The 101690-nt window shown below is 37.7% G+C and overlaps 1 protein-coding gene, 1 long non-coding RNA gene and 1 pseudogene across 4 annotated transcripts; 2 read left to right on the plus strand and 1 right to left on the minus strand.

The window, feature by feature from the left end:
- The first annotated feature begins 709 nt into the window (after positions 1 to 709).
- Positions 710 to 52428, plus strand: LOC101977326 (beta-galactosidase-1-like protein 2). 3 transcript variants are annotated; one of them, XM_078047351.1, is made up of 20 exons: positions 710 to 801; positions 945 to 1142; positions 12540 to 12608; positions 16128 to 16223; positions 17441 to 17549; positions 17771 to 17863; positions 31596 to 31677; positions 33359 to 33423; positions 38160 to 38244; positions 39268 to 39405; positions 40102 to 40182; positions 41651 to 41757; positions 45675 to 45821; positions 48460 to 48528; positions 49028 to 49115; positions 49876 to 49963; positions 50254 to 50365; positions 50970 to 51086; positions 51220 to 51283; positions 52142 to 52428. In XM_078047351.1, exons 1-20 carry the CDS (start codon positions 710 to 712, stop codon positions 52147 to 52149), a joined length of 1908 nt encoding a protein of 635 aa, XP_077903477.1. In that variant the 3' UTR covers positions 52150 to 52428. The 3 variants fall into 3 exon arrangements, with proteins under 3 accessions (XP_077903477.1, XP_077903480.1, XP_077903478.1); XM_078047354.1 differs by lacking the exon at positions 710 to 801 and adding an exon at positions 4281 to 4338 and having other exon boundaries at positions 1004 to 1142; XM_078047352.1 differs by lacking the exons at positions 710 to 801; positions 945 to 1142 and adding an exon at positions 9776 to 9922.
- Positions 9692 to 9834, minus strand: LOC120890168 (small nucleolar RNA SNORA42/SNORA80 family; annotated as a pseudogene).
- Positions 52429 to 84685: 32257 nt separating the features above from the next.
- Positions 84686 to 87470, plus strand: LOC144377234 (uncharacterized). Its single transcript, XR_013438004.1, has 2 exons — positions 84686 to 86742; positions 86802 to 87470. It is a non-coding gene; the product is annotated as an uncharacterized LOC144377234 (long non-coding RNA).
- Positions 87471 to 101690: the final 14220 nt, after the last annotated feature.

The raw sequence follows: 101690 nt of genomic DNA on the forward strand, positions 1-101690 counted from the left end.
AAAGTGGATTGAATCAGTGCACACTATGTGCATGTACTGAAATCTTGTGTATTGAATTGCTACATACAATAGATACATGTTTATAAAAAATTTTAAAAAATAACCGGGGGTTGGGGTGTGTACCTCAGTGGTAGAGCATTTGCTGTAACATTCTCAAGGCCTCCTTGTGTTCCATCCCTGGCAATGCAAAAACAATATGGACATCAACCATTTAAAAAAAATTCTTGAGTGTCTACTGTGATTCAGGCAATGCTTTGGGTGCTGGAATAACAACTATGCCCTGTGCATACTGCTTTTCTCCTCCCAGATGGGCACAGCCCTCTTATCCTTGCTATACAATATTGATTCAGTCCACTCTGGACTGGTAAAAAATTGATACAGAGAGGAAAGAGTATTTGCTCTATGAGTAGCATAAAGAAAAACACAGGCCACATAAATGATAAAATATGTTCTGGCAATTCAATAATTATATACACAATATATAATTGTGTATAATTATATATTGTGTATATAAATATACACAATATACTGTGTATAATATCATTATACACAGTTGCAGAGTGAAAAACTTAGGTTAGAGAAAAGAACTGGGACCCTCTTTCTAGAGGAATTTCTTCTACACCCTGTTCAATGTTCTTTACAAAGCAACTTCCTTCCTTCCTCCAACCCACCATATCTCTTTGACCACATTCTATCTTATCTGTTTAGCATGTGGCCCTTCCTGGTGAGATTTGAATGTATCCTGTTCCTCGCTTCAGCCTTTTCAGTGATAACTCATCTCAGCCAAGGCCTGTCACCCAGGTATGTTTGAGAAAGGAGGACTGGGGAGGTTTTGCTTACCATTGGAGGAATGCTTAGGGCCTCTGAAAATAAGGTCTTGATTTGCCCAGCCTATGTAAATGGTAACATCTCTAGGATTTCATGTACCATCTCTGTCCTCATAGGATTAATCAAAGTCACCTGATCCCCTCCTACCTGAAAAACCGCAAGTCAGGTCTAAAAGTTGAGGGCTCAAACTTCACACTAGGAGGCTTTCCGTTCCTGATCATAGCAGGCACTATTCACTATTTCCGGGTGCCCAAGGAGTATTGGAGAGACCGTTTGCTGAAGATGAAGGCAGGTGGCTTCAACACCCTCATCACGTGAGTACTTTTTTTGAGTATTTATTTTAATTTAAGAACTTGTCATCTGAATTCGTAAAGATTGACCTTTTTAGTACTTTCTTTGTTGTTAGAATATCCAAGTCTCCTCTTGATATCCTGAAAATTTCTTGGACCTAGAATTCCAACTTAGAGGCAGTGGCAAGTACAAATGGCAGTAGCCCATGTTGTCCCTAACTATTAAAAAATATCATGTCTGGGTCTCAGGCATGGGTCTCATGCCTCCTCAGATAACTTCACTTGTCATTGGACTCATGGCCTGTAGTTTTAAATCCCAGGGTATGATACTGTTCCACAAAGTCTTGTCTTTGAAGATGGGATTCATTGAAAATCAGGTTTAGCAAGTAATCAATTAAAGAAAATATTTTTTGTTGTTTGTATGCATAATAGCTACCATTATGATTGGAGTGAAATGAAATCTTAGAGTGGTTTTGATTTGCATTTTTCTAATTGCTAATGATGATGAACATTTTTTTCATGTGTTTGTTGATTGATTGTACATCATCTTCTGAGAAGTTTCTATTCAGGTCCTTGGCCCATTTATTGATTGGGTTATTTATTTGTTTGTTTGTTTGTTTTTTTGATGTCTAGCTTTTTGAGTTCTTTATATACCCTAGTGATTAGTGCTCTATCTGATGTGTGAGGGGTAATGATTTGCTCCCAATATGTAGGTTCTCTATTCACCTCACAGATTGTTTCTTATGTTAAGAAGAAACTTTTAGTTTGAGTCCATTCCATTTATTGATTCTTGATTTTATTCTTGTGCCATAGGAGTCATATTAAGGAAGTTGGGGCCTAATACCACATGATGGAGATTAGGGCCTACTTTTTTCTTCTATAGATGCAGGGTCTCTGGTTGTATTCCTAAGTCCCTGATTTATTTTGAGCTGAGTTTTGTGCATGGTGAGAGATAGGGGTTTAATTTCAATTTGTTGCATATGGATTTCCAGTTTTCTCAGCACCATTTGTTGAAGAGGCTATCTCTTGAACATCCAATGCATGTTCTTGGCACCTTTGTCTAATATAAGAAAATTGTAATTTTGTGGGTTAGTCTCTGTGTCCTCTATTCTGTACCATTGGTTTACTAGCCTGTTTTGGTGCCAGTACCAAGTGTTGGCCAGGATGTGGGGAAAAAGGTTCACTCATACACTGCTGGTGGGATTGCAAATTGGTGCAGCCAAGATGGAAAGCAATATGGAGATTTATTGGAAAATTGAGAATGGAACCATTTGACCCAGCTATCCTTCTCCTCTGTCTATACCCAAAGAACTTAAAAATAGCATAATACAGTGACACAGCCACATCAATGTTTACAGCAGCACAATTTACAATAGCTAAATTGTGGAACCAACCTATATGCCCTTCAATAGATGAATGGATAAAAAAGTGGCATATATACATAATGGAATATTACTCAGAAATAAAAGAGAATAAAATCATGGCATTTGCAGGTAAATGGATGGAGTTAGAGAAGATAACGCTAAGTAAAGTTAGCTAATCCCAAAAAGACAAATGCTGAATGTTTTCTTTGATATAAGGAGGCTGATTCATAGTGGGATAGGGAGAAGGAGCATTGGAGGAATAGAACTCTAGATAGGGCAGAGGGGTGAGAGGGGAAGGGAGGGGGCATGGAGTAATTAATAATAGTTTAATGTGATGATCACTATTATCCAAAGTACATGTATGAAGACATGAATTGGTGTGAATATACTTTGTATACCACCAGAGATATGAAAAGTTGTGCTCTATATCTGTAATAAGAATTGTAACACATTCTGCTGATATATATAAATAAAATTTTAAAAAAGAAAATAATTCTTTTATTTCTGTCAAAGCTTTGAAATTGCATGTGCAAACTATTTTGACAATCAGTTTTATTTGTGTATGCTTTTTCAGTGGTTTAGCTATTTTTAAAATACATGCTTAGAAGGAAAATATCTGGAGTTTAATTTGGAAAGTGTTAACAGATGATGTTTTAAAACACTTCCCTTCCAGATTGACATAATTCCTTTTACACATCATTTCTCCCTCATTATTTGTTTGCTTTTGTATAGTACATTTGTTACAATCTATGAACCTACATTGATACATCTTTACCACCTATATTTATATTAGGATTCTTTCTTTTTTAAAATATTTTTTAAGTTGTCAAATAACCTTTATTTTATTTATTTATATGTGGTTCCGAGAATTGAACCCAGTGCTTCATACATGCTAGGCAAGCGCTCTGCCACCAAGCCACAATCCCAGCCCCTTAGGATTCTTTCTTGACATTGTACCTTCTATGGGTTTTGACAAATGCATAAAGATGTATACCCAGCATTATAATATCACACGGAACAGTTTGCTGTCCTAAAAATCCTCTGTGTCCTACCCATTGATCCTTCCCTCCCTGTGAACCCTTGGCAACCACTGGTCTTTTTTTTTTTTTTTTTTTTTTTAATGTCCCTATAGCTTTGCTGTTTCTGATGTCATGTGGTTGTAATCATATATTATGTAGTCTTTTCAGAATGGCTTTTTTAAAATTAGAAATATGCATTTGAAGTTCCTCCATGTCCTTTTATGGTTTGATACCCTATTTCTTTTTAGTCTTAATTAATTTCAATTGTTTGAGTTTACTAGTTTATTTATCTATTCTCTCCTTGAAGGACATCTTGGTTGCTTCTAAGTTTTATGGATAATATTGCACGCCAGTTTTTGTGTAGTTGTAAATCTTTAACTCATTTAGGTAAATACCAAAGATTATATTGGTATTGACTTTTTATACTAAAGAGTCATTGCCAGATCCAAGGTCATCTTGATTTTCTCCCGTTGTTTTGTAGAATTTTGTATTTTACTTTAGATTATGTTCTATTTTAAGTTAATTTTTGTGAAGAGTGTATAGTCTCAGTTTGTATTCTTTTGTCTTGTATATTAGATGCTCAGTTGTTGAAAAGACTATCCTTTTTTTTTTTTTTTTTTGGATACTGGTACTGGGGATTGAACCCAGAGTGCTTTACTACTATACTGCATACTCAGTTCTTTTGTTTTTAATGAAGCAACAAATTTCTTTAATTTACAGTAAGCTCATATAAACTGATAAGAAAACCCAGTTCTTTTTATTTTTTTATTTTGAGACAGGTTCTCGCTGAGTTGCCAACACTGATTTCCAACTTGCGATCCTTCTGCCTCAACCTCCGTAGGTACTGAGATTTCAGGCTTGCACCACCATGCCAGTGTGGAAAAGATTATCTTTGCTGCATTAATCTATTTGTCTGTTCTTTTACTATAGCTTTGCAGTGAGTCTTGAAGTCATGTAGTGTCCATTTGATCATTTCTAATATGTGGGAAAGCAATTGACTTTCTAAGGCATATTAATTAGCCTTATATTCTGCAACTTTTCATATTATAGTTTCCAGAACTTTCAGTTCAATGACAAGAGGCGGTGGTGGGAGGGAAAATCCTTGCCTTGATCCTGATCTTAGTAGGAAAGCTCCATTTTTTTGCTATTTTCAGAAGAACTTTTAGCATTTGTTTCTTATAGTTTATTATTGATTCTTTTTGTTATACATGGTATTTGCACTTATAAGAAAGTTTCTAAGTGTAAATCATTGATTTCAGTTCATATTCTTTTCCAATATGTGTATTCAGTGCATTTCCCTCGTATGCACTGCTTTTTTATATAATACTACTTTAGATAGATTATATTTTTATTTCATTTACTTCAAAATAGTTTTTAATTTCTCTTGACACTACTTATTTGACCATGTGTTATTTAGAAATATGCTGTTTAATCTCCAAATATTTGGGGACACTCTAGTTTTTCTGTAACTGATTTCTTGTTTAATCTTACTACACCTTTAAGAGTATATTTTGTCCATCTATTCTTTTATATTTGTCAAGGTATTTTTTGTGACCAAGAATGTGATGTGTCTTATGAATGTTCCAGGTAAGCTTGAGAAGAATGTATTTTGTGCTGTTGATGGATAAAATATTCTACATATGTAATTCAGTCCATTTAATTGATATCATTTAATTAAACAATATCTTCATTGATTTTCTGTCAGCTGGATATGTCTAATACTGATGGAGGATATTTAAATATCCAAATATAATATTGGATATACCAATTTCTGTTTGCAATTCTAAATGCCTTATGTATTTTTATGCTCTGTAGGTATATATACATTAAGGAGTAAGGCTTTTTGGAGACTTGATTGCATTGTCATTTTCAGAAGAACTTTTAGCATTTGTTTCTTATAGTTTTTTATTGATTATTTTTGTTATACATGATAGTAGAATCCATTTTGATATAATTATAGAAGCATGAAACATATCATATTCTTTTTAGGACTCCATTTTTGTGGATATAAATGATGGTGAGATTCACTGTGATGTAATTCATATATGTACATAGGAAAATTATTTCGAATTCATTCCACTGTCTTCCCTTTTCCTGTCCCCCTCTCTTCCTTTTATTCCCTTTTGTCTAATATACTGAACTTCTACTCACCTACCACTTATTATGGGTTAGCTTCCACATATCAGAGAAAACATTTGACCTTTTTTTTTTTTTTGGAATTGGCTTATTTCACTTAGCATGATGGTCTCCAGATCCATCCATTTACTGGCAAATGATATAAAGTCATTCTTCTTAATTCCTGAGTAATACTCCATTCTGTATATAGACCACATTTTCTTTATTTATTCATCTGCTGAAGAATAGCTGAGTTGGTTCCATCACTTAGCTATTATGAATCGTGCTGCTGTAAACATTGATGTGACTGCATCACTGTAGTATGCTGATTTTAAATTCTTTGGATATATACTGAGAAGTGAGATAGCTGGGTCAAATGAGGGTTCTATTTTTTGAGGAATCTCCATACTGCTTCCATAGTGATTGTAGTAATTTGCCATCCCACCAACTATATATACCTTTCCCCCCACATTCTCACTAACAGTTATTGTTACTTATATTCTTTTTTTGTTTTATTTGTTCTTTTTAGTTATCCATGATAGAATTCATTTTGATACAATCATACAAGCATGGAATATATCTTATTCTAATTAGGATCCTATTATTATGAATCTATATGATGGTGAGGTTCACTATGGTGTATTCATATATGTACATAGGAAAATTATGTCTATTCATACCACTGTCTTTTCTTTTTTGTCCTCCTCTCCCTTCCCTGCATTCTGCTTTGTTTAATCTACTGAATAACTATTATTCCCCCAACATTTATTGTTACTTATATTTGTGATATTTGCCATTGTGACTGGAGTTAGATGAGATATCAGTGTAGCTTTAATTTGCAATTGCTAGAGATGTTGAACATTTTTTTTCATATATTTTTGACTATTTCTGTTTTTGAAAAGGGTCTGTTCAGTACCTTTGTCTGTTTATTGATTGGGTTATTGGGTGTGTGTGTGTGTGTGTGTGTGTGTGTGTGTGTGTGTGTGTGTGTTAAGTTTTTTGAGTTCTTTATATATTCTGGAAATTAATACCCTATTTGAGGTGTAGATGGAAAAGATTTTTCTCCAATTTTGTAGAGTCTGTATTCACACTCTTGTGAAGAAGCTTTTTATTTCGATGCCATCCCACTTATTGGTTTTTTGGTTGTACTCTAGAACTTTAGGAGTCATTTCCTGAGCTGATATGTTAGAATGTTAGGCATACATTTTCTTCTTGCAGATCCAAGGTTTTCAGTCTAATTCCTAAGCCTTTGATCCACTTTGAGTTGAATTTTGTTCAGGAAGAGAGAGAGGGGTTAAATTTCATTTTACTACATATGGATTTCCAGTTTTCCCAGCACCATTTGTTGAAGAGGCTATCTTTTCTCCAATGTATGTTTTTGGCATTTTGTCTAGTGTGAGATAATATTTATGTGGGTTTGTCTCTCTGTCTTCTGTTCTGTTCCATTGGTCTTCATGTCTGTTTTCATGCCAATACTATGCTGTTTTTGTTACTATAGCTCTGTAGTATAATTTAATGTCTGGTATTGTGATGCCTCCTGCTTTGCTTTTCTCACTAAGGAGTGCTTTGACTATTCTGGGCTTATTTTTCCAAATGAATTTAATGACTGCTTTTTCTATTTCTATGAAGAACATCCTTGGAATTTTGATGGGAATTGCATTGAATCTGTATAGTGCTTTTGGTAGTATGGCAATTTTGACAATATTAATTCTGCCTATCCAAGAATATGGGATATCTTCTAAGGCTGATAAACTTTTTATTTTTTTAAATTTATATATGACAGCAGAATGTGTTAACAATTCTTATTGCACATATAGAGCACAACATTTCATATCTCTGGTTGTATACAAAGTATATTCACACCAATTTGTATCTTCATACGTGTACTTTGGATAATAGTGATCATCACATTCCACCATCATTTATAATCCCATGCCCCGTTCCTTCCCCTCCAACCTCTCTGCCCTCTCTAAAGTTAGTCTGTTCCTCCCATGCTCCCTCTCCCTATCCCACTATGAATCAGCCACCTTATATCAAAGAAAATATTTGGCATTTGGTTTTTTGGGATTGGCTAACTTCACTTAGCTTTATCCTCTCTAACTCCATCCATTTACCTGCAAATGCCATGACTTTATTTATTTTATTGCTGAGTAATATTCAATTGTGTATATATGCCACATTTTTTTAATCCATTGAAGGGCATCTAGGTTGGCTCCACAGTTTAGCTATTGTGAATTGTGCTGCTGTAAACATTGATGTGGCTGTGTCCCTGTAGTATGCTATATTTAAGTCCTAATGGTATATACTGAGGAGAGGGATAGCTGGGTCAAATGGTGGTTTCATTCCCAATTTTCCAAGAAATTTCCATACTGCTTTCCATATTGGCTGCACCAATTTGCAGTCCCACCAGCAGTGTATGAGTGTATAAGGCTGATGAGCTTTTTTAAAGAACATTTTTTGCAAAGCAGGTTTACTATCTACCAATTTTCTCCATTTTTTTTGTTTCATTTATTTTCTTGTTTTGATTTTGACCCTAGAAAGTCTTTATTTCTTCTTAACTTTTTTTAAAAAAATATTTATTCTTAAGTTTTAGGTGGACACAATATCTTTATTTTACATTTACATGGTGCTAAAGATTGAACCCAGTGCCTCGTGCATGCTAGGTGAGCACTCTACCACTGAGCCACAACCCCAGCCCCCTCTTCTTAACTTTTAAAGGATATTTTATTGGATATAGACTTTTCATTTGATAGGATTATTTTTCTTTCAAATCTTTAAATATTATTCAGTCTGTTTTTTCTTGCTTGCTTGTTTATGAAGAAAAGTCTGATGTAATTATGATGTCTCTTAAGTAAGATACATTTTCCTCTGACTTCTCTCCTTTGTTTGATTTTCTAAAGTTTATATTTGTTATGCCTAGATACAGATTTTTTGAGAGGAGGACTGGTGATTAAACTCAGGGTCTTATTTCAGCTAGAAATGTTCTCTACCACGAGGCTATACCCCCAGTACTGATTAGATTTTTCATATTGTTTTTTGATGTTCTCTATGCTTGATGTCTACATTAATTTTGAAAAATTCTTGACCACTATTATTTCAAACATTTTTCTTTTTTAAAATAAGCTTCACACATCATATTTGATAATAGATTATTATAAAAGATTATTCCTTTTAATCTCAACCAATGCCCCTCTTTATTTTCCTCCCCTGCTGGCATTGACTTGTTCATAAACTAGGACTTTTTTCCCTGTGGGGTATTTCATACTATATCTATTTCATTTTGGTATTGTTTATTTAGTGTGTTCTTCTGATCCCTGGATCTTCTTAAATAGAAGTTAGCTACTTTGGCTTAATTATATTTACAGTCAACATGTTTTGCCAAAAAAATACGTATATATGCATATGTACGTTTATATAACCTAAAGGTTTACAAATTATGTCTATTCCTAGTGATGTTTAAATTTATCAATGGGTTCAGATGACAGTAGTCTAATCTTTTCTTTGTAAATCTTTCCATCCACCTTTAATCCATTCTTGTTTACCTCTTTTCAAATCAGTTGTTTCCTTAGGGAGGGTTTCAAAGAGATTTGTCATTCTGTCATTCTTTTTCTATTAATGATCTGGATTCTTCTCTAATAATTGTTTCCTTAAGCTATCAGAATTATTGTCTACTCTGAAATACAGGTCTCTGCACAGAATGCTTAACTCTCTATTTTTTTAAATGAATCTTTTTTTTTTTTTTTTTTTTGTAGACGGACACAACACAATGCCTTTATTTTTATGTGGTGCTGAGAGTCGAATCCGGGTCCTACCCATCCTAGGCGAGCACTCTACCACTGAGCCACAATTCCAGCCCCTTAACTCTATATTTTTAATTGCTAATTTCTTTAAAATAATTTTGAGAATTTACATATTTTTTCAATATTTGACCACATTATTCATACTTAGGTATTCTTTAAAGTTTTTCTATTAGTTACATTCCTTTTTTAAATTCTTTCTATGGCTTTGTTCCCTTTTGATTAATTTCTCTGTAATTTTGTGTGTCATAATTGTTTGTTTGTTTGTTTCTTTTTCCCACTGTGTAACCCGCTTCAGTGCCAGCAGCCTACAGGCAGAGGCCAGGCAGTGGTTCAGAGCCACAGTTTTCTCTGGCATGAGGCACTATGAGAAACCATAATTGTTTTTGAAAAGCATATACTTTAAAAATAAATTCTATGCTGGATGTGGTTGCACATGTCTATTGTCCCACTTACTTGGGATTTGGGAGTTTGAGATGGAAGGATCACCTAAATCCAGGAGTTTTGAGGTAAGCCTGAGCAACATAGCAAGATGCCATCTAAAAAATAAACAAACAAACTCAACTCTTCTAAAATGTTTTTGCTTTAATTTTAAAAATTCCAGGGCTAGGGATATACCTCAATGGTAGTGTGTGCTTGCCTAGCACATGAGAGGTCCCTGTTTAAGTCCCCATTACCACCAAAAACACACAAAAAAATTCTTATTGCATTCTCACTTTATCTTTTTTCTAACATGTTGAGATGACTGCTCACAGCATTTTATTTTCTTTCATTTATTAATATTCTTTTGAGGCTATGAATTCCTCTTGGCTATATATTCTTTAAATATTTTTATATTTAACATTTAAATATAAATATTATTTAATATTTTAAGCATTCATACTTTAATATTTTAAGGGTTATATTTTAATAGTGACAAAGAGAATGAGATTAAATATTTTTAACTTACCTGATAGGTTAAAACTTTTAAAATAATGAATATTTTTTTCTGCTATAAAAATAATACATACTTATTTTATGCTTGACAAAAATAAGCTTCTATTCTATATAGTATCTTATACTTTTCACATAACAATGCATTCACATCTTTACACATTTGCATATATAAATACACACCATCATTTTAATTCTTGCTAAATATATTTCATGCATTAGTCATCATTTTTGTTGATATTTTATCATTGTTCATTATCCCAATCATCTTAGCTATAAATAATTATATGTTGGGCAGTATAATAAGACTTACATGCATTTCATTCCCATTTATAAGTGAGAAAAACTGATGTTCAGAGAGATTAGATAAGCTTTGAAGTGGCAGAACAGAGATTCATTCAAGTTTATTGGATTACATGCTCATAATCTTAGCTCCTCAAGTTCCTATATCTAAACCAAAATATACTCAATAAATTTTATATTGTCCCCAAATGTCATTTCCAGTTTTTGTTATTATAAGCAACGCTAGTATATAATTTTGTGTATACATGATTAGGTAACAAAGTTACATGCCATTTTTTCCCTCTAGTTGCTTTTAAGATTTTCTTATTTGTTGATTTACAGTTATTTGATTATGTTGTGCTGTAATATAATTCATTTTTAAAAATTCTACTTGTGGTATATTAAAAACATTAAATCTGTAATATCAAATTAAAAATTTTTGTTCCTATTTCTTTAACTATTTTTTGCTTTGCTCTCTTCCCCACAAATCCAGTTAGTTACATGTATGTTAGACTTCTTGATAAGATCCCACATGTCAGTTATGCCCTAGTTATTTTTTCAGCCTTCTTTTTTCTCTACTTTCAGTTTGTTGTATTTTAAAGTTAACTTACTTTTTATTCTGCCATATCTACTCTACTGTTTATCCCAAAAGTTATATTTTTACTTCCTTAATTATATGCTGAGTATGTCCATTTCATACACACAGACACACACACATGCACAGCATATCTATCTATAAATACACTTTCTATACTATCTATATAGTTTTCCTCCTGATTTATGGGTCATATTTCCTATTCCTAGTAATTTTTAAAATTGATGCTGGGCATTATGAATTGTATGTTTTTTTTTTTGAGAGAGAGAGAGAGAGAGAGAGAGAGAGCGCAAATTTTAATATTTATTTTTCAGTTTTCGGAGGACACAACATCTTTGTTTATATGTGGTGCTGAGGATCGAACTGGGCCTCACGCATGCCAGGCGAGCGTGCTACCGCTTGAGCCACATCCCCAGCCCAATTGTATGCTTTTGGTTGCTGAATTTTATTATTTAAATAATTTCAATTTTATTTAAGTAATATTATATAATGAAGAGACTAGGAATCTAGCTCATTCTTGCTTAAAGTGCTTTCCTGGCATATGTGAGACCTTGAATTCAGTCCTCAGCACTGAAGAAAGAAAGAAAGAAAGAAAGAAAGAAAGAAAGAAAGAAAGAAAGGAAGGAAGGAAGGAAGGAAGGAAGGAAGGAAGGAAGGAAGTGCAGTCTTACAAATTTTTCATAATTTTCTAGCTTCTGTGAGACCTTGAATTCAGTCCTCAGCACTAAAAAAAAAAAAAAAGAAGAAGAAAGAAAGAGTAAAAGAATAAAGGATAATGCAGTCTTACAAATTTTTCATGATTTTCTAGCTTCTGTTTTATGATTGTTTTCCTTTATTTTTAAATGGTATCTCATTTTGTTTTTGTTTTTAATCTTTATTTATTTTTATGTGGGGTTGAGGATTGAACCCAAGGCCTTACATCTGTGAGGCAGGTGCTCTACCACTGAGCCACCACCCCAGCCCCTGATTGTTTTCTTTTATCCCATTGTAGATGCAGATTTAAATATTTTCGGTATTTTTGTGAGCATTTAAAAAAAGAAATTTGTGGATGTATCCAGAAAACATTACATACACTCTTTTATTATCTGAAATCCAGAATCATGGCAACATATTGGCTGCTTGGATCATTGCTGGGAATTAGAGGAAGAAAGTCTTACAGATAATACATAGTACACACATAGAAATTTGTTTACTGAAACCTTCAACTTCTTTTATGGTAGAGATAACTTAAGCGCTGGAGGAATTAAAACTGGAGGAATTAGTATGGAATCAGGTCAAATAAACGTTTCTCTTTTTTTTTTTCCCCCCTATTTCAGGCATGTTCCCTGGAACCTTCATGAGCCCAAAATAGGCGAATTTCATTTCACTGGAAACCTGGACGTGATGTATGTGTTCATGTTTTAATTGCCCAATTCTGTGGCTTAGAGACAGGGGTTTGGTTTGGGGAATCAGATGTAACAAAAGGGGACAACTGATTTTCTACTTTTAAAACTATCAGAAAGCTCTGATAATTTTTGTTTCCTGGATGTAAAACCTCTTAAGCAGGGAGTCTGTCCCAGTGAACCATAGATCTCAGTGTCACAATGTGGTTTAGAAATTGTTCATCCGGTATTCTACAGTGTTAATCTATCATATAGACCTGCTCTGGCACTTAATAATAGAAGATTTCTAGGCTATAGTTTATAGGACTTCTAAGATATGACAGAAGAAGAGTAACTGTTTATTCAAAAATATGTGTATCGCAACAATTTGACATTATCTTTGGTGCTGGAAATGGATAGACAGCACTGTGCTTTCAAGAATAAAGATTCTCCTTTTTTTTTTTTTTGGTGCTGGGGATTGAACCCAGGGCCTTGTGCATGCAAGGCAAGCACTCTACCAACTGAGCTATATCCCCAGCCCGTGGTAGAAAGGTGTATTAAGAATTGTAATGCAAAAAAAAAAAAAAAATCAATAAGAGAGCTCATGTATAATGGCATAATTTGGCATGAACATACTTTATATACAGAGTTATGAAAAATTGTGCTGTGAATGGATAATTATGAATGTAATACATTCCACAATTGTCATGTATGAAAGAAATAAATTTAAAAAATAAAGTGCAAGAATACTAAAAACAAACAAACAAAAAAGAATAAAGATTCTCTGCCAAAAACAGGCAAATACAACATACCAAGGATATACAGACCAAACTATGGAAACAAATCAGGAAAGATAATGTGAACATACAGCTGAGGAAAGTTTCAAATTTGAACAAGAGTTAACTAGAAGGGGCTGGATGGTATTTCAGGTGGAGTGTATATCACCTAAGGTGATGTCAGATGCTAAAAAAGGTAAGCCTTATATTCCATTGACAATAAATAATTATTTTTATTCAAGTAGAATTTGAAGTAGATATTTCTGATGTACAGATATATCTCAGTTTGAGTTAATAATTTGAGGGTTTCAGGGTCTTTTCTATCTTATGCTGTCATAATCTTTCATACATAACTTCCAAACCACTGAACTTTTCTGCCTCCAGCTAGCAAGTTGAATAAACAACACAAAGAATCTCCTTCAGAAGTTGCAAGAGATTGCTTCTGTTCATACCTTATGGGCTGGAAATCAATCACATGGCCCCATCTAGTGCTTGATGGCTTAGAAGTGTAGTTGAACTGTATGTCAAGGAAGAAAAAGGAATAGATTTTCTGGTTAACTTTCTGCCACACATCCTATTTATTTTTTATTTGTTCTAATTAGTTATATATAACAGTAGAATGCATTTTGACACACCATACATAAATGGAGTATAAATTCGTATTTGTCTGGTTGTAAATGATATAAACATGTCCAATTCATTTCTACCTCCATTCTCCCTCCCCTCCCATCACTCCCCTCTGTCTATTCCAAAATGCCACTATTCTACCCCTACCCATATTGTGTATTAGCATCTGCATATCAAAGAAAACATTTGGCCTTTGGTTCTTTGGGATTGGCATATTTCACTTAGCATGATATTTGCTAGTTCCATCCATTTACTGGCAAATGCCATAATTTCATTTTTTTCTTTAAAGCTAAGTATTATTTCATTGTGTATGTATACCACAATTTCTTTATCCATTCATCTGTTGAAGGGCACCTAGGTTTGTCCCATAGTTCAGCTATTGTGAATTGTGCTGCTGTAAACAGTGATGTGGCTGAGTCACTGTAGAATGCTGATTTTAAGTCCTTTGGGTATAATCTTAGGAGAGTGATGACTGGGTTAAAAGGTGGTTTCATTCCAAGTTTTCTTAGGAATCTCCATAGTGGTTGCACCAATTTGAAGACCCACCAGGAATGTTTGAGTGTACCTTTTCCCCCACATCCTGCTAACATTTATTGTTGCTTGTATTCTTGATGACTGCTTTTCTGACTGGAGTGAGATGGAATCTCAGTGTAGTTTTGATTTGCATTTCTCTAATTGCTAGAGATGTTGGAACATTTTTTTCATATATTTGTTGATCAATTGAATTTCTTCTTCTGTGAAGTGTCTGTTCAGTTTCTTTGCCCATTTTATTAATGGGGTTTTTTTTGCCATTAAGTTTTTTGAGTTCTTTATATATCATGGAGATTAATATACTATTTGAGGTGTACCACATCTTATTTCCTGGAATCTGCAAGTAATGCTCTTCTACTACTTTTAAGTGGAGATACTGTCAAAAAGTAAAGCTGGAGATTTAGCAATATTCAGATCTTGGCCTTATATATCATGCTACAGATTTTGGGACCCATTCTAAGAGCACTGGGGAGTCACTTGAGGAATTTTGATTTGGGAAACTTACGTTTACATTTAGAAAGATCATTCTAGAAGTTGTGTGTATGTGTGAGTGTATGTGTTTTGCTGGGGATGGAACTAGGGTTTCATGCATGCTGTGCAAATGTAGTACTATTTAACTATGTCCCCAAACCCTGGCAATATTTTTAAGTGGCAACAGAGTAATTAAAATTTCATTTCTGGAGATTCTCTGCCTGAATTTTAATTTTAGTTTTCCCATTTACCAAAATTGTATCTTGAGAAAGCTCTAACCATTAAAGTCTGTATTTTCTTTTCTTTTTTTTTTTTTTTTTGAGAGAGAGAGAGAGAGAGAGAGAGAGAGAGAGAGAGAGAAGAGAATTTTAATACTTATTTTTTAGTTTTCGGCGGACACAACATCTTTCTTTGTATGTGGTGCTGAGGATCGAACCCGGGCCGCACGCATGCCAGGCAAGCGCGCTACCACTTGAGCCACGTCTCCAGCCCTAAAGTCTGTATTTCCTTAACTGTAAAAATAGAGAACACACTGATACCTATCTTATACCATTATCCAAAATAGTATAAATTGAGCAGTAGTGCCTGATGCCAATACAACATAAATATTAGTCCTATTGTTCATGGTGACACTGTATTGATAGTAATTGGAGAATGTCTGAACGATAATAAGAACCAAGAAAGTAAATCAGTCAATCATTCTAATAACCCAGGTGCAAAATGAGCCAATCTGATAGCAGTAGGATATAGAGGAAGGATAAACATGATTTTTGTTCCTGACACAGTAGGAGGTGAGGAAGAATGAGGTGAAAACATGATTTGTAAGTTTCTGCCCTAAGTCGTTTCCTGGATGGTGGTGCCATTCAAAGTGCAAGGCAGTTAGTGGATTTGCTTGGGAATACTGTAGTTGTTTAGGATTTCTGGGCTTTCACTTTAATACTCTTCTCTCCAGTGCCTTGACAGAGCCTATTTCTAACTGAGTGTTGATCTCCTCCAGAATGTCTTCTGTAAGGACTTTTGTGGGCCAGGCTGGAAGTTTCATTCATTCCAACCTCAGAAGAATGCAAAGAGAAAGAAACAACAGGTTTACTGATCTCAGCATTCAATGTGAAGTTATTGTTATTGATTTGTTTCCTAGGGCTTTTATAACCACAGCTTCAGAGGTGGGACTCTGGGTCATTCTGTGTCCAGGACCCTACATTGGTAGTGACTTAGATCTTGGAGGCTTGCCCAGGTAAGTTGTGATCTAAGGGTGACTGCACATGCCCCATAAGCATATTCAAATGGAACTTAGAGCAAAGTGTTTTGCTTTGTTTTCTATGTACTTTTTTTTTTATCTTCACTATTTTGTCCATAGTGAATGAACCATAAAGTATTTGGGACTATATAGTATTTTAAAATAAACATCTATCTCTACAATGCAGATGGGGTAGAGTTCATATTTATTCTTAAAATAAACTAATGGCTACCCTTAAGCAATATCTTCATGAGTTCTAGGGTTTGTGGTAGCAATACAAATATCAAGGCCAATATCCCTTTTTAAAGAGGAGTTTTATTGTTATTGTTTTGTTTCAGGTCTTTTTTATTGTAGTAAAATATACATAATAAGAAATCTTCCATTTTAACCACTTAAAAGGATTCATTTCCATGATATCAACTACATTCAAAATGTTGAACATCACTACCATTATCTAGTTCCAGAACGTTTTATCCCTCCAAAAGAAAACCCTGTACCTCAATCCCTCCCCATTTTTTCCCTCTTCAGTTACAATGGCAACCAATATTCTACCCTTTGACTCTACAGATTTGCCCATTCTGGATATTTCATGTAATTGGAATTAGACAATATGTGGCCTTTGTGTCTTTTTTTCACTTCACATAATGTTTTCAAGGTTTATTCACCTTGTAGCATGTGTCAGTACTTCATGCCTTTTTATAGTCTGGTAATTTCCAGTAAAGAGGTTCCCCTGCTACCAGTTTCAAAATAGCTTTATAAAAAATCTCATTCTAGACTAGAATTTGGAAACTCTTCCAGATTGTAAATATTTTAGACTTTATGGGCCATATGCAGTCTCTGTTGCAACCATTCAATTCTGCTGACGTAGCACAAAAGTTCCTGTGGCAATATATAAATTATTGTCTGTGACGTTCTGCCAATAAAACTTTATTTACAGAAACAACATGTCTGATTTGGCCTTTGTAGTTGGGTGAGCTCTGCTCTAGATCATTGTTACATACCTCACCCTTGCATTTTGAGGAAAGACTCTGGATAACCTTTATCAGCTGTTTGTAGCTGGTACCCATTGCTCTTTCTTGAAGCTGGATTTAGCCTTCACAAGTACAATTGTGTATTTGCAAATGTAGACTGTCTGTATTTTCAACCTTCTACACTTGAACATTTCTTATTTTTGTCTCCCATTCCAAGTCTGAGTCTCCCTTTTTTGATCTTAGCTGGTTACTCAAGGATCCAAAAATGAAGCTGCGGACAACTTACAAGGGCTTCATTAAAGCAGTGAATTTATATTTTGATCATCTGATTTCCAGGCTGTTGCCATTGCAGGTAAAACCCAATCACCCATTTATGCAACTATGGAAAGTAATCACCTGTGTTGATTTCTCGAGGGCTTACCACTTTCTATGCACTCTGAAGCAGGAAGAATATTATTTGCTAATAGGATAGTTACATAGTTATTTCTATGCATGTGCTCTGTAAACTCAAAAAATATAGTCTTTTATCAACCATTAGAATCACTCTCAAATTCTCATTTTCTTGACCTTTAGTATAACTGGGGAGGCCCCATCATTGCTATGCAAGTTGAGAATGAATATGGTTCATATTATCTGGATAAAAAGTACATGCCATATGTCAAAAAGGTAAGTGCTTCTTTAAGTTTTCTCTGTATTTACATACTTCTTTTCTCACTAACAAAATGAGAACACTAAATAACAAGTTTGTAGAGCCAACATATCCTGAGTACTTGTAGGCTTGCAGGAACCATGGGATATGAAAGTGAAGATTCAGTTTCATTTTTCCATGCATTTACATTCTAGAGTAAGGACTGAACACACAATGCTAATGTAAAGGGAGATGTGATGTTAAGATATATTTTCTGTGGGTATTTCAGCTCTCTTTTAGTTGATGTTATAATGCATACTTTCAACTTTTCTGTATCCATTTGTTTAAGGTACATGTCTTATAAGTAATATATAATTGGAATTTGTTTTGTTAATTTATTATGAAAATTCTTGCCTTGTAGATGAGGTCATTTGATTTGTTTACATTCAATATAATTGCTGATGTATTTTATTTAAATCTACCATCTTATTATTTTTCTGTTTGTCTTATCTTTTTTGAGGTCCCTTTCTTTTTCTTCTTTTGTTCTTTTGGATTGATTATTTTTTTATTATTCTGTTTTCTCCTCTGCTAGCTTTCTCTGCATTTTTTCACTGTTCTTTAATATTTTCCATACAGTGTTAAGTTTCTACTCTTGAATTATTACCATCTAAGTTAATATGTTTGCCAATTCCAGGGAAAAAATCAACTTAGAACAGTTTGATTATATTTTACTCCATTTTACCTTAGGTATTATTGTTATCATTTGTTTTAATGCTATGTATACTTTTTACCCACAGATATTGTTATTACTTTTATTATATAGAGTTAATGATCACTTAGATTTACTCAGATATTTTTTGTTTCTTCCCCTCTATCTCTGTAAGTATGAGTTTTCATCTCATAATTTTCTCTGCTTTTAGTATTTTCTTTGTTGCAGGTGTGCTCATAACAAACTCCTTACCTTTGTTTGAAATATATCTAGTTTGCCATTATTATTTTGTTTTTTTTTTTTTTGGTGCTGAGATAGAACCCACTGGCATATTACCACTGGACTATTCCCAGCCCCAACCCCTTTTTAAAAATCTTGAGAAAGGGTCTAAGTTGCTTAGGGCCTCACTAAGTTGCTGAGGTTGGTTTCGAACTTGCAATCCTCCTGCCTCAGCCTCATGAATCACTGGGATTAGAGGCATGAGCTATCATGCCTGCATTAACATTATTTTTGAAGATTTTTTTTTTGCTGTATATAAAGTCATAGGTTGGTAGTTATTTTCCGTGTAGGTTTTTCTAGCATCCAATATGGTTATCATTTTTTCCTTTGAGGGTAAAGTGGTTTTTTTTGGTTGTTGTTTTGTTTGTTTGTTTGTTTGTTTTTTTATTCTGGCTGTTCCTAATCCTTTTCTCCCCACAACAAAGTACTAAGATTGCCTAGGTGTAATTTTCTTACTAGTTTATCCAGTTTGCATATTTTCTACTCTTCAATTTGTGGATTGAAGTCTTTATCAGTTTTGGAAAATTCTTAAATGTATATGCTGCTTTTCTTCTCAGGTTGTGTATTATGTATTTCAAATACATAAATGTTAGATGTTTTCATCATGTATCACATATTTATCATTCTTTGTAGATTTTTCTCTAAGCCATCTTCTAATTCATTAATTTTCTCTTTGGCTTTGTCTAAGTTAATGTCAAATTCATTCTATTAAGTTTTGACTTCAGATAGTTTAACTTTTGTTCCTAAAATTTTTATTTAATTCTTTTTAATCAATGTTCATAGTAAATCAGAAAATCTTTAATAATATTATTTCTGTGTAATTTTTTTAAACTACAGGCATGGGATGAAGGGAAAAAGTTCTACAAATATTTAGTGTATCTTGATGGTCATGGTATAACACTGAGTAAAGTTAGGTGGGTTCTTTGTCTTATGGATTTGAAGAATGAAATCCATGGACACAGGGTGAGAGCAAAGTAATAAGATTTATGAAAGTAAAAGAAAGAAGGCAGAACTCCCAAAGGAGGAGGGGTCCCAAAAGCAGAGTTACCAATGGGTGTCTGTTGTCTTGGGGTTTGTATAAATCTACAGCTAGCCCTAAGTATGGCACTCAGAGACCAAGAGCTTTTCAACCTTTCATCCAATCAGGTTACCATGCCTTTTGGGGGGAGGGTATCTGGGCACTAGGCAAGAGATGTCTCACTATCAGTTAGTTTTTCTGGTTACATAGGAATTGGCCTGACCTTGATGAGGCTTAACTTTTTATGTCAGTAGCCTCTTAGCCCTGCTACACAGAACCTTGATCTTGGAGGGACCCAAGTTTCCTATCTGTCTGTTTTAACACTATCCCACCTCATTCCCCATTCTGATGAGGTGATCCTAACTGCTTTTGAGGAAGAAGAGCAATGACAACTTTAGGGGTATTGATGGGAATAGCAATTAGGATCCTCTATAGAGGTCTAATGGGCCCCTACAGAAGTCAGGTAGTACCTCAATGGCAGTTTTTGTTTCCATGACCGTCTGGAGTTTAATGGACTCTGTGGGTACCTTACACATCAGGGCAGTCCAGAGGTCCTTGATGGTTGTTTTTGGGTGATTGGAATAAGTATACATAGGTCAGGGTTCATGCAAGAAGAACAATAAATAAGACAGTAAAGTATTATTATCTATAAACAATTAACATAGAAACAATCAGTGTTATAAGCCAGCCTCTGAAGACTATGAAGACAGTACTTATTAGAGTTTAAGATGTGGTCTTATATACCTTTGATTTGTGACCGTTAGACCATTCAAGGCTTCAGAAACATTAGCAGTGTTGCTGGAAACATGCACACAACATTTAGTTTTTATAGTGGCACAGATGTCCCCTTGAGCTGTGGAATGCCATTTCTGTAAAATAGATTTCTGTAAAATAGCTTTCTCATTGTTGTTACCTCTGTGTTTGTAGAAGAGTCCCTGTATCAATTACAACTCTCTTGGTAAAGTTAGGGCTTTCATGTGCCACATTATATCATTTAGACCAATCTGAGGGATAAATATCAAGGTTAGATAATCATTCCAGTGAAAAACAGAGTTTACCTGTGTAGGAGTTCAGGAAAATTCTTAGGTCTCAAATTGACTCATTACAAGCCTGTGACTCTACTAGCATCTTTTGTGATAGTTGTCAGGTGCTCTTGTACAAGAATCCTTTCTTTATAACCTACTAGTTTTACTTGTTTTGGAGAGGACTGACACAAGTGTATATCTCAAGTTACATTAAAAAATCCTTTATCTTTTTTTTTTAATGTCCATGTATGACTATACTTTGGTTAGTTTCCTGCCAGGTGTTTAAGACAAAGTTGGTCAAAAAATTGACCTTTTTCCTATCTGCTGTTAAAAATCATCTGAGATTTTGTCATGGATCACTGTTAGGAACTTGTGAGAAGCCTCTTGGCTCCTTCAGCTTTCTTCTACCAGTCATGCTATCTGCCAGGATGGCAGTCTTGCTAACTACATGTGGCTTCCCTTGAAACTTCAGGGACATTTACCTTTCCAGTGACTTTCCTCTTTGCAGAATGTGCATTGGTTGGCTTTCTGTTCTCTAGGGTCTTCACAATCCCCTGATCAAGAGGTCAGGTGACTCACTGGAGTTCCAGGGACCTTAAAGAAGTCCTGTTGTTCCCTGAGTTCTGGATGATCTTAGAGGGCAAAGGTCAAAATATTGGCTACTTTTTCCTTGGCCCTTTTACTTAGAGACTTTTGTCTCTAAGTTTGGATTTCAAACATCTAGTAGTCCACTTTTGCCATTCTTGAAATTGGAGTAATAGGTTGTGACTTTAATGTTTATAATTTTACAGTTATTCCTTTTGTTTAACTAGGGTATCAGTTTTATAGTTACTCCTTTTGTTTAACTATCGTTAATATCAGTACTGGAAGTCAGCATTATATTCTCTCGTCCTAGAGGTAATGCTTTATATTATCTCAACTCAGGATATTCTTATAGAAGTAGTACTTCTGTAAAACACTAAGAGGTAATAGTTATAAAGTAAAATTAGCAAGAACTTGACTTGTAAACCCAATAGACACAAGAAGTTATCTTCATAATAGGTAATGTTATAAAAAAAAATTGGCCTTTGCTTTCTCCCTGATGTCTATCCAGTAATGAAGACAAGGTTTTGAGAAAAAGGAAAAAGAAGTTTTTTTTCTTTGTTAGCAAAGGAGAAATATAGATGACTAATTACCTGGGGAACAATGGTTCTTTATAAAAAGGTGATTTAATGGCTACATTTCAGTTGTCCGCCTCTTTAGGGTCATAATTTATTTGCAGCTTTGAGAGCTATTTTTTTTTTAAGATTTTTTTGGCAACACTGAATTATTTCTTTCTTCTGGTATGTGAGCCCAGGGATAGACAACTCAGCCCAGAATGAAAAGAAATGTAATCTCCCTTACCCCAATGATAGGGAGGGGAAGATGGAAAAAAGAAAAAATTGTGTCAGTTTTAAAATAAGATGCAAAGCAGCAAGGACTACACTCAGAGCATGAAGTAGACTCTGTTATAATGAGAGCAGATCAATGATTTAAGGAATGTTGTTGTTTTTAAACGTGAAGAACTAGATTTTATTCTCTATCAAAATATTAGAAGTTGACCATAGGGAAAAAATGCTTAAATAACTTTGACTGTGATTATAGCCAAATTAATTGCCCACAAATTTTTTGAGATTTACTTTTCACAAACCATTTGTAACTTAATTAGATACTCTATAATTTCTTTTATCCTTAGTTTTGTCTTTTATTTCAAAAGAACTTTAAGACAAAAGTATTATAACTAGGACAAAATATTATTCTACTCTACAAGATACTTTCTCTTTCAGAAACATTTATTTTTACCTATTATTTTTTCTTAAGATATATTTTCATATTTATAATGTTCTTATAACTTTCCTAGTTGCTGACCTTTTAAAGTATACATTCTGAAACAATCTATGAAATTTCTGAATTTAGACAATAATAAGATGAAATACTTTATGCTTTTCTTATAGTTTTTTCATCAAAACACAACTTGGTTTCTTTTTGTTCCTTGCATGTAGAACAACACATGTAAGTATAATTCTCTTAGTCACCTTGTTTTTTAGTGAAGACCCAACAATTTATAAAAATGTATTTAATAGACCCATATATATGTTGTCTTACAGATTTTAAGAAGCCAAGAATACTTGGATTTATATTTAGCAGTTGATGTTTAGTATTTTAACCTTGCAAATTAATCAGATGTCTCTTCTAACAAACACATTTATAAAGATTAAACCCATTGTGTTAAGTCTGATTTACCCATTTTAGTTGTTAACTTTGGGTTATCATTGAAAACCAAAATATCAGACAAGTCTACTTAATGTTTTAATCATCTTTTTCCTGTTGAAGAAAAACCCTGGAAGCAATGAACATTGCACCTTAAACAGTTTATAAAAACCAACACTCTATGTGTCAGGAATTTAAAACAGTTTTTAGTATTATCTATTTAACCAGTTTAAGTCATGTAAAATAAAAGGAATTTAGTTCTATTTATTTATGAGTGTTCATTTATCTACATGCCAATTTTTGTACCATGCACATGATATATAGACACCAGCACATATGTCAACACAACACAGGTGTGCACATTCATAAAATAGACAGGAAACAAAGATTGTATGCTTTGAACCAGGTATTAGATCCCCCACAGATAGAAGATAAAATACCTACAGATGTTTCTTACACAGACTGTAAGATTTAACTCTTAAGAAATTAAAATAGAGCTTGTCAGAAATTTTTAAAGTATGACTTGGACATGGGAATAGCCTTACATTTGGGAGATGTTAGAAATAGAATCTGTTATCCATGGGGATGCTGAAATCAAAGGTTCAGGTGGCCACTTGTCCTCCACAGGAACAGATCCACTTCCAACATAACCACTGTTTATTCTCCCTCCTTTGAGCTCTTCACAGGAGACATTCTCTTTCCTTTTCTATTGTATTTGAAAGTTAACCCTTGGATAACTGGCCTCTGAATAAAAACAACAGGAAAAAAATAAGAGCTAGAAACTCAGGTTGGACCAAACAAAACTAATTGGTGCAGGACTGAAGGTGAATTCATAAGAAAAGCCTCGAGCTCAGCAATAGATAGAGTCTTTGAGAAAATGGCATAGCCATAATTACTCTAGTAAAGAGCAAATAGAACACCTTTATCTAATCAGAGTGCACTTTTGGATCAGATTAGAGTCAGCTCAGATACTTAGAGTGGGAGCCCATGAAGTCCTAAAGAAGAGATTTTCAAGGAAAAAAAAAAAATCTTTCTAGAGAGAAGAGAAAACCATGTGGCAATTAGGGCTTTTTTTTTTTTTTTTTTTTTTTTTTTTTGACATTCCCGGGCCTGTTTTGTCAGCATCATGAAGCTGAATTCCTATGATTTTGGGCAGTGCCTGCCAAGTTGTTCCTGAAGCAGAATGTGGACTTCTTAGGCATCCTCAAGAGGTCTGGGGCCTGGTGCAGCTGGACTTTTCAGATTCCCTTCCTATTTCTTTCTTTCTCTAGCATTTAAAGAAGGACTTGGAAAAGGGCAGAATCCCAGAGCATAACAAAAGAGAAAACAGTCTTTTCTGTCCCATAACAGCTTGGATTTGAAATTGACACTTTTGTTTTGTTTTGTTTTGTTTTGTTTTTGGTCTCACATCAGTTTGGGCACTTGCTCATGCAGCTTACATTCCAGAGAGATGTTAGGCAGGCAGCTAAGGAACAGGGAAAGCAGTCATTTTGAGCATGAAAGGCAAAAAAAACCCTTATACATAGGGCACTTTTGACATTTCCCCCTTTTTGTAAAACAAATTCACCTGTAATATGGTATTACAGTTTATGTTTCTCTCCAGCGGCTATTTTTCCCATCCCCTAGTTGGTAACTAGGCCAGGCTTGGGTGCTGAAAAATGTCAGGCATTTTCTTTTTCTTTTTTTTTTTAATTTTCATTTTTTTATTGATTGTTCAAAACATTACAGAGCTCATGATATATCATCTTTCATACATTTGACTCAATTGGGTTTTGAACTCCCCAAATACAAATTGCAGACTCACTTCTGTTACATACTCACATTTTTACATAATGGCATATTAGTGACTGTTGTATTCTGCTACTTTTCCTATCCCCTACTATCCCCCCTCCCCTCCCCTCCCCTCCCATCTTTCCTCTCTACCTCCTCTGCTGTTGTTCAATTCTCTCCCTTTTTTTCCCCCTCCCCCTTGCCCCTCATAACCTCTTATAATTTTGTGTATCACTGAAGGTCTCCTACCATTTCCATATGCTTTCCCTTCTCTCTCCCTTTCTCTCCCCCCATTCGTCTAGTTTACTGTTAGTCTTTTCCTCATGCTCTTCCTTCCTGTGGCATTTTATTTTTCAATGTCTGAAAATCAAATTGACCTAAATTTTTCAAAACAAGTATCACCTGGTTTTTTTTTTTTACTTCTCTTCTGTGAGTGGCTGTGGAAAAGGTTGAAGCCTACTGAGCTAGATGTTCTGACCCATGTGGCTTAAAATATTTTGAGGGAGTATTTCACATCTATAAGGACAAAAAAGGAGAACAAGGCATCCCCTGTGATCTTTGTTTCAGCTGTGCCCAGGGCATCCTCTGGTATCTTCCTTGTCTTTGGACAGCCATAAAAAATTTTATCTGCCCTTACAGGTGTGACTTGTAACTGTAAAATCATGACACCCTTAGATGTGCTACTTGTCTTCTGTGATAAATTCTGGATTGTGTGTGCTGGCTTACCATCAGTTGAAAAACTTTTTTAGTGAAAACTGGGCCTCACTCAGAATGGAGGATACTAACTTCTTGCTAATTACTGGAGTTAGAAGAGGGCATTTGCCAGCTGTTTGTTCCCTTAAAATTTGTCTTAAATGTTTCCTTTGTCTTTTGGACCCTCATACTCACAGGACCATGGTCTCATATTTTTTTGCTCAATTTGCATGTGAGACAAGCCTGATAGTGCTCCAGTTGATGTCTTCGATTGAGAAAGGCAAATAATCTAGCTCCCTGAACTAGGTGAGATGAAGGATAGTTTGCTATAGTTTCATGAGAGTAAACTTTTGGTCTTTTTTCCTGCAGGATTTCGATGGGGCAGCTGCTTAGAAAACATACTAAGTCTGAATTTGAGACAAATCAAAGAATTTTATTTTACTTATCTTTTTCTGGCCAAGGATGCTTCTTTCAGAGTCCAAGTGGCCTTCTGATAGAAGTGCGCCAGATTGTCTGTGGTTCCAACATTTAAGGAAGAAAACCACATCCTATGGAATCTGAGAGTTGCAAGCAAGCAGGATTCAAGGGCTAAAAAAGCATTTAGTAGAGTAAAACCAGACAACCACATCCTGGGTTCGAGCACAGTTGTGGTGGTGCATCCTGGGTTTGAGTATATTTGCAGGTGTATGAAGCACAGAAAAACAATTCTTTAATAATTAAAAAAAACCCAGCTTATATAAGAGTTTCACACAGGGACCTAAAGATGGAGTCACTATGGCTGTACTTACTTATACTTGTCTATAACTATTTCTTATATTTAACTATTGTTCTACTGGCCTATACCTATCTGTAACCTATATTTGTCTGAAACTGTCTGTAACCATATTTAACCTAAGGGCATACACTTATCACCTTATATTGTCTATATCTTATTGCTAACATCCTTAAATCCTATGTCTTACAATTATGTGATTATATTATAGTACTATTATTTCTTCTATCTTACTGTTAATTCTTTTTTCTTATAACTTGGGCAGACCTAGGTAACTTAACATTACTAATTCTATAACACTTATCTTATAATCCTATTGCCTTTCCTATTTCATTAATCTATATTTTATAATTCTAATCTATAATGTATTGCTTGTATTGATTAATTTAGATCCTAACAGGATGAGGGGGAACAAAGGAAAAGATGTTTTGTGGAATCCCAGAGAAGACAGTCTAATTTTGAATCCAGGGGAGCTCTATCTTGATAATCTCCCTAACAGGTTCCTTTTTAAGAGGTGGACACCAGGAACAGGCTTATGATTTGGGTTTCAGAAAGTGGTCAAAAGCCTGGAGGTTCCTAGAGATTTTATTCAGGTACTTGATAGAAGGTGAAAGAATTGAGGGTAAGCAGGACATATAGAGTAGTTGGAAATAACCTACACTCCAAGGCACACATAGGGAAGAGACATTTTTCTCACATAGGAGAGAGACTGTTTGGCTCATGCTCTTGTCACCTCTTTCCCAAAGACCTTGGATCAGACCAAGACTTTGTTTCAGGATCCAAGAGACATCAGGTGAGGGTTCCCTCTGCCATCAGGCCAAGTAAGTCAGAAGCTAGAAGCAAGGGACAGAAAGACAGATAGTGGTTGACATTTGGTACTCCTGAGAGCTGCCAGGGTCAGGCTCAGGATATCAAACCTTTGTGAAGCACCGGGGGAGTCGCCCCAGTCTTTTGCCTTCAGTTATCTCAAGCTTTCTCTGTCCCACTCACAAATTCTCTCCCACAGAAAGGAAACCAAAGCAAATCAGGACTAACATCTACAATGCCTAGGAAAGGGGGATTGGCCCTGATGGCCCAAGAAGCCTGTTATCTGAATCTTATAGAATGGCTATTCACTTTATTTTTTTTAACATTGTTTTTAAAATTTGTTCTTACTAGTTATATATTCAGTAGAATGTATTTTGATATATTATACATGTAAGGAGTATAACTTCCCATTCTTCTGGTTGTACATGATGTGGAATTACATTGGTCGTGAATTGATTAATACACACAGGAAAGTAATGTCTGACTCATTCTACCATCTTTCCTATTCCCATTCCCCCTCCCCTCCCTTCATTCCCCTTTGTCTAATCCAAAGTACTTCTAATCTTCCCTATCCCTGCCTCCACTTATTGTGATTTAGCATCTTCATATCAGGGAAAACATTGATTGTTTGGGATTGGTCTCCAGTTCTGTTCATTTATTGGCAAATACCATAGTTTCATTTCTCTTTATGGCAGAGTGTAAATGTACCACATTTTCTTTATCTATTCATCTGTTGAAGGGCTGATAAGCTGATTCCATAGTTTAATTCTTGTGAACTGAGCTGCTGTAAACATTGATGTGATAGCATCACTAGTATGCTGATTGTATAAACTGAGGAGTAGGATAACTGGGTCAAATGGTGGTTCCTTTCCAAGTTTTCTTAGGAATCTCCATACTGCTTTTCATAGTGTTTGCACCAATATGCAGTCCCACAGCGATGTATGAGTGTACCTTTCCCCTCCATATCCTGCCAACATTTATTGTTGCTTGTATTTTTTCTTTAAAATTTGGTAGTTGTAGATGGACAGCATGCCTTTATTTTATTTGTTTATTTTTATGTGGTGCTAAGAATAGAACCCAGTGCCTCACATGTGCTAGGCAAGCACTCTGCCACTGAGCCACAACCCCAGCCCCATGTTGCTTGTATTCTTGATGATTGCCATTCTGACTGAAGTGAGATGAAATCTCGTGATAGTTTTAATTTGCATTTATCTAACTGCTAGAGATGTTGAACATTTTTCTGAATATTTGTTGACCTGTCATAATTCTTCTGTGAAGTGCCTGTTCAGTTCCTTTGCCCATTTATTGATTGGGTTATTTGGTTTTGGGTGTTGAGTTTTTTGAGTTCTTTATATATCCTGGAGATTAATGATGTATCTGAGGTGCAGATGGCAAAGATTTTCTCCCATTCTGTAGGCTTTCTCTCTTTACATTCTTGATTGTTTCCTTTGCTATGAAGAAGCTTAAGTGACTGACAGATGCCATAATTTCAGAGCAAGAGGACTAAACATTTGAATGGAGCTTAGGGCTACCAGAAAAGGCAGTGAATCATTGGTCCATTTTACTCACTCTTCCATAGATCCTGGAGGAGTCCCCAGAAGATGCAGCACCGAGCAGGACTGGGTGGGTTTTTTGTCTCATGAATTTGAAGAATGAGATCCATGAACACAAGGGTGAGAGCAAAATAACAGGAATCATAAAAGCAATAGAAAGGTAGCAGAGCCATGTGCAGTGGCGCACGCCTATAATCCCAGTGCTTCAAGAGGCTGAGGTAGGAGGATTGCGAGTTCAAAGCTAGCCTCAGCAACTTAGCGAGGCCCTAAGAAACTTAGTGAGATTCTGTTTCTAAATAAAATATTAAAAAGGGCTGGATACTGGTTCAGTGGTTAAGCAACCCTGGGTTCAATCCCCAGGAACAACAACAACAATAACAAAAAAGCAGAATTCCCAAAGGAGGATTGGTCCCAAGAAAGAGTTGCTGATGGGTGTCTATTTTCTAGGGATTTATGTGAATCTACAGGGTGAAAGAAGCTAGTCATGACCCAATCTTGGGTAAGGAACTCCGTGTCCAAAAGCTCTTCACACATCCTTTCATCCAATCACATTACCATGCCTTTTTTTTTTTTTTTTGGATGGGATCCATGCACTAAGCAAGCTATAATCTCACTAACAGTTTTCCTGCTTATACAGGAATTTGCCTGATCTTGATTAGACCTGAATTTTTATGTCTGTAGTTTCTCAGCACTGCTACACAGACACTTGATCTTGGAGGGACCCAAGTTTCCTATCCGCCTGTTTTAACTCTTTGTCTTGCCTCAATAGTAAAAATTACACTGTATCTAACCAATATAAATTATAGAATAGTACTATAAAACATAAATATATTTATATTTTCTAGATAATAAGAAGAGGAAAAAGAGACGTTTTAAATTTCTTTTTCTTCTTTCTCAAACTGAAGCATCTTCCTTGGGATAACCTGACTGTAGTTGAAGAATGCTTGATGACTTTAAAATATGCACATAAGCCTGAGGCCTACATTATCTTTGGATTCCCAGTAGAGGGGATATTGTCTCTATTTACAAAGAGAAAATCAGTGTTTATTAAATCAAATCTCTCTTGTACCAGGCAGGATCATGTTAATCACCTAGTTCCCTGAATGTATATGTCTTAGATCACTATGTATATTAGATAAAATTTTCTTGAAAGACCTTATCTAGTACAAACTTGTTTATCTGCCCAAGCAGTATAAGGAACCCAGTAAAAGGACCAATCATGTTTGGTCCTTTAGTATCACAAAGCACCAACCAATAAAGGTATGATTTTCTGATTTTGTTTGATTATTTATTATTTCTGTTTCTTTGCCAAGACTTCTCATTTTTTCTTTTAATTCCGTGAACACATTAATGACATCTATTTCAAAACTTATGTCTAATAATTAATCTAAGATCAAATCTCATAAGTACCTGTTTCCTTTGTAATTTTTCTTATGGTTTCAACCTAGTCACTTTTTTATTCAATATCAGACATTAGCTTATGAGATCATTTGAGGCCTTTTGTCATCCCCGAGATTGATTCATTTTTGCTTCTGGCAGGTATTTGCAATGATTTCAAACTAAGATACCCTTGTGAAATGAAATTCTTGTTCACCCTTTTTTTAGGGGGTTGCTCTTCTGGTCTTGGCAGGAAGCCTAGGATTTTTTGTGGTTCCTCTACTGTGGGGTAGTCTCCAAACTGCAGTTTCTTTCTCCAAGTCTTATAATACTATACTGCTGGCAACCCTTCTAAATTTCTCAGACTCTCAACTGAAACTTTAGGAATGAGCCACTATCTCATGGGAAAAGCAATACCAAACACTAGCTTCCTTTCTCTCCAGGATCTGGGCTTCTCATATTCTACCTTACATATCTATGTAGTATCTCCAAATAAGTCTTTAGAAAATATCTTGTCCAGCTTGTCCAGTTGTTATTAGAAGGAAGGTTCATTGGATATAGATGTAGAATCTGTTTCTATCCCTATGAGTTATGAATCATGTCTCTTGGTTTTGTCCAGGACATCCACAGGATGCTAGAATAATTGCTATCACCTTTCAGTATCACATTTTCTAGTTTCAATATGTTATATGGTCATCTGCCAGTAAGCCATGTTGCTCACTAGGGCTAGAGATGAAGTACTGCATTCTCATAGTATCTACAGAAGATGGAGTAGGATAACAGTAACTGATAGATGACATACTGTCTCTTCTCACATGAGTCACTTCTTTGCCTCACCTATTTTTCAAAGGAGTCCAGTAGATACACACAAATTCACAGTACCCAGTAAAAGGTTTAAGGGTAAATTTCAAGAATATTTTCTCTTTCAGGATGTTTTGGTCCAAAAGACAAAACACACCTTTGGCTTTTCTTAGTATCCATGGCCACAGTCTTAGTTTTTTACCCCTGAATTAGATAAATCCCTTGTTTCTTGCTGTCTTTGATTTAGAATCTCCCTAGCACTGTTTCTAGTTAATGTAGGAACATTAAGGGCTGAAGCAGCAAAGTGACTATGGATGGATTTAGCAACAACTTATTGTCTTTGCCCATTGACGGAAGGAAAATAGCAGAGGCACGTGTGAATTTGGCCCATGACACATGGTTAATTTGGATGACAGTGAGGACAAGAATGTTTATCTTAAGCTCTGACATACTGAGAAAATCCAGAATTTAAGTCCTTAGAGAAAGCACTGTATTACGTGAATGTAAATAATTCCACTGCCTCTTCTATGAACTTATAGTTGTCACTTTGACTTTGCTGAGTGTGACTGAGGCAGAGACTATATTTCTGTTTTAAATTTCTAACTTATAAGAAGTTGGTTGAAGAATTAGACTTTCTTTTCCATGTTTCAGCCTCATTCTAGTATTTTTTTTTCTATAAAAGAAACAATCCCATGGACCCAGGAAAAGTCTGTTTGTCTTTCTGAATTTATTCCTAGGCCCTGGAGAAAAGAAAGGTCGAGGTGCTTCTCATGACTGCTGATAGTGGACGAGTGCTGGGAAAAGGCCGTATAAAAAATGGTACAGTTTTGGTTTCACCTTGTGTTTTCCAGTAGACAGTTCTGAAAGAGCAAGAGTCCTTCTGGTGCTTCATCATTTCCATCTCCTATGAGGAAGTCTCATGATCTTTAGGTGAAAATGGTGGGAAATTGAGGTCAAAGCTGAGTTAGCATGTTAATCAGCTTTTTGCTGCTGTGACCAAAAAAAACTGACAACCTTAGAGAAGGAAAAGCTTCTTTGGGGCTCACAGTTTCAGACATTCAGTCCATGGTTGGCTGATTTCATTGCTCTGGGCCCAAGATAAGGCAGGACATGATGGATATCATGGTAGAAGAAGCAATACTCTACTCATGGCAGCTGGGAGGCAAAGACAGAAAGAGGAAATACCCTCAAAGAAGATGAACCCTTCCAGGAGAGCCCTTAGTGATCCACCTCCTCCAACCATGCCCCACCTGCCTACAGCTGCCACCCAGTCAGTCCATTCAAACTAAGATGGACTGATTAGGTTACATCTCATAATCCAATCATTTTACCTATATTTCTGCATTAACACAAGAGCTTCGGGGGGAATACCTCTTATCTAAACTATAATAGGAAGCCAGGCCCTATCTTCCTGTTCCACCAGTTGTTATCCCCAGAGCAGCATAACACAGAACACTTACTTCATCTTCCTCAATCCCTTGGTAGTCCAGAAGGGGTTCTGCCTGGGATCAGAGTAAAGGTTATTTTCAATGCTGTCAAATCACTCTTAATTGAGAAACAAGGAGCAGATGAATATCAAAAATAGCAATGCTATGAACCTGGCCTTGGGAGCTGGTAGAGTAAATAAATTTATAAAATAAAGCAGTGGGGGTGCTGTAGATGTAGCTGAGCAATAGAGTGCTTGCCTAGCATGTGCAGTGTCCTGGGCTTAATCCCTAACACAGCCAGAAAAAAAAAGTGTTGGGAGGGATATAAATTACAAGGAGCAAACACAGGTTGATATGCAGGACAATGCATAAAAGTAACACACAAATGGAGATGAAAAAAAAGTATAAGGGCTGGGGATGTGGCTCAAGTGGTAGCGCGCTTGCCTGGCATGTGTGCGGCCCGGGTTCGATCCTCAGCACCACATACCAACAAAGATGTTGTGTCCGCTGAGAACTAAAACATAAATATTAAAAAAAAATTCTCTCTCTCTCTCTCTCTCCTCTCTCACTCTCTCTTAAAAAAAAAAAAAGTATAAGCGTGTGCCCCTATGTGATAGAGTACATACTTAATATTAGCAAGGCCTTTGGCTCAATCCCAAGCACCTCCTCCAGTCCCCAAAAGAGGTTAAATGTCCTAGAGTCAAGTTTTGGGTGTTAGGTGATTCATCTCTCTGAGATAAATTTTTTCATTCAGCCTGTCTATTCATCAGCATCACATGGTGGTTTATTTAAATTGCACTTGTTACTTTAAATTCTCTATACATGCTAAGTGAAGAGATTTCTTTAAAAGCCCTTTGTATATTGCATGTGTGGGTTATATCTTTATTGCTAGTCACCAAATGAAATGTCTGAAACTTGTATACATAGGAGGTGCTGAACCCAGTTCTCTAGTCTATTTCTGTTAGTATGTCTTCTGCAGTTTGGGGACCTTGGTGGAGAGATTGTGACAAACTCTAGGTTCTCAATCAAGTCATAGCAAGACTTTATGCACTGTTTCTCCTTTCCCACCACAGTGCTGGTCACTCTTCACATGAAGAATATACATAAAGGAACTTACAAAGAACTTTCTTCAATTCAGGTAAGGACATTTCAGAGATGCAAACTGATAGGGAAATTCTCAGCAGAAAACTGAGTTGGTTCAGTTAAAAGTTTAATTATTTGTGCCCTAGAATGCCTATTCTAGGTGGTTTTAGGTTCAACTGAATCAAAATCACATGCCCACATTACCAGGTCCATACCCCACAGCTATAGAAAGTCCACTGTTACTTTTTTTCAGTGCATTTCTTATACTTGACTAAAAAAGTGAACATACAAAACACAGTTTTAGGGGCAGATGTACTATTAAATCAATATAAGGAAAAAGCAAAGCTTTTGAGCCCCCTACTTTTTTAATTATTTTTTTTATTTTTTTAACTACCCGACAGCAGTGGAAAGGATTACAATTCTTATTTCACATATAGGGCAAAATTTTTCATATCTCTGTATATAAAGTATGTTCATGCTAATTTATGTTTTTATACATGCACTTTGTTTTTTTTGCATTACAATTCTTAATACACATATATACCATAATTTTTGTATCTCTGTATATAAAGTTTGTTGACACCCAATTCAAATCTTCATACATGTACTTTGTATAATGATGTCCATCACATTCCACTATCCTTGCTAATCCCCTGCACCCTCCCTTTCCCTCCCACCCTTCTTCTCTATCTAGAATTCATCTATTCCTCCCATGCTCTCCCTCCCTACCCCACTATGAGTCAACCTCCTTATATCAGAGAAAACATTCCTCATTTGTTTTTTTGGGATCGGCTAACTTCACTTAGCATTATCTTCTATCTACTATCAACGCCATCCATTTACCTGCAAATGCCATGATTTTGTTCTTTTTTAATGCTGAGTAAAATTCCATTGTATATATATGCCACATTTTTTAATCCATTCATCCACTGAAGGACATCTAGGTTGGCTCCACAGTTTAGCTATTGTGAATTGTTCTGCTATAAACATTGATGTGGCTGTGTCCCTGTAGTATATTGTTTTTAAGTCCTTTGGGTATAGACCAAGGAGAGGGATAGCTGGATCAAATGGTGGTTCCATTCCCAGTTTTCCAAGGAATCTCATACTGCTTTCCATATTGGCTGCACCAATTTGCAGTCCAACCAGCAATGTTTGAGTATACCTTTTCCCTCATATCCTTGCCAATACTTATTGTTGTTTGTCTTCATAATAGCTGCCATTCTGACTGGAATGAGATGAAAAATTAGAGTAGTTTTGATTTGCATTTCTCTGACTGCTAGAGATGATGAGCATTTTTTCCTATATTTGTTGATTGATTGTATCTCCTTTTCTGAGAAGTGTCTGTTCAGGTCCTTAGTCCATTTGTTGATTGGGTTATTTGTTTTTTCAGTGTTTAGCTTTTTGAGTTCTTTATATACCCTACAGATTAGTGCTCTATCTAATGTGTGAGGGGTAAAAATTTGCTCTCAGGATGCAGGCTCTCTGTTCACCTCACAGATTGTTTCTTTTGCTGAGAAAACAACTTTTTAGTTTGATTCCATCCCATTTATTGATTCTTGGTTTTAATTATTGTGCTATAGGAGTCTTATTAAGGAAGTTGGGGCCTAATCCCACATTATGAAAATTAGGGCCTACTTTTTCTTCTATTAGATGCAGAGTCTCTGGTTTAATTCCTAGGTCCTTGGTCCATTTTGAGTTAAGTTTTGTGCATGATGAGAGATAGGGGTTTAATTTCATTTTGTTGCATATAGATCTCCAGTTTTCCCAGCACCATTTGTTGAAGAGGCTATCTTTTCTCCAGTGCATGTTTTTGGCACTTTTGTCCAATATAAGATAATTCTAATTTTGTGGTGGAAGGATCTACCTTGCTCTTGGATAGGCAGAATTGATGTTATCAAAATGACCATACTACCAAAAGCACTATACAGATTCAAAGCAATTCCAATCAAAATCCCAATGGCATTCCTCATAGAAATAGAAAAAGCAATCATGAAATTCATCTGGAAAAATAAGAGACCCAGAATAGCTAAATCAATTCTAAGCAGGAAGAGTGAAGCAGGTGGCATCACTATACCAGAACTGAAACTATACTACAGTCAATAGTAACAAAAACAGCATGGTATTGGTACCAAAACAGGCCAGTAGACCAATGATACAGAATAGAGGACACAGAGACTAACCCCTACTTTTTTGTGTCTGTTTCCCATTAAAGAGACTCTTCCCTAAATTAGACAAGATAGAACCCACATAGTTAAAGGATAGCAAAAACTTGAACTCGATACTGTTAGTGGTTTTAAATTTAAAAATTTAGATTAAATACTTTTTTTTGACTGTTCGTTTTTGAGTCAGTTTTTTATTAGGCTCTAGGTATATATTGGTCAAACAGACATATTCCTTGCTGTGTAGAAGCTATATCTAGGTTTGTTCACTGTGTGTGGATGTTCTCTTGCTGCCTTTGTTCAAATTGATATTCTCTTAAAAAAAAAAAAAGATGGACAAAACATATCAAGCGCGGTAGCACACATCTATAAACCCAGCTATGCAAAAGGCTTAGTCAGGAGGATAACAAGGTCAAGTCCAGCTTGGGAAACTTAGATCTTGTCTCAGTATATACCTCAGTAGTAGAGCATTGGTCCAGCATGTGTGAGGCACTGGGTTCAATGTTGAATTCCCAGTACTGAAAAGAAAAGAAAAAAGATGAGCTAGTCTAGATGAGAGAGTGCTGGAAAACAGTGGGATCTCCTGGATCTCAGTAGGCTGAAACCAAAAGGCAATAGTTAGTTATACAATATTTACATTAAAATCAAAACAAAATAAAAGCAGAAAATCTTCATGGGCAAATGCAGAAAGGAAGATATCAGTTTAACAATCTGTTATTGACACTATGTTGCATGAAAGATATTTTGGAAGTTATGTTTCACCTAAATAAAGTCTGTGACACCTACTGCCAGTAGGTCTTAAAACTTAGGTTTTATTGATAGAAATGATATCATCACATTTCTTCATACTTTAAGAACACATTTGAAGCATTTGTTTTTTTGTATTTTTTTCTGCTTAGGTCATCATGTCTTAGGTTGCATTTTAATAAAGTGGAATACTTCCAGGTGACATGGTTTAGAGGTTATGTAAAGATAAACTAAAAGAACAAGGAATGAGTCTCACTTTAAAGATAAGATTCATTTAATGGGCATCTTAAAAGTTTATTTTCATATGTGAAAGGGAAATTCTTTTTAGTTCCATAGAGCGAAATTAGTTTCAATGACACCAAAAATTAATGAAAAACCCATATTAGCTCATTAAGGATTATAATTTCTAACAATCTGATTGCTCCAAAAATAAAATGAACTGCCTTAAGTAGCAAAGAATTCTTTATCATTACAATAACAAAGCTTGGTCCAATATTTAGAGAAGACCATGCCTAAGTGAAGTGAGAAATAATATACTAAAAACTGGAATTTTAAAAAGTCTTTCTAATGTAAAAACTATGAGTCTCATTCTGCTTGGAGAACTATAACAAAATATCACAAATAGAGAAGCTTACAAACAACAAAAACTTATTTCTCATAGTTCTGGAGGCTGAAAAATCCAAGCTCAGAATGGTGGAAGATTTGATATCTTGTGAAAGCTATTTCCTGGTTCTTATATGGCATCTTTTTCTGTGAATAGGCAAGGCAGCTCTCTAAGGCCTCTTTTCATAAGGGCACTAATCCTTTCCATGAAATCACTTACTAAAGGCCCAGCCTCTTAATACCATCACCTTTAGGGCAAAGATTTTAAGTATTTGTGGGGTTCACGAAGTGCTAAGATTATATGATTTGGGATCTTGTGAAATTAAGAGGAGGTTGCAAGAGCTTGAACCATTTGGCCTCAGTTTAATTAGCCTTAAAATATTGAGACTATTTTGAAATTTAATAAAAAATTTTTTAAAAATCTAAATATAAAGACCACCAGGCAGAAATAAAGATAAGGTCAAACCATATGAATTTGTGGTAAATCAAATTGGCAGCTCAGATGTGAGGGTTCCAATTGAAGGGTCCCAAAGTTGGAGATTGTGATAGTAATGACAGCAGAAATTCAAAAAACAGATTAACTTCATAGTGCTAGAAGGAACAGAATTCAAAGGGTCAACTACAGAGTGCAGCCAGAATAGAGAGGCTAGCAAATCCCCAGGAACTGGAAAGATAAAGGAACTAGAGGGCACACCATGATGGAAAGGGAAGAGTGAGCACTTACATGTTTGAGAATACTAGGTTTGGGGAATTCTTATTATCATTCATTCATTCATTCATTCATGGTGCTGGGGATTGAACCCAGGGCCTCAATAGCCAGGCAAGCACTCTACCACTAAGCTATATCCATAAAACCCCAAATGGGGAATTCTCTTTTAAGGGAATTCACCATTTTCAGTATTCATTTGTTGAACATTCAGTGCTTCCTTTGTATCAGTTATTTCCTTACTAGACCTCTACTGTGATCATTGAAGAGAATGAGAAAACTCTATTTATAGAAGTTTACAGATTCTATTTCTAGAATGTTCCAGAAAGAGCTATGTTGGAATGGCAATTAATTTTACTAAACCTTAAGTAAGATGACCAGTGAAATCACAAGAAGAATAACAGAACAGGACAGTGATATGAGAATGGGAGAATAGAACTCAGAGTTTGTGAGTAGTGATAGATTGTTCTGAGTTGCAAAGAGGTGTGAGAACTGGACTTTACAATTTCCTTCTTAGCAATTCAGAGCTTCTAAATTGTATAAACATTTTCTAAATTGTTTCTTGACTTTTCTCAGGGTCATAGTCCTATAATGATGATGGTATACACAGTGAACTCTTTTGACTCATGGGGTGTTGCCCGCCACATTCCAGACGGACATAGTGAGTATTCCTTAGTTCCTTTCTCTGGAGAACATGTGATACAGGTGGCACCGACCTATTTGTTTGCTTATTTCTTCTAATTAGTGTATTTGAGATTTAGAAGATAAGACTCCTACATGTCATAACTTTATAAACATCAACATAATTAAGTAGATATCTGAAGGTAAATGACCTCAGAGCATGGACATGAAAGATATCATTGTAATTAAAATGTAAGTTTTAACAGTTTTCACTCTAATTATATTTACTGAGGCTATAAAAGTAATTAGAATAAGTTGTTCTAACAAGTAGGGGAATTGCATGAAGGGGAATTGGATGGAAGAAGGAAGTTATCTGGCCTCTGATTATCTGATCTTGATTTACCTGTCCTCTCTGGAGAATTGTTGATAATCATTAAAATGGATTTCAGCTAGCCAGGTATGGTGGCTCACATCTGTAATCCCAGTGGCTTGGGAGGCTGAGGCAGGAGGATTGCGAATTCAAAGCTAGCCTCAGCAAAAGCGAGTCACTAAGCAACTCAGTGAGACCTTGTCTCTAAATAAACTACAAAATAGGGCTGGGGATGTGGCTCAGTGATCAAGTACCCCTGAGTTCAAACCCTGTTACCAAAATAAAATAAAATGGATTTCAAAGGTGCTATAATTTCAGACCAATCACAGTTAGAAATAAGACCTTCAGAAACAATAAATTGGACATTTATGTACCTGAGGCAAAAAAGCACAACACTAAATATTTTATATGTGCAGTTTGTGCTAGAAAAAAAAATATCCTCTCAAACATGAACTCAGGAAAAAAATAATAAATGACTTTGGGTTATGAAAACAAATCTGGGAACAATTCCATGAATCCTTTATTGAATGGATTGGAATGCATCTTAATCATTTCATACATTTTCTGGGTCTGAGATTATGGTGGACCTTGAACATTTTAGGATTAGGTGATTTGAATATCCATGAGGATCTATAAATTCTCTCAAACTCAATTTATTCCCCCTTTTTACCTTCTCTTCCTGTCTCTCTGCAGTGCTACTTAAGGATGTACGTGAAATGCTCAAACTTAGGTTCTCCCTCAACTTCTACATGTTCCATGGTGGCACCAACTTTGGTTTCATGGGTGGAGCTCAACATTTGAATGGTTATTACCCTGTTGTCACCAGCTATGGCAAGTACCTGTATCTCAGAATTGTCCTCAATATTGACTACCCCCACATTGGAGACTGAAGCTTCTTAGGTTAGGCCCCCAAAGACAATCTCTGGAACTGTTTGCCTGTTTTGCCTAAACATGTTGGGGATGGAGGATTAGGGATTTGTTCTTCTTGGCAGTACTAAAATTTACCTACCATGAGGATTTGGGCTCTCAGGGACTTTGCAAGCAGAGAAGTTAGTAGCCTAATCTTCTTCATTTGTTGTACAGACCCTTGTCTTAAAAGTGCCCTCCAGAGCAAGTTGCTTTGGGTATCCACTAATGTGTCTTCCCTAGTACACAAGTCTACTAAGATACCTTCCCTAGAAAGGGTGAATGAAACAAAGGAGTTCACTTAGAAATTGGATAAAAAGGAGAAACCAATAGGCTCTATTGGTGTGAGCCTTGGGCTCTCAACCAGGGCTTAGTGGGGGACCCATGGACTGGGGCTTTTTTGCCTCTTATTGAAAGCCCTGCAAAGCTTTTCAGATGCCTCTTAGTTTGAACAACAGGGATGTGGAGTTTTCTTATCTAGTGCCCCCTATTTTTTTTTTTCTCCCAAAGCTGCTGAATTAAGGATCTTTTGCTCAGTACCAACCTCTCCTCTTTTTCTGGAGAAAGAAAATGACAATGAGGCTTTCTTGGAGAAAACAATAAAATTTTCTTATTTTTCAGAGTATGGGGCACTGCTGAGAGAGAATGGAGATTACACGCCTGAGTATACCACATTTCAAGAGGTTTTTCGGTCTGTTATAGGTACTCGGCAACAACCTCAATATGAATGGTGACTTAGTCTTCTCAAGCAGGAAGGGAGTGAGGGACTGGGTGAACATATTTTGGAGAGAAATTTGATTTGCTACAATTTATTTTATCAGGAGGCACTGGGATTATGCACAAGATATAGAGCCTGCTGCTATTTTTATTAAGTCTTTTTAGTTATATATGACGTTAGGATTCATTTTTTTTTTAAAGAGAGAGTGAGAGAGGAGAGAGGGAGAGAGAGAGAGAGAGAATTTTTTTAATATTTATTTTTTAGTTCTCGGCGGACACAACATCCTTGTTGGTATGTGGTCCTGAGGATTGAACCCGGGACGCACGCATGCCAGGCGAGTGCGCTACCGCTTGAGCCACATCCCCAGCCCGTTAGGATTCATTTTGACATAATTGTAAAAGCATGGAATATAATTTGTTCTACTTCAGGCCCCAGTATTTCCTCTTTCCCTCTCCTTCTCTCTCCCTCTGTTCTCCTCCTTCTACTTTACTGATCTTTCTGCCATTTAAAATTTTTTAATTTTAAATTTTTAAAATTAGTGTCTTGTGGATATACATGATGGTGAGATTTACTATGGTATATTCATATATACATAGAAAAGTTAGGTCAGATTCATTTCCACTATCCTTCTCTATCTATCCCTCCACCCTGCCCTTCATTCACCTTTATCTACTCCACTGATCTTTCTTCTATGTTTTTAATCCTCTCCTTCTTTTGGATTAGCTTCTGCATATCAGAGAAAACATTCAACCTTTGACTTTTGGGTCTGGCTTATTTTTTTTTAACATGAGAGTCTCCAGTTCCATCCCTTTATTAGCAGATGCCACAACATCATTATTCTTCATGGCTGTGTAATACTCCGTTGTGTATACATGCTACACTTTCTTTATCCATTCATATGTTGAAAGCCACCTAGGTTGGGCTCCATATCTTGGCTATTGTGAATTGTGCTGCTATAAACATTGATGTGACTCTGTCACTGTAGTATACTGATTTTAAATCTTTTGAATAAAGGTGTTCAGCACAGGACCATGTTGCTTTGGTCTTAGTTGTACATGGAATCCTCTGTTGAACTTCTAAATTTCAGATGTTCCAGGTCCTTCTCAGAGCTATTATATAGGTATGTTATATGGCCTAGTTGAAATGGGAAAGGAGGTGGGGGAATCTGCGAGCATGTGCATTTTCCATTGGACTTTGGGAGCCTGGGTTCAGCAGGTGGTATTGATGTGCCCCTTCTTCTTCCAGGATAGCAAGGCACTTGTCTCAGAGCTTAAAGGTATGAGAGGACCCTTACTTAATCATTTCCTGCTTTGATTCTTCTGAAATTAGGAAGTTATGCCGTGACTGGACCCTTTATTCTTGATGGCTTTGGGATAGCAGGGTATCTAGTGTCTTTGATTTGGGTTGGGAGGGGGTCCTGGAATGATCCAACTTTGTGTTTTCTCATTGCAGCAGCTCCTATGCCCCTCCCACTAAATTACATACCAAAGAATGCCTATAAGTCAGTGACACTATTATACTTCATGACACTGTGGAACCTGCTTCCCTACCTGGACTTGGTGAGCATTTCCTGGGTATAGACACATGGAAAAATTTTTGGAAAAAAGAGAGAGAATTGAAATAACATGGAGTAAATGAATAAGGGAAAAAAAGGAATCCTTAAAGATGTTGGTTCCTTCTACCAATTTTACAATTCAGATAGGAAACCTTTCTTTGATTAGAAATCAAAGAAAAATGAGTTAGGGAAAAACTGAATACTAATTCCTATAACACTCATTGAATGTTCATGTTTTGGGAACTATATTGTTAAGATGATGTTTTAGGCAACTCCCAGTCTAATGAGTAAGAAAAGTGAATGAAGAAGCGATTGTAGGGTCATAGGTCACATGGAAGAGGAAATGAGGCAGCACAGTGTTGTCAAGGGAACATGCTGTGCGAAAGAGTAGAAACACTGGAGTCACTGAGTTGAGTCTTTGCTCCAACATTCACTGGCTATGAGACCTTAGGGAGGTCATTTAACCTCACTCTACCTAAGTTTCCTCATCTATAAAATAAGGCTCTTAATTGTTCTTACCTCATCAGATTCTATATGGATTCAGCAGTTATGTCTCGATTTGTGTGTATACGTGAGTGAAATTGAAAGTATGTCTTTACCACTGATTCACATCCCTAGACCTTTTAATTTTTTAAAAAGTTTATGACGAGTTCTCATTAAGTTTCTGAGATTGAACTTGAACTTGCAATTCTCCTGCCCCAGCTTTCCAAGTCACTGGGGTTACAGGCATATGCCACCATGCCCCACTGTGATGTGTGGTTTTTTTTGTGTAATTTGATGGCATTTTTAAAAAGTAGAGAGAATAGTAGGGAATCCCCATGCACCTAACACCCAGCTTCAAGTTTATCAATACAATACAATCTCATTTCACCTATACTCTCCTCCTCTCCCCTTACCTTTTACAAAGTTATTTTAAAGCAGATCCCAGACTTATCCAACTCCAGCTATAAATAGTTCAATATATATACCAAAAGATGTTTCTTTTTTAATAAAAGCAACAAAATCATTATTATCCTTAATAATAATGACAATATTAATTCCTTAGAATTATTGATTTTCTGGGAAATGTTTAGCAACTGGCTTGGAATTAAAAGCTGGTTCATAGCGTTTGCTGATTTCTGGTGGGGAAATATTCCCACCATGGTTAATTTCAGACTGCTAATATGATGATGCTGATCACAAGCTGGGAAGGTATATCCATGGGTGGTTTTAACAAGCTCATACAAGCTATCTCTAACACACCACAGTTTAAAATAATAAAATAGCCAGTACTTGAATTTCTCAATTATCTTGAACTTCTTTTTTAGCATTGATTTCTTCATGTCAGCATCTATGAAGTCTATTATACATCATTTGATATGTCTCTTTAGCCTCCTTTAATCTAAAGATTTTTTAATTTTTATTTTATTTGTTGAAAAAGTTTGATTATTTGTACTATAGAATTGCCTACGTTATGAGTTTTGTTTTGCCGATTAGATCACCACTATGTCAAGTAACATGTTTCTAGACTCACATTATCTATATCTCAGTTTGATAGGTAGTTAGATCTAAATGCTTGATGGGATTTAAGTTAGTTTTTTTTTTTAAATCTGTTTGCAAGTATACTTTGTAAATGGTGCTATTGTACTTTTTATGCATCGTATTCTAGGCACATAATGCTGGTTGTTTCTGGTTTCATAATTGATCAGTGGGTTCAGGAGTTGTAACGTTTCCTTTCTTCATTTTCATTTTCCCATCAACCTTCTACCCAAAGATTTTATCAGCCATTAACAAATATTGCATTAAAATTTCTTTTGGTGGGAATATTTACACCACAGAAATTGCAAACACCACAAATCAGTGTTTTTTTTTCCAGAAAGACAATTGCTAAATGTTTTCCAGAAAAATCACTAAATTTAGGGAATTTTATTTATTACATTTGTGATAAATTGTATTTATTACATGTTGTGATGATGATTTTGTATTTTTTTAAGAGTTCTAATTTTTTGAGATGTTCATTGAACTATTTGAAATCCTATGCTATCTGCTTTAAAATAATACTGTAAGGGATAGGGAGGTAATAGTAAGGAATAGATGAAAGTCATGTCTTGATAAATTAAACCAATATTTCATTATAGGCCTTGAAAATGGTATTATTCTAATTCTGAAATTCCTTCTGCATTTACTCACTTGAATTCTTATAACAGAAGAACTCAATTCTTCATCAATTATCTTATTCTGAAGTGTAGTTTAAATAGAAACATCAGGACAAAAGTTCAAGTATTTTCTTTTATCAGAAAAATGATTTTTTCCTACATATCCTCCAAAGTTAGCAAGTGAGTTGTTTTTCTAATGTTCTTTGTATGATTATAAACTCATAATTTTTTAAAAACACATTTACCAATTTTCCACCCTATTGCATTTCTTTTTGATGCTCAAACTATCCCATCCTAGCCCAGCAGGAGCCCTTCAAATTGGCTTTATGTCCCCTTGATGTGATTCTCATAGCTTTTGATATCTTCTTTGCTTTTTGGTCCCTCTAGATGTTTTAGACTATATGGCTCCAGAGACCTAGAATAATCAGTATTTCTCCAAGAAGTTCATAAGGGCCATTTCTTTTTTTATTTTTTTTTTAGTTATACATGATAGTAGAATGTATTTTGACATATCATACATACATGGAGTATAACTTTCCATTCTTTTTTTAATATATTTTAGTTGTTTACAGACCTTTGTTTTTATTTACTTATTTCTATGTGGTGCTGAGAATTGAACCCAGTGCTTCACATATGCCAGGCAAGCACTCTACCAGTGAGCTCCAACTCCAGCCCCTAACTTCCCATTCTTGTGGTTGCACATGATGTGAAGTTATACTGTTCTTGTATTGATATATAAACATAGGAAAGTTATGTCCAATTCATTTTACTGTCTTTCCCATTTTCATCTCCTCTCCCCATAGGGCCATTTCTGTGTGCTAAGAAGTTTGAAAATTTCTCTGGAAGCTATGAGAATCCATAATATAGCAAAGCTAGGAGTATCTTCTGCATGTCAGAAGAATTTGATAGTTCTGCGGGGTACAGCTTAGGGTGGGACCATGCTAGAACACTTAAACCATATAGAAGTATACTGAACTTGAGCTTGGTGATAGGTATGAAGAAGGAGGGTTAGGGAAATAGACATTTAAAGTCAGACTCTAAAGTAGGTGATGATTGGCTGATATATAGGATGTGGAGAGGAAGGAAGAAAAAGAGAGAGGACACTCTCCACGCTTTATGCATTTTTGACTGGATGGATGGTGATCCTCTTTTTTAAAGGAAAGAGAACAGGGTGTAGATATGTCATGGTGCCTACAACTTGGATAATATTGCATGGAAAACATTCATGGACCTCCAGATGGAGAAGTCTAGTAGACAGGAGGGTAAATAGCCTTGGAGCACTCTAGATTAGTACTAGAAAAAGCAGTTTTATGAAGAAATGTGGACAATTAAAGTGTGAGCTAGAACGATCTCTCCTAAAAGATGCAAAAAGGGAAAAGAAGAGAAGGCCAACAGTAGAAATAATCTGGCACAGCTGGGTAGGAATTCTGGGGACCAGAAGTCTTGTCCAGACTCTACCATGAATTAATGAGGAAGGCCCACAAATCACTCTCTCTTCTTGACTGCAGCTCTTTCATTCAAAATATAAGAATAACTCATTGGCTAGTAAATGCAAAGAAATATGAGGTTTGTTTAATAAACAAGAAGGATAATTTATTTGCTGCACATAAACATGAGTATCCTCTCATATTCCTTTTGGATTGTTCTGTTTGCGAGGCTGTGGGGGTCATTCCTTTGGAGAACTGGGCTTTGGCAGTTTCTGAGATTTTTCTCTACAGCCTGAACCTTCAGCCTGTTGTGTTTTTTTTGTTTGTTGTTGTTGTTTTTTTTCCTGTCTTTGCGACAGCCAACCAAGTCTGTCAAGCCACTCACCATGGAACAGCTATCTGTGAATGAAGGAAGTGGTCAATCCTATGGGTACACGCTTTATGAGACTGCCATTTCCAGTGATGGCATCCTCACCTCAAAGGGCCATGTTCAAGATCGGGGTCAGGTAGGGTGCCATGAAGGGGTTCTAGTTATGCTCATCTGTTATCACTAACAAACTGTGTTCCTGAGGGTGAATGTCTAAATGGTGGGGTAAACCATTTTAATCTTCAACTCTTTCTTAGCATCTGTTCCTTCCTTGAAATCTTTTATATATAGACTAGTGTGTGTCTGAGATACAATTCCCAGATACCCCTGGGAATTGTACCACTAAAACTTACAGGAGCTGATGATTTTTTTTAATGATTTTTTTCTTCTGATAGTGTTTTATAAAGAACTTACATAGTCCCTATACTTATTTTATATCAATCCTTAATATTCCCATTGCATATTACAGTTGTTGTTCTCATTCAACTCTTAAAACAACTGAGTCATTTGTTACAAACAAGGAAACCTCAGCATGTTAGATTTATTTTGCCATGAATGTATACATGAGAAAATGGGCTTAAAAGGGAGAAAGATTTATTTTAGTTTCAAAAGATTCAGTCCATGTTGCCTGGCTCTGTTGCTTTGTGCCTGTAGTAAGGAAGAACATCATGGCAGACACATATGGTGGAAGAAAGCTGCTCACCTTATGGTGACCAGGAGGCAAATAGAGAGGGCAGAAGAGGTAATCCCAAATGTCCTAACTTCCACTAGCTCCTATCTCCTACATTTTCTATTACTTCCCAATAGCACCGCAGATTGGGGGACAAGACTTTAGTTAATGGGCCTTTGGGGTACACTCCAGACCCAAACCATAATACTCAGAGAAACTAAATGACTTTCAAAAGCTGTTCAACTAGAAAGCTGCAGAACTGCAACTGAAGCCTTCATCACATGGCTTCAAGTTAAGAGCTGTTTTCTCTAAGCATTGTGAAATTTTCTTGCTGTCATACTTTTCATATCATCTTCCTCCCCGGCTTCCAGTATAGGTCAATTATAGGTCAAGGTTAGAAAATCCAAACTCTGAAGTACTCAGAAATTCAAAGCTTGTTGAGTGCCAATATGATGCTCAAAAAGTTTCAGATTTTGGATTTTTGGATTAGGAATGTCCAACTTGCACAGTCTATGAATATTAACAGCAAAAAAAAAAATCCAAAATCTGAAACACTTCAGGTCCTCAAGACTTCAGACAAGGGATATTCAACCTCTACTTCTATTTTGTGTCTTCAGCCGTCCTCTCCCTATCTTTAGCTACAGACCATATTTCTTACTGTTTCCTGTACATTTATCCTTACAGTGTATGTTCCATAATTTTCAAATTCATCACATCCAAAGCAAAACTCACTATCTTCCTAACTAAGCCTCATATTGGCTTATATACTCACATCCTCTCAACCTACAAATATTGTTCTCTTGTTCTCTTTACTGCTTTTCTTTATTACTTATTTTCAACTGGTCCCTGTGTGGTTCAGTATTATTCAGTTGTTCTTTTAATATACAGACTGTTATTGCATTAGACTTGTTCTTGTGTTTCACATCTCCTATTGGAATGTCACAATCTCTTACTATTTCAGACTGCTTGCTCTCATCCTCTGACCTCTTCCTTGCTGAACACATAGTGCTGTCAGTGTTTTCTCTCTCAGGTAAAAGTCTCATCATGGCTACTTCTCTTCTTACAGTCATTCTTTAATTCCACGATTCACCCATCACCATACCTGTGAAGTAGCTTGGGGTCTGCTGCTGTTTAGGATCTGTCATTCCTTTCTCATTAGTTCCACAGTAGTCTGTCCACTAGTTTAGTGTCTCCATGGTTGCCACTATCATTGTGTTCTGATCATTTCTTTGTATAGTTCCTTGGGTTCCTCAATGGCCAGCTTTATTTTAACCTAGATGAACTCCTCCCTATGGAAATATTTAGTTCAACAGTAGTTGTTCAATAAATGGTCATAAGATATATAAACCTTATAATTAAACTCCAAGATTAAAATGTGAATTATGCATTTTTAGCATTAATATTTTTGTTTTTAATATTTGTGAATTTTTATTGTTCTTCCTAGTCAAATCTCATTTGAAAATTTGTGGTTTTAATTTAAATAATATAAAAAGCAAAATTATTTGTCCTTATTTGGTCTTATATGGCTACAGTGGATTCTTCTGATTGACTTATTAATCTAAGGCTGAACAATATGATAGGTAATAGAAAAGAAATAGATGATCTCTAAAACCAGGTAGAGTATGGCAGCAGATTAGAATTTCTAGATAAGAATCTGGTTCATCTGGCAAAACTGGGTCTATTGCAGAGTTGAACCCTTGGGGAAAGGCACTCTGACAGAACAGTTGCTGTTTCTCTAATTCTCTTGCTCTCCCTTTGCCATCATTTCCCTCACAATACTGATTTGTTATCTACTTTATTTTCCCACTAATCTTCAGATCTTTTTGATTTTTTTCCCCCCTCTACATCCTGCAGTGGAGCTAGGGCCCATATTCCATATCAGGACACTATTGAATAGACCTCATCTCGAGCATCTCAACACTGTTCTACATTACATATAATCTGTTTTTGTGAACTTATGATCAGCTTATAGATTTCTGGGAGACAAAATTCATTATTTCTGATGTTTGTCTTTTCAAGTCTGTTTCCGTTTTTTTTTGTTTGTTTGTTTGTCTGTTTGTTTGTTTTGCTTATGAGGACCTAACAGTACTTTCTTCTTCTTTGGCAGGTGTTTTTGGATGACAAGCACGTGGGAATCCTGGATCATTCCAAAGATGAGCTAACCATTCAGATACATGTATATAACCAAATGCTAATTGACAAATAATTCTAGCACCTGCTAGGCCATGTACCCAACTATATGTGTGGTCTGCTCTATAATAGCACATTTTCTCCTTCCCTGCCTTTTGGATTGATCCTTGCATAGGAACCCAATAGGAACAAGGGAAGGTTGTATACATCTCTAAGGTACAGATACATATGATTTGAGGGAGCAAAGATTTTTTATTTTGAATATTTTCTGCTCAAAAAGCAGGTTGGTCACTGGTTTCAATAGCATCTTAGATGAAGTGTTTGGGTTCCTCTTTCCTCCCTAGAAGACTTGGCCCAGAAAGTGGGGGGATGAAAAGGAAGGGCAGGAACCCAAGGGTTTGCCTGGCTTAGAGCTGGAGATCCACAGGGTTCTGCTAGCTGTTAGTCACCCTGCCCTTGTTCTCATCTCAGCTTTAGGGAAGGCCCAGCAGGTATGCAGAATAGTACCTGAGTAGTATTCACTCTGGTGGGTCTGTCTTCCACAGGACCACCAGGAATACCACATTCTAAGGATCTTGGTGGAGAATCAAGGCCGACTCTCCTCTGGGAAGAGCATGAACCAGCAGAGAAAAGGTGGGCTCCAGATGCAGATGCTGAGAACCCGCAGCACTCCGGACTGAGAGCAGATGGAAACAGGCATATGGTTGGAAGAGAGCATGCTCTTTGGCTGTGAGACACCTATGTATAGAAACTGTGATGATTCCTTTGTGTTCTGTAATTACCAAGCAGAGCCAGCACTGGGCATTTTTTTTGGTGAGGGGGGGGCAGGGAGGATTTCAAAAGTAGCTCCATCAGGAGAAAGCTATAGAGGTCTCCCTGGCCAGGGGTCCTCTCTCAGGATTTTGCCCCTTCCTTCCTAGGAGGCTAGACCTGTGTATGTCCTTCTCTGAACCCCAGAACTCCCAGGCCGAGTCACACACCTTCCTTCTACCCTTAGTGATTTGATATGAATGAATGTTCCAACTAGTCTGAAGCCCTGTGCCAGCCAGACCTGGCAGGAGTTGCTGTGACCTCTGTGCAATAAATGTGGAAGAGGCAGGCACCATCTAGGAGAGATGTATACTTAGAAGGAAAAAATGTATGTAGGATTTGGGATAGAGATGTAGCTCATGGGTAGAGTGCTTGCTTAGCATTTGTGAGGTCCTGGGTTCAGTCCCTAGTACTGCAAGAAAAAAGAGAGACAGGCAGACAGACAGACAGACACAGGAGAAAAATTGTGTGTAGGAGTTTACGGAAACCTTACAATGGGGCTGGAATCCCTGGTTATTGTCTGTACATATCTCTGCACCCTTCCAGTCTCCTTTATGTCCCCCTTTTTTCCAATATCCTATAGGTTTAACTGGGGATATTTATCTGAACAATTCTCCATTAAGAAAATTTACAATATACAGCCTGGAAATGAAAAGTGTATTCATAAAAAGGTAGGTGCCTGACCATTGATTCTAGGTGATTGATAAAGATGGAGAGCATGTAGATATGGAAGAAGCCTTAGAGTTCCTCCAGATGCACCTCTGAGTTTTCAGATAAGGAAATCAGAAATCAGAATGTTGAAGAAAATAATTCCATGTTTTGTAGCTGTGTGGAGGCAGCTGGAATCATGACTTACTGCATTATACATGCTGAAGGCATAGCCAGTGCCATAGTGGGGGACACCAGATTTCAGGGAAAAGACTGAAGAAAGGTATGACAATCCTATTTGACTTCCTTTTAGGAAACTCCCCCAAATCTGGAAGCCAATCACAGAGAAAGTTAAGGGCCCTGCCTTCTTCCTTGGTTACCTGAAAATCAGTGGTGATCCCAGAGACACCTTTATACAACTGGAGGTTAGTACAATTTATCCCTTGCCAATGTGCCATCCAGCTACACACCCCTAAGAACCTTTTAACAAAGCTCATTTAGTGTATAGTCCCTGCCCTGTGTGAGGGAATATAAGCTCCCAAAGACCTCAGCTATTCTACAGCCATCTGGGAGATTGTCTCTCCCCCAGGGTTAAGTAAGGCAGGGTTAGAAAGTAAACAAATATGACAGAGATCTGAGGAGTTGCCAGCACATATTGGCTGCCACACCTGAAATTCTGCAACTCTAGCTGTTTTGAGCCTGGCATATTTTAACGAGTACCTGATGATAAGTGGAAATTCTCTCTCCTGGCTTGGGGCAGACACAGGGAGATGAATTAGAAATTAGTGCCTCCCTGAGGCTTGGATGCTGAGTTAATCCCCTATCAGAGACAGTATCACAAGACTCTGGATTTACCTGCCACATAAGATTTTAGTTGGTATTCCACCCTGTTTGGGTATATCTATACTGTGATTTGGTGTGTCAGTGGTGTATGAGGTGTGTGTGTGTGTGTTTGTATGTGTGTGTTCATCCCTTATGTCTTTACATCTAGAATTTATAACCTGAATCCTGCATTCTCATGATTTTCAGGGCTGGAATAAAGGAGTAGTATTCATCAATGGACAAAACCTAGGACGCTACTGGAGTATAGGACCCCAGGAAACTCTCTACCTTCCAGGACCCTGGCTCCATACTGGAACAAATGAGGTGAACCCACGTGGTGCCCCATCTCCACCAGGCTACTTCCTTTGAGTTCTTCTGCCTTGCTTCTGAGATGAAGCTTGAATTTCATGACTGCCCCCACAGGATTTTTGTTTTTGTTTTGTTTTGTTTTTTGCAGATTATCTTGTTTGAGGAATTGGAAAGTGGCATAGAGGTTGGGTTTAAAATGGAATCTCATTTAGGTATGGCAATCTCTTTGTTTATTTTTGTGGTACTGAGGACAAAACTGAGGGCCTTGTGCATGCCAGAAAAGTACTCTACCCTGAACTACATCCCTAGTCCCTCAGTATGGCATTCTGAAGGGTAATGAGCTTTTTGGATCTTCTAGATGTAATAGAGATGTTTTAAAAGGCAGGCTGTGCATTATCTCCTAGGACCTTGAAGCCTGCCTCTGCAAACAGTGGATAATATTTTCTCTTGTACCTGTCATAGCCCCATTCATGCCCTCCTGTTTCAAGATGAACTAATTAATTCCATTCTCTGACACCCTTACCCCAATTCCCTTAGCCTCCTTTCCCAGCATTCCTACTATATTTTCAGGGTCCCTTTTCTTATTGTGATCCAATCCAAACATGCCTCTTACTTATCTTTTCTGAGATATATTGTGCTTCCTAGGGCTTTTTCTCAGGCTTCCATATTACATAATTCCAAGACACTTTTTTCTGGTTGCTGTAGGCAGGGAATGTATGGACTAATTATACAAAGCCCAACTATTGCAGAAGTTCTATGTTTATGTCTAGAGAATGCCCACTTTTTGGGTCCCTAGCCTCCCTTGTACCTTTTGTTGGTAGTTAGATCCCAGTATCCTTCTTTGTTTTTTTTCCCCCTTTCTTTTTTATTTGCATGTTAGACATGGAACCCAGGGTCTTGTGCATGTTTGGCAGTGAGTCCACCCCTGGGCTATATCCTCAGCCCCAGATATACTTTTGGCAAACCACTCTCCCTTCAGTAGAGTCTTTGTGGACCTAATAATCAAGCTGTGCTTCCTCCCCATTGGTCACATGTGACATACAATAGACCAACCACATTTTCTTTTCCAGGGTATTGAGTCATAAGTGGTGTGTAGTAAATGGACTGAGCTGTCATGTGAGCAGTGGGCCTGTGAGTAACCCATCAATCCTGGCACTTTGATCACCACAACCACCCTGGCTTCTCGATTCAGCTCCAGCTGCCTGGAGTCTACCATCCACTTCCTGATCTTCCAGCATACCACACTTCTGGCTTAAGTTATCCCATCTGTTTCTCATGTTTACTACAAAATAAGTCTACCCAGTGCCACCTTAAAAGCTATAGTGACCACCAAATAAAATGTTGAAAAAAATGAGAAGATACTCAGAATACTTGATCTCATAAGTATAAATTGAAAGCAACAAGTCAAATAAAATACAAATGCATGCAGGAAATGACACACAATTCATATATATGCTTTGTGAGTTTTAAATGCACTGTTTTCCTTTTATTGATCTTTCCATGCCATTGGTATTCCATGCTCAGGTAAAAACCAGTTGTTCTTAGAGGCTGTCAACCTCTCCTTACCACCATTAGTACCTGACTCAATGTCCTTTTTGATTCCCTGCTCTTACTCTGGGTTCTCCTATGGATGGTCCCAACCCTTCTCAGCCATAACAAAGGGCAGAGAGAAGTATCTGAGCTCCTGGAGTGAATCAGCTTGGCCCAGTACAGGAGGAGGGTAGACTTACAGAGTTTGGTTTTTCAAACCATTATAAATTCAACATGGTGGGATAGCTGACAGGCTGTCTGGGCAGCTTGCAAAAGGTGAGTTGGCATGATATTAAGGGCTACCGAGGGGACTACCAAGCCAAGACAAAAAGGAATCTCAGCCAGATCTTGGAAGCTCCCTGACCTCAAAAGAGGGCCAGGGTCAGGCCAGTTGCACAGAGGCCACTAGACCCTAGTCAGCCCAGAAGCTTAAGATCATGCATATCCTCTTTTAACCTACATCTGTAAATGTTAGTGGCCAGCTATCCTTATATTTAAAAAAGTAAGGAGCTACTTGCTTTGGTGTTTCCTTCATGTTCCATGCTGACTCCATTGTCTCATCTGAAGCCCATTAAGAAAGCAGAACAAATCTTAATTCCCTCTGTTTCTTTCTTCTCCCCTCCTTTACTGAGAGCCCCTAAGTATCATGTTTCCCCATATCATAATCTTTTACCTTAACACTACGGCACACCCTCACAGTCACCTAGAAGGCTTGTTAAAACATTGATTTCTGGTCCTCATCCCTGAAATTTGATTTGGTTGGTATGGGGTGGGGGCCTGAGGATATGTATTTCTAACAAATTTGCAGTGATTCTTATATTGCTGGTCTGCAGGGGGTCACACTTTGACAAACTTTGCCATAAAGCAGGCTCTCAACTACGTAGTCTTGTGAGGCCAGATACTTCTTTGTGATGGGGATTGACCTAATCATGGTAGGATGTTTAGCAGGCTCCCTAGTCTCTCTACTTATTACATGCTAGAATCACCCACCCCGGAGTTGTGATAATCCACAATGTCTCATCAGATATCATTAAGTATCCTCGGGGGATCAGAACTCCTCCAAGTGTCCACATTGCTGAGGGGCATACCTGATTGGGCCAGAAATGACACTTTTGCTCCTCTATTGGAAAGCACTGGAACTGGGGCCTTAGAGATCAACCCTAAATTTATAAAAGGTAGAAAGGAATTTGGGAAGTTATCTTTTGGGACAATGTCTATCTGGGACCCCAAGTCTATTCTGCACAACACTAAGTTCTAAATAACAGAAACAGACTATTATTTTTCTCTTTTTCTTGTATTACTTTTGAAACAAATTCTTATATTCTCAAAGATAAATGGGTTCCTTAGGTGAATTGGGGTAAAGATTATGCCTGGGGGAGGCTAAAGATAAAAATATATTACTCCCTTTAACACCTATCAGCAAGCAAACAAGACATGGGATGATGCACACATTATATACATGAAAGGGAATAAATAGCTCATCACTGGTGCCAGGTCTTCTGTCCTCTATCTTCATGACCACCAAGGGTTCTAGGCAATGTGGAGAGCTCTCAGACCTGCCATGCACTGTCATCCAAGTTATTCACTGGAAGAAAGTTTAAGGAGGAGAAGATTGTATGGCAGTGGTGATTCTTCCCCAATAACCAGAAGTTAGCATCTTTGGTGAAATACTGGATCAAATTATAGAAAATAGTTTTTGTCCCCAAGTTAGGTGAAGTGTATTTGCCCTTTCATTGTGTCTTTATGTTCTATCTTGATTTTAGGCATATAGGAGATGCACAAATAAGCTAAATTTAATTGCATTGAATATTCCCACCTAGATTCTGAAAAAAAAAATTGAACAGGGATACTAAATATCAATTTTATTTTTATTTTGTGGGGGTGGGGATTGAACCCAGGGCCTCACACATACTAGTAAGTACTTATCATTGAGCTATAACTCCTTAAAATTTGTGCTCCTCGTACCTCAGCCTCCTGAGTTACGGGGATTACAGCTGAATATCACTGAGCCTGGCATCACCATCCTTTTTTTTCCATATTTTTAAAAATTGTGCATTGTAATTGTACATATTCTACATGTACTCAGTAAAACAATATAATTTGGCCAACGTCATTCCCCAGCTCACCTCCTTTTAACATTTATTTATTTATGCTAGGGATTGAATCCAGGAACACTTCAATCACTGGGCCACATCCTTCTATTTATTTTTGAGACAATGTTTCACTAAATTGTTTAGGACCTCACTAAATTGTGGAGGCTATCTTTGAACTTGCTATCCTCCTGCCTCATCTCTCAAATTGCTGGGATTACAGGCATGTATCCTCATGTCCAGCCTCATCCTCCCTTTTTAAAGCAAGTTAAATTTATTTTGTTTTTTTTAATTTTTTCTTTTATTTAATTCTTTCTTGATGCATTATAATTATACATAATAGATTCATTGTTGCATATTTATACATGCACACAATATAACAGTATATTTGGGTCAGTTTTGTTCTCCAGTACCTTTCCTTTCCCTGATCCCCTTCCTCTATTCTATTGATCTCCTGTCTAGTATCATAAGATCTCTAATCCCAACCTTTTTTTTTTCTCTCTACTTTCTTTCTACATATGAGAAAAAACATATGACCCTTGACTTTCTGAGTCTGACTTATCTCATTTACCATGATGTTCTCTACTCACATCCATTTGCTTGCAAATGACATGGTTTCATTCTTCAAATAAAAATCAATTGTGTATATATACCACAACACCCGGGTTGGGGGAAACTATATGGAAAATACAAATTGTGGTTGCTTTTGGCACATGCATAAAAGGAGAGAAAATGATTGAGATGGGGGACTAGGAGGCTGGCTGTAGCCACTCTGCAGACTTGACATCCTTTAGATGATACCTTAATCTCAATTCCCATGCCAGCATGGCACCACTGGGGGCAAGTTTCAGACACTCTGCCACCTGAAGTGCAGTTGACTTGCCATCCTGACTTGTTCACCAACATGTGCATGAGCAAGTGTCTCATTTGTTTTGTCTGACTAGGAGAAATCCTGAGTGTAGTCCTCTCATTTTGAAGAGAAGGCAAAACATACCCAATAGAGAAAACTTGTTCTCTGGAGAAAGAAACGTGGATTCACATGTCACCTAACCATCAGTATCATCCTCTAAAGTTATTTTAGTAGCTTAGTCCAGAGATGGGGTGACACACTGTTGCTGACTTGCAGCAATAATCAGAGGAAGGCTCCTCAGAGAGATGAGGCTTGCTGCATTGCTTCTACTTTCCAGATGTCATTAGCACCTAGGCCTCCAGTTGCAACAACCCCAAATGATTCCAGGCATCACCAAATGTCTTCTGGGGGTAAAAATTCCTCTAGGTGAGAGCACTCTACCATGGGGCATTTCTGTTTCTCCCAATCAGAAATGACACTTTTCTAGGCTGGGTACATATCTCATAGATTGTGTGCTTAGCATGCTCAAAGCCCTAGTTCTACACAGGAATACACAAAAGCATACACAAAAGAAATGACACTCTTTCTACCCCATAGAAAAACACTAGAACTGGGGCTTCATATATCAACCCTTAATGAATAAAAGGCAAATATGAAAGGATTTGGGAAATCCTGTTTCAAGATGATGGTGAATCTTTGGCTCCATTTTTCCTCTGTATAATTCTAGTTCTGAATAAACAAGGCTGAGGTACATCTCTAAAGCTGGTCATGTGCCTCTTGCAGTAAGAATTTTTCCATCCAAAAGCATTGAATTTCCTCTTGTTATGATTTGAATGTGTATTTTTTCTCCCAAGGGCCAATGTATTGGAGACTGGGTCCCCAAGGTGGTAGTGTTTGAAGATGATGGATCCTTTAAGAAGTGGACCTAGTGGGGGTTGTTAAGGTCATTGAAGATGTACTCTTAGAAGGAATTAATGTAGCTTTCAAGGGACTCCTTGAGTTCTCAGAAGAGTGAGTTATAAAAATGAATGCAACCCCTAAATCACTCTCTGGCTTCCTGTTTTAAGACACAATCTCTCCCCTCACATGGGCTCCTGCCACCATTGTGATATCATCTGTTGTTTGGAGACTGAATAAATGGGGCTTTCCCAGTCTTGAAATCTAAGCCTCCAAAATTATGATCTAAATGAACATTTTTTTCTTTTCAAAATTAGCTGGCCTCAGATATTTTGTTATAGCACTGGAAAATGAACTAACACACCTCTTGTTTACCTATATAGTTGAGATTTTTATTTTGCTTTAATGAAATCCATGAAAAAAAAAAAGAAAAGAAAAGCCAGTTTTTGGAAAGGAGATTAGGTTAAATAATATACTCCAAGGGTATTAGAGCAGAGTTAAGAAAGAGCCTAGTGCTATGGAGCTGTCTATGGCTGCAGCTTCTCACTGTTGGTGTGTATCACAATCATCTGGAGAGCTAACAACAAATGGAGAGGTCCAGGCTAGTGGAAGTAGCATAAGGCCTGGACATTTGCCTCAGCTTCCTGAGTCACTAGGATTATAAGCATATGTCACCACATGTGGCTCAAAAATTTTTTTAATTTTTAAGTGTTTACTAATTCATTTAAAATAATGACAATAAATCCATGATGTTGTATGAAATATAAAAAGTATATTTTTTAAAAAAGTCAAAATATTTTTTTTCAGCAAAATCTACTTCAGATATTAGGTATGTTACATCTTTTAGAAAAATATTTAGGTTATTAGCAGAAATAAAATAATGTTTACCAGCTGGTAAGTAACACTAGTACTTTATTTTCCCTTTCCATATTAGTAATGCAAAAACAGAAGGTAAATCTCAGTTGAGATTTAATCAATTTGAGATATTTAATTTTGAATTGTCAAATAATGTTACTTATTAACAAGAACATTCCAAAAATCTGTAAATAATATACTAAGAAATAAAGGCTTTTACATCTAATGATTTTACTTGCATGTATTTTCATATGCTTTCCCCCTCCCCTTTTTTGCAATGTGGCAATCAAACCCAGGACTTCATACATGCTAGGCAAGTGCTCTACTGCTGAGCTACATTCTCAGCACTTTTCATGTTTTCTTACATGGGAGAGAAAGGAGTAATGCTTCATACATGCTGGAGCATAACTGACTTTCTCTTTGTTTTTAATATATAGAGCTCTCTTGGATCCATGGGAATGTGTGTGACATGAGGACATCATCTACCTAGCATGGTTTGGTAATGGAAAGCTGAGAATATAATGTGTTAGTTATATCATTGTATATTGATGTAGAAATTTTCAGCAGTATTAGGTGGTACAAGCGTATAATCCCAGTGACTGGGGAGACTGAGGATTGCAAGCATATAATCCCAGTGACAACTTAGTGAGACTCTGTCTCAAAACAAAAACAAAACAGCTGGGATTCAACTCAATGATAGAGCACCCTTGGGTTTAATTCTCAGTACAGGATAAAAGAAAAGCAGAAATTTTAAATCCTTCTAGTCATTTGTGGATTAAAATCCATCTATTAGAAATGCAATAGTAAAGAACTAAACCCACACATCTGTTCTTAGTCACGTCATCCATTTTTATTGCTTTTAGAATTATAAGCTCATTTATCTGATTGCCTACTTAACAACTCCATTGGGTTCCCTATCTCATCCCATCACCTTTTTCTCCCAGTCTGCACAGCTTGCAAATAGGAAGTCTGGAAGTCATGTTGGATCCACATTTTCCCCTGTCCCCATATCACATTTATTTATTTTTTAGTTTTCAGCGGACACAACATCTTTGTTTGTATTTGGTGCTGAGGATCAAACCCGGGCCACACACGTGCCAGGCGAGCGCGCTACCGCTTGAGCCACATCCCCAGCCCTGTGGCATTTGTTTTTGAATTTGCAACACAAGAACCCAGGAAGAAGAAATCGTTGGTGAGCTGCTGGGATCTGCTGCAACATAGGGTGATGGTGGTGGGGCGATTGGCCAACATTAAGAGCCACCAATAAGAACAGCAACTCAATATTAGTGGAGAATAAGCAGGATTTCTTGGCTGCAAAGGCATTCAGTGTACTTAGACCCCGCCTGCCAGCAGAAGGGGTCTGGTTTCAATAGTGATTTTTCACACTTTTATACAGAATCATTATTATAATGTCCTTTGCAAATGCTTTACACTTTGAAATGAAAAATCTTTTGTCTATTCATCATGTTCTTAACAATATTAAATGTGGAAAAGTATGGCAATTTCCAACAAGATGTTGTACTAGTAGGTCTCCAGCCCAACCCTAGATATGCATAGAGACTGTAACCTGTGTGCAAAGGTAACAGTTGTCTTCCCACTGTAACAGCTACTCCTTTAGGTGAGGTTTTTTTTTTTTTTTTTTTTTTTTTGTGTGTGTGTGTGTGTGTGTGTTGTTTTTAAGCTTGGTTGCCATAGAAAGATTCCATTCTGCATTCTTTTTGAAGGTCTGGGTGATCCCTCAGGAAAATGAAAGCTTGCACTTATTGGAGCTCTCCCTATTATCCTTGTCTCCTGCAAAGAGGAACGTATAGAAAGAGAGCAAGAACCCATTTGGGCAAGGTCAAGAAGTAGCAGAGAAGCAAAGAAAGCTGCCATCTGAGCATAAGATGCAATGTTTGAATGGGACATCTCAGCCCAAAGTGATGGGGAGTGCCTCTTAACTTTAGACATGAATGAGAGTTCCCACCAATTTTAGCCTCGAGTGAGATTTCATTATGTTCAGGTGGTCTGGAGATAAAGTTGACAGGGTAAGAGGAAGAGAAAAAGTCCCTTTACCTTAATGAGCACCAGCAATCAGGAACATGTATTTGCTAGCCTTCAGACTATGCCAGGGAGTGCCCTGACCAATAGTCCTAAACTATTAGACAGGGCCTATCCACCAAAATGATGGAAAAAGGAAGCCCCAGCTTCTTGTGCTATAAGGGCCAGGGATGACTGAATTCCAACTGAGAATATCTTTCAATTTTACAAGGTACCTTGATATCCTTGCCAAAACTGTTAGTTGTGGCTCAATATGCCTTCCAGTCATCAAGAAACAAAGGCGTAGATTACAAGTAGTTCGGAACAGGCAAATAAACTAGGTGCTGAACACCAAATGTTTCAGAGCAAGGACCCGCCACGTTGCTGAGGCAGCCTCGGTTGTTGTGGTGCTCACAGAATTGCAGTTTTTATGGAAAGTAAGTCCTTTCCTTGCCTCAATTTCCTGTCCCCTTAATTGGTTTATTACCCTTTGCATATCTCTCAGCAAACTTTCTTTGAAATGGTCTAGACGTCCTGGTTTCTAGGGTGATTGGGCAGTATGACATACTTTCAGCAATAAGGGAGAGTCCTGGTGACATGACATCATTTGGAAACAGTAGTTTCCCTTGATGGGTTATAATTAACTATTGCCGGGGGAAGATCTGGATTAAAGATGAGGATTAAACCTAGGGTGCTGTACAACCAATTTTCTGAAGCTCATCTGCTTCCATTGGTTCTCTACGGTTTTAAATTCCTCAAGGGATTATAAGTATCTACAGCTTGAGGAAAGTCAGATATTCCATTCCTCATTCTCCAAATTCTTGCCTGTTCTTATAAGTTCACTGTGTTTTCAGTTTTAGAACTCCCGGATTATTAAAATATGCATATACCTAATGTCTGTCCTTCATTGTTTATTTCTCTACCCACCTGTTGATAGTTACCTAATATTGTGACTTAGACAAAGGCAAATATGATTTTATTATTGCGGTATGACATGGCCTATATAATGGAAAATGCACTCTGATTTAATATGGTTTTTTTTTTAGAAATAACTTTTATTTTGAGTGGGTAATGAGGATTAAACCTAGGGTGCTGTACAACTGAGCTTCACACCAAGCCATTTATTTATTTGTTTGTTTATTTATTTATTATTTTAAAAGTTGCTGAGAGTCTCACTAAATTGCTGAGGCTGGCCTTGAACTTGTAATCTTCCTGCCCTAGTGTCTTGTCCTACTTACTAGGATTGCAGGTGTGTGCCATTGGAAATAACTTTTGACGAAGGTATTTGCAGTTGGTTTATTTTTGCCCTTTTGAATTCATTTTATTTCTTCTGGTGAATTCACTTTAGATTCTGATTGCTTAAATTAGTTTTGTTCTGTTTGATTGGAGGCTTTGACTCTGTCCATATGGTTCTTTTTCTGCACTTTACTCTTTGCTCTTTGGAGAATTGTTATTTTGGGTAGCTCTAGCTAGAATGCAGACATCAGAAAAGTTAAATTCCTGGCTGTTTGGGTCTAAAGGGAAAAGGAGGGGGGAGTTCTTTTTAAAAAAACTCATTTTTAAAATTTGTTCTATTTATATTGCCATGCTGGTTTGTCTTATGACTAAAATGTTAAAATAAGTAAATCTCTGACAAATGGGTCAATTTTAAATTTGTTGAAAAGGTAAAATTGAGGCAATGTCTTCAGAACTATTAACATACATTTTTCCTGTGTTGTTAGTTAATCAGGGTTATATTTATCTCTGATGTTTATTGCTTTCTATTTATTAAGCATAACAACTTTTGGGTTTTTTTGTTGTTGTTGTCACAGAAATGACTTAAAGTATTGATCATACTTGTTTAATACCTTAATTTTCAAGGATAATCTAAAAATAACAAAGTGGGCAAATATAAATGGGATAAATATTAATGTATTCAACAGAGATAAAACAGCTGAGTTATTTGTAATTAAAATACTGAAGCATTAACTGCTAAATGTAAACTCAACTCAATTTATAAAAAGAGAAAGGGATTCAAGATGGCAGACCAGAGGGAGGCAGCATCTGTGTCACTTCGTGACCTGAGAGTGAGAATATTGCTTCTCTGCGAGCAATATTCCTGCTTCCACACAGGAATCACGGCCACTGTGCCCATGCAGGGCTCCAGGCCTCAGTGTCAAAGTAGGTCTCCCAACTACTCACCCACATAGGACTACCAGGTGCCTGAGCAGGACCATAGGCATCAGCACCCACCACGTACCTGAGCAAAAATCCTGGATGCAGCTTCCACGCAGGACACTCAATAGCTAACCATGCACAGGATCTACAATTGCCACTCCTGTGTGGACCCCCATCAACCAACATGGGGCTTCCCCAGTTGCATCCATTTTGGGACTCTGAAGCAATGGAAATAGTTCCCTACCCACCGTAGCCCACTTGCACCAGGAAACTTCACATAGGATCTGAAGATAGCCACAGCCACATGCTGTACACCACAGACCCAGTCTCTGAACTCATCATCCCAGCTCCTTCCACCTGACCCAACACCCCATCGCTGAAAGCAAATGGCTTCATCTTGGGTCATCTCCAAAACATCACATTCTTTAGTGGGGGAAACTCCTAGATTGGAACTACAGCTGGCCAGTACTCAGTTTCTAACTCCACCTCTCCCCAGCAGTCATTAACCCTGCGTAGTGACTGCCCAATAAAAAACCATCTCTCAGTGGGGCAGGTGCGGAGCTTGCCTAAACCGCCACACACAAGAATCCTGGAGAGAATGGTTCCTTGTTAAGAAGCAGTAAGGGAGGGGCTGGGGATGTGGCTCAAGCGGTAGCGCGCTCACCTGGCGTGCGAGCGGCCCGGGTTCGATCCTCAGCACCACACACAAACAAAGATGTTGTGTCTGCCGAGAACTAAGAAAAAATAAATAAATATTAAAAAAATTCTCTCTCTCTCTATCCCCCTCTCTCTCACTCTCTCTTTAAAAAAAAAAAAATCACATACTATGTGACTCCATTTAAAAAAAAAAAAAAAAAAAGAAGCACTAAGGGAGAGGGTCAGTGTGATACAGTTTAGAGACTAACAGAGACCAGGAACTGGGAGGTCTTTAGACAAGATAAAGAGATAAGATCTGGTGTTCACATCATAAGAGCAGGCCCAAAAAGAGATCCCTGAGGTATATTCTCTCTTTGGGGATCATACCCCACTTCCAGGAGCCCTCTACCTAGGATCAACCCTCCCTCCCTGGTTACCTTTACCATCCTGAGGGCAGAGATACCAGCTAAAAACAGACGACCCCACCTATTGGATGAGAAGGGAAGCAGGAAAGACACTGATCTCCAACCAAAACAATCCTTGTTTCTTCCTCCAAGATATTTTTCCTTTTTTTTCTTTCTTCTCCCTCTCTATTCTCCTGCCCTTACACCCTCAACATATGTGAAACCAAGTACTTTGCATGAATTAGGATATTGAGGTCTGAGACAACTGAATAGTATATTACAGTTGTGTTGTACATACATTTTTTGTTTTTGTTTCTTCTTTTTTTCTCTTCAATTTTTACTATTTTACTATTTTTATTTTTCTTAATATATATATGTGTGTGTTTTATGTACTCTACTGTCTTCCCTCTTACTCATCTACCCCAAATTACTTCCTCTTTATTCTCCTGTTGCTAACCTTCTTCTTTAGATTTCTCTTTCACACTTCCTAAGATATAATAACTCTATATCCTCACCTCCTACCTCCTCAGCATATCTTCCTATACCTCACCCCCCAGTTCTTTGTCCACCATCAGAAACTCTAAACCCTTTTACAAACTGACTGATTATATCATAGATAATAATTGAATTCACCATTTCTGAACATTGTGACCAAACTGTAAACATCTATTCGCAACTATTTGTTTTTAGGTGGCATATTATTTATATTGGGATCTGTTAACATTGTTCTAACCCTCAAAAGAGAGGTATTGGAACCTTACAGGGGCACTATAAGCCTATAGGGTAACAGCAATAATGCCTCGGATCCACAGTCCTAGAAGGGAAGACACATGATCAACATGAAAGACCAGGAAGAAAGTGCCCCAAACAAATCAAGATACCACATTATTAGAATCCATGGCCAGTACAGAAGATGAAATTACAGAGAAGGAACACAGGGTGTACATGATTAAAATGTTCTGTGAACTGAAGGATGATATAAGAGAGCAAATACAGGCAGCAAAAGATCATTTTGACAAAGAGCAGCATAAACAAGAACAGGAAGCAAAAGATTACTTCAATAGGGAAGGAGAGGCTCTAAAGAAAAACCAAACAGAAATCCTTGAAATGAAAGAAACAATAAACCAAATAAAGAGTTCAATTGAAACCATCACCAACAGATTAGACCACTTGGATGAAAGGACATCAGAAAATAAAGAAAAAATATAAAATCTTATAAAGAATGTACACCACACAGTGAAAATGATAAGGAGCCATGAGCAGAACATTTAAGAAATATGGGATAGCATAAAAAGACCAAATTTAAGAGTTATTGGGATAGAGGAAGGCATAGATTTACAAACCAAAGGAATGAGTAACCTATTCAATGAAATAATAGCAGAAATTTTTCCAAACATGAAGAACAAATTGGAAAAAAATTCAAAAGGCTTACAGGATGCCAAATGTACAAAGTCACAATAGGTCCACACCAAGGCACATTACAATGAAAATGCCTAGAGATGGAGGCAGACCCATGGCGGTGCTCGGCCCAGACGGAGGCGGCAAAGAATGCTGAGGCTTTGCTTGTGGGTCACCAGACCAAGCTCTGGCCACAGTACAAGGTCACCCCAGCACCCCCCACCTCACCAAACACCCTACAGGGAAAACAGATGGAATCCATCTTGAAAAACCTTACCTGCCATCTATTGGTAGGCATGGCTACCAGAGCAGTTCTGCAGCTGATCAGGTACCCTGTTTTCAACTCCCTCACCCCCAGCTGTGATAACTCAAAATTTTTCTCACAAGCTTTTGGGCAGGGCGTAGCTATCAACACACAACAGCAATTGTACAGGCACCTGGTTTCCAACTCAGAGACTAAGAATAGGGAGGCTCCAGGTAGAAGCTCAAGCCCTCTCACACTGGCTACCTCCATCATCCTGAGCGTAGACTCAAGCTAGGTATAGACAATGCCACCTACTGGAAGAAAAGAAAACAGAGTTCTGAGAGACTTTTTTTTTTTTTCTTTTCTCTCTCTTCTCATCTATTCTCCTCTACCCTTCCCCCTCTGGTCCTCACAACATCAACATATGTGAAACCAAGAACTTTGCATGAAAAAGGACTTTAAGAACTGAATCACCAGAATAATATAATATAGAGGAATTGCATATGCCCCATCTCCCTCCTTTTTTTCTTATTTTCTTTATCCCTCTCTATTTTTTTCTTTCTTTCCTTGTTATTTTTTCTTTTTTCTTCCTCCCTCTATCCCACTTTCAATCTAACTTTTACTATTTATACTTAGGGTAATTTTCTAAAATCAGATAAGGAGTTTGAATTTATACCTTCTTCCATAAATTACCCCTGTCTATTTATTAGCGTTCATCTTCAAAGTTGCTATGTTAGATTAAACTCATACTCTCACTCTTCAACATTAGAAGAGGTAACATCTACAGCAGAAGGAATGTCAGATAAAGATTTCAGGAAATACATGGTTCAGATGATCTGGAGTCTCAAGCAAGACATTAGATAGCAAATGCAGACAATGAAAGATCGCTTTGACAATGAATTACATAAACAAATCCAAGAAGCAAAAGATAAACTCTACAGGGAGATAGAGGTTATAAAAACAAAACAAAAAACAGAGATCCCGGAAATGAAGAAAATAATAAGCCAGATTAAAAACTCAAATGAGAGTATACCAGCAGAGTAGAACACTTAGAAGATAGAATATCAGACAATGAAGACAAAGTATATCATCTCAAAAAGAGTGTAGACAGCACAGCAAGAGTGATAAGAAACCAGGAGCAGAACATCCAAGAAATCTGGGATACCATAAAGAGACCAAATTTAAGTTATTGGGATAGAGAAAGGTATACAGGTCCAAACCAAAGGAATGAGCAATCTGTTCAATGAAATAATATTAGAAAACTTTCCAGACATGAAAAAAGATCCTGGAACAATATATGACTCCACCTATTGGAAGCGAAGGGAAGCAGGAAAGATACTGATCTTTCAGAGCAATTAGACAGGTGAAAAAAATTAAAGGGATACAGATAGAAAAACTTAAATTAGCACTATTTGCCAGTGATATGATTCTATACCTTCTATACCTAGAAGACCCCCAAAATTTCTCCTCTTTTGTTAGGTTGATTGCCAGTGGAGAAGTTCAGGCATTCAGTGTAGGTAATGAATGATGAAGATTGAAAGAGGATGGACTGGTTATCAAACAGAGAGGACAATGGGTTGTTAACCTCTGTCATTGTAATATTGTCAAAATGACCAGCTGTGATAACTCAAAATTTTTCTCACAAGCTTTTGGGCAATTTTTCTATACAGCTTTAATGCAATTCCAATCAAAATTTTAATAACATTTCTCATAGAAATAGAAAAAGCATACATTATATTTATCAGGAAAAAATAAGAGACCCAGAATAGCTAAAGCAATCCTTAGCAGGAAGAGTGAAGCAGATGGCATCATTATACCAGATCTTAAACTATACTACAGAGCAATAGTAACAAAAACAGCATAGTATTGGCACCAAAACAGACTGGTAGACAAATGGTACAGAATAGAGGACTCAGAGACTAACCCATAAAATTTCAATTATCTTATATTAGACAGAGGCACAAAAAACCTACATTGGAAAAAAATAGCCTCTTCAACAAATGGTGCTAGGAAAACTGGAAATCCATATGCAACAAAATGAAATTAAGCCCCTATCTCTCACCATCCACAAAACTCAACTCAAAGTGAATCAAGGACCTAGGAATTAAACCAGAGACACTGTGCCTATTAGAAAAAAAGTAGGTCCAAATCTCCATCATGTGGGATTATGCCCCAACTTCCTTAATAAGACTCCTGTAGTGCAAGAATTAAAATCAAGAATCAATAAGTGGGATGGATTCAAACTAAAATGCTTCTTCTCAGGAAAAGAAAGCCTTCATCTTGGAGCAAATTTTTACCACTTGCACATCAGATAGAGAACTAATCTCTAGGGTATACAGAGAACTCAAAAAGCTAAACACCAAAAACCAAATAGCCCAATCAATAAATGGGCCAAGGGACTGAACAGATGATGCTTTCATTATCCCAACCCCAAAATAGGACAAGAAGCAATGATAACTTTAAAAAGTACTAGTAGCAGATATGTGGTTTTTGACATCTGAGATGGCATCATTTTGCAATAATCTTAGAATTATGTTGTTGTAATTTAATCACATATCCTTGCAGTACTTTCAGCATATAATAGTACAGTATAAAATCATATATATGTATATGCATATTTTTATATGTAACTGTATGTATTAAAATATTTAAATATTGTTCCCACAAAGAACATGGGAACATGAGGTTAAGATGATAATTCTTTAAAGTGAGCCCACTGTGATGACCACCCCACAAGCTTTCTTTGCCAAAAAGCAATCTGTCTGCAGACGCATCGGCCTAGGCAGTGGAGAAGTTCAGGCATTCAGTGTAGATAATGAATGATGCGGACTGAGAGAGGATGGACTGGTTATCAAACAGAGAGGACAATGGACTGTTAACCTCTGAGATGGTGCTCTTGGGCACTCTGGGTTAATAACAATTAACTTCCAGGTCCCTGCTCTTTGGCACATACATGGAGAAGAAGAAAGAGAGAGCAACAATTAAAAGAGAAGTAATGGGGTCTATAAAAGATCAAGATACACTTCTTCCCACAGACTCCCAGCTCTGGAGCCCTTCTCTTCAGAGAAGTCTGTTGCTATCACTTTCTTATCTAAAACTTTCTTTCTATACTTGATTTGAAATTTCTTGGATGTTTAATTATTCAATACCAGAAACAAGGACCCATTCCTGATCTCCAAGACCAGTATCAATATGTTCTGGTTGAAGATAATCTATTTAGAAAGAAGATGTTTTTGAATAAGAAAAAATTTATATGTAACATTTTTGTATATCAAGATAATTTATTGTATTTTCTGCTTCATTGTTTTAATTAATTTTTTAAAAACTAAGTATTAAAAGGATTAAGGTTTATTTAAGCACATATTTTGGAGTCTTTTAAAATAAAACTGGGTTTATAACTCTGGTTATAAACAATTACTTTACAATGATATGGGGTATATTATTGATATAAATATTGTAAGGTTTTTACAGACATCATAAAAATCTGATGGTTCTGGTATAATGCTGTCACTCATGATTACTGTTTTAACATACTTCACAAAAAACTAAATTGTTTTGTCAGTTACTTAACTCTTATCAAAATTCTAAACATGACTGCTCTATGTATTATTACAGGGCTGAGACCTTCTAGGAAACCAAGGTAGTGTGAAGACCCCATCCCCCCAAAAATCCTGATTCTTGGGATCTAGTCAGAATGATTTCAGACCTATCACTCAGAGTAATAGGCTTGAATTTATTAAAAGGGCTAGAAAAGAGGAAAGGGGAGAGAGTGGGTACTCTCAGAGAGAGAGAGACTACATGCTTCTTCTGCATTGCAGTTTTATTGGAGATCCCAAAGAATTTTCTAGAGAGTTCTTCCCTGGTCCATCTTTTGACTTTTGACTGACAGCAGATGATATCAGACTTTTGAGTCTCCACTGCCATGGCAATGTTAGGTCGCCTTGGCCCATACTGACTGTAAAATTGGTGTTTTGAAATGAGAGTAGATTCCCTGCCTCACCAATATCCTTCTAAGTTCTTGTCTCACAAAATTTGAAGGATAAAATTTGTGGACAATCCCTTAATGGAAGATTAAATTAACATGTATTTAAGCAATAAGAGACAGAGCTCCTGCCCTATTCCAATAGCAGACAAACTCTCTTGGTATGCTAGCTTAGGGGTTTATATATGGGTATAAAAACCATGCTGGGTAGAGCATGGAGCAAACTCTGTTTTAAATAGGCATTGAAAACAACACCAAGATTATTGCCTTTGATTTTTTTTAATTTAAATTTGTTCTTTTTAGTTACACATGACAGTATAATCTATTTTGATATGAAACATATCTTATTGAATTAGGATCCCAATTTTATTGCTGAACACCATGTTGAAGTTCACTATGGTGTATTCATATATGTACAAAGGAAAGTTATGTCAGATTCATTCCATTGTTTTTCCTATTATTATCCCTCCCCCTTCTTTTTATTAATCTTTGAGTTTTAATTCTTCCCATCAAATTCCATGTGGGTTCACTTCCATCTCCCATTTTCCCACCTTTGTTTTCCACCTCTGTGACAAAGGAGGAGGGAAAAAGGAAGAGTTTCTAACATGTGAGCCCCAAGGTCTTTTACATTTGGAATAGTCCTTGATAATGTTCATTAATATTTCTACTGGTTAGCCTCCAGGTGTGGTTTCTACATTTGAACAAGATCTCAATTGGGGCCCATCACCTCTGATCGCTGACCATTCACTATTTTTATTCTTTACTCTCCTGCCCTCCAGTTTTATTGGGGATCCCAGAAAAGTTTCTAGAGAGTTCTGCTCAGGTCCACTTCTTGACTTTTGATTGGTAGCAGGATAACATCAGACTTTCAAGTCCTCAATGCCATGACAACTCTAGGTTACCTTGACCCATGCCGACTGGTTCTAACAAATTCTTGAACATATTCTTACAGAATTTATGATTATCTTATCTACCTGAGTTCCAGGATCTGATCTGTGAAAAGGGTTACAAAAGACTTCCCCTTTAGGGCAACTCTTATCAACATTAGTTTAGGCCTACATTTATCCTGCACATAATAGGTAGTTTGCAAGGAATGTCACATATCCTTATCAACTTAAGTCAGGCAGGGCTATAGGTAAATTGCTTCTTGGAAAAGAAAGCATGTGGGTGTAAGCACAGAGGGCCCATTTTATAGAATTATTCTTTTAACCTCATGGTCCTGAGAGGTGACAAATAGATGAGGATGGTGGGAACACAAGGTTAAGAGAATGATTCTATAAAATGAGTCCAATCTACTGACTTCCCACATAATTTCTTTGCCAAAAAAGCAATCTGCCTGCAGCCCTGCCTGGCCTGAAGGGATAGGAAATGTCACATTCCTCAAAAAACTGAGGTAGGGGACAAAAGGCCTGGCAGTTAGTGTAGATAATGAATGCTGAGGGTTGAGGGAAGGTGATGAGCTTCATTCAATGAACTACTAACAGCTAACTTCCCATTACACTTCCCAGCTCAACTGTTGCTAACACTTCCCAACATAAGTGATTTCCCCCTGTACTATTCCTTCTGCCCTTAGGCACATACACAGAGAAGAAAGAGAAGGTGGGGGATTTTGGGGTCTATAAAAGAACAAGACACACACCCTCCAGGGGGCAACCAGCTCTGGGCCCACTTCTCTCCAGAGAAGTCTGCTACCTCTGTCCCTTTCTTAATTAAAACTTGCTTTCTATGCTTGCCTTGGCTTTTTTTGGGTGTTTAATCTTCTACACTGGGGGAATAAGGACCCATTCCTGATCTCCAAGATCAGTATCATTCCCACCACTCACATATGTCTGTCCTCTATCAGTTGGACTAAGAAGGACTATTTCTTCATTTGAATTTACTACAAACTGCATTTGCTTTGCTCTTATTTGCTTGTTTTGTATTTTCCTTGTAAACTTTATAACTATTGCCTGTTAAGTTCTGCATAAATACCCAAACTTGAAGATGCTAACTAATAACTACAAAATAGATAAGGTTATTGATGAACTCCAAAAAAAAAAAAAAAGTTAGCCTAAGAAGCATTCTTTTTTAAAAAAATTTTTTAAATTTTAATATGTTATATATGACAGCGGAATGCATTACAATTCATATTACACATATAGAGCACAATTTTTCATATCTATGGTTGTATACAAAGTATATTCACACTATTTGTGTCTTCATACATGTACTTTGGATAATGATGTCCATCTCATTCCACCATCATTTCTAACCCTATGCCCCCTCCCTTCCCTTCCCATCCCTTTTCCCTAACTAGAATTAAGAAGCATTCTTTTAAACCTCTTTTTGCTCATATTTGGCTAAATTCTTTTTTTCCTCTTTTTAAAATTTATATATGACAGTGGAATGCATTACAATTCTTATTACACATATACAGCACAGTTTTTCATACCTCTGGATGAATACAAAGTATATTCACACCAATTCATGTCTTTATACATGTACTTCATATAATAATAATCATCACATCTTCTCCAACATGGACAACTGGGATAAATTTGTCTCAGCAGTGATTGATAAAACAAACAAACAAACAAACTACTGAGTGGTTTTAGAAAAAATGTTCAGAGACAAGGGGAAAAGTTGTGAAGACCAAAAGAAAATCTCCTGCCAACTTTTCCCAAAAGTAAGCATGGCTGGAGAGGTTTTTGGAATGGGAAGGAAAAGAGTCCTTTTGCATGATTGCCTGAAAGCAAAACTCCACTAGGTGGAGGTATTGGATAGCCTCTGACTTTGGCTCTGTTTTGTATTGAGCTCTACAGTATGAAATAGTACTTCTTTTCTTTCAGGCTCAGGCATCTGGCTCCTTTTTACTTATTAAGGATATGAAAAACAACAACCCTCAGAGAGAAAGGAGGGCAATGTGTCCCCTAGACTGGGGTGGGGGGGTGTGTGAAAAAGGCAAACAATGGGATCTGGACTTTCACCATTTCCATTTCTGAGAGACTTTGAACTTTTACAACTAATAAGATGCTAACTAATAACTAATAACTGACTTGGGCTTTGAATTTGCACAACTCTTCCCCTAACTGCCCAACAAATGCATTCTGCTATGATTTAAGTTTCACTTAAACCCTATAAAAATCAGACCCCTCTTGTAACCTGTTGTCATGTTCTCTCCTGAAAATGTGTCATTCTGCTGCTTAATAAAGAAAGCCTCGCTGATCCATTGAGGTCTGTCCCTGTTTCAGTTATTTTTGCTTTCATTTGTAGGTTTCAAAAGTCTTCTGTGCGATCTATGCACCAATCTAACTACAAACAGCCAGGTAACATGGTGCTCCAGATCCTTCAGATTGCAGAATGGACAAGGGGGAATTGTAAAAGCAGTCTTCCCAGGGTAATGATTGCTTCTTTAAAATTGAAAGTTTGAAGGAGACCCAGCCATTGTTCTGCTAATTGTTCTTTAAGTTATTTCTCCTTCTAATCTCCAACCAGTAATCATATTCTGCTGAGAACAGAAACATAATAGAAACTGCCCCCAAGGCCCTGGTGCCTAGAACCAGAATGCAAATAGGACATGAATAACCAGAATTACAACATTCCTCTGGCCCACAAGCCTGACTAAATAAACATATGCATATCTCTGAATGCCCTCCTCCCCCTTTGTTCTTCTTCTATTTAATCCTAATATTTCTTTGGATTGGAGAAAGGCAGGCAGAATAGATGTCTTCTTGTTTGGCCAAATTGTGAATAAACTTATTATATTCTTATATATTCTTAGTTTTTCTTTTACTCCAGATGCAGGTGACCAAATACAGCCCATGGGGAGCCATTATAACTCCCTTGCCCACCAAATATTCCAGTAACACCATCCTGTGATGACCTCTAAACTAGTGCATGAAGAAAATGTGGTACAGGTTACTGCTCCAGTCAGCTTATTATCAGCTTCATGAAACAAAGTTTTAGAGTTAAGAAAACAATGAGGCTCAATTTTCTAAATATTTATTTTAGGAGGAGAGTTTTCAACCTAGCAGTTTAGTGTGGTTGTCATTCGATGTCCCAGGATTAGCATGGAGTTAAGAGCTGCTTTCCTATCTAGGATAGCCTTGTCTGATAGCCTTCAGGCCCCAGGCCTCACTCAGAGCTGCTGGCTGCATGGGTTCTAGCAGTAATTAGCACACCTCCAAAATTGATCCATTTGTAATGAGCAAATGTATTACTAATGCAGAAGATCTACAGGCCGATAGAAATGGGGACCTTGGAAAAATGGGATCTACACTAGATTGAAACCCTGATGTTATAGGACTAGTGCTTTCTGGGAAACTGAGGCAGTATGAGGCCTCCCTTAAACCTTGCTTCTTGCAATCAAATCAGAAAGATTTAAGACATACCACCCGGAGTGTAACAGAGGTCCAATTCATGCTTTACTACAGCCACTAACGCTTATCTTTAAATGAGCCTGTTTTTCCCTCTTATCTCTCTCCCAAATTAACAAGTGAATCACAATCCCTCTACAAGGAACCTACCTGGAATGTAGCCTTTGTAGATCTTCTTTAAAAACCCTGTTCTCCCTGATGGGCAGAATCATAGCTTCTGGGACATGAGTCCCCTGTTCTTTTCCTTTGCTAGCAAATAAATAAAACTTCTCTTTTCTTTTTTTTTCCCCAAACTGTGTCCTCATTATACAATTGGAGCTGAGGACAAGGACTAAGCTTTCAGTAACAAATTGTCAATCCAGATTGTATTCAAGAGCAGCCCCATCTTTGGCTTTTTTGGGTACGTCTGGCACTTCAAGCAATACCACTTCCATGCTGGAGATTCAAGGTGGCTGACAAACTTGTTGAGAGCCAACTACTAGAGAGTTAAGAGATTGGTGAGTGTGCCTTGGGTTGAACTAGAAAAACTATTCCTATGAGGAAAGGGAGGGACTAAGGGACCATCCTAGTAGTTTATGAAACCTCTTTTGCTTTGGGGAACTCATGCTTTCTCTCCCAGAGATGTATAGATTGTTCCATCTTGGTCTATTTTGGGAAAAAGGAAGCTGAACTCAGTACAGTCACAACACCTTGGCCATCTTGTAACTCATAGTGTGCACACAGAGACACTTGTTTCTACAAATTTGGTTCCCTTTTGTAGGAACATCTGGTCCCACTTTGGGATATTTTTAGTGCCACTTGTTAAGTGATAGTTGGGAATGTAAGGTCTGGTCTGTTTTAAAGTATCCCATCTGTTGGTCATGGTTTGGGGAATCCTTTCCTGTTGTCTGTGTTTTGGTTTCTGTTACTGTCCCTTTTAAGACATGGAAAATACTGCATTGATTCTGTAGGTATTCTCTTGGGAAGAAAGATCTTGGCTGAATGGGCAACCTATAGGTATAAGCTTAATGAAAAGATAATGTAACAATCTGGCCTTTGAATGATTTTCTGAATTATTGTACAATCTTGCAGTTGAAGTTAGTCTGTCAGAAATAAAATAACTGAAAGAAATAAATAGGTGTTTATGCAGTTGCAGAATACGGAGTTTGAACAGTCAAAAATTAAGTTGAGAGTGAAAAAAGGCACACCCTCTTGTGTGAAAGAATAGAAGGACACTGGAAAAAAAGGTTAAAAAAATTAAATTCTTTTAATCCATTGCTGGCAGTCCCAGCACTGCTTCTCAGCCTGCCCCAGGTAGTGCAAATCATCCTGCTATGGTTCAGGACACCAGTTCTGAGCTGAGAGAAAAAATTCCAGGAAAGATGACTGGACTGTAGAGAAATGGGCAAAGAGAACCTGGCCTCTGCCAGGGCTTCTAGTTCTTTTTTTGCACATGGGAACAAAACCAGTTTGAAAATGAAGCTCTTTTTGCTGCTTCTGCTAGTGGGTGGGGTCTCTTTTGGCTGAAAACCTCACTGATTTCTTTCTGAGTTCCTGAGTCCTATCTTATGGGTCTGAAGAATAAAACCCACAGACAGTAGCAGTGAGCAAAAGTGAAAGAAATAAGATTTATTTGTACAAGAGGAGAAAAGATGGAGCTGTAAGGATGAGAAGGGGAATCTAGGGGAGGTTGTTTTCCATTTGGGTATACTAGTCTGGGGACCTATAGCTTCTGGATAAAGACATTGATCAGAGTCCATGCTGAACAGATATTTAAAAATTGTTGGGCTAAGGTTGGAATCTATATTGTATGGGCATTGATGAAGCCAGACTTAAAGATAGGTAGTTAGTTTAGTTAGGTAAATTGGGTCTAATATTGAGTAAAATAAAAAATGAAGGCCATGCTGAGAATGGAGCCTGGGAAAGCTGAGAAGCACTTGGGGAATAGAAATGTTAATGTTCCCAAGGCCCAGAGCCCATTCTAAAGAAATGTTAATGAAACAGCTCCCAGCAAACTGGGAGATGCTAATCAGAAGTGGCCCCAGGCCCTTCCTGCCCAGATTACTCCTCTGGCCTATCTGCCCCTCACCTTTTGGGCCTCCCCACCTACATTCTATCACTTCAAGATAACAGAACAAAGGACAGGAACAACTGCAGAAATGTGGGAAGCTGAAAGAAGACCTTAGCTATAAAAAGGGGAAGACAGGGCTGGGGATATGGCCTAAGCAGTAGAGTGCTTGCCCTTCCCTTCTTCCTCCCGGAGATGAGGTAAGTGCCTCTCCACGCACCCCACCTCTGTCTGAAGTGTATCTTTTTCTTTCTTTCTGGAGGGTGATATGGGCACCCGATAGCTACTTAAATGCAATAAGTGCAGCTGCCACTCTTCAAGACTCGGGTGAGAGGTTTCCTGGCCTAGTCAGCTCTCAATCACCTGTTCAATACAGAGCAGGTATGTTGGGTTCTGCCAAAGTCCCTTCCCACTTTTCTGTCTAGGCCTGGAGAGCAATTGGCATGAGTATAATTGTCCCTAATCCTCATCTGCCTCGGATGCATGGAGGTGGAGGAAGGAGTTTGGAACAACTGCGGAATTCCTGTCTGGGCTATACTCAGACATATTCCTAAGGTTCCTTTCTCTTGAACCCCCTCCCGACAGCCCTAAGGGTGATTGGTAGATGAATGGCACTGAGGGAAAGCCCCAATTACATTTGCCTCTGTATGGGCTACGCAACACTCCCAACCCCGCATCCATTCCCTCCTGGATGCTGCCCTTCCTTCGCTAGTCAGAAATGTTAGCAGTTCAGGTTGTAGGACTGAGAGAAAGACATGGGTTAATTAATAAAAGCTGCCCAGGTTCCCTAAGGTGCATAGGTAACTTTCACAAGTCTGTTTTACCGCTCTGATGTTTAAAATGTGCTGTGTTCTTTTTAAGCTGCTAGAGGGAGGCATTTTTAGAATCAACTCTTTCAGTAGTCTCTCCGATAGAAAGGGCTACCTTACAACCAGTAGATATCCCTTACCCTCAGGAGGTTCCTTTAGTCTACAGAGCAAAGGGCAACAAGAAGAGCACATGATTCTCTTTTGCTGTGGGTTTTTAGTGGCAGGAAGGAAAGCAGTAAGACCCTTAAGTCTGAATCCTCCCAGGCTCTCTGGCACAGGACAAACTGATACCCTAGCACTTTGCCAAAGGGGAACAGAAACACCCTTGGCAAAGCAAGGTGAGAGACGGGTTTTCTGGACCATTTAGGAAGCTCAAGCTTAGAGAAATGTCCCTAATGAGAATAGTTTTCTCAGGCTCAGACGCCAGAGTCCTGTTTCTTTTTCTCTTCTCACTCAGATGGGAGCTTCTCTCTCCAATATGCCAGATGCACCACTAACCTGCATATTGAAAAATTGGGATAGATTTGACCCTCAGATGCTCAAGAAAAAGAGCCTCATTTTCCTTTGCCACCAGGCCTGGCCTCAGTACAAACTCCCTGATGGAGAAACCTGGCCACCAGAGGGAAGTATCAATTTTAATACAATTTTACAGCTTGATAAATTTTGCAAAAGGGAAGGGAAATGGTGTGAGGTGCAGTATGTTCAGGTTTTCTTTGCCCTCAGGGAAAACCCTAAATTATGCCAACAATGTAAAGTAGATTTAGCTATGATATCTGCCATGAAAGAGAAAATCTTGAGGACTCACCTACTGAGGAGAAAGAATCAGGAGGACCCACAAAATCTTCATCTGCTGTTGGTGTGCAACAGCAGCCCTCCTGTCCTCCATAACCTGGCCTCTCTGCATCTACCCCAATAGACAGATCAAATATATTACCTCTCCAGGAGATGCCAGGAGGAGAATTTGGACCAATCAAAGTATATACCTCCTTCTCCCTTTAAGACCTAATGCAGATAAAAACATACTTGGGGAGATTTTCGGAGGACCCAGATAAATATATTGAGATATTTTGAAACTTATGCCAGGTGTTTGACCTCACTTGGAAAGATATTATGCTATTACTTCACCAGAATTTGACTTTCAATGAGAAGAAAGCAGCCCTAAGAGCAGCTGATGAATTTGGGGATGACCTACACCTTGCTCTTGCCCAGCAGAACAGACTAGGAGAAAACCCAATTACCCATCTGGAGCACAGGCAGTTTCCAGAAATGATCCTGAGTGGGACCCAAATGATGATCAAGATGCTTGGAAAATTAGCCATTTCCAAGTGTTGATCCTTGAGGCCCTCAGGAGAATCAAGCAAAAGCTCATTAACTATTATAAGGTTTAGAAATTATTCAGGGACCCCAAGAAAGCCCTGCTATTTTCATGGAGAAACTCAGAGAGGCAATGAGAAAACACAGCACTGTGGATCTGGAATCCACAGAGAGCCGACTACTTTTAAAGGACAAATTTATCACTCAGTCAGCCCCAGACATTCAGAGGAAGTTACAAAAATTGGCATATGGCCCTGATCAATCTTTAGGTAACATCCTCTGACTTTCTACTTCCATTTTTTATAATAGAGATCAAGAGGAAAAGAAGGAAAAAGAGCTCAGAGACAGAAAAAGAACTGAAGCACTGGTATTTGCTCTTAGAGAAGTAAGCTCCCAGGGTGAAAAAAGAGGAAGATGAATGCTCTTCAATCCACAAAAGGGACTTGTTTCCATTGTGGAGAGAAAGGACATTTCAACGTTTCCATTGTGGAGAGGAAGGACATTTCAAACAGGATTGCCCAATAGCCAAGCAGCCACCTCAAAAGCCCTGCCCTAAATGTCAAGGCAATCACTGGAAGAGTGACTGTCCTCAGGGGCATAGGTCCTTGAAGCCAGGCTCCTCCACACAGGCCTGACAGGACCCGGGCTCAGTGCTGGCTCTCGTAACTCCTATCACTGCACGTGAGCCCTGGGTATGCTTCTCTGTAGGGAGCCAAGAGATCAACTTCATCTTAGATACTGGTGCCAATTATTTTGTGCTCACCTCTTACCCCGGACCTCTTTCCTCTAATACTATAACCATACAAGGAGTGTCTGGATGGCTGATCACCAGAAAGTTTACTCCCCCACTGAGTTGTGAGTGGGATGGGATGATGTTTTCTCATGCATTTCTGATAGTCCCAGAATGTCCTACCCTTTTATTGGGAAGAGACTTACTTTCAAAACTTCAGACATCCATTACAATGAATTTGGGACTGAGAGGGCCATTATGTTTGCCTTTATTAGAATGTAATATAAACCCTGAAGTGTGAGCTACTGAAGGCAAAATTGGATGGGCAAAAAGTGCAGTTCCAATCAAAATAGTCTTAAAAGACCCTTCTGTCTTTCTGCATCAGAGACAATATCCTCTATGCCCAGAGGAAAAAAAGGGCTTATTAAAGATCATTCAGAACCTCAAAAGTCAGAAACTTTTAGTGCCCTGCAACAGCCCATGTAACACACCCATTTTAAGAATTCAAAAACCCAATGGGTAGTGGTGACTAGTTCAGGACCTGAGAATAATTAATGAAGCAGTTGTTCCTCTCCACCCTATGGTTCCTAATCCATAAACTCTGTTATCTGAGATTCCAGCAGCCACTGCTTGGTTTACTGTGTTAGATTTAAAGGATGCCTTTTTCTGTATACCCTTAGACCTCCAATCACAATATCTGTTTGCCTTTGAGAAACCAGATAGCAGATCTCAACTAACTTGGACTGTATTGCCCCAAGGGTTTAGAGATAGCCCTCATTTGCTTGCCCAAACCCTAGGTAAAGATTTAACAGAGTTCAGAGATAAAACATCTCTGACTGTCCTACAGTATGTGGATGAAAGACTTTTGTGTGCCTCTACTCAAAAAGAATGTCAGGAAGCTACTGAAGAACTTTTAAACTTCTTAGCTGATAAAGGTTATAAAGTCTCAAAGAAAAAAGCTCAATTGTGCCAAAAACAAGTTCAATATTTAGGACTACAGATGTCTCAAGGAACTCTCAAGCTAGGACCAGAAAAAATAACCCCTATAGGAAATATCCTTTACCTCAAACTATAAGACAAATTAGACGCTTCCTAGGGATAACTGGATACTGTAGGCTTTGGATCCCCGGGGATATGGGGAAATAGCTAAGCCTCTCTATAGCCTCCTCAAAGAGAAACTATGCCAAGGAACAACTTCCCTGATATGGGAACCAGAACAGATTAAAGCCTTTAAGACATTGAAAGGGCCTTACTCCAAGCCCCTGCCCTCAGCTTACCTACTGAACAAAATTCAACCTATTTGTCACTGAGAGAGGAGGAATAGCCCTAGGAGTGGTCACACAAAGGAAAGGACCAGCTCAACAGCCAGTAGCTTATTTCAATAAGAACCTTGATCTAGTGTCTGGAGGATGGCCTCATTGTTTGAGGGTAGTAGCAGCAGTAGCCTGGGTAGTCCCTGGGGCAATTAAAATCACCCTGGGAAGAGACCTTATAGTCTACACCTCCCATGATCTCTCAGGAATTTTAAATACAAAAGAAGATTTATGGCTCACTCCCACTATTGGGCATATAAACCAAGAAGCCTCAATCTGTTGGGACAACAAAACCATACCTATGACCATACATATGACACATGGCCTAATGCTACCCATGGCCTAATGCTACTTGAGAATTAGGATGGATCCTGGAGTTGCTATGCCAACAAATTATACTTTTACAAGCCAATGATTGGTTTGGAACAGATTGGCTCTCTAGACCTAAAATTATTTGGCCAGCACCCAATGGGACTTAATGGATATGTGGAACTAACCTATGGCCCAGGCTTCCCCCAGGCTGGATAGGAAGATGTACTATTGTGTACCCCTGGATGCAGGGGAGATGGACCCCAAATATAAAGCAGCCAGCAAACCTCCCCAATCTCAAACATAGATGGGGACAATCTGTGTTTAATTGGTATGATTATCTAGCTTCACTGTTTATCCCACAAACTGGTTTAGAAGATGTAATGTGGCATGTAGAGACTTTAAACAATTATACTCAAACTGCCCTCCATGATATTGAGGAAAGTATCTGTCTTCTTAACACTGAAGTAACACTTATGAGGAAGGCCATTTTACAAAACCGGATGACTTTAGATGTCCTCACTGCAGCTCAAGGCAGTATTTGTGCCATTATTAAAACTGAATGTTGTGTTTACATCCCTGACAATTCTGTCAACGTGATAAATATCCTTAAAGATTTACATGCTCAGATAGAAGCCATGTCCTTGCCAACCTTGTCATGGGAACAATATCTTAGCTCTTGGTTCTCTGGTACTTCCTGATGAAAAAAACATTGTTAGTCTCTGTCTTTGTCATCATACTCATTGGCATATTCCTATGCTGTGGCATTTATTGCTGCATTAATCTAGTTCCAATACTAATATATTTTTGTTTATCTTATAGACCACCCATCACTCAAATGGCCCTCCAGCCTGTTACTTCTCAATCGAACTTCTATCATGGACCACTCCATAGAGCCAATTTTTAAAAGGGGGACTCCAAAACTGCTTGCTCAACACCACCCCCTTTCAGCTAGAAGAATCCAGAATGGTCTTCTGCCCCTTTCCTTACAGCAATAAGCAGTTCCCAAAATTAGATGGGGGAAGGAAGCCAGATTTAAAGATAGGTAGTTAGTGTAGATAGGTAAATTGGGTCTAATATTGAGTAAAATAAAAAAATGAAGGCCATGCTGAGAATGGAGCCTGGGAAAGCAGAGCAGCACTGCTGAGGGCCATTACCAAGTAGGAATGACGCATCGAAATTTCCTTGCCAAGCGTACCCCATGCTGCTTAGAGGACATTTGATGGAACATTGCATGCATGCTTTAATAAGGTGACCTTGCTCAAGGACCAAGGCGGATTCGGGTTTAGAGCTGATCAGGTTTGAGGAAGTAACTGGCTCCTTGAGTTTAAGGCGTTGCCAGTTTAAGATAATGGGTTTTAGGGAAGTTGGAAGTTGAAGATTATTGCTGGGATTAGGGTGTTCCTGCTGCTTGTTCCCGTTGAGTTCTCGTGAGATTAAAATGGGATTTGGAGATAGCCTGGTGGAGTAGGTGGTTTGTGCGGGAGACAGCAGAACGCGTTTGCCCCTGGACCTGTGTGGAGGTGGTGTGAGAGCTGGAATAAAGAATTGCTGTTTGAACCTACAAAGCTGTGAGTGCCTCGTGATTCTGGTGCCAAGCCGAGACATTGGCCTTGGCATTTTGGTGGCCCGTACGCGGAACGTCTGAAATTTGGAGGTGAGTAAAATCGCTCCCCCCTGAGGGAAGGCGAGAGAATGGGTGACCATTTCAAAAAACAATGTGTTCTTGTTTTGATTTATTTCATTTTTGTTTCAAGCTGCCTATCCCTAGAAATTTCTCAGGCAAACTGGGAAAAATGGTTGGCTCAAGGTTTGAAGTTTGTTAGCCCCGAGAAAGAGAAAATTGATACAGTGAATTTTTATTCAGTTTTTGTTTCATTCAGTTGTGGTTTTGTTTTGTGTTATCTTATTGGATTGCGTTATCTTTATAGAAGATTAGAAATTATTAAAAAAGAAGCCGAAAAAGTGTTAAGTAAATTGTTAGAGATTCAGACCATGGAGGAAGACATTTTAGGTCAAGCAAAAGAGAAGGTCTCTCGAGCTAGTCAGAGAAAGGGAGAAAATTTAAAGGAAAAGGGGTTATTAGAAAAAAGGCCACAACAAGAGGCTGTCACTAACTCTGTTTTACCAGAGGGTGTAATTCAACCAACAGCCCCACCGATGGAGACAGCTGAGTGGCCCTCAAACCCCGTAGTTGATAGATGGGATCCTGAGACAGGACCTCAAAGATTAGCATGCCCTGTATTTGAACAGGCAGGAGGGCGGCGAATTCACCGTATTTTAGAATTTAAAACAGTGAAGCAGTTAAAGGAGGCTGTAACAACCTATGGTCCTCAAGCCCCCTTCACGGTAAGCATGGTGGAGTCCATTACTAACTTGGACATGACGCCAGCAGATTGGGCTAGCATGTGTAAATCTGTGCTAAATGGAGGACAATATTTGTTATGGAAGGTTGCCAATGAGGAATTTTGCATGGAGACAGCTAGGCGAAATGCAGCAGCCGGTTACCCTCAAAGAAGTCTTGAAATGTTATTAGGAAGGGGACCTTATGAGGGTCAGCGGCAACAAATGGAATATGATCCTGCTGTATATGTACAGATTGCTGCAGACGCAGTTAGGGCATGGAAGACTTTACAAGGACATGGAGATTTACAAGGTCAGCTATCTAAGGTAATACAGAGACCTAATGAACCTTACGCTGACTTTGTAGATAGGCTTATTCAAACGGCTGCCAAAATTTTTGGTGACACAGAACAAGCAATGCCATTAATAAAACAACTGGCTTATGACCAAGCAAATCGTTGCTGCAGAGAGGTTATTAGACCATGGAGACATGAAGATTTAAACACATATATTAAATTATGTAGAGATGTTAATGAACAAGGGCAAGTCTTGGCAGCTGCAGTACAACAGGCTTTAGATGCCAGGCTAGAAACATGCTATAATTGTGAACAAACAGGACATTTTAAAAGGAGTTGCCCCATAAGAGGAGGGTTTAACAAAACTAGAAATCAAAGGAATAGAATACCGGGTATTTGCCCACGATGCCGTAGAGGGAGACATTGGGCTAATGAATGCCGTTCTCAAACCACCATAGAAGGTACTCCCTTATCAAAAAACGGACAAGGATCAGGTATTTACCCACGATATCGTGGAGAAAGGCACCAGGCTTCATTGCCAAAAAACGGATCGGGGGGCCCAATGCTCCGGGGCCCACAACCACAAATATACGGGGCAGTGGAGGAACCCAGAAACCCCATCAGGGTGGTGCCCAGGACACATTGTCCATTAAATCCCTCATCAGACAAACCCGAGGGAGCGCAGGGTTGGACATCTGCGCCTCTGCCAGAGCAGTATTAACTCCAGAGATGGGAGTTCAAATCATTCCCACAGGAGTAAAAGGACCTCTTCCCCAAGGAACAGTAGGCTTATTGTTGGGACATAGTTCATCTACATTAAAAGGACTTATGATAAGTCCTGGGGTAATTGATCCCGATTATGTAGGTGAAATAAAAATTATAGCTAGTTCTCCAGGAGGTATATCAGTAATTTCACCTGGAGAGAGAATAGCACAGTTGTTAATACTACCCAGCCTACATAATAAGTTCTCTAGTCTTAATGTAGAAAGAGGTTCCAAGGGATTAGGCTCCACAGGTGTAGATTGGGCTATGTTGTCTTTAAATTTAGATTCTCGCCCAATGTTAAAACTAAATATTCAGGGTCGTGACTTTAATGGACTGCTGGACACAGGTGCTGACCTTAGCATCATATCTCTTCAAGAATGGCCAAAACATTGGCCATTACAACAAGCCACTCAAACGCTTCGAGGCCTAGGAGTGGCGACTAATCCCCATAGAAGTGCTATGGTATTAGATTGGAAGGATCCTGAAGGATGTGAAGGAACTATACAGCCATATGTTTTGGATCACCTTCCTATTAATTTATGGGGACGAGATGTCCTAGATCAACTAGGTTTGATGTTAACAAATAACATCAATCCTAATGTGCCCACTACTAGGGCTAGACAAGGTATCAGGAAAGAAAAAAGATTAGAAAAACAAGAACAAGGTATAGCAGCGCCAATTCAAATAGATCAAGGAACAGACAGACATGGGTTGGATTTTCAGAAAGGGCCACTGAGACAATCAAAATTACTTGGAAATCAGAAAGACCAGTGTGGGTTCCTCAGTGGCCCCTGACTAAAGAAAAGATACAAGTAGCCCATGATCTGGTCAAACAACAATTAGCGGAAGGACATTTACAACCTTCCGTATCTCCCCATAATACTCCCATTTTTGTTATCAAAAAGAAATCGGGTAAATGGAGATTATTACAAGATTTAAGAGCAATTAATAATGAAATGGTCATTATGGGACCTGCTCAATCAGGGATTCCTCAATTGTCTGCTTTACCAAAAACGTGGCATGTTTTAGCTATAGACATTAAAGATTGCTTTTTTTCGATTCCAATTCATTCCGAGGATAGTCCACGTTTTGCATTTACTATCCCTGCATTAAATCATGAAGGTCCTGATGAGAGATATGAATGGAAAGTACTCCCTCAAGGAATGGCTAACAGTCCAACTATGTGTCAAATATATGTTAATAAAGCAATCCAGCCACTTAGAAATCAAAATCCTGAACTAAAAATATTTCACTATATGGATGATGTATTATTGGCACATAAAGATAAAAACACATTGCTGGAATGTTATGCCACACTTACAATCTTGTTAAAAAATTATAATCTAGAGATAGGAATAGACAAAGTACAATTAAATTTTCCAATTAATTATTTAGGAGTTCTATTATCCTCAACCATGGTCTGTCCACCTAAAATTCAAATACGAGTAGATCAACTCAAATCACTTAATGACTTTCAAAAGTTGTTGGGAGATATAAATTGGATAAGGCCTTATCTAGGCATACCAACAGGAGAGTTGGGACCTTTATTTGATATTCTAAAAGGTCCATCAGATCCAAATTCACCCCGAATGTTAACTCCTAAAGCTAGAAAGGCATTAAAAATTATTGAGACATATATGGAAAATATGCATTTAGATAGAATTGATATAAGTTTGCCTTTATTATTTATTGTACTACCAACAAGAAATATTCCTACAGGAGTATTTTGGCAGGAAAGTCCATTATTGTGGATACATTTATCTTATTCTCCTAACACTATTCTTACTAGGTATCCTGAGGCTGTAGGACAATTAATACTCAAAGGTATAAGAGCAGCAAAGACAGTGTTTGGAATTTCTCCCAATAAAATTATTACTCCATATACTATGGAGCAAATTGATGAGTTAGCTAATGAATTAAATACTTGGGCAATAATCATGTGTAAATCGAATGTTTCATTTGATAATCATTTACCATCTAATCCTTTGTTGTCTTTTTGGTCTAAGCATCCTGTAGTTTTTCCTAAAATGACAAGAAAAACACCTATCATGAATGCTCCAAATATATTCACTGATGGGTCTAATAATGGTACAGCTGCAGTAGTTACCCCTGATCAAACTTTTACATTTTTAGTTCCCAAACAGTCAGCTCAAAAGGTAGAGCTTAATGCAGTTCTACAAGCTTTTGTGATGTTCAAAGATTCTGTATTTAATTTATTCTCTGATAGCCAGTATGTAGTTAATGCTATAACATCCCTTGAAGATGCTGGTAGGATTTCCCCTTCCTCTACTGTTTTCTCTTTGTTTTCCACTATACAAAGTCTAATCTGGGATAGAAAAGATCCATTCTTCATAGGACATATCAGGGCACATACAGGATTGCCTGGAGCCCTTAGTTTGGGCAATGATTTAGCAGATAAAACTACACATGATATACATATTTTTTCTACTGTAGAAGAAGCTACAAATTTTCATAAAAGGTTTCATGTTAATGCTAATACTTTACAAAAGCGTTTTAAAATAACTAAGGAACAAGCCAGGCATATAATAAAACAATGTCAAAATTGTGTGACCTTTTTACCACAAGTTAATCTTGGAGTCAATCCTAGAGGATTGATACCTAACCATATTTGGCAGATGGATGTCACACACTTGCCAGAATTTGGAAAATTAAAATATTTACATGTTACAGTTGATACTTCTTCCGGATTTTTGATGGGCTCCCTTCATGCCGGAGAAAAAACTAAAGATGTTATAGCTCATTGCTTACAAAATTTTGCCACTGTGGGTGTTCCTAAACAGTTAAAAACTGATAACGGTCCTGGTTATACGTCTAAATCTTTTAAACAATTTTGCTCATCATTTGGTATTACTCATATAACAGGAATCCCATACAATCCACAGGGACAAGGCATAGTTGAAAGAGCTCATCAAACTATTAAAACGTACCTATTAAAGCAAAAAGAGGGAATTGGAAAGGGGTATATATCCCCCAAAGATAAACTTAAAATAACCCTTTTTACTCTAAACTTTCTAAATTTGGATTCATCAGGACTTAGTGCTGCGGAAAGACATATGTATCCGAAAAATGTACATAAGCCTAAGGTACTTTGGAAAGATATTCTAACAGGACAATGGAAAGGTCCTGACCCAGTTATTGTCTGGAGTCGGGGTTCCGTTTGTGTGTTCCCACAGGGAGAACAGCAGCCAATTTGGATTCCAGAGAGGTTAACCAAAACAATTTCTACAGAAAAAGAAGATGATTTGACTGAAATCCATAACAGCTGAAATCCAGAGCTCCAGCTTGGCTATTCTTACATCTGCGACAGTGATTAACCACGGTGCCTTTTTTTCAATATCTATTTTATTATTGCTTTTTCCCACATCATAAAGTTCTATTTTATTTTTTGAGCTCATACAAACCTAGGTTAATGTTTTTCTGATCAGTTTTGTTTTTTGACTGTTTTTTAGTTTTTGACTGTGGAGTTTTTAAACATTGCAATGGAGATTTTACCTAGGTAAAGCTACAAGGCCGTTATTATTGTCTTATGTGTTGTATGTTATGTCTGCACTGTTTTGTGTTGCATGTCAGTATGTGTGTATGTCCATATTTTTATATGAGGAGCGCTCATGAAAAAATGGATCCGAATTTTTTTTTATTCACGTGATTTAAGTGGTTTAATCTAATTAGGTAAACAGCTGTTAATGATTGTTTTCAAAGGTGGTTAATAGATCTGTTTGCTTACTATTGTTTTTAAAGGTGATTAACAGATCTGTTTGTTTACTTTCACTTTTCCTTTTCATCATATTTAATAATTCTGTTCAGGATAATGTCTCTTTAACATCATTACCAGAATTCCCATCTCCATCCCAGTGCCGGTGAAGACTAAGAAAACCAAACTACAGCTTCTATGATAGCTACCACAGTAAACTGTATAAACTGATGCATCAATGAATATAACTCAACAAGTAATGCTCAATCAAGGATTTGATTTACTTTGTGAGGAAATGGACATATTGATAGACTCTTCCACTTTGAACTGCCTGCAGAACCTGACTGGACTATTTATCAGTTGCATGCATTGTGATCTATCGTCTGGTGCAGCGAATGGTGGTAATGCTGGCATATTTTTGCTGATGGTGTCACCAGTGATGCAATTTCCTTGCCAGCGCACCCCATGTTAATTGTGGTAATGCTGGCATCTTTGCTGATGGTGTCACCAGTGATGCAATTTTTCCAAAGGAGCCGTCAATTGGCTTGGTGTCGTGGCATTTCTGTATCTTCCTCCCTTCTACTAGTGATGGTCTAAAATTTGGGGGCCAACAGAGGTGAGGCAAGAACCTCACCCCCCCACTGGCACCAAGGTTAAATTTGGGGGCCAACAGAGGTGAGGCAAGAACCTCACCCCCCCACTGGTGCTTAGGCCTATCCACAAGCATGGCTGAATACTGGACCGGTAGTCAGCGACGGGTTGATCTGATTGCAGTGGATTCAACCTAAGACAGAGGACTGACGCCTAGAGGTCAGTTCATCCGATGATGGGTAAGAACCATATGTTGAATTGGACAACCTACCAGGCACGGTCCTAAGCCGCATTGCTTGTTGTTTAATTAATCAGAAGGGGGGAGATGCTGAGGGCCATTACCAAGTAGGAATGACGCATCGAAATTTCCTTGCCAAGCATACCCCATGCTGCTTAGAGGACATTTGATGGAACATTGCATGCATGCTTTAATAAGGTGACCTTGCTCAAGGACCAAGGCGGATTCGGGTTTAGAGCTGATCAGGTTTGAGGAAGTAACCGGCTCCTTGAGTTTAAGGCGTTGCCAGTTTAAGATAATGGGTTTTAGGGAAGTTGGAAGTTGAAGATTATTGCTGGGATTAGGGTGTTCCTGCTGCTTGTTCCCGTTGAGTTCTCGTGAGATTAAAATGGGATTTGGAGATAGCCTGGTGGAGTAGGTGGTTTGTGCGGGAGACAGCAGAACGCGTTTGCCCCTGGACCTGTGTGGAGGTGGTGTGAGAGCTGGAATAAAGAATTGCTGTTTGAACCTACAAAGCTGTGAGTGCCTCGTGATTCTGGTGCCAAGCCGAGACATTGGCCTTGGCACAGCACTTGGGGAATTGAAATGTTAATGTTCCCAAGGCCCAGAGCCCATTCTAAAGAAATGTTAATGAAACAGCTCCCAGCAAACAGGGAGATGCTAATCAGAAGTGGCCCCAGACCCTTCCTGCCCAGATTACTCCTCTGGCCCATCTGCCCCTCACCTTTTGGGTCTCCCCACCTACATTCTATCACTTCAAGATAACAGAACAAAGGACAGGAACACCTGCAGAAATGTGGGAAGCTGAAAGAAGACCTTAGCTATAAAAAGGGGAAGACATGGCCCTTCCACATATTCCACCTCTTGGGTCCCCTTCTTCCTCTGGGAAGAAGTCTTTTCTTCTGTCCTTATTAAAGCTTCTACTTTCCACTCTAAACTTGCCTCGGTGTGCTTCTCTGGTGTTATACTTCGGCATTGGGGAAGCAAGGACTCATTACCGGTAAACAGCAGTAACATTGAGAGTGTACCAAGGCTTGTCCCAGGAGTTTCTAATTGATTTGCCCTTTCAGTCCTTGAGTCTGAGGTTTTTCTGAAACCTCCATTTGGATACACCCCATTTGTTTTTTCACTCTGCTCTGGACAAAGGAGTTGAGTTGAATGTTTAACCTCACAGGGTAGTCTTTATATTTATAAAAAGTAAAAACCTAATAGGGGCCCATTACCCTGATTGCTTATCTTATTCAGGGTATGAAAGCTGCCAGTCACAAAGGACATGGCAATGAGTTCTGGTACTGTTAGATTATAACATAGGAACAAAATTATTTCCCCTTTTAAGATTTGATAGGATGCTCTATTTGGTCAGGTGACATTTCTGGGTACAGCCCTTCCTGTTTCCAACAGAGCAAGGGGCTCCTAGAATCTGAGTGTATTCAGGTACCTGTATCTTGGACCTGCTGATTTCTGCAGAGAGGTTCCTAATAGTTTCTGTATTTACAACATGGCCTTCATTAGAAAGTGCCCTGAATAAAACGAACAAACAAAACCTATCTGGGTACAATTCACAGTGGTGTAAGAAATACCAGGATGTTGCAAGGAATTAAACTCGTGCTTGGATGTAGCTCAGTAAGGCAAATTTTATTTGTGTTGCTAACCAAAGGGTGGCAAGCAAGCACACTTGGATGGGCAATCCATCTGTTTTTATCCCTAATGAAGCACTGACCCTTTCTCTGATAGGAGCTTGGGGTTACAATTCACATGACTGGATCCTTTTAAAATTGGGGCAGGCAAAGGGAAGGGCTATAGTTAAAATGGCTACAATTGGATCTAAAAATGACTATGATTGTATGTTATATCCCAACTAAGATGTAATGCTGAGTTCTGAAAATGGACCACTTAACTCACCAATCCCCCCCTTTTCTTTTATGCCTTTTGGTTTCATTTTCATTTTTGTTCTTGTGCCCTTTGGTATTGCCATCCATCTTAGACATGCTAACTTTTTGAAGTGGAAATCACCCATAGCAATGAGTTCTACCCTTTTAAGCAATTCAGATAGCTGTGCTGGTGATTAGGACACTTAGTAATGTCCTTTTCAGCTTGGTTGAAGCGTGTCTTTTGTCCAGGTGTTGAAAATCAAGTTGCCAGGCGAGAAGTGATGAATTGCTAACTCCAGAAGAAATGAGAAGCAGCTCATAATAATCATATTAGGACCTCCCCCCACAAAAAATAGGTCTTAAATTGACTCAGAACAAACTTGTACTCTGACAGAGCTTTTTGTGATATTTATCAGGCACTTCTGTATAAAAACCCTTCCTTTATAACCTCTCAGTTTTACTTAATTTCAGGAAGATGGTCATAAACGTACATCTCAAGTAAAACAATTGTTTTATCTTTTAAATGTTCATGTATGACTGTGTTTTGTTTATACTCTTCTGCCATGTGTTTAAGACCAAGTTGGTAAAAATTGACCTTTTTCCTATATCTGTTAAGAGTCAGCTGAGATTTGCCAGGTGTCACTCTTAGGAACATATGAGAAGTCTTTTAGCTCCTTTAGTTTTTCCTCTATGAGTTGTGCTATCTTCTAGGATGGGTCAGAGTTTTGCTGACCAAATGTGGCTTCCTTGGAAGCATCAGGGACAATTCCCTCTCCAATGATCCTTCTCTTTGCAGAATGTGCACTGGTTTGCTTCCTGTTCTCTAAGGTCCTCTCAATCCCCCTGATTAGGAAGTCAGGTGACTCACCGGAGTTGCAAGGGGTCCCATCATTCACTGGGCCCTGGATAAACTTAGAGAGCAAGGGCCAAAATATTGGCTGCTTTATCCTTGGCCATTTTACTTCTTTAAATTTGCTCTTCAAGTTTTGGGTTAAACCTCCAGCAGGTCAGTTTCACCAGTCTTGAAGTAGGACTACTGAGGCTTTACTTCAATGTTTATAATTTGATTGTTACCTCTTCCATTTAATTGGTTTCAGCAATTATAAAGGTAGAAGCCAGCTCTGTATCATAGCTATTGTCTCAAATTAACCCAGGTTGTTCTATTAGAAGCTGTACTTCTGCAAGACACTAATAGACAACAGTTACAAAGTTTTACAAGGAAAATACAAAATGAAGTTCACAAGAGCAAAAACACATTTACTTTGTATAATAGCTGTGAACCAAGAAACAAAATTTTTTGTAACCCCCAACCTTTAGTTATGTATTATAGCCCCTGTTTATTTTGAAATCACAGTAATCCTTACAAAAACAACAACAACAAATCTACCTTTTGAGCATAAATTTAAAGGTGCTTAATTCTAGTCTACTTTGGAGCCATCCTAACATGGAATAGTGTGAGAGCAGAGCCTTATCTCAGGTGAAGGGGAGTTCTTTGCAAACCTTAAAGTGATCTATTTCTGAAGCTGATCTTTGCATTTTTCTTAAATAGTATTTGGCAAAGTTCTCATGCATTATTTCTGAATCTATCAGAATATCAGGTAATATAACATTATATCTGAAACATGAATAAAACAGAAGGGCCAAGAGAGCACTTAAACAAATCAAACTCTCATTACCTTCCAAAAATACATTTGAATTCCCATCCCAGTAATACTGGTCTTAGAGATCAGGAATGGTCCTTGTTCTCCAGTCTTGATGATTAAATACCCAAGAAACACTGAGGCAAGCAAAGAAAGCAAGTTTTATTTAACAAGGGGCAGAAACAGCAGACCTCTTCAAAGAGAAGGGGCCCCAGAGCTGGTAGTCCATGGTAGGGAATGTGTCTTACTCTTTTATAGATCCCAGAATCCCTGTCTTTAATTTTTGCCTTTTCTTTCTTTTCCCTGTAAGTGCCTAGGAGAAGGAAGGAGAAGGAGCATAGGAATTAATCATTAGCAACCAATGTGCAGGAAAATGTAATGTCCATGATTAACTGTTAGCAACCCATTGTATTTTCTTTGATAATTGGCTCTTATCCTCTTGATCCCCAAGATTCATTACCCACACTGACTACCAGGTCTTCTATGCACTGCCTCGGTTTGCTGAGGTATGTGACATATCCTCACTACTTAGGCCAGGCATGGCTGCAGACAGATTTTTTGGCAAACAAAGCATGGAGTCAGTAGAATGGACTCATTTTATAGAATTAGTCTTTTAACCTCATGTTCCCACCATTCTAATCTATCTGTACCCTTATACCAGTGTAAAAAATGACACAAAATTCTATATACATCTTGTTGATAAAGGTTACCTTTATCCAGTTATAGAACATTAAATGACATAAATACATCCCAACTAAATTTCCTATTTTTAGATAAGTCCAAAAGAGATTGCCATTACAATTTTTTAAAAACAATTGTTCTTATTAATTATAAAAGACAGCAGAATGCATTTTGATTCACTGAACACAAATGAAGCACAACTTTTTATTTCTCTGGTTGTACACAATGTAGAATTGCACCATATGAGCAAGTCATACGTGTACCTAGGGTAATGATGTTCATCTTATTACACCATCTTTCCTGCCTACACATCTCTTTTCCTTCTCTCCCTCCTCTTTGTCCAATCAAAGTTTCTTCATTCCTCCCACCCTTGCAACCTTATGGATCAGCATCCACTTATCAGAGAACATTTGGCCTTTGTTTGGGGGATTTGATTACTTCGCTTAGCATGAAATTCTCCAACTCCATCCATTTACCTGCAAATGCCATAATTTTATTCTCTTTTAATGCTTAGTAATATTCCATTGTGTATAGCCATTACAGACAATTTTAATTAGGAGAATACCACTTGGTAAATTGTTTTCCTAAGCTTTCAAATGTATACATATCTCTAGTCACATATATTTAGGGTGTTTGAGAAAGCTGACTCAGTTCATATTTTAAAATTTTTTCCAGAAGAAAATAAATCTACATTAATACCTCTCTTTTTAAGGGGGTAGTTTGTTTTTCTTCCTAAGGCAAGTTATTTCCTCCTACAACAAAATCTTGGTTACGATAACATTGATCACCTTTTTCAGGGTCCCTTTGGCTCAAGTGGCCTTACTCAGTTTTAGTAGACCTCAAGCAAAGCAGATTTTGTTTTCTTTTCCTGAGAAGCACTTGCAAATGAAGTTGTTGCTCTTTAGGTGAGAATTTTATCTGTACATTTAATTTATACAACAAATTTTTATCTCAGGAGAGAATCTAACAATCTGGCATATACAAACAAACAAAAATTCTCTGCCTTAATCTCCGCTCTTTCCAGTTTGCATTTAAGGGTTTGGAGAACAGAATATTGTTGAACCTGATCTGCTTGGTTCAGAGGTGGCAACAGCCTCCAGACTCCAGCCTCAGCTTCAGCTCCCAGCCCATCCATTTTTGCCCCAATCAGTTCCATTTAGCATCCCAAGTCTTTTACACAGGCTGTTTTTATATGCAGGACAGACAAAGAAAGCACACTGCCAACAGGATATATCAGTGGGCACATGCTCACAAGCAAATGTTTATGACCTTAAGTGCATACACTGAATCACAGTATTCTTAACTTGAATGCATACTGACCATAACATACTGGACTCATGGCCTTGGTTCACACTAAAAACTTAACATAGCTCACAGGAAGCCTCCACAAGGGAGCATAACTATAGTCATTACCACTTAGCTTTATCACTAGCCCCAATACAATCTAGATGTTGGTCTCCATTATTTTCTTCTATCACTAAGGAGGTAAAACAACATTGTACAGTAGTTTATTTATTTATTTATTTTGTGTAGTGTTGGGGACTGAAGTCAAGGCCTAACATCCTAGACAAGCATTCTACCACAGAGCCACACCCTTGTCCTTTAAAAATTTTAAAGAAATGCATTCTTACTATGTTGACCCAGGCTGACCTCTAACTCCTAGGCCTGTGGGAGCCTCCTGCTTCTGCTTCCCAAATAGCTGGGACTATATGCACATGTCAATGCATCTGGCTCTAGGGAAGTTTTAATTGTGATAAGATTTTTTTTTTTTTTTTTTGGTGTGCATATTACTAGAGCCCAAATCAAGAAGTCCTAACAATCTAGGTCTGGCTACTTATCCCAAAAACCAAATATAATAGGTCATAGTGAAAAGCAGGAAAAGAACTTTATATGGACATATTGGGAAGGCAAAGTGAGATCCAGCATCTCAGCCCTGTCTTTGAGGCACTGACATTTTAATAGAAGAATCAGGGCAGGAGGAGAAAGGTGTGAGAAATAGAAATTTGGGTGGTTCATTTTCAGAATATAGTATTTAGAATTGGGATCTAAGAAAGGCAACCTATAGCCTATCTATCTAAATTCCTGGATCCAGTCTCTAAACGATGGCCTGACTATCCTCTTATAGCCATTCTGACCTTCCCCAACCTGTAACAAATCATAGCCAATTTTTCTACACAGCCCTTTCCTTTGCCCGCCCCAATTTTAAAATAACCAATCATGTAGATTGTAACCCCGAGCTCCTCCTATCAGAGTAAGGGGTAGTGTTACATTAGGAATAAAACCAGGCAGACTGCATATCCAAGTGTGCTTGCTTACCAGCCTTCAGTAGAATGTCTTTTACAGAAGTAAATTTTGTCTTGTTGAGCTGCTTCTGAGTACACATCTGATTCCTTGTGACAATACAGAATTTCTAACATAGGTGTGCATATGAAGCAGTCTTGGTCAAACTGTGGTCTGGTTGGTCATTTTCTCAGTTCTGCTTTTTTGAGGCTGCTTCTAAGAAGTGTTTGTCTCTTAAAGGGGCAATTTCCACTTGTTGCTTAGGGCATTTATCTATCAGACCTGTGATCCTGAAACTGGGTGATGATTGCACTTCTTGGCACCACTGCAGGGGTCTGTTGCTGTAATGTAACTCTAGGCATCACTTTAGAGGTCTGATGTTGAATGTCTCTGAAAATCTTATCTCAGTCTTGAAGGAGCATGAGATAGATTAGGTAACTTAGGGCTAATAAATCTTGCATTACTAGTTTTTAAATGAATAATCCTTAAATGGTTGTGTGTAGAATTGAGCTTGTGTGTAGAACTGAGCAGGAATCTGACCTTAAGTTGAAGGCAATAAAGGAGACAGATTCAAATGAAGTCAGAGAGGCTTATCCTGCTTTCAGTTACCCTTTGGGCATCTGCAGGCCTAAGAGTCACTGATTTTAGCATATGTAGCCTAATTCCCTCTTAGAGGAGGGTACATTAGAAAGGAAAAGCTAAAAAAAATCTTTTGCATTGGTTCACAGAAACATAATTTGAGAAGGATAAAAAGATGGGGGATGAAGAACTTTCAATTCCTGGGTGGCTGTGTGATCATACATGATATGGAGACACAGCTGTACTGAGTTACTGAAGATAAAAGTTACCAATGGAATTTAGAAATGTATTCAGCTCCTGGGAGTTGGTTCACTGGGTGCAGAAAGAAATTCAAACTAATCAAAATATACAAGCCCTTAATAGCTAGAATGAAATTAAGAGTGGTGGGTCTCACCTTGAGGCTAGACCAAACCCAGATTTCAGTCACTCTGAGCTTTGGTCACCAGACTTGGAACCATTCCCCTCACCCAAGAAAAAGTTATACAGGGACAGCAAAAAGCATCTTTGAAGTTTGTGGCTACAAAGAAGAAAGTGAGTGCACAGGAAGAACAAAAACAATAAACTATTGGAATTAGAGGGCATAATGTAAATAAATGATTTAATTCATAGATCATATCATTAGTTCCCAAAGGCATTGTTCCTCAAATTGATTCTGAGAGTAACTTAGGAGAGGTATCTTTGGTTTTAAAGGCTACTATATGGAAAAGCATATTTGAATTGATGCAGAGACTGACAGCCTCTTGTGGCACAATTGAATATGAGTGTATGTGATTCAGACACATGGGAGGTTAATCCCAAGGAAATAATTACCTTCTGAGCCAATTAGGATTCCAGGGCTCCTCTTCTTTCTCCTCCTCCTGCTCTGTGTTGTTGGGCAGGCCAGTCCCTAGTGTGCCTTCTGGAAACCCATTTGGCCTACTTACAGCCTCCCTGTAGTCTTGCCTCAGACTACCCTACACTTTTTCAAACCAGACTTTGGGGTCAAAGTCAAATTAGAAGTGTCATCCTCATGTGGGCCCTGGTGTCAGAAGGGAATGCCAGTGCCCACACATGAAGAGGTTGAACGAGACCTGATTTTTGTAATACTATTCCAATGGGCAGCCACACAGAGACTCAGGTGGGCATTTATATCCTCAGAAATGGCAGAGGTGGAGCTCAACACCACTTCTGAGACTCTGAGTTGTTGGGAAAGTCTCAGATGAAGCAGCGGATTTATGGCTATGACAGCAAGTTTAGCATTTTGGGGAAGGACTTACTGATCAACTATACTATCTTTTTATGTGAGCATTTCTTCCTTGATTGGGAATGGTTAGTCAGTCTGTCTGGAAACAAATGTTACATCTTTCCTATTAATGCCACATCTTGTATAGTTATCTTTGCCTTGTGATAAAGACAAGTTGCTACATTTGAGAACACATATGTGGGAGAACAGGGGTGGGAAGTGGAAGTAAACACAAGCCATGGGAGTAACAAGTTTAGACCCCAGCAATTTGTAGTTCTTTGTGGTGATTTTTCAATGGTTTTGTTCTTTTATCTTTTGTTCGTGATATCCTTGAAGATATTAAGATGAAGCCATCCTGCTTCAATGGTGCACCTGTTTTTTTTTTTTTTTTTTTTTTTTGAGGTTGGTAAGATTGTTTGAGAGAGGGAGGATATAAGGAAGAACACATATCACACTTCTTATTGAGTATCAGGAACTTAAGGGTTGGGGAGCAGAAAGAAATATGGCATACTTTGGGGGAGTGTACTGGAGATTGAACCCAAGGATGCTTAAACACTGACATGTTCTCAGCCCCTTTATTTATTATTTTTTTTTAGGTGTCAATGGACCTTTATTTTATTTATTTATATGTGGTGCTGAGAATCAAACCCAATGCCTCACATATGCTAGGCAAGCACTCTACCACTGAGCCACAACCCCAGCCCTCTCATGCCTTTTTTATTTTCTATTTTGAGACAGGGTCTCATCAAGTTGCTTAGGGCCTTGCTAAATTGCTGAGGCTGGCTTCAAACTTTTAATCCCCCTACCTTGGCCTTCCAAGTAGCTGGGATTACAGACATGTGCCGCCAAACCCAGCTCATGGCATACATTTATTGGCTGACAGACTGTGAGTTAAGGTCCCAATAGTGCATTTTCCCTTTTTCTGGGTGGGGGAGTGTCTGACTGTGGGAAGGCTGCCAATGTCTTTCCAGGGCGTCCTTCTTCCTGTCCAGGAAGGTGTAAGCCACCAGAGAAAATAAGTCAGAAATAATTAGTGAAGAACAAAAGACACAAAGTCAGAATTATAGTTTTAAAGTAGATTGCTTGATAGATCCAGCATACCTAGGAGTTGGAGCTGGACAATTAAAAAATGGCTCCCATGATTTATTTAAGGGAGTGCAGGGATAAGGTTTCAGGGGTGGAGCCTTGCTTCATGATGTTTTGCAGTCAGCAGGTTGACTGGCATCTTGGCAGCTCACCCCATCTCTGTTGCTGTGTGGGACCAGGTAGAGCTGAATAGGGCTCACAATGTGTTGGATGGTCTTGGCCAGAGGAAATTTCCAGTGGAAGTTCCCAGACACCAGATTCTCCTATTCACTAGGTTGCAATGTTGATGTAATACACACATAGCCCACGGATGGCTTGTGACATCTGTCTCAAGAGAACCAAAAACTCCACTATGCTGCCATTTTTCTGAATACATATCTTATGAAGAGCCTTTAAGTTTGTTTATGCATGTGCAGATTATCTATTACTTTATATTTTCTTATTTCTAAAATATTTCTTATTTTAGTTAGAAGAAATAAGGATAAATAGAAGATAAACAGGGTAGGAAAGAGGATTATAGTTTTAAATCTAAAAACTCCATGAACATTCTTTCCTGTACTTCCTATGCCTGTTTTTTCTCCAGGCCTAAATTCTTAAAAAGTGTAATAAATCTTAGAGTATTGTAAATCCATGTAATTAGTGCCTATATACCTTGTTAATCTATAGAAAGTATTTTAGACTAATTAAAAGAAGCTAAGAAAGAGATAGTTTTAGAAACTCATGGTAGAAGTATAGACCATTATAGATGTATAGGCCATTAACATATTAAATAGGTAATATTCTAACTAAAAATTCTGAAAAGAACCAGGACCCATGGCCTTCTCTGTGCTCCACAATCAAAAGAATCCAGCTTATTAAGCTGATAACATTCCATGTACCTCTCATGCTCACATCTAAGTTGATCAAACTGAAATTATGATATGCAATTTGAATAAGCTCAATAACTTGCGATACTGGGATTGAATCGAGGGGTTCTCTACCACAGAGCTATATCCTGAGTCCTTTATTATTTTTTAAGACAGGGTCTCATTAAGTTTTCCCAAATTGGCCTTGAACTTGCAATCCTCCTGCCTTAGTCTCTCAAATAGATTGGATTACAGGCATGCACCACCAAGCCCAGCTAAAGTTAGTTTTCTTTTAAAAAAAGAAAAAAGCACATCTCACTTTTCACCACCTGCACTCCCTCTCATTTCAGCATGTATTCTGCTTTACTGCTTGCCTTGCTGAATAAATCTTTTCTTCTGCCTCTTTTGTTGTGTCCTCAACTTCCTTTTTGTGGTGTAAATCAAGAACCTGACTGGGTTTAGATCTTCTTTTCCCTTTTGGGGAATCATCCCTCTAGTGACACAGTCATCTTTCTCTACACCTCAGACCCCACCCCTTTTTTCATTCCATAAATACCCCTAAGTGATATCATCAGGCAGGCAACTTTGAGTTTGAGTATTCCCTGTCCTCATGCTTGACTGCTTTGTGAATTAAATCATTTTTTTTATATATTTATTTTTTAGTTTTCTGCGGACACAACATCTTTGTATGTGGTGCTGAGGATCGAACCCGGGCCGCACGCATGCCAGGCAAGTGCGCTACTGCTTGAGCCACATCCTCAGCCCTGAATTAAATCATTTTGCAAAACTGATTGCCTTAGGGTTGGGCACAGTGCGTGACAGGTGAAGGTAAGACTGGTTTAGTAACATATGCTAAAGAATGGAAACATGCTTTTATCTCTTTTATAAAATATAGAAAAGATAAATATATTTGGATATGTTAATATAAAATTGTGTTATGAAAATGCATGTTTCTAATTTAAAAAATGCTGATGTGAAATGGTTCAAAATTGCTCTTTAGAAATTGCTCATTAGAAATTAATGTTCTTAAAGCTTAAAATTTTTTAATTAATGATAATTAAAACTAGAGGTAATAAAGAAAAGAAGAAAAGATGTGTTTTGGCAAGAAAAATTATAAGAAAGACTTGAAGATTTTTTGTTGTTGTTATGAAACAATAACTTTGGTTTCATGGTTGTTTCTGCATGAAGGAAGGCAGGCAAGCCTAAGTTGATAAAACTGAAATTATAATATGCAATTTGAATAAACTCAATAAGATCAGTCCAAGTCAAATTACCTATAAATTATTTAATAAACAGGGCTTTGCAATTGAATTGTAGAAATAAAATTGGGTTTTGAAAGGATATAAACCCTAAGCCTCTTGCTTGCTAAGTGTGCTCTACCACCGAGCTATACCCTCAGCTCAATGGATTAATTTCTAAGTGCAATGAGGAGTTTGTTTATATAACTCATATGGTAGGAATAGATTAAAATAACAAAATAAGGCGTAGATGGGTAAATAAATCAAAATCGGGTAAGTGATATAAAGAAAATACACAAAGAATTGGCCATGAAAGAAAGTGTCAGGTTTCTATTTAGACTTAGCATGCTCAAAGAAGGACACTCTGAGGAGTAGATATGAAATGTCTTATTTAAAGTATGAAATAGAGTGCCACTCAAGGGAATGCACCATTCTTTCACTGTATTACATTTGCAAAGGCTTTGATGGGTAGTTCATAGTGAACAAGGTAGGAGTGGCTAGCATGCACATATAGAATCTCTAGATTTTTCTCCTGGTTATGCATCACACTCTCCTACTTTTTGTTTGCTGGTTAGTTTTGATTAGGTGCTAGACATCATGAATCTTATGCTACTTTTGCTGGACTTTCTATAGTACACAGTATGCAGTTTGGAGGGGACAGAGGAAAGAATAATAGAATTAACAGAATCTGAAAGCACAGGGATTATAGACTTCATAAGCAAAACAAACAAACAAACAAACAAACAAACAAAAAACCAGAAATGCAGACATCTGTGGGGAAAAATTACAAAAAGATCTAATGCTCATACTGTGATAGTGAAAGAAGAGAGAAGAATGTAAGGGTGCAGAAAGAATATTTGATAAAATAACAGAAGTCCACTTGAGAGGATGGAGTAAATGCACTAACACAAAAACTTGTACTCAAATGTTCATAGCAGCATTTGTCATAATAAGCAAAAAGTGAAAGTATCATAAATGTCCATTAACTGAGGAATGGATAAAAAAATAAGAAAGACTCATGCAATCACATATTATTTGGTCATAAAAAGGAATACATTGATATATTCTACAATGTGAATAAATCTTAAAAATATTATGCTTGCGGAAAGAAGCCAGGCACAATGAACCCAATGTCATATGATATTATTTTAATAAAATGTCCTAAGTCTAAGTAGCACATCAATAGAGCCAAAAAAGTAGATTCATGGTTATTCTTAGTGCTAAAGAAAGGGAAAAATGGGGAGTGATGACTAATAGGTATGGGGATGCTTTTCTTTTTAGGGTGATTTGAATTTCTTGAACTTAGTGATGATGGTTGTATAACCTCATGAATATACCTCATACCACTAAATTAAACACTTTTTAATGGCAAATTTTATAAATTTAAGTTTCATCTCAATTTAAGAAATAATGGATGAAAAATTATTGAATTTGGTGAAAGAATCAAACCTCAAATTAATAAGCTATTCAAATTCAAACAGAAAAAAAACCAAAGAAATATACAGAAAGCCTCACAATTAAACCAAACACTAAAAATAAAGAAATACTCTTGAAAGCAGCCAGACAAAATTGATTATCTCTAGGGTAACCCCCCCTGAAGTTGAAGCCAATTATGAGACATGGAATACAACCCTATTTAACAGAGGCCAGAGGAGATGGCACAATATTTTTCAAGTTCTGAAAGAAAATAACTCAAATGAAAATTGCTATTTATCCTAAACACACAAGAAACAGAAAGCAAAAATAGACAAATAAGAGTACATCCAATTAAAAATTTCTGCACAGAAGAGTAAACACCAAGACAGTGAAGAGAAAAAGTACAGAACAAGAGAAAATATTTGCAAAGTATTCATCTGAAAGGGGTTAATATCCAGAATACATAAAAACTAAAAACTCAATAAAAATAAGTTAATTAAAAATAGGCAATAGATCTAAACAGACATTTCTTAAAAGAAATATATGGCTGACAAGTATATGAAAAAATGTTCCACACTAAGTATCAGGGAAATACAAATCAAAACTGATATAAGGTATCACTTCACTCCAGTTAGAATGCCTATTGTCAGGTGGGAGGTCAAGCCCGGTGGTCCAGATTCATCCACACTGGCCTGTTCGGGACCCAGGCTCAGAGTAGGCCCTGTCCACCAATCCCCTGGTGGGGCAGACACCACCAGAGCCTAACCTCTGGCACAGGACCTTCCCTTCCAACCAGCAGACTAGCAGGGGAGCCGAGATCCAGGCCAAACTGCCCACACCAGCTCATAGGGGACTCAGGCTCACAGTAGGTCTGGTCCACCCTTCCACCAGTGGGCCAGACACCCCTCTGGAGGCTATCCTCTAGTGTAGAACTGCCCTTTCTGAGGAGCAGACTACTGCAGGAGGTCAAGCCCAGTGGCCCAGATCCACCCACACCAACTTGCGCAGGACCCAGGTCCAGGATGCAGTAGCATACATTGAGGGACACCAGCAGGGTCTGGAAGCCCAACATCAAGGTGAGGTACAGACAATCTGCACAGGTACTACAAGAATATAGAGAAGAAACTGTAATATCTCAGATCCACACAGCAAGAAAGGAAGACACATAGACAACATGAAAAAATAAGTGAGGAAAGTGCCCCAAACAATCCAGGACACTATAATAACATAACCTATGGATAGTGAAGTTGATAAAATGTCAGAGAAGGAGTTCAGAAGGTTCAAATTAAAAGTATCTGTGAACTAAAGAATGACCTAAATGAGCAAATACAGGCAAGAACTGATCACTCCAACAATGAGATAAAAGAGCAAATACAGGTAGCAAAAGATTACTTCAAGAGAGAGATAGAGACTTTGAAAAAAAGCCAGTCAGAAACCTTTGAAATGAAAGATATAATAAATCAAATAAAAAACTCAATAGAAACCATAACCAACAGACCAGATCACTTGGAAGAAAGAACGTCAGATAATGAAGACAAAGTATACAATCTGGAAAATAAAGTTGACCACACAGTGAAGATAGTAAGAATACATGAACAGAATATCCAAGATTTATGGGACAGCTTCAAAAGACCAAATCTAAGAATTATTGGGATAGAGGAAGGCACAGAGTTTCAAACCAAAGGAATGCACAATCTCTTCAATGAGATAATATCAGAAAATTTCCCAAGCATGAAGAATGAATTGGAAAACCAAATACAAGAGGTTTATAGGACACTAAATGTACAACATTACAACTGATCTACAGCAAGTCACTGTATAATGAAAATGCCTAGCATACAGAATAAGAATAGAATTTTAAAAGCTGCAAGAGAGAG

This window comes from Ictidomys tridecemlineatus, chromosome 4 (assembly GCF_052094955.1).
Source record: "Ictidomys tridecemlineatus isolate mIctTri1 chromosome 4, mIctTri1.hap1, whole genome shotgun sequence".
Taxonomy (NCBI): Eukaryota; Metazoa; Chordata; class Mammalia; order Rodentia; family Sciuridae; genus Ictidomys; species Ictidomys tridecemlineatus.

What these genes read in the sequence shown, in the direction of transcription:
- LOC101977326 (XM_078047351.1), top strand. Translation starts at nt 710, where the DNA reads ATGTGGCCCTTCCTGGTGAGATTTGAATGTATCCTGTTCCTCGCTTCA. An exon ending in AGCCAAGGCCTGTCACCCAG is followed by an intron (nt 802 to 944) that starts GTATGTTTGAGA and finishes CTGTCCTCATAG; the next exon opens with GATTAATCAAAGTCACCTGA. An exon ending in GATCTTGGAGGCTTGCCCAG is followed by an intron (nt 16,224 to 17,440) that starts GTAAGTTGTGAT and finishes TTTTGATCTTAG; the next exon opens with CTGGTTACTCAAGGATCCAA.